Genomic DNA, 144179 nt, shown 5'->3' with positions numbered 1-144179 from the left:
CAATGGGATGTTGTATATGGCAGAAGTGGGAACAAGACAGAGAGACGAAAAAGGTGCCACACCCTGTGATACAACCAGATTTCCCGAGAACTCCTTATCATAAGGTCAGCATCAAGAAGATGTGGCTTAACCATTGGTGAAAGATCTGCCCCTACCACCCCCACCTCTCACTGATTCCAAACAAAAGCCTGAGGCAGAGGCAGAGCCTCTTGGAAAGCCTCTACTAGGGCAGTGGAAAAAGAAAAAAATAATATATATATATATATACACACACAAATATATATATGTATATAATATAAATATATATGTATATAACGCAAATATATATATTTGTGCTTGGATGGTCCACGCAGGTTACTGTCCTCTAGACCACAGATTCATAGACCCACCCAAAGCTTCCACTCTCAGTATGGAAAAGCTACAGGCACTCAACAGCAGCAAAGCGCATGAAAGCAGCCATGGGGCTAAAGCCTGCAAAACCGCAGGTGCACTGCCCTAGTAGAGGTTTCCCATGTGACTCTGCCTCTGCAGCAGGCTCCTCCCTCTTTCTGCTACCCACCACCCTCCCACCACCCTACTGCCAGCCTACTCCTCCCCACCCTACCCACTGGTTTTTCCTTCCACCGCTACTAACCTGTTTATGATTAAATCACCTCCCACCAGGCCGCACCTCCAACATTCAGGAATACACTTCCCCATGAATTTTTTACGGAAACACAGCCAAACCATGTAATTCTGACCCTGCACCCCCAAATCTCATGACCTTCTCACAGAGAAAAATACAAACATGCATTTTCAAAAGTTTCTCAAAGTCTTAAATCAATCCAGCAGTAACTTAAATGTAATAAGTTCAAGTCTCATCCAAGACAAGGCTGCAATCCTTCCTGCCTATAAGTCCCTGAATGTGAAAGAGAAGTCCCTTCTTTCAGGTTACAATGACAGCGCAGGCACTGAGTAAGCTTTCTCAATCCAAAGGGAAGATTTTCCCAGAAAAATAACACAACTGGGACACGGGCCCAATGCGAGTCCAAAGCCCAGCAGGACTGCATTCATTTATCATAAATATCACACAGACTGCATTAAGGAGATAGAATTTAACCATTTGTGAAGGATCTGCCACCCACAGTGTCCATCATGATTAAATCACCTTCTACTGAGCCCCACATTTAACATTCCCCGTTACAATTCCACATGAGTTTTGGTAGGGACACAGAGCCAAATCATATTATTCTCCCCTTGCCCCCCAGTCTCATGTTCTTCTCATAGTGCAAAATACAACGATGACTTCTCTACAGTTCCCCAATGTCTTAACTCATTCCAGCATTTACTCAAATGTCCAAAGCCCAAAGTCTCTTCTGAGACAAGGCTGCAGTCCCTTCTGCCCCTGAGCCTCTGAAATACAAAGCAAGTTAATTACTTCCAAGGCACAATGATTGTGCAGGGATTGGGTAAGCATTCCAAGCCAGAAAGAAGAAATTTGCCAGAAAGAAAGACAAAACACAGATGGAACTTACAGACCCCATGCAAGTCAAAAACCCAGCAGGCCAGTCATTCCATACTACAGTTCCAAATCATCTTTTCGGAATCTATGTCCACATCCAGAGCACATGGTGGTGTGATGGCTGGGATCCCAAGGTCTTGGGCAGCTCTGCAGCGGTGCCACCGCAGAATCTTTTCCTTATAGCTGCCCTCATGGGCTGGGCTGGTGTTGAATGCCTGTAGCTTTTCAACACTAAGGGTGCGAGCAGTTGGTGGGTCTATGCAACTGGGGTCTGGAAAATGGTGCCTCCCTCTGTGTTGACTCCAACCCTATACTCTCTTTCTGTTCTGCCCAAGTAGAGGTTTACCATGAGGCTCTGCCTCTTGGAAAAGCTTCTCGCTGGACACCCAGGCTTTCTGATACATCCTCTGTAGTGTAGACGAAGGCTCTGAAGCCTCTAGTCTTGTGCTCTGTGCACCTGCTGGCTTAACACTATGTGGAAGCCGCCAAGGCTAGGAGCTTGCACCCCTGAAGTGGTGACCCAAGCTGTACCTGTGCATCTTTCAGCCATGGCTGGAGCTGGAGCTGCAGGGATGCAGGCAGCAGTGTCCTGAGGCTGCACACAGCAGTGGGGCCATGGGGCTGGCCCAGGAAAACATGCTTTTCACCTAAGTCCCAGGGCCAATGACAGCAAGGGCTGCTTCAAAGAGCTTTGAAATGCCTTCAAGGCCTTTTTCCCATTGTCTTGAATTATTAGCACCGGGACCCTTTTTATGCAAATATGTGAAGCCCTCTTGATTTTCCCCCTGAAAATCAGCTTTTCTTTTGGACCACTTGTCCAGTTTGCAAATTTTCCAAAAGTTTAAGCTCTGCTTCTCATTTAAATATAATTTCCAACTTATGGTCATTTCTTTGATCACACATAAGAGCATGGGCTGTTCAATGTAGGCAGGACAACTCTTGAGCTTTGCTGCTTAGAAGATCATTCCACCAGATACATCACCCTCAAGTTCAAAGTTTCACAGATCTCCCAGGCAGGGTCACTGTGTGGCCAATTACTTTGCTAAGGCAAAACAAAAAAACCTTGGCTCCTGTTCCCGGTAAGTTCCTCCTTTTCATCTGAGATCTTCTAAGCCTGGCCTTCACTGTGCATCCTTCTCTCAGTCTTTTAATCACAACTATTGAACAAGTCTCTGCAGTGATCCAAACTTTCCCTCATCTTCCTGTCTTCTGCCAAGCTCTCCAGACTCTCTAAGCTCTGGCTAATACCCAATTCGGAACCGCTTCTACATTGTCAGCTATCTTTGTCGCAGGCTGGCAATGTGGTAAAAGAAGAAAAGTCCATTATCAGGGAGAAACATCTAGAAGGTCTCCAATATTTGCATTAAAAAAGGCCCAGTGCAAATAACCAAGAGATTGGGGGAAAGGTCTAGAAGCCATTTCATAGCTTCACTTCGCAGCATTAATGTTCTGTATGTACATAAGGAAAAGAGGTTTAATTGACTCACAGTTCTTCAGGCTCTAAAGAAAGCATAACTGTTTCTGCTTCTAGGAGGACTCAGGAAGCCTCCCAATCATATCAGGAGACCACGGAGCAAAGAAATGTTTCATATGGCAGGAATACAAGCAAGATAGAGAGAGGAAAGAAGTGTTATATCCTGTTATACCACTAGATCTCATGAGAACCCACTATCAGGAGATCAGCATCAAAAAGATGGTGCTTAACTACTGGTGAAGGATCCACCCACCACCCCATATCCACCCCCCGCTGTTTGCAAGCAGAAGCCTGAGGCAGAGGCAGAGCCTCTTGGAAAACCTCTACTAGTGCAATACAGAAGGAAAACATGGGCTTGGAGCCCCCACGCAGGACACCACCATCCTCCAGACACCAGAGTCATAGACCCACCAATAAGTGTGCTATTATGTAGATAAACAGGTATCTACAATGGTCCCAATTTTCCCTCATCTTCCTGTCTTCTTTCAAGCTCTCCAAACTCTCCAACCTCTGGCTGTTACCCACTTCTTAACCTGTTCAGCTTTCTTTGTTGCAGCGTGGCAATGTAGAAGAAAAGAAGTTCCATTTCAGGGGAAACTTCAAGAAGGCTGCAGATGTTTGCGTTAAAAAGAATTCCAGTGCTAATCGCCAAGACGATGGGGGAAAAGTCATTGAAGATATTTCATAGATTCACTTGGCAGTACTTATTTTCTGTGTGATCGTAATGAAAAGGGGTTCAGTTGGCTCATGGTTCTGCAGGCTGTAAAGAAAGCATAGTGGCTTCTGCTTCTGGGAGGACTCAGGAAGCCTCCCAATCATACCAGAAGGAAAGCAGCCATTAAATGTTTCATACGGCAGGAGTAGGAGCATGCCTGAGAGAGGATACAGGCGCCACACCCTGTTATAAAACCAGATCTCATGAGAACACACTATCAGGACATTTGCATCAAGAAGATGGTGCTGTTTAGCACCCTAAGATGGTGAAGGATCTGCCCCGCAACACACCTCCATCCCCTACTGCTTCCAGACAGAAACTGGCTGCAGAGGCAGAGCCTCCTGGAAATCCTGTAATATGGCAGTGCAGAAGGAAAATAAGGGCTTTGAGTTGCCGTGCAGGAGGCCACCATCCTCTAGACCCCAGATCCATAGACCTACCAACAATTCCCACCCTCAGTATGGAGAAGCTACAGGCACTCAACACCAGCCCAGCCCAGGAGAGCAGCCATGGAGGCTAAAGCTGAAAAACCACAGGTGCACTGCCCTGGTAGAGCTTTCCCATAAGCCTCTGCCTCCGCAGCAGGCTCCTTCCCCTTCCTATCACCCACCACCCTCGCACCACCCTACAGCCAGCCTACTTTTCCCCACCTTACCCACCCTTTTTTCCTTCCACCCCAGCCCTCCCATCCATGATTATATAATCTCCCACCAGGCCCCACTTCCAACATTTGGGATTACAATTCCACATGAGTATTTCTAGGGGCACACAGCCAAATCATATCATGCTGAACTTGAGCCCCCCAAATCTCAGGTCCTTCTCACAGAGTAAAACACAGTCATGCCTTTTCAAAAGTTTCCAAAAGCTTAACTCTTTCCCACATTAACTCAAATGTAAAAAGTTCAAAGTCTCATCTGAGACAAGGCTACAATCTCTTCTGCCTATGAGTCACTGAAGTTAAAAGTGCATTCGTTTCTTTCAAGGTACAATGATGGTACAGGTATTGGGTAAGTTTCCTCAATCCAAAGGGAAGAAATTTCCAAGAAAAATAACACAAATGGGACCACAGGCACAATGGACACCCAAAACCCAGCAGGCCAGTGTTCATTCAATCTCACAGCTCCAAAATTGTGAAGAGAACTCACTATCAGAAGGACAGCATCATGGACATGGTGTTTAACCATTTGTGAAGGATCCACCCCACCCCTGCCTTTCACCCATAACCCCACCACCTTCCCCTCAATTCTCCCCATCCCAATACCCCCCAATTCTCCCCACCCTTCCCCATCCAAACTCCACTCTCCACCATGATTATATCACCTTCCACCAGTCCCCACCTGTAACATTTTCCATTACAATTCCACATGAGTTTTGGGAGAGACACAGAGATAAATCATATTATTCTGTCCCTGGTCCCCCAAATCTCATGTCTTTCTCACATTGCAAAATACAATGATGCCTTCTGTATAGTCCCCCAAATCTTAACTCATTCCAGCATTTACTCAAATGTCCAAAGCCCAAAGTCTTATCTGAGACAAGTCTGCAGTCCCTTCTGCCCATGAGCCACTGAATTATAAAGCAAGTTAACTACTTCCAAGGTACAATGATTACACAGGCAATGGGTAAGCATTCCCAGCTGATAGAAAACAAAATTTCTAGAAAGAAGCACAAAACACAGATGGGACTCATAGGATAAATAAATGTGCAAAATCCAGCAGACCAGTCACTCAATCCTACAGCTCCCAAATCATCCATTTAGAATCCCTGTCCCACATCCATTGCACAGGGGTGTGAGGGCTGTGCTCCCAAGACCTTGGGCAGATCTGCACCTGTGGCTTTGCAGTGTTCAGCCTCTGTGGCTGCTCTCATGGACAGGGCTGGTGTTGAGTGCCTGTAGCTTTTCCACACTGAGGGTGCAAGCTGTTTGTGGGTCTATGAATCTGGGGTTGGGAGGATGATGCCTCCCTGTGTGGGGACTTCAACCTTATATGTCCCTTCTTGGCTCCCCTAGTAGAGGTTTCCCATGAGGCTCTGCCTTATGGAAAAGCTTCTTCCTGGACATCCAGGATTTTCTGTACATCTTCTGGAATCTAGATGGGGGCTCTCAAGCCTCTGTTCTTGCTGTAAGCACCTGCTGGCTTCACATTATATGGAAACCATCAAGGCTTGAAGCCACCTCTGAAGCAGTGACCCAAGCTGTACCTGTGCATCTTTCAGCCATGGCTGGAGCTGGGGCTGCAGGGATGCAGCCAGCAGTGTCCTGAGGGTGCACACAGCAGCAAGGCCATGGAGCTTTTCCAGGAAACCATTCTTCTCTCCTAGGCCCCAGGGCCTGTGACAGCAAGGGATGCTGCAGAGGTCTCTGAGATGCCTTCAAGGCCTTTTTCCCATTGTCTTGTCTATTTGCACTGGACTGGTTTTTATGCACATACCCTGAGGCTTCTTGAATTTTCCCACTCAAAATCAGCTTTTCTTTTTGAACACTTGGCCAGGCTGAAAATATTCCAAACTTTAGGTCTCCACTTCTCATTTAAATAGAAGTTCTATCTTGAAGTCATTTCTTAGGTAACACATAAGAACACAGGCTGTTCAATGCAGACAGGACACCTCTTATGCTATGCTGCCTAGATGTTCATTCCACCAGCTACATCCTGAATCACCACCCCCAAGTTCATAGTTCACAGATCTCTGGGGCAGGGTCACTGCACAGCCATGTTCTTTGCTAAGGCCAATCAAATGGAACCTTGACTCCTGTTAACAGGAAATTCCTCATTTTCATCTGAGACCTTTTAAGTCTGGACTTCAGTGTTTATCCTTTTGTCAGCCTTCTGATCACAAGTATTTAACAATTCTCTACAGTGGTCCAAACTTTTCCTCATCTTGCTGTCTTCTTAGCTTTCCCAACTCTCCCGACCTCTGTCTTTTACCTACTTCTGAACCTGCTTCTACATTGTCAGCTCTCTTTGTCACAGCCTGGCAATGTAATAAAAGAAGAAAAGTCCATTTTCGGGGGAAAATTCACAAAGGTTTCAAATATTTGCATGAAAAGAAGCTGAGTGCTGGTTGCCAAGACAAAGAGGAAAGGGCCTTGAAAGCATTTCAGGGCTCCACTTTACAGCACTAATTTTCCATATGATCATAAAGAAAAGAGGTTTAACTGGCTCATGGTTCAGCAGGCTGTAAAGGAAGCATAGTGGCTTCTGCTTCTGGGAGGACTCAGGAAACCTCCCCATCATACCAGAAGGCCTAGGGGCAAGGACATGCTACATATGGCAGGAGTAGAAGCAAGACTGAGAGAGGAAAGAGGTGCCACACCCTGTTATCTAACCAGATCTCATGGGAACACACTATCACAAGGACAGCATCAAGAAGATGGTGCTTAACCATTGGTGAAGGATATGCCTGCCACCCCCACCCCCTGCTGTTTCCAGGCAGAAGCCTGCTGCAGAGGCAGGGTTCTTGGTAAACTTCTAGTAGGGCAGTGCTGAAGGAAAATATGGACTTGGAGCCCCCACGCAGGTGGCTACCACCCTCCAACCCCCAGAATCATAGTCCCACCAACAGCTTGCACCCTCAGTGTGGACAAGCTACAGGCACTGAACACGAGTCGAGTCCTTGACAGTGGCAATGTGGGCTCAAACCTGCAAAGCCACAGGTGCACTGCCCTAGTAGGGGTTTTCCATGAGGCTCTGCCTCTGCAGCAGGCTACTACCCCTGCCTACTACCCACCACCCTCGAAACCACCCTACAGCCAGCCTATTCCTTCCCACCCTCCCCCCTTATTTCCTTCCACACCCCCCGCCCATCCATAATTAAATCACTCCCTCCCCGTCCCTCATCTTTCCATCATGCTCCAATCCCTCCAAACCCTTCCAATCTTTGTTTGCTAGCCACTACTGAGCCTGCTTCTACTTTTTCAGGTATCTGTATAGCAGGCTGACTATGTAGTAATAAAGCAAAACCCAATTTAAGGGGAAAAATTGAAGAAGACTTCAGAAATTTGCATACAAAAAAGCCCTGTGCTAATAGCCAAGACAAAGGGGAAAAGGCCTTGAAGACATCTCACAGCTCCTCTTGGCAGTTTTACTTTTCTTTATTATTGTAAATAAAAGAGGTTTAATTGACTCATGATTCTGCAAGCAGTGAAGGAAGCTTAGTGTCTTTTGTTTCTGGAAGGAATCAGGAAGCCTCCTAATTATATCATAAAGCCAAGGGACGATGAGATGTCTCCTAAGGCAGGAGTAGGAGGAACACAAAATGAGGACAGAGGTTCCACAGCCTGTTAAACAACCAGATCACATGAGCACTCACTCACTCTCAGGACAGCATCAAGGGGATGGTGCTTCATCATTCGTGAATGATCCACCCCTACACTTTTATGACTAAATCTTTTGCCACCTAGGCCCCATCACTAACATTAGGAAATAGAATTCCTCATGAGTTTTGGTAGGGACACAGGGACAGAATAGTCCCTGATCCCATGAATCTCATGTCCTTCTCACATTGCAAAATACAATCCTGCCTTTCCAGCATGAGTCTTAACTCATTTCAGCATTAATTCCTTTCAGCATTAACTCAAAGTTACAAAGTCCAAAGTCTCATCTGAGTCAAGGCAACAGTCACTTTTGCCTATGAGCCTCGGAAATAGAAAGGGAATTCACTGCTTCTAAGGCACAATGATGGTACAGACATTGTATAAGCTTTCCATATCCAAAAGGAAGACGTTTTCCAGAAATCTTCTTATATCTGAGACCTCCTCAGCCTGGCCTTCACTATCCATGTTTCCATCAGGATTTTTGTCACAACCATTTAAACAGTCTCTATGATGTTCCAAAAGTTTTCTCATCTATCTGTCTTCTTTTGAGCCCTCCAAACTCTTCCAACCTCTGCCCATTACATGGTTCCAAAGCTGCTTCCACATCCTTGAGTATCTTTATAGCAATGTTCCAATCCTCATTTGCCATTTTCTGTATGATTTGTTTTGAAAAAGAGGTTGAATTGACTCATGGTTCTGCAGGGTGGACAGGAAGCACAGTGGCTTCTGCTTCTGGGAGGACTCAGACATCTATCAATCATCGTGGAAGGCAAAGAAAGAGTGAGTAAGTTGTCTCACATGGCAAGAGGAAAACACGGAGAGTAGGGAGGTGATGTAGAGTTTTCAGTGACTAGATCTCATGAGAAGTTGCTCATGATTGTGAGGATGCTACAAGGGGATGGTGCTGAACCATTCATGAGAAATTTGCCTTCACAATTCAATCACCTTATACCAGGATCCACCTTCCACAATAGGAAGTATAATTCAACAGGAGATTTGGTGGGGACAATGCAAATTACATCATTAATCTTTGAGTATAAAGACATCCACAGCAGGATTTATCCAGCCAACTTCTCGGAGATTCTTTATAGGATTTGAGGCCTATAGCACATACACTAAAATATTCATACTTCAAGAAGCAGTAAAGTGGTATTATTCTTCCAAAAGTTACAATGGTAGTTTAGGCATTCATAGCATGATTTAATTCATGTTTGCTACTGTTTCTATTGTATCATCATATTAACTGTTTCCTACACAATTCTGTATTCACCTGGATTTCAGTTGATCACAAAACCATCCTTGTGCTACCACCGATAGCGTGCACTAGCTCTTTGCTCTAGTGTTATTATTCTCTGTAGAATGAATCCTTGAACTGGAAGCAGTCCACGATCGAGTATCTAGTCATTCAACACTATCAATTCCTGGGTGGCATTTTGAAAAAACAGTATCTTTTGCTGCAAGAAATGCAGCATCTGTGAGTCCATGTCTCTCACTGGAATTGGATGAAAGTGGTGAATTTCAGCCAAAGTAGCCAAAGAAATCCTGTTCCTGCGATTCTGACGTCATCAGCCTCTGCACCTCTGTCTTCACTTCTGTCACATATTGCCGGCTCTCCGTGACTTTGGTAAGAGCGTCCTTGTGCATGTGGATGATGTCCAGGATGTTGGTCTGGTGTCCCTGAGACAGCACTAACAGGTCCATGACTGGGTCCAGGTCCTGCCTGGGCTGACTGGCAAAGAGCTCACTGATAGTGTGGAAGGCCTCTATGGTGAAGTGGATGGCCTGGTCCAACTCCAATGCCTGGCTGAGGCTGAAGTACTGGCTGCCATCTGATGCCCTTTCTTAAAGCCTGTTACCATCATCTGCTTGCATGTCAACTCACTGGCTGTGAAGTTGAGCTGAGTGCCCTGTTGTCTATCTTCTCGGTGAAGTACTTGAAGCTGTCAATCTTGCTCTCCCATTCCTAAAGGTTGAGGGTCACTCAGGGTGGGCTCAGGGACAGGAAGATTCTGGGACTCACCATCTCATCCTTCTCAGCCTTCCTCTTGCCCTGTCTCCACGCTGTCTCTTCAGTGCTGGTGGGGAACATCAGGAAGTGACAAAGGATGTGGCACCGTGCCCACACCCAGAAGCTGGCCGTGTGGTTCATCCACCAGACTGGGCCCTTTCTGCACTTGAACATAGATGCCACTTCACCACCAATGCCTTCAATGCTGCCAGGGAGATCTTCGCCAATCAGCCCAGGCAGGACCTGGACCCAGTCATGGACCTGTTAGTGCTGCCTCAGGGACACCAGGCCAACATCCTGGACATCATCCACATACACAAGGAAGCTCTCACCAGAGTCCTCCTCAGGATGGTCTGTGGTCTGCCTCTTGGCACCCAAGAAGCCCACAGTGCTGTAGAAGCCCTGATGCATGGGCTGGAGCCCCAAAGGCAGTGCACAGCCTGCTCCTGAGGCTGCTGCTCATATCCTCTATGTGACTCCATTTGCAGCACAGTTGTTGCACTGAGGCCTGTGCATGCCAGGCAAGGCCAAGCTGGCTCAAAGAGCAACCAGCCACCTCTGCAAGGGTGTGCCAGGAGCAGGTGGACCAGTCACCAACTCACTGCCAGTCAGGGTCAATCAGTTATTCTGCCCTGGAAGCAGGGCCCCAGTGCCATCTGCTTTTCCTCAGGCCTCCACTTCATCAGCTGTCAGGTGGTGGTCACTCAGGGTGTGAGAAGCTGGCCATCTCTGTTTACTTGAGTGGATGAGGTTGGTGGCTGGTCCACCTGCTCCTGGCACACCCTTGCAGAGGTGGCTGGTTGCTCTTTGAGCCAGCTTGGCCATGTCTGGCATACATAGACTCTGGGTACTGACAAGCTGCTCTGACTGAGCTTGTCCTGTCTTGGGCCAAATTCTAAGTCTGGCCAGGGCCACAGAAGGATGAGTCCCCTGGGTGGTAATCCTGGCTGCTGCAGGGGTGTGCATGGTGCCTCTCCCATCCCAGGGCTCAGGATGAGGCCGACTGAGATAGGACCCTTTAGGTATGGGACTTGTGCCCCAGAAGGTGGCCTCTGTCACAAAGATCGGGTGAGAAGATGTATGGCATGCTGCTGGCTGCCAGGGCTGTTGGGATGACACATTCACTCTTCCTTCCAGGGACCTCAAAGTGACAAGCTTTCACTTTAAGAATGACTTCTTAAGGCCCAGGAGTCATCTGGGGCTGCAGGGCAGATGGCCGCATGCTGCCCTGGCTTCTTCCGTGGTGAGCTGGTCACTACCCACCAAGGGGAGTCACATGCAGGCACCATGCAGGGCGCTTGTCTCTGGACCTGCGTCTTGGTTATCATGGAGCCAGACTGGGCCTGGTGACAGGGCCCTGATGGGGTTGTCCTGGTGGTCCTGGGGGTGTCCAGAGGAGATTCAGAATGGAATTGCTGTGAGGATGAATGAGATGACTGTCAGCACAGAACAGGCACCCGGTGACTGTTTAGGGTTTATCCTCAGTAGCTGCCCAGAGGCCAAAACCACCCACCTGATAGCGACTGTCCCCAAGCCAGGAGGAAGAGAAGAGAGCAGGTTCCACTCACCTGAGTCTGATGAGTCAGCTGTGCTGAGATGTGCTTCTCATGTAGAAAACAGTCCTTCATGCAGAGCTACTCACGGACTCTGCTGTGTACCTCTAACTGCTCCACAACACAGAGGCGATGGGGGCTCAGCAACAGTGACATCGTGGGGTGACACAACCCAGCACAACTGGAGCCTGCTTGGGTCAAGAGGGCCCAGAGTCAGTGTCCTCTACCCCCTGAACTGACACGTCTGCATGCAGTGTGTTTGTGCATGTGTGTGTGCCTGTGTGTGTGTGCGTATGTGTGTGTTTGTCTTGCTTCTCTGGCCAGGCTTAGCTTCTACACTCAGGGGAGCACCCAGGTCTCACCACTGTCACAACCAGGGCCCGTGGCCAGCATTAGAGCCTCTACAGGTGCTCTCCAATCTCTGCCTTCCCCATCCATGGGGGTCCTGGGGATGCAGACAAAGGAGGGGCACCGGGTAGAGCAGAAAGGGCTGGCATCCTCTCTAGGTGGAATACAGGTCCTGTGTAAAGTTGTAGGTCTGCCAAACAGTGCTGGATACAACACATCTTCTCATCTTCTTTTACCAACCACCTGCCAGGGTGCCCTGACTCACCTTCCCTGCAGATGGAAGCAAGGAGACTCCACAGACAAACCCTCTGCCTGAGGTCACACAGTGGCCAGATGGCCACATTCCTACTGACCAGCCGCCCCTGACCAGATCCCTACTGACGAGGACCCTAATGACCACTCCTCCATTGACCAGGTCCCACTGACCAAGTCCCAACTGACCATGTCTTCCTAACCAGGCTCACACTTAATCGGCCTCATGGGCCAGACTCCACTGACCAATTTCCCACTGACCTGGTCCCCACTGCCCAGGTTCCCACTGACAAGACCACAATTTCCCAGGTTGTTGCCCCCCCATCCCTCACTGAACAAATCTCCATGGATCAGTCCCCAGCGGACCAAGTCCCCTCTGACCAGGCCCTCACTGACCAAGCTCCAAGCCACTAAGGCCCCACACTGACCAGGCCCCTGGTATACTGTATAGGCTCCACCAACCAGTTTTTCATTGTTTATGTTCCAACAGATGAGGCCCCACTAATAAGACCCCCACTGACCATGTCCCCACTGACCAGGCTTCCAATGACTAGGTTGCCAGGTCCCTACTGATGAGAACTTTACTGAGGAGAACACCACTAACCAGGCCCCTGGTGATCAGGTACCAACTGACTAGGTCCTAATGACCAGGTCATTTCTGACCACGGTCTACCCACCCGGCCCCTGAGCAGTGCTGCTTAAAGTCTCATTACCATGCCCCCCCTTAGCCCACAGACCCTCCCTCCCTGCATGCATGCCCAGGGGTCAGGCCCTGGGGGTTTTCTTGGGACAAGGCCTCTCCTCCAAGACACAGGGAGAGACAGTCAGCCTCAGGCTCCAGGTAGCCAGCTTCACACTCATCCCCCAAGGCCCTCAGGGTTCATCTCAGAGGAGACAGTGAGGTGGCCTGGCACAGCCTGGAAACCCCATCTACCCTATTCCTGAGTGTCAGAGTGGGAGGAAGGGAGGGACATTTGGCAGACGAGACACCCTGTGCTGCTGGGTCTCCCGGGGCCCTTCCCGCAGAGCCCGATCTAGAGACACAGCACAGAGGCTGCAGGGAGACTAACCCAGAACCCTTGAGGCTGAGCCAGGGACCACATGAGGACTGACCCCAGACAGCCAGAAGGCCCTTTGCTAGTTTCTTGGTACCTCAGTGGATGCAGCAGCTGTTCTTCTGTTGAGGACCAGTGAGCACATGCTGGGGAGGGCTCGCCTATACTTCCTCAGTGGCTCCACCTCTGATTCCAAAAAAAATCACTCATTTCAGGGCTGGGGCAGAGAAAACACAAGATTATCTTAGAACATCTTGTGCCAGAAAGTAAAAAAGTGCTGACAGAGTAACAGGCAAAAATCAAAAAGACATAAAGAGTCAGCTTAGAATATCTACCACTGGCCTAATCTTGGGGAATTGGAGCACCAGAAACATGAGCTTTCCCTTCTCCCTTATTTATTGTTTTTATTTCTCCATGTAGAACAAAGAAGAGAATCAGAAAATAATCACCTGGCAACCATTGCAGTAATAATTGTTCAAACACAAGTCATCCATGAAATGCCAAATCTAGTGTGTTTTGAGGAGTAACCAGATATTTACAGAGCCTCAGATCATCACCACACAAAATACGGTTCAACTAGAAAAAGAAAATCATAACATTAGCATGGACAAGCCTGGCAGGTACTCCTTAGGTCTCCTAAGTAATAAAAACTGTGATATGCAAATAAGTCTTCGATGACCTTTACTAAAGAATCAATGATGACTTGGTTGTTTGGCTGTTTAAATAGCTGGCATTTGGGCAATTTGAGTATGTCAAACTCAATAATACTGGTTTTCATCTTCAAGATCCACTTAAAACTGAAGGAGACTGAAAAACATCATTTAAAATACCCTACAAGTTATCTTCATACATATGATACAAAAATATCCTACTTCAGTAAAGATTGTGATGTTGTATATTTTATAAGAAACAATTAAAATGTTGTGTAAATAGCCCAGTAATAAAGTTTTATAATCTTTTATATCACAAAATTTGTCCTTATGATTTTATGGTTAAATATTCTCTTGATTAGACGTGGCTTACCAGTGGATTCTGCAGAAGAAAGTAGACGGGTGAAAGTGTCCAACACAGCAACAGCTGGAAAGAAAAACAAAGAATTATGTTCTTTACCTAAAACACTTTGGTTAGCTCAGTGTGATTTTAAAAACTAAAGAGTTGAGAACTTTATCAGAGTTAATAAGAATGAGAAATATGTATGTACATTTACAATACAAAATTATTATTAAATAATTTACACATGACATTAAATCTAATTGTGTTTAAATATCAGAGCTTTTTCATTCTTCATTCATCTACTCAACAGACACGTGCTAAGATTCTAGAACCAGCACTAGAATTTCAAGATGAAGATGGTATGGTCCACCTCCCAACAGTCATAAGCTATACCCAAAAAAACCAGACAAGACAATGTCCATATAGAGTCATGGATACACAAGAGGTATACAGCAGGGCACTACTGGAACACACAGAAGGGTCCTCTATCCCACTTTTATGTCAATATCATGGGCTTTCCGGTGGAGGAGATAATATAACTTGATACCTGAAGGACAAGGAAAAGCTCATCAGAGAGAGGGAAGAGGTGCAGGCAAAGAGCCTGAGGTGGGGAAGAGCCCTGCAGAGTTCCGCTCCGTCCAGTTTGGCACTAGAGCAAAGGGCAGAGTGCAGTAAGTGGTGAGAGACAAGGTTGAGTAACTTGACAGGAATCACATTGATGTGGGTGTTTTTATTTCATGGTGAAAAAGTTGGAACTTTTCCTGAGAACAGACATAAGCCAATGACACAGTAAATGACAGGAGATTTAAAATGTCACTTGTCAAGTGACTGCCTACGAAGGGTTATTGCTCAGCTAAGTATTTCTGAATGAATTTGACATCTGTTGGCCTTCAGTCTCTACCAAAACCCTGAGAACTTGATGATGCCTTTGTTTTCTGAGAATCGTTTCAGGGTGCTGGCTGACAGTTCCATGAGGATGGAAAAACTTAAGAAAGTGTAGATCCAGTGAAAAAGAGATGCATAGACTTCTTGGGAATTTTTGAAGCTATGGGATGTGATGAATTTATGGTGCACAAGGACAGTCTTCTCTGTGGAAGTTTTTGTTTTCATATCTTTCATTAGATGTGCATAAGAGAAAAATACTTAAGATGGTATCTACTAACCCAACAATGAAAAGGAATGCCATTTGTTATTAAATTTTATTTCTAAAATAAACCTAAATTTAAGGAATAAATTTTGGTAACATACTTCTCTTTGTCTCTCTAATTATTTGTTCTACACAGTCCAGCTCCATCTAAAATAAGTGAAAATAATAATAATGTTTAAGTTAAACAAAAAACATTATCATGAAAATAATATATCACTTACAAATTGTGGTCTTTAGTATTTTTAGTGACTAGACATAACTTGAAGTTTGCTTCAAAAGAAAAATAATCACATACATAAAGTAAATTTTCTACTTATTTTAATTTAGATAACAGAGGATGTATCTGTGTAATGTTGCTTAGAGTAATTGGACAAAAACACAGTTAATATTGGTCTATTGCATATACATAATTTTTGAAAGGTGGTGTTTATTAGTACAAAGGTTAAACAATGGCCAGGTGTGGTGGCTCATGCCTGGAATCCCAGCACTTGGAGAGGCCAAGGCAGGAAGATCACGAGGTCAGGTGATCGAGACCATCCTGGCCAACATGAGGAAACCTGGTCTCTACTAAACATACAAAATTAGCTAGACGTGGTGGCCCACACCTGTAGTCCCAGCTACTTGGGAGGCTAAGGCAGGAAAATTACTTGAAGCCAGGGGTTGGAGGTTGCAGTGAGCCAATATTGCACCACTGCACTCCAGACTGGCAACAGAGTGAGACCTTTTCTCAAAAAAGAAAAAGAAAATTAAAGTCATCTTTTACAATGAATGCATTACTTTGAAATTCTTAGCAGAACTCTCCCCTTTATAAAAGTTTAATCTGTTTTTTTACTCCAATAAATTTTTATCTTAAAAAGAAATTTCTATTCTCTACTTATACTAAACTTTTTTATGGTAAATTTTTCTTTTATTAATTTTTTTTTCTAGTTTGTATTCTCAATTAAGGTGGTACCTGTGGAGGTTTTTTCCAAAGGTATATTGAGGCATGCCAAGATTTGGAGTACAATTGAACACATCACACAAGTAGTGAGCATATGACCCAATAAGTAGTTTTTCAACCCTGGCCCACTCTGTCCCTCCCCGTTCTTATTTCTCAGTGTCTATTATTCCCATGTTTATGATAATGTGCACCCAATGTGTAGCTCTCACATGAGTGAAAGCAGGAGATATCTGGTTTCTGTTTCTGTGTTAGTTTGAGTAGGGTAGTAGATTCCAGCCGTATCCACGTTGCTGCAAAGGGCCTGATTTTGTTCTTTTCATGGCTGCAAAGTATTCCATTGTATATATGGAATTCTCCAATCTAGCTTGGATTTTCAATCTACCTTGGATGCACCTGGATTGACTCCATGTCTTTGCTATTTTGAATAGTGCTGCAATGAACACACATGTTCATGCATCTTTATGTTACAATGATTTATTGTCCTTTAGGCATACCCCTAGTAGAGTAATGAGGTTGCTTCATGCAACGGTCATTCTTAGTACTTAATTTCCAAACTGCTCTCCATAGCAGCTGAACTAATTTATATTGCCACCAACAGTGTGTGTTTCCTTTCCTCCACAGCCTCCCCAACATATATATATATATATGTTTATATATATATGTTTTTACTTTCTAACAAAAGTCATTCTGACTGGTGTGAAATGGTATCTCACTGATGTTTTATTTGGCATTTCTCTGATGATTATCAATGGTAAGCATTTGTTAATGTGTTTGTTGGCCACTTACATATGTTATTTTGAGAAGTGTCTGTTCATGGCCTTTGCCCAGCTTTAACGGTGTTATTTATTTTTCGCTTGTTGATTTGTTTAGGTCTCTTATGGATTCTGGATAATAAGCATTTGCTGTATCCATAGTTTGTGAATATTTTCTTGTATTATTTAGGCTATCTGTTTAATCCAGTGATAGTTCCTCACGCTGTGCAGAAGCCCTTTAGCTTAATTAGATCACACTTGTCAATTTTGTTATTCTTGCAGTTGCTTTTGAGGAGTTAGCCATAAATTAATTGACAAGCATGATATCCAGGAGAGCATTTCCTAGGATTTCTTCCAGGATTTTTATAGTCAGAGGACGTACTCTTATGTGAGAATGGCACAAACCGATTTTTTTTTTTTTTTTGAGATAGTCTCCATCACCCAGGCTATAGTGCAGTGGTATGATCTTGGCTTACTGCAACCTCTGTCTCCTGGGTTCAAGTGATTCTCCTCCCTCAGTCTCCCGAGTATCTGAGATTACACATGCCTGCCAACATGCCTTGCTAATTTTTGTATTTTTAGTAGAGACGGGTTTCATCATGTTGGCCAGGCTGGTCTCAATCACCTGACCTCAGGTGTTCCACCTGTCTCAGCATCCCACCTGTCTCAGCGTCCCACCTGTCTCAGCGTCCCAAACTTCTAGGCCTTGGGACTACAGGTCTGAGCCACCGCGCCTGGCCAAGCACAAAGCTTTTAACATAAAAAAGGAAATTAACATTTTAGGGTTTTGTTTAATTCATAAAATGCAATTAAATTGGATTCTACTAAATAATAAACATCCATATGTGGTAAAGTGTTTGGATGCCAATCATTCAGTTGTGATTATGGGTGGGAAGAGTTGAGATGGTGCAAATAAACTTTTTTAAAAGTTTTTATTTTCAAGATGGAGTCTTGCCCTGTCACCCAGGCTGGAGAGCAGTGGTGTGATCTCGACTCACTGCAACCTCTGCCTCCCAGGTTTAAGCAAGTCTCTGCCTCAGACTCCCTAGTAGCTGGGAATACAGGTGCCCACTCCCCACCCGGCTAATATTTTTTTGTACTTTAATAGAGATGGGGTTTCACCATCTTGGCCAGGCTGGTCTTGAACTCCTGACCTTGTGACACACCTGCCTCAGCCTCCAAAAGTGCTGGGATTATAGGCATGAGTCACCATGGTGTCTGCTGCAAACAAACTTTAAAAGTGACATGGGCTGGGCGCAGTGGCTCATGCCTGTAATCCCAGCATTTTGGGAGGCTGAGGCAGGTAGATGACAAGGTCAGGAGTTTGAGAACAGCCTGGCCAATAGGGTGAAACCCTTTCTCTACTAAAAATACAAACATTAGCTGGGTGTAATGGTGGGCGCCTGTAGTCTCAGCTACTTGGAAGGCTGAGGCAGGAAAATCGTTTGAACCTGGGAGGTGGAGGTTGCAGTGAGCCGAGATGGTGCCACGACCCTCCGGCCTGGACAACAGAGTGAGACACTGTATTAAAAAAAAGAAAAGAAAAGAAAAAAAAAAAGGCGGTAGTATGCACTGCAACTAAACTAGAATTAGAGAGTAAGCCAAAGCATCTCAAGGTATATCGTCAGTTATTAGGCAATAACATGCAATTTCTAAAACCTAACTTAAATGCAGCTTTTAAAGACATTTTAAATGTGTCAGTTTAGTCACATGTATTGAATAAAGCTAGGAAATGGGTATCTCTTGAAAATGGGAGCTCCAGGGAATTAAAAAATGAAAAGTTCCCATTTCCTTTCTGTGTTAACATAGCTAATTATGATCTTTACTTAACATGCATAAGTCAACAGAACAACTCAGTATTTCACCAAATTACAAAGAGGAATTATATTAGAGAAATGAAAGCCAAAAGAGAAACGATCATATAACTAACCTCAGTGAAGTAGTTCTTGCAGTTATTTGAAGTCTGTGGGTTTGAAGTAGGAATTCTGATGGACATTTGGGGAACATATTTTCTGTTGAGTCCTCTACTAGTAAGATTTCCAACACAAGGTGACTCTGGGTCTCGCCTTGTAGAAAGAGTGCTGAGAAAATGTTTCATCCGCTCTTTCTCCATAAGGAGCTTGGTGCTGATCATTGCTATTTTCTTATTCGATCTGTAAAGACAGCAAAGACAAATGCTTAGTATTTCATTTTTCCTTAAATGATTCTTAATGACTTGCAGTTTTTAAAATGTTGCCCTGAGAGTAAACCAAAGTACCCACTAAACGGTGTTTTCACACCGAAGATGTGTGACAGCATACCTGTTGTAAGCCTAAAGAAGCACCCGTGTTTCTAAGGTAATTTATACTGAACAAGCAGTTCAAACAAAGTAGACAGGGGAGAGAAACGGCTGTCAGTGATGCACGGCTCACCAGGTGAAACTTGCTGCTTTCTAAAATGGCTCCACTTGTGCGATTCTAAAGATTCCATTAGAAATACTTGTATTTAAAGGGTAACTATGCGGGAAAATGAATATGTTGATTTGTTGGAGTATAAGAACCACTTCACTGGAAATCATTATATCAAAACATCATGTTGTACTCCTTGAGGTAGGTTAAGAAAACTAAAATGAACAAAAAAAAAATCTAGGAACAGTTGTGTTTAGTAAAGAAATTTTAGGTTTCACCCTTGGACATTTCACCCATTATCTGGGAACAATTAAGCATTTGGCACTGAGGAAGAACTCAGAGCAACAGCTCCTGGGGAGAACTAGATGGTGTGGCTTGGAATAAAAAGAACTAAAGCAGTGCTGAAGGCAATTAGTCCCCAGCACTGTGACCAAGGCACTGGAGTGGGGGGCTTGTTCTTTCTGCCTTCCACACAAATCTTCAGGCTGAACAAGGTGTTACTTTTTAACCACTTTGTGAATTACACTTCTTTAAATTCCTTGATAATTATTCCCTATTTCACAAGGATGCCTTTCTGTAACATCTTGAAAATGTTACACAAATAGTCTTTCTTGAGACACCCTCTATTGATAATACTAAAAATCACAATTAAAAACGATTGTGCCCAGAGTAGCAGTACCACTCGACACTTTGGGTGTAGGTTGTGATCTACCGAAGAATAAATTAAACTCATTAATCTTTCTATTTAGGGAAACTCTGACAAGTAATTTTATAACAAGATCGCTTTATGAATTATAAAGCTTCAAAAATACTTAGTGACAAAAACTAACAGATCAGATTAACTACATGAGAGTTTTCAGAGGAAAAAAGTCATACAAAAGCAAAAAAAAAAATAAATAAAAAATAGAAATGGGACAGACATTATCCTTGACTAATATTTTAAAGGTAAGATTATTTACTAACATTATTTTCCAAAATTACATTATCAAATTAGCATTCACTTCGTACTAATCTCCTGAAGCCATCTCACTAAAAATTATGTTTTCAAAACAAATTAGTGAGCTTAATTCATTTCCTACAATTGTATGTTTTGACTTACTTTGTTATTTTTTTTGACATGGAATTGTTAGCTTTCAATGCTGCTGCAAAGGCTTCCTTATATTCTTCCAATTCGGTTGTAACCTCTTCATAAGCAGTTTTCATTTCAGAGAATTTACATTCCACATCTTTAAGCATGAGTTCCTTCTTATTTAGTGAAGCCATGTTATCCTTGCTTAACTGCTCCAATTGTTTTTCATGTTGTGCTTGTGTCTAAAATGAATGAAAAGAATACATTTTTAAAACAATTATAACCTAATTACCATATGTTTTTTGCCTTTCATTTTGAGTCAGTGATTCAAAGAGCAATTTTGAATATGTTAAAAAAAAAAAAAAAGAGGCTGGGCCGGGGGCGGTGGCTCAAGCCTGTAATCCCAGCACTTTGGGAGGCTGAGATGGGTGGATCATGAGGTCAGGAGATCGAGACCATCCTGGCTAACACGGTGAAACCCCATCTCTACTAAAAAAATACAAAAAACTAGCCGGGCGAGGTGGTGGGCGCCTGTAGTCCCAGCTACTCGGGAGGCTGAGGCAGGAGAATGGTGTAAACCCGGGAGGTGCAGGTTGCAGTGAGCTGAGATCCGGCCACTGCACCCCAGCCTGGGTGACAGAGCAAGACTCTGTCTCAAAAAAAGAAAAAAAAAAAAAAAAAGGCTGGAGCTTAACATATTTATCAGCAATATCAAAAAAACTAATAACTGAATTCAGAATTAAGTCTGATTTATACAAATTTGAAATCATAATTATGTTACTGTTAATGTAATCTGGTCATACAAGAAGTAATAGAATGCATTCATAATTTTAAAAAGTGATCAAAGAACAATGTAGCTTAAGACCAATTTAAAAGTATCACATAATCTCTAAATCACAATTTTTTCTTATGCCAACTGGTCTTAATCATCAAATGACTCCATAGTGAGAATCATTACTCTGAAAGATTGATCTTGTTATAGTAATAATGGAAATTTAAATGTTTAAAAGAAAAAACAGATGCCATTTTTTTCTAGAACTCTACAAAGCAAATTGCTACAAGAGAGGCAGAAGAAACACAATATATACATATCCAAAATACAGTTTGCAGTGAAATAAATGAAAGCACATTACAGATAAACTTACCTGATTTAAAAAACTAACCTGTAAATGGATTTCTTCTAATTTTTCTATTGCCTGCATTGCCTTTTTATCTAGCTCTGATTTATATTCTTGTACTTTGCCAAGTTCTACCATATTGTTTTCCATATGTGTCTTAAGATTTAATATTTGTTCTTTCAACATCTTTTTATCCTCCTCAAGTTTTTCACATTCCTGTTGTACTTTTCTCATAGATAATAACTCCTGTTGAAGAACTTGATTGTCTTTCACCAAACTGACACATTTTGAAGATACAGCTTCCTTCTCTGCCATAAGATCATCAAACTGCATGAATAAAATAATATAGTTTGATATAGACTAAGAATAATCTAATACAAAACCAATAGCAAATTTTGAAAAGTATTTACTTGCAATAAAATGTTATCTGTAACACAGTACATTCTTCAAATGTAAAGCCTTAAATTACTCTGAATTTTAAGAGCAAAGTTAAAGCTACCATGAGTCACAAAAATATATGCTTTACTGTCATCATCTTTCCAGAGAACTTTTGCACTTCATCTGACTTTTATTTTCCTGATAATACATTTCTGTTCCTCCTTCAATGGCACTAAGTGATCTCTCAGTGAAAAGTGTCTAACCCCCTCCCTCATCCTCACTCCCCATAATATGTCAAAACGGTGTCAGACATATCATAGTGGGTGATTTAGGCCAAAGTCAATAAATGGCTCTGGGAATAAGACTTTGAAAATAATTTAATACTCTATACTAGGGATGGTGGCTCATGCCGGTAATCCCAGCACTTTAGGAGGCTGTGGCAGAAAGATCACTGGAGGCCAGGAATTTGAGATCAGCAAGAGCAAAATAGTGATACTCCCATGTCTATATATGTGTGTGTGTGTGTGTGTGTGTATATATATATACTTATTTTTAATTATCTGGGCATGGTGGCTTATGCATGTAGAGCCAGCTAGTTGGGAGACTGAGGCAAAAGGATGGCTTGTACCCAGAGTTCAGGGCTGCAGTGAATTATGACCACACCACTGCTCTTCTGCCTGGATGACAGACAAAGACCGTATTTCAAAAAGACACAAAATAATGAATCCTGTAAATAAGGATTCAATGCCATAAGCCTTTCCTTAGACTGCAAATGTTTCAGGACAATATGAATTGCATTTTAAGAAGTCATGATTCTTGGGGTAAAGGCCATAGAATACAGCACCCAGAAATAAATCCACATATTTAAAGCCAACTGATTTTGGACTAAGGTGCCAAGAACATACATTGGGGAAAGGACAGTCTCTTCAAATGAATGGCACTGGGAAAACTAAATATCCATATGGGGAAGAATGATACTAGCTTCCTCTGTAACATCATATAAAAAAGAAACTCATAATCAATTGAAGACTGAAATGTAAGGCCCCAAATTATCAAACTACTGTAAGTAAATATAGGGAAAATGCTTGAGGACATTAGTCTGCACAAAGATTTTTATGGGTAAGACATCAGAAGCATAGGAAAAAACAAATGATAGACCAATGGTAGTACATTGAGCTAAAGAGCTTCTGGCCAGCAAACAACTGAGTGAAGAGAAAACCTGTAGAGTGGGAGAAAATATTGTCAACTATTCATCTGATAAGGGACTAATATGTAAAATGTACAAGAAACTCAAACAACTTGACTGTTAAAAAAAAATCTGAGTTCAAAATCGAACAAAATATCTAACTATACTTGTTTTTAGAAAAAAGAAATACAAATAGCCAACAAATAAATTTTAAAATGTTCAGTATCACTAATCCTCAGGGAAATATAAATCAAATCTACAATGTGATATAATCTTGCTTCAATTTGAATACATTGCTATCATTGAAAAGATATAAAAATAACAAATGCTGGTGAGGCTCCGGAGAACAGGAAACTCTTACATGCTGTTGGTGGGAAGGTAAATTAGTGCAGCCACTACAGAAAACAACACGAGTTTTTCTCAAAAATCTAATAATGGGACTGCCCAGGGACCCAGCAACCCCACTACTGGGTATTCAGGCAACAGAAAAGAAAACAATAGATCACAAGGATACCTGTCCTCACATGTTTATTGTAGCACTATTCACAACAGCTAATGTATCAAATCAACCTATATGTCAACTAACCAAATGAATGGACAAAATCCTGTGGTACACATACACAATGGAATACTATTCACCATATAAAGGAATTAAACCCTGTTATTTGTGGCCACGTGGATCAGTCTGAGGGATGTTATGTTAAGTGCAGATAAATACTGCACATTCTCACTCATGTGTGGGAGCTGAAGAAAAACTGAGGGCTGGGTAACATGGCTGATGCCTGTTATTTCTTAGCACTTTAAAAGACCAAGGCAGGAAAATCACTTGAGGCCAAAAGTTCCAGTGCACCCTGGACAACATAGGGAGACATCTCTACAAAGTCAAAAATCAGACAGGTGCAGTGCTGCATGCCCATAATCCCAGCTGCTCAGGAGGCTGAGGTGTGAGGACCATGTGAGCCCAAGAGTTTGAGGCTACAGTGAACTATGATCAAACCACTGTCTCCAATCTGGATGACTACAGTTGCCCAGAGCCCAGACTACACTAGAAAAGTCCTGTCTCTTAACAACAACAAAAAAGCTCACAGAAGTAGGAGAGGGGAGGCTGGTTAATGGATAGAGAATTACAGTTAGATAAGAGGAATGAGTTCCGGTGTTCTGTGGTATTGTGGGGTGAATATGGCTATGATTTATAGTATGTTTTTTAAAAGCCAGAAGATTTTGAATGTTCATAATTCAAAGAAATGAAAAATGACTGAAGTAGTAAATGTGCTAGTTAGCTTGATCATTACACACTATGTACATGTATCAAAATGTCACTCTATGGCCATAATTATGTGTGTGTGTATATATATATGTATGTATGTCAATTAGAACAGAAGCGAGGCTATATTCATCCCATTTAAAAACAGAATATGGGCCAACCTTATTGACTTCCTTCTAATGAATAGAATGCAGTAAAAGGGATGCCATGTGGCTTCCCTATCTCAGACTGCTTTCCCTTCGAACTCAGCCCCCAGATTGTGAGAGAGATCAGGCCACAAAGACAGCCTGGCAGTGCCAGGGTCAGTGTTCATGCTGCCTGCCCCAACCAAGGTTCCAGCCAATGGCCAGTATCAGCCATCAAACACGTGGGTGAGCAAAGCTTCAGATGATTCCATTTCCCCAAACGATCAGCTGTTCCTAGAGAAGCTGAGGGGAGCAGAGACAAGCTCTCCTGGCCAAGCTTTTTCCAAACCACAGGTTCATGAACAAACGAAATGTTTTTCTTGTAAGTCACAAAACTCTGGGTAATTGTTAGAAAAATAAAGGACAGGAAACATAACTTGTGTAGCAGAAAAGAGTCTCCTTTAAAGTAGGATCTAATAAATGTTGAGATTTATTCACTGATGGCAAACATTACTGAGAAGCAGCAGATAACCAGGAGAGAGACAGAAGCTGCTGAGGAGGAACTTTTCCTAAAACCCCCTTCAATTATGAGCTCTGATAACAAGGCCAGGGTGTCTCCTTACAATTTCCCCTCAAGTTAGGAGACCAGACTGGGAAGCAAGAAGACATATGATTTGAGAAACAACTAGAAATACTTGGTTACATAACCAAAATCAGACATTTACCTGATTTCAATGAACTAAAATCCTAAAAGAAGAAGCTTTGAGTATTTATTAATCGATCTAGTGTTCAATTTTCATTTTCCTTTTCTCAGTGAGGAAATAAGGAGAACATTATGGAATGATTTTTAGTCTTCAAAGAAGTAAAATAAACAGCACGCTTTGAGTGCTAAGACATCAAATGCAATTTCTCCTTCACCTTACTTCAAGCTTGTTTGTATGGAGAAGTTAAGACCATCCCATCTCTATGTTATGCCACAATGTGTCTCTATAGCACATCCTGAAATTTCAAAAGTCAAAATACTAATCTACTATGTGTCTCTGATAAATTGCCTGAACATTACCTGATTTTGAAGTGCTGCACTCCTAAGACTTTTTCTTGGAATGAATTAAACTTTATATTCCAAGAATCATCTACTGAGCTAGAAAGCAGAGCTGTGCATCTCTGTTTCAGCAAAAGGAGGTCAATACAGGGAACTGTGGTTTCTGAGAATGCAAGATTGGCACCAAGAAAAGTATTAGCCACAATGCTACCCAAGAGAACCAGCTACCAGGTGGAAAGAGGATCTGCGAACTGAAAGATGATGACTTCACTTGATTTCCACTGAGGAAAGCTGGCAGCTCAGACTTAAACTTCTCCTTCCTGGATGGTAGACAGCTATGGAAGATTCTATGAAGTACAATGAATTAGCAAAACATAATGCACTAAATATTAGACTACGTCAGCATATCCTGTGATCAAAACTTTCCGCAAATATAACTATAGAGTGGAGCAATGGAAAAGAGACTAAAGGTTGGAATGGAGAAAAAAAGAAATCAAGTGTGTCTTGTAAGCCTGACTTCCCATCATGTCTTAGACTAAGTAAGGTATAAGCTGGCCAGAGACATCTTCGAGACACAAAAAGTGAAGTTAAAGATATTCCACTACATTTAATTTTTATTATGACATAAGACATCTGGTAATATGCAATATGATGGGAAAAAACTCCTCATTAAATTTGATTTGGCCTTGGCATAATAATAGACATAAACAAGCTAAGAGTTGATAATCTAAAAATAAACTTGCACATTTACAGTCAATTGATTTTATACAAGGTTAACAAAAGAACAGAATGGGAAAAGAATAGTCTTTTCAACAAATGGTGCTGGGAAAACTGGGTATCCATATGCAAAAAATAAATAAAGCTGGACCAGATATCTTATTTAAAAATTAACTCAAAACAGTTAACTGTAACAGCTAAAACTATAAAACCCTCAGAAGAAAACCCTGGCATAAATCTTTGTGACTGCATTTCACAGTGTTTTCTTAGCTATGACTCCAAAGGAAAAATGGATTCAATGGACTTCAAAATTGAAAACTGCTGTGCCTGAGAAGACAGTATCAAGAAGTGAAAAGGTAAGACACTGAGTAGAAGAAAGTATTTGAGAAGCATATATCTGATAAGGGACTTACATATATAGGACATATAAAGAATGTCTGCCATTCATAAACAACCAGATAACCCAATTTAAAAAATGGGCAAAGATTTTGAATAGATATTTCTGCAATGTTATGTGCAGATAAGGGAACCTGGACTTGTCTTGCCTGGACATGCCGGCAGAGGACTGGAGGCCTACAAGCACTGGCGGGATGGGGAGGAGTCACCAGGAATTCCCGCCTTATGCAGGGGAGGAGCCTGACCACTTCAGCTCATGTGCTCCTGGTATTCAATTGTGAGGTGGAAACCTGTTTGCAGGACCCCTCTCTTTGCTGAGCACTTTCCTTTCACTTAATAAATTCTGTCCTCCTCACCCTTCAATGTGTCTTCGTGCTTAATTTTTCCTGGTCATGACAGAAGAACCCAGATTTAGCTGAACTAAGGAGCAAAAACTCTGCATCAATACCTGCTACAGCACAGATGCAGCATGAAAAATTATGCTAAGTGAAATAAGCCAGTCACTGTAGACCGCTTGCTTTTTATTTCAGAGGCTTATAGGCAAATCTATACAAAGAAGGTGGGTGGTTCCCTAGGGCTGAGGGAGGAAGGGGAAACTAGTGAAGATGGCTAAATAATGTGGGGTTTGTTTTTAGGGTGATGAAAATGTTCTAAAATTGATTGTAACGAGGACTGCAGAACTCTCTCAAAATATGAAAGTGAATGAATTGTGTATTATAATTAGTGAATTGCATGGTGTGCTCATTATTTCTCAATAAACCTGTTATCCTCCACCCCTAATTAATTTGGTACTAGTGATTTTGGTACTAGTGATCTGGAGACAGATGTTGCTTGGTTTCAGATCACTGGCCAGAGGTCAAGGCCTAAGAGAATCAACAGCATGTCCTTTTTATAGAAAAAAGGATTTATGTTTTGAAAACTATTCTTTTCATTAGTATCAACTCAGTAAAATTAAATGAAAAATCTTTCTTTCACTGCTTAAAGCACTGAGAGATTTATATTGAGGAATAAGACCTTGTTTTCTTTGGCTCCAATTTCTATCCACAGGGTCTGGGAATCACACACTTCAAACTATAAAATCTCATCAGATGGGTTTTATTGACTCTTATAATGTGGCTCACTTTCTAACCCGATTCCGGTCCAGCATCACAGAGAGAAGAAGCTGAAGGAAATCAAAATATTTAACCCCTAAATATATTTTTTGACATATTTTGAAATGGCCGCTGCAGGGCCAAGAGATTGAAATGGCCCTCATTAATGTAGCCCAATCTCTCCCCTTCTAGGTTTTCCCAGTTCTGGGGAAGATTAACTAAGAGCCTGATGCACTTAAAATCTGAAAAGATATATTTATCCTCTATTTTCTCAACATATTTTGGCAGAATTTGTGTTTTTTCATTATTAATATTTTCCCAAATTATGTGATTTTTAATCCCAAAACCGATTTAAAATTACCGTATGTTGGAATGTAAATTACTCTATTATAAAGATACATGCATTTGTATGTTCACTGCAGCACCGTTCACAACAGTAAAGACATGGAATCAACCCAGATGTCCATCAGCGATAGACGGGATGAAGAAAATGTGGTATATATACACCATGGAATACTATGGAGCCATACAAACGAATGAGGTCATGCTCTTTGCAGGGACATGGATGAACTTGAAGCTGTTATCCTCTGCAAACTAATGCAGGAACACAAAACGAAACACTGCATCTTCTCACTTTTAAGTGGGAACTGAACAATGAGAACACACGGACTTGGGGAGGGAAACAACAAACACTGGGGCCTGTTGGGGTCAGGAGGGAGAGCATCAAGATCAATAGCTAATGCCTGCGGGGCTTAATATCTAGGTGATGGATTGATAGGTGCAGCAAACCACCATGGCATGACACACGTTTACCTATGTAACACACCTGCATGCCTTGCTCAGGTAATCTAGACCTTAAGATAAAATAATTTTTTTTTAAAAAAATTACCTTATGGTTTAGCTTCTTAATCAGAATATCCATTTTCAGTTTATCTGTTTTTAAGTCTCCATGGAAACCAAACTCTTCATTTCCAAATACATATAACATATTTATTGTCCTTTCCAGGAGTTTCTTATATCTGCAAAAATGTACATAATTAGTAAGTCAAGTATTTTTAAGAGTAACTATTTAATAATTGTTTAAAAAGATGTTATGTTATGGCATATCAAAGAAACAAATCTATAAGCTATGATCTTTTCAGTTTCAACTGAACATAGTTTGAAAGCATTCTATATGAAATTACAATCTTAGATAAATAATATGAAGAACAATTTATGGCATATATGGCAGGTAAAGTGATATTATAACCATACATTTTGTTTTGTTTTGTTTTGAGATGGAATTTCACTCTTGTCGCCCAGGGCGACTTGAAATGGTGTGATCTCGGCTCACTGCAACCTCTGCCTCCTGGATTCAAGTGATTCACCTGTCTCAGCCTCCCAAGTAACTGGGATCGCAGCCGTGTACTACCACGCCTGGTTCATTTTGTATTTTTAGTAGAGATGGGGTTTCACTGGTCAGACTGGTCTTGAACTCCTGACCTCTAATGATCTACCCACCTTGGCCTCCCAAAGTGCTGGGATTACAAGTGTGAGCCACCACACCTGGCCTAACTACACTTCTTGTAAATAAACCATTCATATCCATGTTGGTATGCTAAGTAAAATAACCTATTACTAAATATAAGCCATAACCCAGAGATGAGTAACCAAGATAAAAAAGTAAAACACATATGTTTGAAAAAGACACAAAAATACATTTTGACACCCATTGACCGCAGTCTATAAGAAGAGAAAAAAGTACACACAAAAAGCATCAAGGAGATCATTCAATGTAGAAAAAGAGAAGAAAACATCTTTAGTATCTGAGTTGAGGAGAAAAAGGAAACAGGCTGTTTTAGAAAAAGGGAAAGGGGCAGAGAGACGTGTGATGATTTAAAGACTTTGAAGAAGAGATCTAGAGATCTTTGCTGACATGATGTCAACAAAATGAAAGAGATACAAAACCATGTAGAGAAAGGCAATGTCAGAAAAATGTCGATTAGATTCAAAAACAAACTTAAGTGCTCAGTAAATAAATAGAGAAGTAGCTGTGTTCAGGGCTTCAAAGACACATTCCATTAAAAAAAAAAAGTGATCAAAATGTGAATGCTCATTTTACTTTAGGTTTTACATATATTTATATATATATGAAATTTATTTATGTAAAACAGAAGTTTTATAACATGTATACTTCATGTATACAACGGAGGTACCGTGTAAAATGAGTAAACTTCCACGATATGTTTTATATCTAAAAGAAAAAGAAAGAAGCAGAAACAAAATATAAGCTACATATCAAGATAAATTTTGATGTTAAAGAATGACACAAATAGGTCTTTAAAGAATTTGAAAGCAGCAGAGGATACTACAAAGGGAAGAAAAAATGACCACAGACAGCAAAAATATCTTCAGAAATCAAAATTCAAGCTAGATAATGAAGAGTGTACTTGACATTACTTGTCCAAGGCTTTGTCATTGTTTTCAAAACCATTAAAGAGTAAGTGGCCAGGCGCGGTGGCTCACATCACTTTGGGAGGCTGCAGCGGGCAGATCACGAGGTCAGGAGTTCGAGACCAGCCTGACCAACTTGGAAAAACCCTGTCTCTACTAAAAATACAAAAATTAGCCAGGCATGGTGACACACACCTGTAATCCCAGCAACTCAGGAGACTGAGGCAGGAGAATTGCTTGGAGGCATAGGTTACAGTAAGCCAAGATCGGGCCTTTACACTCCAGCCTGGGAGACCAAGCCAGACTCTGTTCTCCACCAAAAAAAAAAAATAATAATAAAATAAAATAAGTATAATATTTTGGCTTCAAAAAACTTTCACCTTGCCCCAGCAGCTCAGCTGACTCCCGCCCCCACGACGCAGATGCCTATAAAGTTGTGTTGTGAGCTTGTAAAATACATTTCAAAATAGAATTCATTTAATTATGAAAATACAGACATAACATGAATTTGTATCTAGGTTTTAGTCAAGTAAAATTAGAGTTAAATCAATTAATAAATGGTTAACATGTTCTACAATAGGAAAACCTTACCCAGTTGCCTCTTGTTCTAATTCATGATTTTTCTTTCTTACTCGATTCACATTACATTCCAGTGATGATATTAACTCAACAAGTTTTCTTAATTCTTCCTTTTTTTCTTCAGTCTTAAAAAAAATGTTTAAAATTATTTTTGTAAAATCTAGAGACCCTCTTTTATCTCAAATATTTTTCTCATAAGTGGATGAGTAATACTTATTTAGGCAGGTGTATAAAGTGCATTTTATAAACCCGATGCCAGGAAGGGCAGATTTCAAAAATAGTAATTTTTCTTAATACTGCTAAAAGTGATTCATACTTTCATCATTATCTTTTCTGAAATTTAAACTGCCAAAAATCTTTTTTACAAATGAGGGTTTTTACACATAAAATACTAAGGGTTAGTAAAAAAAAAAAAAAAAAAGGGAGTAGTTATATATTTACATTTAGTTTTTAAAGATACTCTAGAAACATTGTCATTAATATTTAAGATATTCCAAGTTTTCTTAAATTTTGTCTTACTAACACGATTTTTAGAAAACTCTTATCTAGTTCCTGTTACATTTTTGATCCTCATCTGTCTTCAGGCTGAGCTAAATACTGTCATTCTAAGTATTCACCCATAGGTTTCAGTTTTTCTCTTTCTCTTAACCACTTCTCTTTAAATAAAGTTTATTTTTTCTATAATAAACAAAAGCACAACCTTTGTCTACTTTTTGTGGCTTTTCTATTACCCTGTTTCTCCCCTTCCATTGGACTCTATGACACATGGTCTCATCCAGAAATCTATTTTTCATCACTTATTGTGTTTTTTATACCGAAATCTGATTTTTAATAATTCCAATAAAAAACTCCAAGGGTCGTCAAGGACTTTACTCCGCTTTACTCAGCAGCAACTGCGAGCGGTGACCAAATGCTCCCTCTGCTCCTCTGACCCCACTTCATTTCTAAATGCAGCAACCTGTGTTGTTCAGCTCTACTCCTTTCTGGTTTTTGTTTTGTTTAGTTTTTGTTTTTTGTTTTGAGATGGACTCTCCCACTGTCACCCAGGCTGGAGTGCAGTGGCATGATCTCGGCTCACTGCAGCCTCCACCTCCTGGGTTCAAGTGATTCTCCTGCCTCAGCCTCTCAAGCAGCTAGGATTACAGGCATGTGCTACCATACCTGGCTAATTTTTTGTATTTTCAGTAGAGACGGGATTTCACTATGTTGGCTAGACTGGTCTTGAACTCCTGACATCATGATCTGCCTGCCTTGACCTCCCAAAGTGCTGCGATTAAAGGCATGAGACACCACACCCGGATGCTATTTCACTTTTTAAATTCTCTCGGGACTCTGAAAAACCTCAAAACTTTGACCTAGATTCCCTAATCTACATTTCCAGCTCTGACCTTTCTCTTGAGGCCTCTTCCTTCTAGGACACATATTATAGACCATATTCTCAACCACACACTCATACGTTGCTACTTGGTGCAGATGACTTTTGTAGATAGTGAATCTTGTCTATTTTACATTGGTTCTTATTGATGCTACTTTGAGTATACTGTTATTTTCTAATCTCAAAGAGGGACTATCTCACTGTGACGATACTGACCAGTATACTTTGTCCTTTCTTTCTTTCTTTCTTTCTTTCTTTCTTTCTTTCTTTCTTTCTTTCTTTCTTTCTTTCTTTCTTTCTTTCTTTCTTTCTTTCTTTCTTCTTTTTTGGACCAGTATACACTGTTTTTCTTTGTTTTTCATTTTTTGTTGATATGAAGTCACACTGTGTCATCCAGGCTGGAGTGCAGTGGTGCCATCTTGGCTTTCTGCAACTTCCACCTCCTGAGTCCAAGTGATTCTCCTGCCTCAGCCTCCCAAGCAGCTGGGACTACAGGTGCACACCACCACACCTGGCTGATTTTTGTATTTTCAGTAGAGACAGGGTTTCACCATGTTGGCCAGGCTGTTTTTGAACTCTTGACCTCAGGTAACCCACCCACCTTAGCCTCCCAAAGTGTTGGGATTACAGACATGAACCATGGCACCCAGTCCTTGTTTTCTTTTATAATGAAAACTTTCCCATGAGAATCAGATTATCAATTGTTTGCCTTTGTTTTCTTTTAAAGAATTTCCTTTTCCATAGAGATGTGGCATGATGAAAGTCTTGTTCTAAAGCTTCTTTCAGGGGGACACTCAACTATATCATTGGCAGCTCCAGTCAAGCAGAGGTCTCCCTGCTTCCCAATTGAGATTCCTCATCTCAAAATGGTATCCACCAAATGTCTTAATCCAGGTAGTCTCTTGCTTAGAAATTCATGAAATAAGAACCTTCTTGAGAAGTTAGAGGCTATTGATGGAAATGGTTTAAAGCTGCCCCTTATTACATGTTTTACACTCAAGGCAGACATCAAGTGGCTAATAATTCTATGCCTGATGTCTAACTCAATTCTATGGGAATCTATACAGAACGTTTTACTTATGAGACAGAGTCTCGCTCTGTTACCCAGGCTGGAGTGCAGAGGCTTGATCACCACTCACTGCAGTCCCAATATTCCAAGTTCAAGTGACCCTCCTACCACAGCCTCCCATTGTAGCTGGGACTACAGGCATGCACCACCATGCCTCAGTAAGTGTTTAAATTTTTTTTTTTTGAGACAGGGTCTCACTATATTGCTCTGGCTGGTCTCAAACTCCTGGGCTCAAGCGATCCTCCTGCCTCAGCCTTTTAAAATGCTAGGATTACTGGCATGAGTCACCTCCCCCAACCAGGTGTTTAACTGGGGACTAACATGAAGCCCTTAGAAGAGCACGTGGAACATAGTGAGCTACATAAAATATTTGCTATTAGTATAATAATTCTATCTGTATATCTTAACAAAATTGTGTATGTTAGGCAGATGGCATGCCAATGGAACTAGTCTCCCATAGCTGCACTCAATCATTCTTCTCACCACTGAGAGCTGCAGCAAATGGGGGGCATAAAATTTATAACTGACTTTTCCATCTGTGCGACTCAGTAGGCAATGACTATGTATGTACTACAATGTAAATAGCGCCTCCTGGATTGAATAGTGTGTAACTGACATGACCAGCAGAGACAGGCTAAAGACACTGAGCTGGAAAACCCTAGGCTCTATTGCTAAATCGAGGTTCCTGAATCAGTTCCCTCTGAGCAACTGTTGCTGTGGTGCTGCCTTCACAAGCCGTCTGCTGAGCACTCATATTGAGGGGCTGTGCTATGGTTCCTCAGACAAGCTGCAGCCAGAACTGTTCAGCTGACAAACTGGTAGCAGTCCAGAAATACAGTTCTGGATGCGGAGTGAAAAAAGGCCAATTTAGATTCCTTTTCATAGTGAGAAAAACATAAACATGGATTTGAACGATTCTCCTCTATTAGACTCATTGGTTTAGACTTGATATTTAATTGCTAAAAATACATTTAGAATATAAACCTTACTGTGTCAAAGTCTCAAAGAAGAAATAATTGGTATGGTATAAAGTACTTCGTTGTGTGTTAAAATCTTCTAAGCTAAAATGTTTTCAATTTATGCAAGGATAGGTGGCATACATATTATATATTATTCCCCCATTAAGCACATTTATAATGAGACAAAATTATCTTCCATAAAAAAGCCATGTAAAATTAAGGACTAAGTTTTTCTGCACAGACTAGACAACAATTGCTAACACATAAGGTCAATGAGAGTCAGAACAGTCATAGAAAAATTCATGAAACAAAAAATCGTCTGCCAGGTCTGATGAATGAGGCTAGATGAACAGAAACTGAAAAGGCAGAAAGGATAGCATGAGCAAGACAAGTGCTGAAATCTGCCCAATTAACTCTGAGGATAAAGTTCAATGGCAGGAAAATAAAAGCACATGTCCACATAATAACCTGTAAGTGAATGTTTGCAGCAGCATTTTTCATAATCGCTAAAAAGTGGAAACTAACCTAAAGATCCATCAACTGATGAATGAATGGAAAACCAGTATAGTCATGCAATAGAATATCATTTAACTATAAGAAGAAATAAACTACCAGTGTGTGCCAAAATGTGCATGAATTCTGAAAATATTATGCTAAGTGAAAAAGCCAGTCACAAAGGACTACAGATTGTATAACTCTATGTATATGAAATACACAGAACAGGCCAACCTGTGGAGACAAAAGTAGATGGTGGTTGCCTATAACAGGGGTAGGTGAAGAGACATGGAGGAAGGTTGCAGTCATGCTTAGGAGATGTGGGGTTGCTTTTCAGGGTGATGAAAATGCTGTGAATATACTAATAATACTGAGTTGCACATTTTAAATGGTTGAACCATCTGATGTGTGAATTATATCAGTGAAACCGTTTTTAAAATCCAATGGCAGGACCAAGATAATTTTATCAACTCTCAATTTTTGATGTACATACTACATCAAATCTAAATATTTCTACAGTTTTATAGTATATTTTAAATAAAAGATAAAGAAAATACCTAACTTTTCAAATAGTTTGTAAATTAACCTAAAATATGTACATTTCAAAGACTAGTATAGTGGCCTTTCTGTACAAGTTAACCTAGAATCTGTGAAATAAATAGACACAGATTCTGTGTTCATTCACAAAAGTGAAGAAATAAGATAATCTTCTGGAACATTCCATTAAACATTCTCCTCTGATTTAATCTGGCGTGCCTCATCAGAGCAACACAAAAATTACTTAAAAATACTGTTTAACAGGAGAAAAGTCAATTTTCTGTGAGGAATGATGTATAATTCTCAACCTTTCCAAGGGCATGTGTTGCAAGAGAAAAGGTATACAATGGTTTTTCAAAATGGTAGAATGAAAGTCACAATATAAAAGAAAAGTACATTATAAACATAGTAAAATGGAAATAATTAATTACAATTAAAACACAAAAGCTTCTGCCAAAATTAGTATCCTAAAACATGTTATATAATTCAATCAGCTGCAGAATAACTGTTGACATGTTAAATTTCATACATACTTGACTTTCCACTTGAAATAATTTCTTCTTTGAGGCCTGTGTCTCATCCAAATTAATGTGACAACGTGATGTACCTTCCGGTGGAGACTCTAATGTAGTTAATTTTTTAAGGGAATCAGCTACTTCTCGTTGAAGTTGTCTCACAACCACCCGATAAAATATTTTTGTTACTGATTTTATTAATTGCCTTATTATTAAAGTATGTTAATACTATTGAACTCTAACGTACCTACTTTGAAAACTATCACCACACACATTAATTCACCTTCTTTTCATCACATGTACACACTTTTATTTATTACTGAATTCAGTGAGGAATGCAGAATGTGTTATCTTCCTGCCTAATTCGTATTCTTACTTACGCAACAGACTCATCCCACCATTCAATCATCTTAGAAGCTCAACTCAACCTCAAAGTTCCTAACATATTTAATCACCTGTTCAAATCCTTCTAACAGATTCCTATCTCAGAGTAAAAGTAAAATTCCAATGACCTTTGAGGCCCTAGGTAAACAGGCCTCTACCTCCCTCTCTGACTTCAAGATACTAAAGGCAGCTATAGTATCTTTGTACTGGACAAAGTTATATTCAAATGATAGTCATTGAGCTTTGAAATAAAAATTATGAGTTCATTATTAATAAAAATATTCAAAGTAAACTATAAATTCCAGTGGGAAGACTAAACCAAATACGGTTTTGCTAAAATTTACCACATTTATCCAAAATATGATTTTATAACAAGTAGGTGCCCTTAAAACATTATGTGGTCATAAAAATATGTAATTTGACATATTTTCAGATTTGTTAATATGAATAACAACAAAGCTATACCAACTAAAATATATTAAAAGCTACTTAAAGCAAGGTATGACAAGACACAGCAATGCACTTCAGTTCATCTGGGAAATCTAGAATTAAGTGTCAAAGAAAATCACTTAATTAAATTGTAATTTGAAAAGACTCATTTCAGGTGTAAACATTTCCATTTATACCTTCATCACGGTCTTAACATGTGGCAACATAAAGACATTAAAATTATTATTTAACCAGTACAGGACTATCTACCTGAAAATATGACTCTGTGCCTAATACAATTTTGCAGGTGACACAATGTCTTTTCTCAAAGTAAATCATGTGTCACCTCTACCTTTTATTTCCTAGAAACAAGGTATGCTTCTAAGCTGATGGAGTAAACACATTTTGCCTTTTATGTTTTCTTATTAAAACAGCTTTGTTGAAATATCATTTACATACTATATCTGTCTCTACAATCCAACTTTAGAGCATTTCCATCACTGCAAGATCCCTCACACCCTTTAGCGGTCATTACCAGCTTCCAGCCCCAGCCCTTCGCAAACAGTAATCTACTTTATGTCCCTATACGTTTCTCTTTTTTGGATGCTTCACGTAAATGGAATTATACAATATGGTAAACACACTTTTCATCTATTGATTTTTATATTCAACTAGGTTCAACATGTATCCAGAACCAAATGTTTACATTTTCTTTCTAGAAGTTTGAAAATATTTCTCTTCCTTGATACTTACTACTCTCTCTGCTTTCTCTCTCTCATATCGAAAGAGACTTTCTTTTAAATGATCATAGTCATTCATTAGCTTCTTATTTTTCTCTTGGAGCAGGAGGTCTTTCTTTCCACTCTCAATAGAACCTCTTTGGATATTAATTACTTTCTCTTTACGATCCTCTTTCTGATGAACATCATCTAGTTGCTGTTCAAGCCACAGATTTTCACGCTGGAGTTGACATATCCCTTCTTCCACACAGTTCCACTCTCCAGTGGAATTACTCACTTTAGCTTCTGCATTTTGATACATCTCTTTCATTTCCTTTATTTGCTGCTGGGTTTGGCTTAGGTCGTTTTGTAGAGTTTCTAAAGCCAATGACTTTGTTCTGAGAGTATCTCTTGTCTTACGGAACTTATCTTTTAAGGTATTGAATTTAATTTGCGTTTTAGAAAGTTGTTCAGTGAGAAACTCATTCTTATCTTCAACTTCGGAGACATCAGAACTCATTTTTTCTTGCACAGAAATGTCTTGTGTGTTCTGTAAAGTAAGTTTTAGGTTTCTTTCTGTTTTCACACTTTCACTGTGCTTACTTATAACAGCAGCCAGTCTAGACTGATAAGATTCAATTTCAGCTTCCAGTCTTGCCTTGCTTTCTTTTTTCTTCAGCAGTTCGGAATTGAGCCTTTTATTCTCAGCTTTGAGATCATTCAGCTCTTGTTGATCCTGGAATGCTGTTTTTGTTATTTCCTCATTGAGTTTTATACTCTTTTCAAGGGCAGCATTTCTTTCTTTAACAATTTTAATGTCCTTAAGATATTCATTTTCTTTTTCCAAGTTGTCATTTTTCATTGTGAGTATTTCCTGCCTGAGTATAGCAATATCTGTCTTCAAAATGCAATTTTCATCCATCAGATCTTCCGTTTCTTCATGAGTATGAAAATCCTAAATAAAATAAAAGAAAGTTTTAGCTAGTACTCCATAAAATAACATATCGTGATTACCTCTGAAGCTAAAGAATAACCTGCACATCCGTACACTAAAAAGTTTACTGTCAGTGGATATCCAACAGGAGAAAAAGTTGAAGCAAAACTTTGAACCTTGTAGAGCATAAATTCCAAAAAGTTCAGAAATTTATTTAAAGTCAATGAGTTCATAAAAGTAAACACACACACACGCACACATGCACACCAGAGAATTTGTAAGAATATCAGAATTGGAAAAGCCTTTGCCTGAATTACAACAAACCCAAAAGCATAAATTAAAGCATTAACAAATTTGACTAAATTAAAATATATCAAAAAATGCATTTACACTTTGATATCTAACCCTTACACCACCCTATAGTAAGAACCTTAGTTCACACATATTTGGACAGATAAAATTTCCCAAAGTTATTACAGTTCTGTTTCCCAGATAATATTCTATTGCAATTTGACTCTTTTAACACTTCTATAGTCACTTATAAGAATTACACTTACTAAGTCATAAATCTAGACATTATACTAGTCACTCCTATGTACATTCATTGATGAACTCCTCTAGTTACTATAATTTTGAAAAAGAAAGGTTAAAAATATAAGCAAGCTACAGGATTTTCCCCAGGACTTCTGAGTCTATTTCTAGTTCTCCAACAGATCACAGTTACTTCTGTGGTGTAATTATATCAATACAAAATAAAACTTTTATTTTAAAACACCAACGGTAAATAAGATAAAATTTATAGAACTCTTCTTAGAATATCATGAGATTATTTGTGATTGCAATAATTTCTGTTTCTTCTTTATTTTATTTTAGGTACGGTAATCAATATGAAATAGGGAAGTACAAGGAACAATTTTACTGGGAACAACATTTTTATCAATAGGTTATCACTAAGTATACATTATGGCATGTTATTGTTTGCAAAAGCACTTGGTAATAAAATAATATCCTATGTGGATGCCAAGACTTATAATAAATATTAATAATTGTACCTGTAAGTGTCATCATTCATTTTTAAAAGTGAGATAACATTTCTGATTTGTTTTAGACCTATTAGAGTATATATTAAATCAAGTGGATATTATAAGTAAAATTGATAAATAATGTTTAAAATATAGAATTTTTACCAAAGATTGATTTACCTGACTTGGAGTATTTCTTGCAGTTTTTGGTTTCATCTCTAGTGACTGAACAGTCGGTTCAGGTTGTTTTGCTTCAACTTCTTTCTTATGTTGTTTCTCTTTCCTTTCTAATTCTTCTCTATTTTTTTTGTACAGCATATTAACATTTATTTTTTCTTCATTTTCCTGTTTGAAGGTGCATCTGCAGATAAAGACATTTCTCTTAAAATGCATTTTGTTAAAAAATAAAGAGCTCATCTCTGCAGATGTTGTTTATCATCCTAATAAAACTTCCATGTTCTGGATTATTTTTCCTTTGCAGCTCTCAGATTTTTAATTTCTCACTTCAACATCTTCAAAAGAATGCATATACTTGAAAAGTAGTAAGGAAAGGATATTCAGCTAAAGCTTCTGTTACTAGTCACTCTAGTATATATTATAAAAAAGGATACTGGAGATTATTCAGTAAAGTTACAAGTTCAAAATTACCTTTTTAAATCACACAATCATAATTACTCCCTTATTAGAAAAGATTGTTTACGATCAACTACATTTTTAAAGTTACTATTTATTGACAAGTGTCTAAGTTCACTAGAAATAAATTTTCATCTTTATGAAATATTGCAGGTACCTCTCCAAATGACTGACAGAGTAAGATGGCACCTTCAGCTGTCCCTCACACAAACTATATCTGCAGATGACTGTCAGCCAAAACTAGGCTAAAGAGTCTAACATCTGTTACCCCATATTTTTTATATTACTTTCTAAATACTTTCAATTCACCTTGTTATTACATAGATTTTATATATTTATTAACCTATTCATTATGTGTAATATATAATTAATGTCCTTAATAAGTGTGTGTATGTTTACACAAGTTTTGTTTTCTTGTGAAATCTAGTCCCAGAAATGGAGTTGTTGAGTTAAAGGGATGTCGGGTTATTTGAATTTTTGATTCAAAGCACTAAGTTGCCCTTCAGAAATAATTTACCAATTTCATATACCAACGGTGTACGAGAATGCGTTTTTCCTCACATACGCCAACACTGGTAATTACTTTTTAAATATCAGCATGACTTTTAAAAATATATCTTATTTTATGTTAATTTGCATTTTTCTGATTACCAGGCAGGACTAAATATCCCTGGTAAAAATATAAAACTTGTTAATCATAAGGAATATTAGTCCAAGTTTGCATTAGTTTATAGCACAATGACAATTACCTCCTGTTAAATACTGCTACAGGCAGCCAGGCACGGTGGCTAACTCCTGTAAACCCAGCATTTTGGGAGGCCGAGGTGGGCAGAACATCTGAGGTCAGGAGTTCGAGACCAGCCTGGCTAACAGGGTGAAACCCCATTTCTACTAAAAATACAAAAAATTAGCCAGGCATGGAGGCACATGCCTGTAATCCCAGCTACTAGGGAGGCTGAGGCAGCAGAATTGCTTGAACTCGGGAGGCAGAAGTTGCAGTGAGCCGAGATCACACCATTGTACTCCAGCTTGGGAAAGAAGAGAGAAACTCCATCAAAAAAAAGAAAAAGAAAAAAAAATCCATGCTCTAGGCTTACCTATCACGCTCTTCCTTCAGCTTCTTGGGAAACTGCTGAGGATGCATTTCCCCAGTCTTTCTTTGTTGGAGTAATCTGTCAGCAGCAGCTGTGCGATCACATAGATTTTCTGATACTGGTATTTTTTCACTTTTGTTTGTATTATTTCCTTCTTTGACCTTTAATAAAAGTAATATAAATAATAATTGTTATTATTTTATTCAATAAAAAGAACATTTTCCCCTGATTTTTTCACTTGATTCAGGTTAAATGTCACCATTTTTATCATAAAAGTATTTTGTGTTTACTTTAATTTTATCATTGTACATAATGATTATAATTATAAGGTACTCATCATTTTACCATTGAAATTTTTGCCAAATCTGCTTATTTCTGTTTGAGTGAACAGAAGAATTTTACAAAATTTCAAAAAGGACTCTTCTCCATTTTGTGCTTTTATTCCCGTCCACTCTTTGCTGCCTGATATAAATTTTTATGCTATCTGACTGGCAGAAACAGAGAAATAAAAAGACACAGGCCTAACATATGTCTTCTGTCTTTACCACCTGGATGTTACATGAAATAGCCAGATGAAGAGGATGTGACCTTGTGGGGCTTCAGGAACAGTAAAGAAGTTTCCCTTTTCTGCACTAAGCTATTCTTTTCCCCACTGTCTTTTATCTCTCTCTCTCTTTTTCTTTTTTCCATTTGAATCCTGGGATATCAAAAAAGTAAACGTGCTCCCTGAAGGATGGGAACCAAAGTTTGCCACAACACAAGAAGCAGAGTGAAACTGCTGAGTTTCTAGTGCAGAATTCTGGAAAATGCAATGCTTCCCAGATTTCACATTCAATTACCACAAAAGTTGATAGGTGGAATGTATATGGTCCAGTTATCAACTTTAGCCCCATTATCTACTGATAATGGGAGTCAAACCAACCAAGACCTATTAAATGTTTCATCCACATCTCCTAAGGTGGCATTCACTAGCATTTCATGGCACCAAATAACATGATACAACTCTATATTGCTGAATTACATAAAAGACCAATTTATCAAATTAGTCAGATATATTAAAAGTCTAACTTGAGCAAAGTAATTTAATGCCTCAGAGGGTGCAAAAAGCCTCATGTGCTTTTACTTTGAAAGAAGAAAATCTCTATCTTTAGAACACAATGTACAGAACTCAACTTCCTACTAAAGAGTCAAAGGTTAAATTTTTGGCTGATAAATGATGCTTCTTATATGATCAAAATCATACATGCCAAAACTTACTATACTTTATTAAACAACATAAGGTCTGATTCAGCAGAAAAATTGGAAACTGGTGATTTTTAAAAATATGTGGAAGTATATATCTGTTTTCAAAAGTATTTGAAATAACCATGATGGGACTATAAGTTCAAACAGTTTGAGCTAAGCAGATAAACTTGCAGGCATGAAAACACATTAAACAGACTCATTTGGCTGGGAATATTCATTGCAACTCTCAAGGCGAGATGTGTTTTTGTGGCTCATCTCAGTCATTGCTTCCCTCTCATTGTATTCCCATTCTATTAATAAATAAATGTAGTTCATCTCTAAATGAATACAGAAAAAAGAATCTGGAATCTAGAGCTTATTTCTTTAGCAATTTCTTTATGTTTATCTGGTTCAGAAGGTTCCCTTGGTATATGGCTGAATTAGTTTCCCAGCCCATATGCCACTTGGAAGACTGAGAGTGAGACTTAGGTTGATTAATGAACAAACATTATGAGAACATTCTCCAGAAGCGTTATTTAGATAGCAGAACTAATCTACTTTGACACATAATTACACATTTAGATAACCCCGCTGTAACTGTACGCATGAGATTTTCTTGAATAGAAAATTTGACTAAATCAAATAATTGATAAAGAGAAAAAAGAGAAGCAGCAAGTGAACCTCTGTCTTTTTGAAGTTGGACTTTCTCTTTCTCCAAAGCCGGGAACTCTACTTGTAACATGCCTATCTCATTCTTAAACCTTGGAATATCTTGCTGTAAGTCTCCTAGCTATATTTTTGATGTTTTTTCACTATGTGGCAGAGAATAACTCACATTTTATAATTCAAGATTCCTGCTTTTGTAGTTGTTAGCACTGGGATTGTCATATGGTGGCTTCTGGAATAAGCACTGTATTGGTTTTCTGTTTTTAGAAGTGTCTGTAGCAGCAGAAATACTGTAGCTTTCTATCTGAATCATATGCTTCATTTCTTTGGAGTGGGTAAACCACAAATCAAAAAGACTTTCAGGATCTCTAGACTGAGGCCAGTACCTAATGTCTAATTTCCAAAGAGTGGTATTCGGGTTTATATTTTTTGCTATTTGCATGTCAAACTCTTAATCATCTTTCATTTCAATAATAATTACTAGGTTCCTTAATTTTTTGGTGTCTGTATCATTAAAAATTTTTTCTTCATCTGTGTTAGAAACAAACTATGTGTCTGGTTTGTTATCATTTTTATAGTCTGATTTATTTTCATTTAAATGAAGCTTAGAAGATGACTGGTAAGTATATTTCAGGTACCTGGAGTGGGAATGGAATGAAAGACATTTGTCACGGGCTTCCTCTGTTCAGGTGCTGCCTGGAATGCCACAGAGTTAGACCCTCCAGATGCATCTTCCTCCTCACAATCATGGACATGACTCATCAGATCAGAGGGCACTCCTTTTTTGTTCATCCCTCTTTAGAGTTACTATGTAGAAGCTCTGCCTCAGGGCAAGCAATACTTTTGGAGTTTTCAAAACTTTCACCAATATTCAGCTTGAACTTGTTTGTAATGAATATTAAAGAAAGTCCTGAATATACAGATAGATTCCCGTTATCACAATTCTCACCCAGTTCTGGTTCTTGAGACCTTTTTTTTGGCAGGTGCAAAATGGAAAACAAATTTGCTTGTTTTGTTTCTCAGTTACTGTGTTTTCTGTTGGAGTACATGTTTTAAAATTGGCTTTAATCAAGTACAAACAAAGAAATGTTAGAAAATAATTAAAATTTAACTGATACTTAATCTATGTGTCGCTACTCTTATATGATGGGATTGTAACAAAAATGTGAAAAATAATTTGCCTTGGCTTAACATAGGAGAGAAACATGAACTGGCAAGCTGAACTCTCTGTGTTTGTTTGGACTGAACTTAATTCATTATGTGTTAAATCTACCAGAAATGAATTCAAAGATAGGTAGTATTATAAAAGATTCCTCTCTTACAAAGATTTTACCTCAGCATACCAGAAAGAGTGAGCCCCTACAGTGCACGTATATTTCTGAAGATTAACTAGAGACTAGGCAAACACTCAATTATTGAGAGCCAAACTGAACACCACTAAGAAAGAGAAGCAAAATTTTAAATTCCAATTCAAATGATATACTATGATAGTGTTATGTATCTAGATAGATTTTCTCCTTATATCCACTTCTAATATATTTTAAGTTCCACTAGTGATAGTGGATGGATTTTTTAAATTGTAGGAATATTTACTATGTATTTATGTTGAAATAAAGTTATTGTTTGTACCCTGACACCAAAAGTCCCATTCTGCAAGGTAGGATTCTCTTAATAGGCAACTGGGTTGACTTTTATGACCCCATTCACTTCCTGAACACAGACACTGAAGTCAACTGGTGACCACAAAACAGAATAAATCTTTAAACTCGACACTGATGACCAGCAATATAAAACTGCAACATTTGAACCACTGGCAATGATGACTCCTTTAGCACTAGTTTAGCTCAATGGCCATCATGGTTAAATTGTTCATAATTTCTATTCCTTAGTAATATGACTCAATATTTCATGTTACCTTCTGTATTAAGAGTAAGGTTATAAAAATAAAAGAAGATTTCTTGCCTCAATTCCAAGGGTAAAGACAACTATGAATTACTAGAGATAGTAAGAATATCTTAGGTTTTGTAACAGGTTAAAATGTTTTAAAAATTGAATATAAAATTATGATCCATTTGATTCTAAAGGTATCTTCTAAAAGGTCATGTCATTTGGTCTATGCTTTCTTACTAAAGCAAAAAAAAAAAAAAAGAAAACAATGTTAAACAAGAAACTTAAATTTTTATATACCTGTGGTTGCTTCTTTTCACTTCTTTCACGCCTTTCTTGCTCCTCCTCTGAAGCCACTAGTAAGGCTTGTTCTGTTGACAAATTCATTGGTTTAGTTCAAATGAACTAAGAACAGTTAGATAAAGACTATAATCTTTACAAAAATAGAGAATAAAATTTCTTTGTATTATATATTTTGAGAGTTTAAATGAAGCTTAATGTTTACTGAAATATTTACTTCTTTAAGAAATACTTCTCATTATCCAAAACTTCAACAAACCACTTGGGGAGACACTAGGTATCACCAGGTTCAAGCCATACAAAATCTCAGGGTCACTTACAAATTGTTCCACCCAATATAAATAAACAAAGCTGTTGCAAACAAAACAAATTTTGAAATGCAGTCAAAATATACAATGTAACACTTTACTATAATTCATAACAGTATCTTTTTACAACACACTCATTGAGTTGGCAGTTACTAATAATTTGCAAAATTGTCGTTGTTTATACCTTAATTAGTGTTCACCCCATTTTTTACATCACAAATGTTTTCCCCTACTATTCTGAAAAATTTATTTTCATCTTTTAAGACTCAGAATGTAGGCTGGCCATAGTAGCTCACATCTGTAATCCCAGCACTTTGGAAGGCCACAATGGGAGAATTGCTCAAGGCCAAGAGTTTTAAGGCCAGCCTGGGAACCATATAACATTGACTCTACAAAAAATTAGACAGGTATGTTGATATGTGCCTGCAATTCCAGCTACTCAAGAAGTTTAGGTGAGAAGATCCCTTGAGCCCAGGAGTTTGAGGTTGCAGTGAGTCTCGATCACGTCATTGCACTCCACCCTGGGGCATAGAGTAAGAACTTGTCTCCAACAACAGAAAAAGAAAAAGAAAAAAGGCTCAGAATGCTGTGTGAAGTCTTCCTTCATTCTAGCTGTCTTTCTCCACACACACGTGTCTGCTTCATGGGCCTCCCTTAGTACTTTGGCAATTTTTCCAGTGTCACTTTACCACCTGAACTGCACATCATGTCTTTACTTGTTGATCCCCTTTGCTGCTAGGTTGTAGAGGACAATCTTTTGAATCATCTTTGTATAAACAGTCTTAACTTTACTAAATAATTAGTTATTGAGTCCCTGCTATGTGTTAAGCACTGGGGTATAAGGAAGGAAAATAAAAGCTGTCAGCGATGGCTTTCCTAAAGATCATGCATGAGCTGCGACTTAGAGAGTGAGGTTAGCCAGATTAAGTGAGGCAGAGGGCAGGAAAGGGTGAGCACATGCCAGGAAGCAATGAGAGAGGGAGAGAAGCCTCCAAGAGTGTATGTATTTCTCTGCAAAAGAGGAATGGTGAGGGGGCCATTGCCAGCAGCTCAGTAATTCCAGAGAAAAAGGCAGATGGGGAACGGGCTATGGATGAAGATTTGGGAAGAAATCAGTTTTCTTTTTTTCTTCTTTTTTTTTGAGACGAGGTCTTACTCTGTCTCCCAGACTGGAGTGCAGTGGAATGATCTTGGCTCACTGCAACCCGGCCTCCCAGGTTCAAGCAGTTCTCCTGCCTTAGCCCCCCAAGTAGCTGAGATTACAGGTGCATGCCACTACCGCCTGCTAATTTTTGTATTTTTTTTTAGAGATGGGGTTTTACCTGTTTGACCAGGATCATCTTGAACTCCTGACCTCAAATGATCCACCTGCTTCAGCCTCCCAAAGTGCTGGGATTACAGACATGAGCCACCGTGCCCAACCCAGAAGTCAGTTTCTGAAATCCTTATATACCTTTAAGATGCTTGGACATTAGGTATTCAGGAGTGGTTCACGGATCTATTTGCATTAGAGATAATTAACTCTAAATGCTGTGGGGAGCATAAAATTCTGAGACACATAAACAAATGAACAAAGATAAAACATAAGGCAATGTTGCAAAGATGATGCAGGCCTGAGATGTTTTCAGAAATATTTAGGATATAAGTATCAGTGGTCATTATAAGAATAGATTTTTACTGCATGAATAAATGTATATATCTGGGTCCCTGGAGCAATACACTCTGCTCATTACTTTACAAACTTTATCAAATGAGAAGTAAATTAATCTACATAAACTGTTTCAGTTACTTCTATTTACTTTACACTTTTTCTGTTTCAGTTTTACCGTGCACAGGAAATGCATTTGGGTTTTGTGGTTGTTGTTGTTGTTGTTGTTGTTTGAGATGGAGTTTCACTCTTGCTGTCCAGGCTGGAGTGCAGTGGTGTTATCTCAGCTCACTGCAACCTCTGCCTCCCAGGTTCAAGAGATTCTCCTGCCTCAGCCTCCCAAGTAGCTGGAATTGCAGGCATGTGCCATCATGCCCAGCTAATTTTGTGTTTTTAGTAGAGATGGGTTTCTCTATGTTGGTCAGGCTGGTCTCAAACTCCCAACCTCAGGTTATCTGCCTGCCTCAGACTCCAAAAGTGCTGGAATTACACCCACAAGCCACGGCGCCCAGCCACATTTGGGGATTTTCTTTTAAAAGTTCTGCTTCCTGGATTTACCAAGCTCATGAGAAAATAGAAGCAAACAAGTCATTTGCATAGTTAAGAAACTTTGGATTTATAACTTGTCATCACTACTCTAGAAGACTATCATGTTTTGTAAAACAAAATGTTAATTCTAGACATAAGGGGAAAAAGAAATTAAAACTATAGGGGTGAAAATATATTGCATAATTTATTACTATTGACATAATCATATGACTGATTAAGAGCACTGAATTTCACTTGTATGTAAAGTAGACCCCATATTAGCCGCAGTTAGTCAATAGACTTGGTGTTCTAGCAGAACTAAATTTGATGCTCCTGTGTTATCTTTAAATGATACAGCTCTTCTGAACACCCATACTCCTAGTGCATGATTATCCATTAAGACAAGGTGAAGGAATGTGTGAGTACAGCTGAGGAGACACCATAAGGCAAATGCTTGATGGTTCCCATTAATATTGGGAAAATCAACACTATAATACAGAAAGCTATAGACATTATTTAATATTTGGTTTGGGAAGATATTTTTAGTGACATTGCATACAGTTGTAACTAATAATTGCAGAACTAGAGATGTAAAAATAAATCAAAGCCACATTGTGTTTGAGTAGAAAATCTGTAGACGTCTGCAGCAGCCCCCAATTTTTCCAATCCAGCCCCAAATTCTAAATATAATCATGGTACCCACTCTCAAATTTATGTTACATACTAACCTCAATGAAATTACTCTTTCTCCTTATTCTCTTTGTTATTTATATGTTGCTTTCCTTAAAGGAAGAATACAAATGCCTTGCTAAGAAGCATTCTGTTTGAATGTAGGCTGCACAAGGGGAGGAAACACAAAGTACTTTTGGCCACAAAATGACTTCTGAAAAGTCAGAACTATGGGAGCATGAAGCCAGCCAAAGGAATCGAGAATAACATGTTCTATGCTTCCTTCCCTTCTTTGTTCTCTTCCTACTCTAATAGCTGTGACTCACATAGGTAATGAAGAATATAATTCCCTGATAGTAACACAGCTCCAAGATTAATCCTTTCTTTAACTATGAGGTTCGTGTGTCCAAAGTCTGTAGTTGCTGTCTGATTTTTCATCACTGATGGTGATAGACATTTATCATCAACTCACAACTTCCCAAATCTTTGAAAAGTCTTACTATTGATGATTCAACTAGTAGAAACATAATCTAAAATATCTGAAAATTATGTTTTTATTTATTAGAATGTAAATAGTAATACAAATTGTAATAAAGTGTAAAAATTCTTTCTTCCCTGAAGCAGTGTCATGTTGTCATCTACCCCACAAACACACTACTCCCTCATGGTCTAATGTATTTTACAAGTCCTGTAATTGCTATTAACTCAAACAAGTTTATTTAACTTGTTTTAAGCTTCTGTGATTTACTACAATTTACTTTGACTCACTCAACGATCTCTATTATGTATGTTGTTTTCCATGAGAAATTTGTTTATTAATAATTAAGATTCTTCAGTGATAAGAAAATATTTGAATAACTAAGTTTGAGAATAAACACATGACATTATTGTGTGTTTCTGTGTACTAGAGACAAAAACTTCAAAAACATTATAATGAGTATACATTAAATTAAAAACTGCCTTCATTTAACCAAGATGACCTTCCCTCAATGCATGAATACCTTCAGAATTCACATGTGAAGCCTTAAATATAGACCAAAGATTTATCTAAAATACAATAGCCTTAACAATCTTATCTGTAGCCAACACAGTGGATCCCGCCTATAATCCCAGCACATTGGAAAGCTGAGGTGGGCAGATCACCTGAGGTCAGGAGTTTGAGAGCAGCCTGGCCAACATGGAGAAACACCATCTCTGCTAAAATAGAAAAATTAGCAGGGTGTGGTAGCACGTGGATGTAATAGCAGCTAATTGAGGGGCTGAGGCAGGAGAATTGCTTGAACCCAAGAGGCAGAGGTTGTAATGAGCCAAGACTGAGCCACTGCACTCCAGCCTTGGTGATAGAGCAAGACTTTGTCTCAAAAACACAAACAAAAGACCTAATTTTTCCATTATGAAAATAAGTCCATGTTCACACGAGATCTGAAGAGTACACAACGCTGTGAGATAGGACAGAAATATATTTTGAAAGGTATATTCCCGGTTTCTGTATCAATAAAACTGTTGAATTTTAGCTTTTAAGACAAGTCAAGGAAAAGAGCAAAAAATGCAGAAGTGAAACTTGAAAGGTCAGTTGGCCATCAAGGGTTCATGATAACTGAACTTACATAAACTATATATATTGATCAAAACATTATTTCTGAATTTTGATCTGAGAGACCCTGGAGTTTCAGATTCATTCAAGGATGTCCACGAGGTCAAATAAGACAATGCCACTTGCTATTTTCAATTTTCTTTTCTGAGAACAGTGCAGCATTCTTCCTCAGAGAAATGAATTGTCCTAACTTCATAGGCTAAAGGCTCACAAGTCATAGTTCTAACTGCATGTATAAAATATGGTGGTGCATGCTTGTATTCTGAACTTTTCAGCTTTAAACTTTCATATGGTAAATATTAATAGATACAAACTGATTTTAAAAAGCCCTTTTAATCTGACATTATTTCTATTTTTCTTTCTTTCTTCATTTATCAGCAACAGGAGAGTCTAACTGAAAGTGGTAAAGTGGAAAAAGGGAATACAATGAAAAGTGTAAAGTGAGTTAAACCAGAGATAATCATATCAATGTGGATGCATCTGGAAAATATGATACACCAAAGAAGGTGGCAGAAAAGTATGTAAAGCGCAGAACCACTCATGTACCATTTTAGGACACAAATAAAACATTCTGCATATTACTTCTGAGCATCACAATATAGTTAAAGATTTCAAAAGGGCTTTGAAATGAAAACCAATTTACGATGTCGGTAGCCTCTATGCAATCATGTTTTAAAAACCTTAACACCAAAAAGTCTCAAAATAACCCTTTTAAAAGACTGTCTACCAGTTATAAATGAATCGTTACTTTCCTCATTTTTAATAATCAAAGACGCCACAAACTCACACATACACACACGTATGCATACACCTACATGCACAGTCTGCTCATTGGAACATCTGATTGGCTTCAGATCATCAGTGTAATAACACTAGCAGCAAGCCTCTAAAGTTGACACAGAAACTGACACGTTAATAAGTAAAGCCTTCCTCTAGGTAAAGATCAGAACTCCAACTAGCACATAACTCAGTGGAAATATCTTAGAGTCTCAGATTTCACTGCTTTGAATCCCTGACAAGTACAAAAATTTTATATTGAAAACTTTATGCTATACAAAATATTAAAAGAGAAACATCTGAGTCAAAGTTTACATTTTAAAAATATTTTTATGGCTTCTAAATTTGTTTTTATTCAAATATGAATACAAACAATAACATTTATGTCAATGCCTACCATTCAATTTTAAGCAAATAGAATTAGCGGTGAGAATAATGTGAGCACTTCCATCATTTAATGTACTTATTTCCAGCATTCCATTTGTATTGATAACATACCTGCTCTCAAGGTCTGTACTTTCTTTCTTTGTACTGCCCCTTTCACAGCAGGATCTTCCATTTTAGTGCTAGGCTGAATGGGTTTTAAAAGAAAATGATTCATAAATCATATATATTTTATACAACATGGAGTTAGTGCTTCAAAAATATGCATAATTAATTACCTTCAAGGAAGGATGTCGTGCAGGAGGCCCTACAAAGCAAAGGGGATATGTCATCAATTATATGTAAGTATGACAGGGCCAACCAAACATTCAGGCAGTGTTACTATCAAGCTGAGTTCTCATGCCTGACCATAAAAATAATTACTTAAAGTCTTGAGGGTACTGCTTGGCTTCTTCTTTTCCTTGCCTAGGACAGCAACATGACAAAAATATAATGAGGAAAATAGGAATATAGGATTCCTAAAACTCAGTTTACATTTCAATAGTGACATTATGTTTCAAATGCCTATACCTAAAACAGAAAAGCCTGGATATCACTGTAAACACATGGGCTGATAAGGAGTAAAGAGACCATTAAACAGATGAGGAAATCAAACCTGAGGGTATCAATGTCAAGGCTGAGGGTGAAGGTACAGAGTATTTTCACTCAACACATCAGAGGCATTGTTGCCAGCACACCACAGATAAATAAATTCCCCATGTCCTGTCGCTGAGGAAATACACAGTTGAGATGACAGTTCAGGTGAACGTGCAATTCACCTCTCATCAGAGACAGTGTTCTAAATTGATCAGCTGTTGTACACACTTATGAAATCACAGCTAAATGAAATATTCATTTTTCCCATGACCACATGGGCTACTGCAGCACCTACATTTCTCCTATCCCCTCGTTTGGCCTTGAATTAGAGCTCCTGGATCCACTCAAAGAAGGTGGTCCATAAAACACATCAAATAAACTATGTAGAATCAGTTTCCAATATCAAAATATTTATCAAAAAAGAAAACACTGAAATACCACAGACTTGCTGGATATGAATACACTTTTATTTTGCAAAATCAGTGCAGTATTTATTGAAAATGAGAAATTTGGTATTCGCAGAATGAATTGTATAATATGATTGCATCTAAAATTAACTAAGTTTGGTGTATTATCTTACACTGTAAAGGACATTTATAAAACAGCTATCATATCAAATAACTGGCTGTCTCAAAAAAAATTAGCCAAAGCATCTATATGCAATTTAATCACATCTTATTCGCTCATGTCAGTGAAACTTCTCTCTCTGAGGCCTGACAGTTATGAAATGAAATGAGCTGCTGCAGTTTACCCCAAGTCTAGCACTCCCTCCTGCCTCCAGTACTCTCCACAGCAATAACCTCTCTTGTGAGACTGGCCATACGCCAAAGCAACTGGAAGTGACTCATCTCAAGTTTACTTGGATTTAACTCCCAAGAACACAGCAAATGTCTTTCTTTCCTCCCTCCTTGTTCTTTCACAATCCCTCTTCCTTTGAAAAAGTGATTTTTAGATCTGTCATCCTGATGCTTCCCTTCCTAGCTGCTTTTTATGGATCATTGCGACCACTGTTGTCATCTGTGTTCAGGAGTAGTATACACCTGTAATCTATCTTTTCATCTCATTCTCCTTCCCCTGTGGCTAGAATCATGCTCAGAAATAAAAGGAAATTAATTATTTCCCTGGATTCTGTTATTTTTTAAATTGCTCTCCAATAGTTCTTTTTCCAGATTTCTCTAAAGGAAGGCTATTCCCTTGGTATTCAGGGCTATGTCCAGGGACCAGCACTAACATCACCTGAGTACTCATGAGAAATACAGAATCCCATACCTGCTGAATCAGAATGTGCACTTTCCAGAAGTTCCTCAACTAATTCATGACAATTTGAATGCCCTTTCCTACACTGATGTGCTTGCATATTGGTTTACCCTAATTGTCCTGTTTGGCCTAGCGTCAATTTCTTCCCTACTATGTCCCTGAATTTAATACTACATTATAAGCCATAATGTTTCTAATGAACTTTTAATCAGGCAATACCATCTCTACTTAATTTCTTCTCCATAAATCACCCAACACTGTTCATTTCAACGATGTTAATTTGGCCTATATGATACTATCCCATGAATTTACACCATTTTCTATAAAACTAAATTATAGCCATTCATGGCTGACCATTTACGGTGATATTCATCTATGGTAGATAAAACACAGGTCTGTGTGGTAAAGTACCTCAATCCTTAATGCCTCCCCAGTAGTGAGGATGACAGCAAGAGTAGGAAAATGTTACTCTAATTCGCTGACACATTTTCGTACTGGAAGCTCACTTTATCTTCTTTCCTATTTCTAACACCCTCTTCTTCCTTCCTCTACAGAGCAATTTGACTTTACTAACCTCCATTACATACGCCCGCATATGTTTTTTTTGTGTTACATGTACACTCTGCCCTCTACATTCTTTCTTTCTCTTTATTCATTTCCTCTTCCCTCTCTCCTGAGTTGCCTCAGGTCTTAGAGTATCTTAAAATGGAACTCACACTCAGCTACTTTAGTGGTGTTCCCAATAGAATCAACTGCTGACCCTTGGTTAGAGACACAATTTATCACCATTTGACTTCTCCTTTACTTATTATAGTTAATAGGACATTTTCTTTAGCTAGTAGATTATATTAGTGCTCATGTTTTAAAAGAAACATTCCATCAAATGACTTTAAATAAAATACACTTCTCACCTTCTCCTTTCCCATTGACTATTCTGTTGCCTTTTACATGGGAAGGTCCAGGTAAAGGCTGTGACAATTTCTCGGGGACACACTGCTAAGGAAATATCAAGAATTAGTTTCCATTTAAAAAATTATAATGAGTTACATCAAGAGATTCTTATCATTCTCTTTTTATGAAACTGGATCTCATTCTGTCAACCCAGGGCTAGAATGCAGTGGCATCATTATGGCTCACTGTGGTCTCAACCCTCCAACCTCAGGCAATATTCCCACCTCAACTTCCTGATAGCTGGAACTACAGGTGCATAGCATCATGCCAGACTAATGTATTTATTGGTAGTTTTGTAGAGACAAGGCCTCATTATACTGCCCAGGCTGGTCTCAACCTCCTAGGCTCAAGCAAACCTTCCACTTCTGCCTCCCAAACTGTTGAGATAACCAGTGTGCACCAGCACACACAGCCCTAATCAATTCCTTTAAATAAAGCTCAATGTTGCCCAGGCATGGTGGCTCACACCTGTAATCCCAGCCCTTTGCAAGGCCAAGGTGGGTGGATTGCTTGAGTTCAGGAGTTTGAGACCAGCCAGGGCAACAAAATGAGAACACATCTCTACACAAAAGTACAAAAAGGAGTCAGGCATGATGGTCTGTGCCTGTATCCCAGATGCTCGGGAGGCTGATGTGGGAGGATCACTTGCGCCTGAGAGTTGGAGACAGTAGCGAGCCAAGATCATGCCACTATACTCCAGCCTGGGAAACAGAGCAAGACCCTGACTCCTCCAAAATTTCTATTTAAAATGTGAGAGTAAAGAGAGATACAAATGAAAAACAAGCCTAATTGATCAATGAAATATGAGCTTAAGTGAAGAAAGAAAAGAAACAACATGAAGTGCAATAAAGTACATGGAGAAATAAATCTGTAACACAGCCTTTTGTTCTTTCATATCCCTAATAATACTAATTAATATTTATGCTTCAATTAGTTTTTTGTAAGTACTTCTGTGATAGACTTCATTACTCTAAAACTTTCAATTAGCTAAATATGGTCATCTACCACTACCTGAAAGAACATTATTATAACAGAGAGAAACCTGGAACTTTCCATCAACTTTCCACCCAGAAAAAGAATTTGTCACCAGAACTCTAAAGGGTAATGTATAGCTTGAAATGGTATATTTAATAGACCATGAGTTGGGCCTAATAAAACATTTAAGAAATGTTAATCTAAAATCACAATGTTAAGATTCCAGTTGAATCATACTAGAACATATATTGTAACCCTCTTTGCTACTGATGACCTATTTCTAATTTATTTCCTTGTTATTTATGGCATAATTCCTCAACATAACACTTCAAAAGTTACATAACTTTAAATATTAACAATAACACAAATGTAAGCAATATTTTAAATACAATATTCAATTATTAGATACATTAGGTATATTACTTATAACATTCTATTATTTAAAAACTCACTTGTCTCTTTATTCAGACTAAACAAATATTGAGGCTGAACATCTCAATCCATAACGTCAGCACTATGTGAGGCTGAGGCGGGCAGAACACTTGAGCCCAATGGTTAAAGACCAGCCTGGGCAACAAGGCAAAACCCTGTCTCTTGAAAACTCAGCCAAGCATGGTGACACAGGTCTATCGTGACATAGGTCTATAATTTCAACTACTTGGATGTCTGAGGTGTGAGGATCACCTGAGCCCAGGAAAGAGAGATCGAAGTGAGCCAAGATCTCACCAGTGCCCTCCAGCCTGGGGGACAGAATGAAACCCCATCTAAAAAAACAATAATTAAAATGCTTCTTACATAGAAGACTGTATTTTAGGCCCTCCAGGATACACACAAGTATGTTCATTGACGTCCAGTAGCTCATGGTATGCAGGAGCTTCCAATGATTATTTATAAGGACTTTGAGTGGTTATTTTATTTTATTTTATTTTATCTTACTTAATATTATTTTTTTAAGATGTAGTCAAGCTCTGTCAGCCAGGCTGGAGTGCAATGGCGTGATCTTGTTTCATTGCAACCTCTGCCTGCCGGGTTCAAGTGATTCTCCTGCCTCAGCCTCCTGAGCAGCTGGGAGCACAGGTATGTGCCATCATGCCCAGCTAATTTTTCTGTGTGTTTTTATTTAGAGACAAGGTTTCACCACGTTGGCCAGGCTGATCTTGAACTCCTGACCTCAGGTGATCTACCCACCTCAGCCTCCCAAAGTGCTGAGATTGCAGGCATGAGCCACTGAACGCAGCCTAGTAAATATTTTTTAAAAACTATGATGATAAAATTATGATGTTAAAGTCTTACTATATTGGTATTAAGAGTCTCTGCTTCTAGAACTGGTTATTTGCAGCAAAATACATGTTATTCAATTAGAGGAAATTAGATGAAATGTTTTATATAAACTCTTCATGGACATCTCATAAAACACAAAAAAAAATCCCTTTGCGATACAAATCTTGAAAACATAAATTTAAATTTCTACATTACACAATTTATATTTTTAAATCAGATACAGTCTTGTTATGTTGCCCAGGCCGTTCTCAAACTCCTGGGCTCAAGCAATCTTCCTGCCTCAAACTCCCAAGCAGCAGGGACCACAGGTACACACCACCACACTCAGCAATTTTTCTACAATTTTTAATATTATTTTAGTCTCACTACAGAATCAATAATATAGGTAGAGAAACAGTTTCTCCTAGAAACTATATGATACCACAATAATAAGTTTCCAAGAAGAAAAAGCTCTATGCTATGTGCTGGACATTTTCACAACTAAAAGGTACCAGAGGGGGTCCATGATTACTGCAAATCATTTGATCACTGAAGATTTATAGAGGCATAAATAGTATGAAAGTCTGAAAGTCACAATTGTATGATTTAAAAGTCAAAGTGTTACTATTTATCCAAATAAACCTTAACCAAATTTCATATTTCTTCTATTGGGGAAGCATTTACTAATGCCACAATCCTGTCACTATTATTTTCCAGTTCAAAGCTCCTACCCAGTCACAGTACTTGTCAATTTTTGTTAGTTACCAAAGTTAAACACATTTTTTGAATCAACTAGCCATATGTGTGTTTTTCTCTGACCAACTTTCCATTATCACCATAAAACAATGACAGGTAAACCACTGCTAAACTTGAAAAGTAAATACTATGTAAAACTAGATTCAGAGTGAGAAAATTAATTTTACAAGACACCACTTTACCTTAGCAGCAACACTCAAGTCTTTGTCATCCAATGTAGGCAATGAATCCACACGCAGTTCATGGAAAATGCTTGAAACCAAAAACACACAATGAAAAGAGCAAGTTGATTTCTTTACAATTTTTATAACTGCCAGTTTATATCCAGCTTCCCCCTCAAACAAAAGACATAATCTGGGGAAAGGTCAGTGATCCATATATTAAATAATGATTCTTGATAAAATTAAAATAGGACCTCTGTTCTAAAAAGAGATTTTAGTTACCTATTTCTGCCTCCATCTGTCTAAATGTACAAAATATTCAATGAAAACTGACCTTGAGCTTTATATAACAAATAGTGACAGTCAACATATTGGCAGAGCCTGACAGTAATTTACACGCACAAATTATCTGTCCTGAAGCTGAGCTTAAAATTCAATTAATGGCTGACATAAATGTTGTTACCTAAACTGGAAGAAAACTGATGACTTAAAACAACTTTTGTAAAACTTCCAGTCCTATGGCCAAAGCTAAGTAGGTCTGCCCTAAAGACTTTGATGGTAAAAATAAGATACTGATTACCAGGGAAATTTTAAAATTCATTAGGACAGATTCTTGGACTAACCACATTCTAACAATAACCTTCAATGAGAGTTTAAGGTATTTAAACTCTCATTAATTTAGGCATTAATTGAATTAATGAATCTGATTAAACTGATTCAGACCTATGCCTTGATCCAATTGCTGCACAGATGTCTATCAATCTATGCTGAGGAGCAAGAGAAGGGATTTGGAAGGCAGGCAGGCTGACGGTCAAGTTGTGGGCCAGCTACTTTGTTAACTATGGGATCATGAGGCAATCAATCGACTGCACTAATCCATAGTTGTTTATTGAATAAATAGTAGGTTATAGGAACACAGATGTTGTGATGGCTTTATGAGATGATAAATGCACAGAACATAGTAGGATGTCTAGCCCAGAGTACAACGCTCAACAGATATTAGTTTCTTCCATCTCTATTTCCTTAGTTAACATAAATGTTTACATCTATTAAATCCTACCTGACTGCAGATTCATCAGAACTTCCATCATCTATTAAAGAAGAAGGAAAAATGCATTTTAATTCAATAATAAATGTACAGAATATTAAAAGGATAAGAGTGCACAACAACGCATACCTGTACTCTAAACTATGTGGGAGGAGGATGAGGCAGGAGGATCACTTGAGGAACCCAGAGATTTGAGACCAGCTAGGGAAACATAGTAAGACTCTACCTTCAGGAAAAAATGTGCACACTAATGTGTATGCTTTAGATGCTGTTTTTGTTGTTGTTGTTTTGTTTTGGATTCGTTTTTTTAAAGCATAAGACTGATGCTATGTTATAAAGCATTCCTTTGGGAGCATGCCTGGGACCTTATTAGAATTAACATTAATTATTCCTATTGATAGGTAATTAATGCAGAAAGATCTCTTCCCTTTGTATTTATTAGATGCAAAGAAGAATAAATTTATAAAATTTGGTATCTACATGTAACCTGCAGTATACAAGTCATCCCAGCCACACCCTATGAGAGGGAGTAAAAATGGTATTGTAAACAGAACAGGTGTGATGAGTCAACAGTGTCAAAGAGCATGATTTCTGGACCAAAATATGAGAGGCCGTTAAAACAGAGTATACAGTAGTACCCGTTATCCACTATATGAGAGGAAAGAAATACTTGACAGGGTTTTCTCTGCCCTCACGCCACAGCAACAGTCATCTACAAAGAAGGCTTCTGTGACAAATCATGGAGAGAATTTCCCCCAACAAGCAAAAATCTTTCCTGCTGATGACACCATTCAATTCTCACACCTTATCTGCAGACACAATCAGATTTAATTTAATTTATAAATTAAACTTTGTCATCCATATGTACGTATAGGAAAAACCAGTTTGTGATTCAGTACTATTCATGGTTCCATGCATCCACTGGCAGTCTTGGAATGCATTTCCCACAGTTAAGGGGGAACTACTGCACTTATTTTGTTATAGTACAACACAGCCTCTCTAGCTCTTCAGTTCAAACTGTTCAGTTAAGGATAAAACACCCTATATCACCACAAGCCAGCAAAACGTAGGAATCAGACCAGAAACAAGAATCCTTGCAAAGACCTTCCAGCCACCAGTGGAGAAGAGCTGAAGAGAGATCGATGTGTTACTCTGGCTAATTCTCTTCTGGGGAAGGTGCTGGGTGGTTTCCTTAGTTGTAGCTATTTGTTCTGCCCTATGTATAACAAGGCCCAAATTCACCTGCCATTTTACCTCCCACGGAAAGAACCACTGGAAACATCACTCCTTTAAGAGCTTATCCACATTCAGAGAGAAGCTTAAGAAGCACTCGGGAGGTGTGGCAGGCTGCTGGGCAGTATTATCTGATGTGAAAAATATATAGAAAGAAAACTATCAATGACCTTTTACTACCAGAATATTCCAATGCTTCCCTTCTCCCAAGTAGGAGAAAAAAAATTCTTTTTCACCTCACATCAAGCAAAACTCCTTCACCATCCCTCATGACAGAATCTAGTTGTAGATGAGTCATGTCATCATACTACAGGCTGTTGTCAACCTCATCCCTCAAAGGAAGAGGATCAGTGAGGAACACATGTATTTACCTATAGCATTCACTGCCTGGTCTTAATTCCAACCGAAGGTAAGTATGACAGACTTAGTGATTCCACTTTTATAAAGTCCAACTCCTTACGCTTGTCCCCTTCCATTGCTAGAGAGTCTATCTGGACCCACATCATAGAGCCAGATTCTCCAGTTTGTGCCGTGTGGCATGGCATGGTTTCCTTTCTCTCAACCCTTTCTATTATGTCCCAAACATCTATAAAAATCATGTTTTCTGAGTATGTAAAGCACATCTCATCAGCATATATCACTCTTTACAGTGATAAAGAAGCAGAAGGAAAACAAAAAGAACAAGGAACATCTTAAATGACTACGTTCAATTACCAAGGATCTTTAATTTTTTAACTATTCAAAAATATATCCACTGTACTCTTCTGAAAATAATAAAAATATGAAGACAGACTAAAGATCAATGGTTGCCAGGAGTTGCTAGGGAGAAAGTGAGAGATGAACAGGCATAGTATAGAGAACTTTTAGGGTAGTGAAACTGTTCTGTCGATAATATTACAGTAATAGATAGATGTCATATCATTATACAGTTGTCCAGGTTCACAGAATGTACAGCATCAAGAGTGAAGCCTGATGTAAACTATGAACTTTGAGTGATTAGAATGTATTATAATGTGTCAATGTAAGTTCATCAGTCATAACAAATGTACACTCTGGTGGAAAATACTAATCATGGGGGAGGCTATGCATGTGGGAGGCACGGAATATATGAGAAATCTCTGTACCTTCCTCTCAATTTTGCTGTGAACCTAAAACTGCTCTATGAAATAAAGTTACTGATTTTAAAAAGATATTCACAACTGGGCTCAGTGGCTCATGCCTGTAATCTCAGCACTTTGGGAGGCAAAGGTGGGGGGGATCACATGAGGTCATGAGTTCAAGACCAGCCTGAGGAAATGAGTTCAAGACCAGTCTGGCCAATATGGAAAAACCTCTTTTCTACTAAAAATACAAAAGTTAGCTGGGCATGATGGCGGGCACCTCTAATTTCAGCTACTCGGGAGGCTGAGGCAGGAGAATCGTTTGAGCCTAGAAGGGTTTCCACCATTCCCTAAGGAGAGTGGCTCACTGTGTCTAAAGTGTGTATAGAAACAGTGTGGTTACTCTGAACAGCTGCTTTCCTTCTAGGAGTCTGAAATTGGGGTACATGTCAGGGAGTGTAACCTCCATAGAAACACTTGGGTACTTAGTCTCTAATGAGACTCTGGTACTGGTAGATATCACTGCACAAATGTAGTCAAAATGTGAGCCTGGGAGAATTAAGCAGATCCTGGGAACTCCACAGGAGAGAACTCCTGGAAGCTTGTGCCTGGTTTCCTCCAGACTTGACACGTGCACATTTTTCCTCTACTAATTCTGTTTGTCCCCTTTCTTGTAATCAAGTAAAGATCTGAGTATGACTATTTGCTGAGTCCTGTGAGCCTTTCTAGTGAACCACCAAACCTGGGGGTGCTCTTGGGGAACCTTGACACAAATGCATTGTGTAAGATTTTTATGAAGTTGATATGATATATGTAACTGTAATCAGGTGGTTATTTCACAGAATAGCTTTCCCTAATCTGTTTTTCTTTTCCTTTTTTCCCTTGATATTCAACTTGGAAAGTCTTATATTTCTATATCTATCCAATTGAATAAAGCCATAAAAGGAATAAATGAAATGATAATGTCAGAAAATAATGTGAAAGAAGCAGCAATCCTATTTTAACTCAATAAAAAATAGAAAAACTGGGTGATTGACAATATGTTCTACAATATGAATGTTTCTAGAAAAAAATGTAAAGGTGGTCAATTTTCTGCAATGCAAGTGGGCTTAATTCCTTTTTATAATAATTGTGCAGGCCAGGTGCAGTGGCTCACACTTGTAAATCCCAGCATTTTGGGAGGCTGAGGCAGGAGGATCACTTGAGCCCAGAAGTTCCAGACCAGCCTGGGCAATAGAGTGAGACCTCATCTATTAAACAAACAAAGAAACAAAGAAACAAACAACAACAACAACAAAACCTTCAAAAGAAAATTAACCAAGTGTGGTGGTGCATGCCTGTATTCCCAGCTACTTGGGAGGCTAAGGTAAAAGGTGAAAGGATCACTTAAGGCCAAGAAGCAGAAGTTGCAGTTAGCCAAGATGGCACCACTGTACCCTAGTACCGGCAACAGAGGGAGACCCTGTATCAAAAATAAATAAATAAATAATTGTGTATCAGGCCAGATATAACCACACAAAACTGTAGTCCCAGCTACTGTAGGAGGACTGCTTGAGCCCAGGAGTTCAAGGTTACAGTGAGCTATGAATGCACCAATGAATAGACATGGTATTCTAGCCAAGGCAACATAGAGAGACCCCATCTCCTATAATAATAATAATTGATTAATTGTGCATCATTCAAGTAAATTCTATAACTGGAGAGAAACATAGTACTATTGAGAATGTACTATAATAGTCTACTACTGATCATAGAGTTCCTCTTTACTTGCTTCTAATCTTTTTCTGTGTTTCTCCTAAAACCGAAAACATGAATCATCCATTAAAAGCAGTTCATCACAAAACAGTCAAAAAGTCAAAAGAATTGCATCCAAAAAGTAGGATGTGTTATCTACCACTTCCTGTGAACAGATTCTTGAGGGATAAGAAAATATTTGAATAACTAAGTTTGTGCATGAACACATTAAGGTCAAAAACCCATGACATTATAGTGTGTTTCTGTGTACTAGAGACAAAATGTTCAAAAAGCAATTTAATGAATATACATTAAATTAAAAACTGCCTTCATTAAACTGAGATGATCTTCCCTCAATGCATGAATACCTTCAGAATTCACATGTGAAGCCTTAAATATAGACCAAAGATTTGTATAAAATATAATAGCCTTAAAAATCTTATTTGTAGGTGGCACAATGGTTCCCGCCTGCAATCCCAGCACATTGGAAAGCTGAGGTGGGCAGATCACCTGAGGTCAGGGGTTCTAGAGCAGCCTGGCCAACATGGAGAAACCCCATCTGTACCAAAATTAGAAACATTAGCAGTATATGGTAGCACAGGCATTTAGTATCAGCTACTTGAGGGACTGAAGCAGGAGAATTGCTTAAACCCAAGAGGCAGAGGTTGTAATGAGTCAAGACTGAGCCACAGCACTCCAGCCTGGGTGATAGAGCAAGACTCTGTCTCAAAAACACAAACAAACAAACAGAAAAACTAATTGTTCCCATATAAAAATAAGTCTATGTTCACACTAGATCTGAAGAGTACACAACACCATGAGATAGGACAGAAATATATTTAAAAAGTTAAATTCCTGGTTCTGTATAAATAAAACTGTTGAATTTAGCTTTTAAGACAAGACAAGGAAAAGAGCAAAAAAATGCAAAAGTGAAATTTGAGAGGTCATTCGACCATCAAGGGCTCATGACCACTGAACTTTCACAAACTATATGTATTGTTCAAAACATTAGTTCTGAATTTTGATCCGAGTATCCCTGGAGTTTCAGGTTCATTTAAGGATGTCCAAGAGGTCAAATAAGACAATGCTGTTTGCTATTTTCAGTTTTCTTTTCTGAAAACAGCACAGCAAACTTCTTCAGAGAAATGAATTGTCCTAACTTCATAGGCTAAAGCCTCATGAGTCATAGTTCTAAGAGCATTTATAAAATATGGTGGTGCATGCTTGTATTCTGAACTTTTCAGCTTTAGAGTTTCATATGGTAAACATTAATAGACACAAACTGATTTTAAAAAGGCCTTTTAATCTGACATTAGTTTTATTTTTCTTTCTTTCTTTCTTCATTTATCAGCAACCGGAGAGTCTAACTGAATGTGGTAAAGTGGTGGTATAAGGGAGTACAATGAAAAGTGTAAAATAAATTAGAGCAGGGATAATCATATCAATGTGGATGCATCTGGAAAATATAATACAAAATACACCAAAGAAAGTGGCAGAGAGGTATGTAAAGTGTAGAACCACTCATATACCATTTTAGGACACAAATAAAACATTCTGCATATTACTTCTGAGCATCACAATACAGTCAAAGATTTCAAAAGGGCATTGAAATGAAAAACAACCAATTTACGATGTCGGTAGCCTCTATGCAATCATGTTATAAAAACCTTAACACCAAAAAGTCTCAAAATAACCCTTCTAAAAGACTGTCTACCAGTTATAAATGAATCATTACTTTCCTACTTTAATAATCAAAGACGCCACAAACTCACACATACACACACCTGTGCATACACCTACATGCACAGTCTGCTCATTGGAACATCTTTTTGGCTTCAGATCATCAGTGTAATAACACTAGCAGCAAGCCTCTAAAGTTGACACAGAAACTGACACGTTAATAAGTAAAGCCTTCCTCTAGGTAAAGATCAGAACTCCAACTAGCACATAACTCACTGGAAATATCTTAGAGTCTCAAAATTCACTGCTTTGAATCCCTGACAAGTACAAAAATTTTATATTGAAAACTTTATGCTATTCAAAATATTAAAAGAGAAACATCTGAGTCAAAGTTTACATTTTAAAAATATTTTTATGCCTTCTAAATTTGTTTTTATTCAAATATGAATACCAACAATAACATTTATGTCAATGCCTTCCATTCAATTTTGAACAAATAGAATTAGAAGTAAGAATAATGTGAGTACATCCAATCATTTAATGTACTTTATTCCAGCATTCCATTTGTATTGATAACGTACCTGCTCTCAAGGTCTGTACTTTCTTTCTTTGTACTGCCCCTTTCACAGCAGGATCTTCCATTTTAGTGCTACGCTGAATGGGTTTTAAAAGAAAATGATTCATAAATCATATATATTTTATACAACATGGAGTTAGTGCTTCAAAAAATATACATAATTAATTACCTTCAAGGAAGGATGTTGTGCAGGAGGCCCTACAAAGCAAAGGGGATATGTCATCAATTATATGTAAGTATGACAGGGCCAACCAAACATTCAGGCAGTGTTACTATCAAGCTGAGTTCTCATGCCTGACTATAAAAATAATTACTTAAAGTTTTGAGGGTACTTCTTGGTTTCTTCTTTTCCTTGCCTAGGACAGCAACATGACAGAAATATAATGAGGAAAATAGGAATATAGGATTTCTAAAACTCATAGTTCATATTTCAATAGTGAGATTATGTTTCAAATGCCTATACCTAAAACAAAAAAGCATGGATATCACTGTAAACACGTGGGCTGATGAGGAGAAAAGAGACCATTAAACAGATGAGGCAATCAAACCTGAGGGTATCAATGTCAAGGCTGAGGGTGAAGGTACAGAGTATTTTCACTCAACACTTCAGACTTCTCTTTCAGACTTCTCTAAAGGATGGCTATTCCCTTGGTATTCAGGGCTATGTCCAGGGACCAGCACCAACATCACCTGAGTACTCATGAGAAATACAGAATCCCATACCTGCTGAATCAGAATGTGCACTTTCCAGAAGCTCCTCAACTAATTCATGACAATTTGAATGCCCTTTTCTACACTGATGTGCTTGCATATTGGTTTACCCTAATTGCCCTGTTTGGCCTAGCATCAATTTCTTCCCTGCTATGTCCCTGAATTTAATACTACGTTATAAGCCATAATGTTTCTAATGAACTTTTAATCAGGCAATACCATCTCTACTTAATTTCTTCTCCATAAATCACCCAACACCATTCTTTTCAACTATGTTAATTTGGCCTATATGATACTGTCCCATGAATTTACACCATTTCCTATAAAACTAAATTATAGCCATACATGGCTGACCATTTACGGTGATATTCATTTATGGTAGATAAAACACAGGTCTGTCTGGTAAAGCACCTCAATCCTTAATGCCTCCCCAGTAGTGAGGATGACAGCAAGAGTAGGAAAATATTACTCTAATTCGCTGACACATTTTAGTACTGGAGGCTTACTTTATCTTCTTTCCTATTTCTAACACCCTGTTCTTCCTTCCTCTACAGAGCAATTTGACTTTACTACCCTCCATTACATACGCCCGCATATGATTTTTTATGTATTACATGTACACTCTGCCGTCTTCATTCTTTCTTTCTCTTTATTCATTTCCTCTTCCCTCTCTCTGAGTTGCCTCAGGTCTTAGAGTATCTTAAAATGGAACTCACACTCAGCTCCTTTAGTGGTGCTCCCAATAGAATCAACTGCTGACCCTTGGTTAGAGACACAATTTATCACCATTTGACTTCTCGTTTACTTATTATAGTTAATAGGACATTTTCTTTAGCTAGTAGACTATATTAGTGTTCATGTTTTAACAGAAACATTCCATCAAATGACTTTTTAAATAAAATACACCTCTCACCTTCTCCTTTCCCATTGACTGTTCTGTTGCCTTTTTCATGGGAAGGTCCAGGTGAAGGATGTGACAATTTCTCGGGGACACACTGCTAAGGAAATATCAAGAATTAGTTTCCATTTAAAAAATTATAATGAGTTACATCAAGAGTTTCTTATCATTCTCTTTTTATGAAACTGGATCTCATTCTGTCAACCCAGGGCTAGAATGCAGTGGCATCATTATGGCTCACTGTGGTCTCAACCTCCCGACCTCAGGCAATATTCCCACCTCAACTTCCTGAATAGCTGGAACTACAGGTGCATAGCATCATGCCAGACTAATGTATTTATTGGTAGTTTTGTAGAGACAAGGCCTCATTATACTGCCCAGGCTGGTCTCAACCTCCTAGACTCAAGCAATCCTTCCACTTCTGCCTCCCAAACTGTTGAGATAACCAGTCTGCACCAGCACACTCAGCCCTAATCACTTCCTTTAAATAAAGCTCAAAGTTGCCCAGGCATGGTGGATCATACCTGTAATCCCAGCCCTTTGCAAGGCCATGGTGGGTGGATTGCTTGAGTTCAGGAGTTTGAGACCAGCCAGGGCAACAAAATGAGAACACATCTCTACACAAAAGTACAAAAAGGAGTCAGGCATGATGGTCTGTGCCTGTATCTTAGATGCTCGGGAGGCTGATGTGGGAGGATCACTTGAGCCTGAGAGGTGGAGACTGTAGTGAGCCAAGATCATGCCACTACACTCCAGCCTGGGAAACAGAGCAAGACCCTGACTCCTCCAAAATTTCTATTTAAAATGTGAGAGTAAAGAGAGATACAAATGAAAAACAAGCCTAATTGATCAATGAAATATGAGCTTAAGTGAAGAAAGAAAAGAAACAACATGAAGTGCAATAAAGTACATGGAGAAATAAATCTGTAACACAGCCTTTTGTTCTTTCATATCCCTAATAATACTAATTAATATTTATGCTTCAATTAGTTTTTTGTAAGTACTTCTGTGATAGACTTCATTACTCTAAAACTTTCAATTAGCTAAATATGGTCATCTACCACTACCTGAAAGAACATTATTATAACAGAGAGAAACCTGGAACTTTCCATCAACTTTCCACCCAGAAAAGGAATTTGTCACCAGAACTCTAAAGGGTAATGTATAGCTTGAAATGGTATATTGAATAGACCATGAGCTGGGCCTAATAAAACATTTAAGAAATGTTAATCTAAAATCACAATGTTAAGATTCCAGTTGAATCATACTAGAACATATATTGTAACCCTCTTTGCTACTGATGACCTATTTCTAATTTATTTCCTTGTTATTTATGGCATAATTCCTCAACATAACACTTCAAAAGTTACATAACTTTAAATATTAACAATAACACAAATGTAAGCAATATTTTAAATACAATATTCAATTATTAGATACATTAGGAATATTACTTATAACATTCTATTATTTAAAAATTCACTTGTCTCTTTATTCAGACTAAACAAATATTGAGGCTGAACATCTCATATCCGTAACGTCAGCACTATCTGAGGCTGAGGCGGGCAGAACACTTGAGCCCAATGGTTAAAGACCAGCCTGGGCAACAAGGCAAAACCCTGTCTCTTGAAAACTCAGCCAAGCATGGTGACACAGGTCTATCGTGACATAGGTCTATAATTTCAACTACTTGGATATCTGAGGTGTGAGGATCACCTGAGCCCAGGAAAGAGAGATCGCAGTGAGCCAAGATCTCACCAGTGCCCTCCAGCCTGGGGGACAGAATGAAACCCCATCTAAAAAAACAATAATTAAAATGCTTCTTACATAGAAGACTGTATTTTAGGTCCTCCAGGATACACACAAGTATGTTCATTGACGTCCAGTAGCTCATGGTATGCAGGAGCTTCCAATGATTATTTATAAGGACTTTTAGTGGTTATTTTATTTTATTTTATTTTATCTTATCTTATTTTATTTTTTTTTTAAAGATGTAGTCAAGCTCTGTCAGCCAGGCTGGAGTGCAATGGTGTGATCTTGTTTCACTGCAACCTCTGCCTCCTGGGTTCAAGTGATTCTCCTGCCTCAGCCTCCTGAGCAGCTGGGAACACAGGCATGTGCCATCATGCCCAGCTAATTTTTCTGTGTGTTTTTATTTAGAGACAAGGTTTCACCACGTTGGCCAGGCTGATCTTGAACTCCTGACCTCAGGTGATCTACCCACCTCAGCCTCCCAAAGTGCTGAGATTGCAGGCATGAGCCACTGAACGCAGCCTAGTAAATATTTTTTAAAAAGTATGATGATAAAATTATGATGTTAAAGTCTTACTATATTGGTATTAAGAGTCTCTGCTTCTAGAACTGGTTATTTGCAGCAAAATACATGTTATTCAATTAGAGGAAATTAGATGAAATGTTTTATATAAACTCTTCATGGACATCTCATAAAACACAAAAAAAATCCCTTTGCGATACAAATCTTGAAAACATAAATTTAAATTTCTACATTACACAATTTATATTTTTAAATCAGATACAGTCTTGTTATGTTGCCCAGGCCGTTCTCAAACTCCTGGGCTCAAGCAATCTTCCTGCCTCAAACTCCCAAGCAGCAGGGACCACAGGTACACACCACCACACTCAGCAATTTTTCTACAATTTTTAATATTATTTTAGTCTCACTACAGAATCAATAATATAGGTAGAGAAACAGTTTCTCCTAGAAACTATATGATACCATAATAATAAGTTTCCAAGAAGAAAAAGCTCTATGCTATGTGCTGGGCATTTTCACAACTAAAAGGTACCAGAGGGGGTCCATGATTACTGCAAATCATTTGATCACTGAAGATTTATAGAGGCATAAATAGTATGAAAGTCTGAAAGTCACAATCATATGATTTAAAAGTCAAAGTGTTACTATTTATCCAAATAAACCTTAACCAAATTTCATATTTCTTCTATTGGGGAAGCATTTACTAATGCCACTCTCCTGTCGTTACTTATTTTCCAGTTCACAGCTCCTACCCGGTCACAGTACTTGTCAATTTTTGTTAGTTACCAGGGTTAAACAAATGTTTTGAATCAACTAGCCATATGTGTGTTTTTCTCTGACCAACTTTCCATTATCACCATGAAACAATGACAGGTAAACCACTGCTAAATTTGAAAAGTAAATACTATGTAAAACTAGATTCAGAGTGAGAAAATTAATTTTACAAGAGACCACTTTACCTTAGTAGCAACACTCAAGTCTTCGTTATCCAATGTAGGCAATGAATCCACACGCAGTTCATGGAAAATGCTTGAGACCAAAAACACATAATGAAAAGAGCAAGTTGATTTCTTCACAATTTTTATAACTGCCAGTTTATATCCAGCTTCCCCCTCAAACAAAAGATATAATCTGGAGAAAGGTCGGTGATCCATATATTAAATAGTGATTCTTGATAAAATTAAAATATGGCCTGTGTTCTAAAAATAGATTTTATTTACCTATTTCTGCCTCTATCTGTCTAAATCTATAAAATATTCAATGAAAACTGACCTTGAGCTTTATAACAAATAGTGACAGTCAATATATTGGCAGAGCCTGACAGTAATTTACACGCACAAATTATCTGTCCTGAAGCTGAGCTTAAAATTCAATTAATGGATGACATAAATGTTGTTACCTAAACTGGAAGAAAACTGATGACTTAAAACAAGCTAGAAAGATCCACTGTCTCTTTTCCTTGATCTATCTCTCCTTAAAAGACTAATCTGCTTCACTTCAAAATGGCAGTCTTGATTCCTCAGCATGGAACCCACTGAGGAAGGTCCTATTGCTGTCTTTTGCCCTAAATCAGTATAGGGAATCCCCTGCAATATTTGAAATGTATGAAAGCTAAATATACAAAAGTCAAATAACAAAAGTGTATGTTCTTATTGAGAATACTTTTCCCAGAAAGATGAAAACATTAACAATTATAAAATCCCATTATTTTCACTCTATAGGTACTACCTTATTCAGGTCCACATAAGCTAACAAGCCCTTAAAAATTTTCATAGATACTCAGACGTCCAAGGAGCGAGACTGCAGGAGAAACAGAGTCCTGGTAGTTGTACCTCTATTTCCCTAAGTATTATCTAAATATCTTTCTTCCTATGGGCTCCCACTTCCAGATTCCACTACTGCAGGGCTCCACAGAAGTCTCCAATGTTCAACTCTTCAGTCTATGAAAGCACAGATTCCAGAAAGGATGGCCTCAAATGACCAGGAGTAGGAGATCTCTATATTCCTGCTCCTAAAAAACAAACTAACTGGAGTCTCCATCACCTTCCTCCAGCACAGACACACTGCCAACTATCCAGCTGAACTCCATGACTGATTTGCCAGACAATCATGCCCCTGACCAGCCTACATGGACATGGGAAGGACATCAGTGAATTGGGAACAGAGGCGGAGGTGAGGAGGCACCTATCCTGTAGCACAGATCTATGTAGTTCAGCAGTCTCCAGCCTCTTAGTACTCCAGGGTCTCTAAGCTACCCCTCTGTAAGTCAGGATGGAAGCAGATGATACCACATTTCTATCTGCTGTAGACACTCCTCCTAGTGTCTCAAAATGTTTTAGCATGTTTCAGGAAAAAACCTTCAAGTTTCACAGTCCTTGATTAAAAAAAAAAAAAAAAAAAAAAAAAGCAGCAAGATTGATAGAGCTCCTTTAAACCTTCCATTTTAATGTGCCTTTATAGATAATTTCGAACATCTTGTGTCTTTCATCTTTATAATTTATTTTTACCAAACTTGTCATAAAAACCAATGTTTTGAGCTCTTATTGAAGAGTCTGTAATCCCGTGTTGTTTCTCTTCAAACGTGGCTTTCCCCTGCTCATTCCATTATTATCTACTTCCGTTGGGTTCACCATCTAATTCCATTCCCATTCTATCCACTGTGTGCACCAGTCTCACTCCCATTTGTATTATTAAAACACACGCCAATAGGATAGAAAAAGAAGGAAGACTACTGGGCTTTAAATGAGTTCAAATCTCATTTCTGCCAATTCCTATGTCTAAAAAAAGAGGCTACTAATCCCTTTGAGACTCACATTATCTATCTAGAGAATCACTTGATCAAATATTCAACACAGGTAAAAAAAACCTAGAAATTATTTTAATTCATTCTAAGATTCCTTAACATTCTGTAATTCTATGTCCTCTTGATTCCGTCTATAGGAAAACTGGGAATACATAACCAGCAGAATTTGAAAAAATATAATAGAACAAAAGAAACACAAAGAAAAGCAGAGAAGGAAGTTTTAAAAATCAAGAGAAGATTATAGAAAAGTGGAAAAAGAAACAAGACTAAAAAAAGTATTATGGAAGTCAACAGAAATCCTTGCCCAAATGGAAACCCAAACTGGGAAGTCAAATCATTTCTCTCTAAGACTTGCCTAAACGTACTTTTGTAAAACTTCCAGTGCTATGGCCAAAGCTAAGTATGATCTGCCCTAAAGACTTTGAAGGTAAAAATAAGATACTGGTTACCAGTGAAATTGTCAAATTCGTTAGGACAAATTCTTGGACTAACCACATTCTAACAATAACCTTCAATGAGAGTTTAAGGTATTTAAACTCTCATTAATTTAGGCATTAATTAAATTAATAAATCTGATTAATCTGACTCAGACCTATATCTTGATCCAATGGCTGCACAGATGTCTATGAATCTATGCTCAGGAGCAAAAGAAGGGATTTTGAAGGCAGGCAGGTTGACGGTCAAGTTGTGGGCCAGCTACTTTGTTAACTATGGGATCATGAGGCAATGAATCCACTGCACTAATCCATAGTTGTTTATTGAATAAATAGTAGGTTATAGGAACACAGATGATGTGATGGCTTTATGAGATGATAAATGCACAGAACATAGTAGGATGTCTAGCCCAGAGTACAACGCTCAACAGATATTAGTTTCTTCCATCTCTATTTCCTTAGTTAACATAAATGTTTACATCTATTAAATCCTACCTGACTGCAGATTCATCAGAACTTCCAACATCTATTAAAGAAAAAGGAAAAATGCATTTTAAATCAATAATAAATGTACAGAATATTAAAAGGATAAGAGTGCACAACAACGCATGCCTGTACTCTAAACCATGTGGGAGGATGAGGCAGGAGGATCACTTGAGGAACCCAGAGTTTTGAGACCAGCTAGGGAAACATAGTAAGACTCTACCTTCAGGAAAAAATGTGCACACTTATGTGTATGCTTTAGATGCTGTTTTTGTTGTTGTTGTTTTTGTTTTGGTTTCATTTTTTTTTTAAAGCATAAGACTGATGCTTTGTTACAAAGCATTCCTTTGGGAGCATGCCTGGGACCTTATTAGAATTAACATTAATTATACCTATTGGTAGGTAATTAATGCAGTAAGATTTCTTCCCTTTGTGTTTATTAGATGCAAAGAAGAATAAATTTATAAAATTTGGTATCTACATGTAACCTGCAGTATACAAGTCATCCCAGCCACACCCTATGAGAGGGAGTAAAAATGGTATTGTTAGCAGAACAGGTGTGATGAGTCAACAGTGTCAAGGAGCATGATTTCTAGACCAAAATATGAGAGGCCGTTAAAACAGAGTATTCAGTAGTACCCGTTATCCACTATATGAGAGGAAAGACATACTTGACAGGGTTTTCTCTGCCTTCACGCCACAGCAACAGTCATCTACAAAGAAAGCTTCTGTGACAAAGAGTGTGGAGAGATTTTCCCCCAACAAGGAAAAATCATTCCTGCTGATGACACCATTCAATTCTCACACTTTATCTGCAGACACAATCAGATTTAATTTAATTTATAAATGAAACTTTATTATCCATATGTATGTATAGGAAAAACCAGTTTGTGATTCAGTACTATTCGCGGTTCCATGCATCTACTGGGGGTCTTGGAATGTATCTCCCACAGTTAAGGGGGAACTACTGCACTTATTTTGTTATAACACAACACAGCCTCTCTAGCTCTTCAGTTCAAACTGTTCAGTTTAGGATAAAACACCCTATATCACCAGAAGCCAGCAAAACACAGGAATCAGACCAGAAACAAGAATCTTTGCAAAGACCTTCCAGCCACCAGTGGAGAAGAGCCGAAGAGAGATCGGTGTGTTACTCTGGCTAATTCTCTTCTGGGGAAGGTGCTGAGTGGTTTCCTTAGTTGTCGCTATTTGCTCTGCCTATGTATAACAAGACCCAAATTCACCTGCCATTTTACCTCCCACAGAAAGAACCACTGGAAACATCACTCCTTTAAGAGCTTATCCACATTCGAGAGAACTTTAAGAAGCACTCGGGAGGTGTGGCAGGCTGCTGGGCAGTATTATCTGATGTGAAATATATATAGAAAGAAAACTATCAATGCCTTTTTACTACCAGAATATTCCAATGCTTCCCTTCTCCCAAGTAGGAGAAAAAAATTCTTTTTCACCTCACATCAAGCAAAACTCCCTTACCATCCCTCATGACAGAATCTAGTTGTAGATGAGCCATGTCATCATACTACAGGCTGTTGTCAACCTCATCCCTCAAAGGAAGAGGATCAGTGAGGAACACATGTATTTACCTATAGCTTTCACTGCCTGGTCTTAACTCCAACCGAAGGTAAGTATGACAGACTTAGTGATTCGTGATTCCACTTTTATAAAGTCCAACCCCTTGCGCTTGTCCCCTTCCATTGCTAGAGAGTCTAGCTGGACCCACATCATAGAGCAAGATACTCCAGTTTGTGCTGTGTGGCATGGCATGGTGTCCTTTCCCTCAACCCTTTCTATTATGTTCCAAACATCTATACAAATCATGTTTTCTGAGTATGTAAAGCACATCTCATCAGCATATATCATTCTTTACAGTGATAAAGAAGCAAAAGGAAAACAAAAAGGACAAGGAACATCTTAAATGACTACGTTCAATTACCAAGGATCTTTAATTTTTTAACTATTCAAAAACATATCCACTGTACTCTTCTGAAAATAATAAAAATATGAAGACAGACTAAAGATCATTGGTTGCCAGGAGTTGCTAGGGAGAAAGTGATAGATGAACAGGCATAGGACAGAGAATTTTTAGGGTAGTGAAACTGTTCTGTCGATAATATTACAGTAATAGATAGATGTCATATCATTATACAGTTGTCCAGGTTCACAGAATGTACAGCATCAAGAGTGAAGCCTGATGTAAATATGAACTTTGAGTGATTAGAATGTATTATAATGTGTCAATGTAAGTTCATCAGTGATAACAAATGTACCACTCTGGTGGAAAATACTAATCATGGGGGAGGCTATGCATGTGGGAGGCACGGAATATATGAGAAATCTCTGTACCTTCCTCTCAATTTTGCTGTGAACCTAAAACTGCTCTATGAAATAAAGTTACTGATTTTAAAAAGATATTCACAACTGGGCTCAGTGGCTCATGCCTGTAATCTCAGCACTTTGGGAGGCAAAGGTGGGGGGATCACATGAGGTCATGAGTTCAAGACCAGCCTGAGGAAATGAGTTCAAGACCAGTCTGGCCAATATGGAAAAACCTCTTTTCTACTAAAAATACAAAAGTTAGCTGGGCATGATGGCGGGCACCTCTAATTTCAGCTACTCAGGAGGCTGAGGCAGGAGAATCGTTTGAGCCTAGAAGGGTTTCCACCATTCCCTAAGGAGAGTGGCTCACTGTGTCTAAAGTGTTTATAGAAACAGTGTGGTTACTCTGAACACCTGCTTTCCTTCTAGGAGTCTGGAATTGGGGTACATGTCAGGGAGAGTAACCTCCATAGAAACATTTGGGTACTTAGTCTCTAATGAGACTCTGGTACTGCTAGATATCACTGCACAAATGTTGTCAAAATGTGAGCCTGGGAGAATTAAGCAGATCCTGGGAACTCCACAGGAGAGAACTCCTGGAAGCTTGTGCCTGGTTTCCTCCAGACTTGACACGTGCACATTTTTCCTCTACTAATTCTGCTTGTCCCCTTTCTTGTAATCAAGTAAAGATCTGAGTATGACTATTTGCTGAGTCCTGTGAGTCTTTCTAGTGAACCACCAAACCTGGGGGTGCTCTTGGGGAACCTTGACACAAATGCATTGTGTAAGATTTTTATGAAGTTGATATGATATATATAACTGTAATCAGGTGGTTATTTCACAGAATAGCTTTCCCTAATCTGTTTTTCTTTTCTTTTTTTCCTTTGATATTTGACTTGGAGAGCCTTATATTTCTATATCTATCCAATCGAATAAAGCCATAAAAGGAATAAATGAAATGATAATGTCAGAAAATAATGTGAAATAAGCATCAACCCTATTTTAACATATAAAAAATAGAGAATCTAGGTGATTGACAATATGTTCTACAATATGAATGTTTCTAGAAAAAAAGGAAATGGTGGTCAATTTTCTGCAACGCAAGTGGGCTTAAATCCATTTTATGATAATTGTGCAGGCCAGGTGCAGTGGCTCACACTTGTAAATCCCAGCATTTTGGGAGGCTGAGGCAGGAGGTTCACTTGAGCCCAGAAGTTGCAGACCCACCTGGGCAATAGAGTGAGACCTCATCTATTAAACAAACAATCAAACAAACAAACAACAACAACAAAAAACCTTAAAAAGAGAATTATCCAAGTGTGATGGTGCATGCCTGTAGTCCCAGCTACTTGGGAGGCTAAGGTAAAAGGTGAAAGGATCACTTAAGGCCAAGAAGCAGAAGTTGCAGTGAGCCAACATGGTACCACTGTACTCCAGTATCGGCAACAGAGGGAGACCGTGTATCAAAAATAAATAAATAAATAAATAATTGTGTATCAGGCCAGATATAACCACACAAAACTGTAGTCCCAGCTACTCAGGAGGATGAGGTAGGAGGACTGCTTGAGCCCAGGAGTTCAAGGCTACAGTGAGCTATGAATGCACCAATGAATAGACACCGTATTCTAGCCAAGGCAACATAGAGAGACCCCATCTCCTATAATAATAATAATTGATTAATTGTGCATCATTCAAGTAAATTCTATAACTGGAGAAAAACATAGTACTATTGAGAATGTACTATAATAGTCTACTACTGATCATAGAGTTCCTCTTTACTTGCTTCTAATCTTTTTCTGTGTTTCTCCTAAAACCGAAAACATGAATCATCCATTAAAAGCAGTTCATCACAAAACAAGTCAAAAAGTTCGAATTGCATCCAAACTGTAGGATGTGTTATCCACCGCTTCCTGTGAACAGTTTCTTGAGGGAGAAGAAAATATTTGAATAACTAAGTTTGTGCATGAACACATTAATGTCAAATACCCATGACATTATAGTGTGTTTCTGTGTACTAGAGTCAAAATGTTCAAAAAAACAATTTAATGAATATACATTAAATTAAAAACTGCCTTCATTAAACTGAGATGATCTTCCCTCAATGCATGAATACCTTCAGAATTCACATGTGAAGCCTTAAATATAGACCAAAGATTTGTATAAAATATAATAGCCTTAAAAATCTTATTTGTAGCTGGCACAATGGTTCCCGCCTGCAATCCCAGCACATTGGAAAGCTGAGGTGGGCAGATCACCTGAGGTCAGGAGTTCTAGAGCAGCCTGGCCAACATGGTGAAACCCCATCTGTACCAAAAATAGAAACATTAGCAGTATGTGGTAGCATATGCATGTAGTATCAGCTACTCGAGGGGCTGAAGCAGGAGAATTGCTTGAACCCAAGAGGTAGAGGTTGTAATGAGTCAAGACTGAACCACAGCACTCCAGCCTGGGTGATAGAGCAAGACTCTGTCTCAAAAACACAAACAAACAAACAGAAAAACTAATTGTTCCCATACAAAAATAAGTCTATGTTCACACTAGATCTGAAGAGTACACAACACCATGAGATAGGACAGAAATACATTTAAAAAGTTAAATTCCTGGTTCTGTATAAATAAAACTGTTGAATTTAGCTTTTAAGACAAGTCAAGGAAAAGAGCAAAAAAATGCAAAATTGAAACTTGAGAGGTCATCTGACCATCAAGGGCTCATGACCACTGAACTTTCACAAACTACATATATTGTTCAAAACATTAGTTCTGAATTTTGATCTGAGTATCCCTGGAGTTTCAGGTTCATTCAAGGATGTCCAAGAGGTCAAATAAGACAATGCTGTTTGCTATTTTCAGTTTTCTTTTCTGAAAACAGCACAGCAAACTTCTTCAGAGAAATGAATTGTCCTAACTTCATAGGCTAAAGCCTCATGAGTCATAGTTCTAAGAGCATTTATAAAATATGGTGGTGCATGCTTGTATTCTGAACTTTTCAGCTTTAAACTTTCATATGGAAAACATTAATAGACACAAACTGATTTTTAAAAGCCCTTTTAATCTGACATTAGTTTTATTTTTCTTTCTTTCTTTCTTCATTTATCAGCAACCGGAGAGTCTAACTGAATGTGGTAAAGTGGTGGTACAAGGGAGTACAATGAAAAGTGTAAAATAAATTAAAGTAGGGATAATCACATCAATGTGGATTCCTCTGGAAAATATAATACAAAATACACCAAAGAAAGTGGCAGAGAGGTATGTAAAGTGTAGAACCACTCATATACCATTTTAGGACACAAATAAAACATTCTGCATATTACTTCTGAGCATCACAATACAGTCAAAGATTTCAAAAGGGCATTGAAATGAAAAACAACCAATTTACGATGTTGGTAGCCTCTAAGCAATCATGTTTTAAAAACCTAACACCAAAAAGTCTCAAAATAACCCTTCTAAAAGACTGTCTACCAGTTATAAATGAATCATTACTTTCCTACTTTTTAATAATCAAAGATGCCACAAACTCACACATACACACACCTGTGCATACACCTACATGCACAGTCTGCTCACTGAAACATCTGATTGGCTTCAGATCATCAGAGAATTTAACACTAGCAGAAAGCCTCTAAAGTTAACACAGAAACTGACACGTTAATAAGTAAAGCTTTCCTTTAGGTAAACATCAGAACTCCAACTAGCACATAACTCACTGGAAATATCTTAGAGTCTCAAAATTCACTGCTTTGAATCCCTGACAAGTACAAAAATTTTATATTGAAAACTTTATGCTATACAAAATATTAAAAGAGAAACATCTGAGTCAAAGTTTACATTTTAAAAATATTTTTATGGCTTCTAAATTTGTTTTTATTCAAATATGAATACCAACAATAACATTTATGTCAATGCCTTCCATTCAATTTTGAACAAATAGAATTAGAAGTAAGAATAATGTGAGTACATCCAATCATTTAATGTACTTTATTCCAGCATTCCATTTGTATTGATAACATACCTGCTCTCAAAGTCTGTACTTTCTTTCTTTGTACTGCCCCTTTCACAGCAGGATCTTCCATTTTAGTGCTACGCTGAATGGGTTTTAAAAGAAAATGATTCATAAATCATATATATTTTATACAATATGGAGTTAGTGCTTCAAAAATATGCATAATTAATTACCTTCAAGGAAGGATGTCGTGCAGGAGGCCCTACAAAGCAAAGGGGATATGTCATCAATTATATGTAAGTATGACAGGGCCAACCAAACATTCAGGCAGTGTTACTATCAAGCTGAGTTCTCATGCCTGACTATAAAAATAATTACTTAAGGTTTTGAGGGTAATTCTTGGCTTCTTCTTTTCCTTGCCTAGGACAGCAACATGACAGAAATATAATGAGGAAAATAGGAATATAGGATTCCTAAAACTCAGTTTACATTTCAATAGTGACATTATGTTTCAAATGCCTGTACCTAAAACAGAAAAGCATGGATATCACTGTAAACACGTGGGCTGATGAGGAGAAAAGAGACCATTAAACAGATGAGGCAATCAAACCTGAGGGTATCAATGTCAAGGCTGAGGGTAAAGGTACAGAGTATTTTCACTCAACACATCAGAGGCATTGCTGCCAGCACACCACAGATAAATTCCCCATGTCCTGTCACTGAGGAAATACACAGTTGAGATGACAGTTCAGGTGAATGTGTAATTCACCTCTCATCAAAGACAGTGTTCTAAATTGATCAGCTGCTATACACACTTATGAAATCACAGCTAAATAAAATATTCATTTTTCCCATGACCACATGGGCTACTGCAGCACCTGCATTTCTCCTATCCCCTTGTTTGGCCTTAAATTAGAGATCCTTGATCCACTCAAATAAGGCGGTCCATAAAACACATCAAGTAAACCATGTAGAATCAGTTTCCAATATCAAAATATTTATCAAAAAAGAAAACACTGAAATACCACAGACTTGCTGGATATGAATACACTTTTATTTTGCAAAATCAGTGCAGTATTTATTGAAAATGAGAAATTTGGTATTCACAGAATGAATTTTATAATATGATTTCATCTAAAATTAACTAAGTTCGGTATATTATATTACACTGTAAAGGACATTTATGAAACAGCTATCATATCAAATAACTGGCTGTCTCAAAAAAAATTAGCCAAAGCATCTATATGCAATTTAATCACATCTTACTCACTCATGTCAGTGAAACTTCTCTCTCTGAGGCCTGACAGTTATGAAATGAAATGAGCTGCTGCAGTTTACCCCAAGTCTAGCACTCCCTCCTGCCTCCAGTACTCTCCACAGCAATAACCTCTCTTGTGAGACTGGCCATACGCCAAGGCAACTGGAAGTGACTCATCTCAAGTTTACTTGGCTTTAACTCCCAAGAACCCAGCAAATGTCTTTCTTTCCTCCCTCCTTGTCCTTTCACAATCCCTATTCCTTTGAAAAAGTGATTTTTAGATCTGTCATCCTGATGCTTCCCTTCCTAGCTGCTTTTTATGGATCATTGTGACCACTGTTGTCATCTGTGTTCAGGAGTAGTATACACCTGTAATCTATCTTTTCATTTCATTCTCCTTTCCCTGTGGCTAGAATCATGCTCAGAAATAAAGGAAATTAATGCTTTCCCTGGATTCTGTTATTTTTAAAATTACTATCCAATGGTTCTTTTTCCAGATTTCTCTGAAAGAAGGCTATTCCCTTGTTAATCAGGGCTGTGTCCAAGGACCAGCACCAACATCACCTGAGTACTCATGAGAAATACAGAATCCCATACCTGCTGAATCAGAATGTGCACTTTCCAGAAGCTCCTCAACTAATTCATGACAATTTGAATGCCCTTTTCTACACAGATGTGCTTGCATATTGGTTTATCCTAATTGCCCTGTTTAGCCTACTGTCAATTTCTTCCCTACTATGTCCCTGAATTTAATACTACATTATAAGCCATAATGTTTCTAATGAACTTTTAATCAGGCAATGCCACCTCTACTTAATTTCTTCTCATTAAATCACCCAACACTGTTCTTTTCAACGATGTTAATTTGGCCTATATGATACTATCCCATGAATTTACACCATTTCCTATAAAACTAAATTATAGCCATACATGGCTGACCATTTACGGTGATATCATCTATGGTAGATAAAACACAGGTCTGTGTGGTAAAGTACCTCAATCCTTAATGCCTCCCCAGTAGTGAGGATGACAGCAAGAGTAGGAAAATGTTACTCTAATTCGCTGACACATTTTTGTACTGGAAGCTCACTTTATCTTCTTTCCTATTTCTAACACCCTGTTCTTCCTTCCTCTACAGAGCAATTTGACTTTACTACCCTCCATTACATACACCTTCATATGTTTTTTTATGTATTACATGTACACTCTGCCGTCTTCATTCTTTCTTTCTCTTTATTCATTTCCTCTTCCCTCTCTCCTGAGTTGCCTCAGGTCTTAAAGTATCTTAAAATGGAACTCACACTCAGCTCCTTTAGTGGTGCTCCCAATAGAATCAACTGCTGATCCTTGGTTAGACACACAAGTTTTCACCATTTGACTTCTCGTTTACTTATTATAGTTAATAGGACATTTTCTTTAGCTGGTAGACTGTATTAGTGCTCATGTTTTAAAAGAAACATTCCATCAAATAACTTTTTAAATAAAATACACTTCTCACCTTCTCCTTTCCCATTGACTATTCTGTTGCCTTTTTCGTGGGAAGGTCCAGGTAAAGGCTGTGACAATTTCTTGGGGACACACTGCTAAGGAAATATCAAGAAATAGTTTCCATTTACAAAATTATAATGAGTTGCATCAAGAGTTTCTTATCATTCTCTTTTTATGAAACTGAATCTCATTCTGTCAACCCAGGGCTAGAATAGAGTGGCATGATTATGGCTCACTGTGGTCTCAACCTCCCAACCTCAGGCAATATTCACACCTCAACTTCCTGAGAGCTGGAACTACAGGTACATACCATCATGCCAGACTAATGTATTTATTGTTACTTTTGTAGAGACAAGGCCTCATTATACTGCCCAGGCTGGTCTCAACCTCCTAGGCTCAAGTAAACCTTCCACTTCTGCCTCCCAAACTGTTGAGATAACCAGTGTGCACCAGTACACAGAGCCCTAATCAATTCCTTTAAATAAACCTCAATGTTGCCCAGGCATGGTGGCTCACACCTTTAATCCCAGCCCTTTGCAAGGCCAAGGTGGGTGGATTGCTTGAGTTCAGGAGTTTGAGACCAGCCTGGGCAACAAAATGAGAACACATGTGTACACAAAAGTACAAAAAGGAGTCAGGCATGATGGTCTGTGCCTGTATCCCAGCTGCTCAGGAGGCTGATGTGGGAGGATCACTTGAGCCTGAGAGGTGGAGACTGTCGTGAGCCAAGATCATGCCACTATACTCCAGCCTGGGGAACAGAGCAAGACCCTGACTCCTCCAAAATTTTGTATTTAAAATGTGAGAGTAAAGAGAGATACAAATGAAAAACAAGCCTAATTGGTCAATGAAATATGAGCTTAAGTGAAGAAAGAAAAGAAACAACATGAAGTGCAATAAAGTACATGGAGAAATAAATCTGTAAGAGAGCCTTTTGTTCTTTCATATCCCTAATAATACTAATTAATATTTATGCTTCAATTAGTGTTTTGTAAGTACTTCTGTGATAGAGTTCATTACTCTAAAACTTTCAATTAGCTAAATATGGTCATCTACCACTACCTGAAAGAACATTATTATAACAGAGAGAAACCTGGAACTTTCCATCAACTTTCCACCCAGAAAAAGAATTTGTCACCAGAACTCTAAAGGGTAATGTATAGCTTAAAATGGTATATTTAATAGAACATGAATTGGGGCTAATAAAACATTTAAGAAATCTTAATCTAAAATTACAATGTTAAGATTCCAGTTGAATGATACTAGAAAATATATTGTAACCCTCTTTGCTACTGATGACCTATTTCTAATTTATTTCCTTGTTATTTATGGCATAATTCCTCAACATAACACATCAAAAATTGTATAACTTTAAATATTAACAATAACACAAATGTAAGCAATATTTTAAATACAATATTCAATTATTAGATACATTAGGAATATTACTTATAACATTCTATTATTTAAAAATTCACTTGTCTCTTTATTCAGACTAAACAAATATTGAGGCTAAACATCTCAATCCGTAACGTCAGCACTATGAGAGGAGGAGGCGGGCAGAACACTTGAGCCCAATGGTTAAAGACCAGCCTGGGCAACAAGGCAAAACCCTGTCTCTTGAAAACTCAGCCAAGCATGGTGACACAGGTCTATCGTGACATAGGTCTATAATTTCAACTACTTGGATGTCTGAGGTGTGAGGATCACCTGAGCCCAGGAAAGAGAGATCGAAGTGAGCCAAGATCTCACCAGTGCCCTCCAGCCTGGGGGCCAGAGTGAAACCCCATCTAAAAAAACAATAATTAAAATGCTTCTTACATAGAAGACTGTATTTTAGGCCCTCCAGGATACACACAAGTATGTTCATTGACGTCCAGTAGCTCATGGTATGCAGGAGCTTCCAATGATTATTTATAAGGACTTTGAGTGGTTATTTTATTTTATTTTATTTTATCTTACTTAATTTTATTTTTTTAAGATGCAGTCAAGCTCCGTCACCCAGGCTGGAGTGCAATGGTGTGATCTTGTTTCACTGCAACGTCCGCTTCCTGCGTTCAAGTGATTCTCCTGCCTCGGTCTCCTGAGCAGCTGGGAACACCGGCATGTGCCATCATGCCCAGCTAATTTTTCTGTGTGTTTTTATTTAGAGACAAGGTTTCACCATGTTGGCCAGACTGATCTTGAAGTCCCGACCTCAGGTGATCTACCCACCTCAGCCTCCCAAAGTGCTGAGATTGCAGGCATGAGCCACTGAACGCAGCCAAGTAAATATTTTTTAAAAACTATGATGATAAAATTATGATGTTAAAGTCTTACTATATTGGTATTAAGAGTCTCTGCTTCTAGAACTGGTTATTTGCAGCAAAATACATGTTATTCAATTAGATGAAATTAGATGAAATGTTTTATATAAACTCTTCATGGAAACTCATAAAACAAAAAAATCCCTTTGTGATACAAAGCTTGAGAACATAAATTTAAATTTCTACATTACACAATTTATATTTTTAAATCAGATACAGTCTTGTTATGTTGCCCAGGCTGTTCTCAAACTCCTGGGCTCAAGCAATGTTCCTGCCTCAAACTCCCAAGCAGCAGAAACCACAGGTACACACCACCACACTCAGCAATTTTTCTACAATTTTTAATATTATTTTAGTCTCACTACAGAATCAATAATATAGGTAGAGAAACAATCTCTCGTAGAAACTATGTGATACCACAATAATAAGTTTCCAAGAAGAAAAAGCTCTATGCTATGTGCTGGACATTTTCACAACTAAAAGGTACCAGAGGGGCTCCATGATTACTGCAAATCATTTGATCACTGAAGATTTATAGAGGCATAAATAGTATGAAAGTCTGAAAGTCACAATCATATGATTTAAAAGTCAAAGTGTTACTATTTATTCAAATAAACCTTAACCAAATTTCATATTTCTTCTATTGGGGAAAGCATTTACTAATGCAACTTTCCTGTCACTATTATTTTCCAGTTCACAGCTCCTACCCGGTCACAGTACTTGTCTATTTTTGTTAGTTACCAAAGTTAAACAAATTTTTTGAATCAACTAGCCATATGTATGTTTTTCTCTGACCAACTTTCTATTATCACCGTGAAACAATGACAGGTAAACCACTGCTAAACTTGAAAGTAAATACTGTGCAAAACTAGATTCAGAGTGAGAAAATTAATTTTACAAGAGACCACTTTACCTTAGGAGCAACACTCAAGTCTTCGTCATCCGATGTAGGCAATGAATCCACACGCAGTTCATGGAAAATGCTTGAGACCAAAAACACACAATGAAAACGGGCAAGTTGATTTCTTTACAATTTTTATAACTGCCAGTTTATATCCAGCTTCCCTCTTAAACAAAAGACATAATCTGGGGAAAGGTCGGTGATCCATATATTAAATAATGATTCTTGATGCAATTAAAATATGGTCTCTGTTCTAAAAATAGATTTTAATTACCTATTTCTGCCTCCATCTGTCTAAATCTATAAAATATTCAATGAAAACTGACCTTGAGCTTTATAACAAATAGTGACAGTCAATATATTGGCAGAGCCTGACAGTAATTTACACGCACAAATTATCTGTCCTGAAGCTGAGCTTAAAATTCAATTAATGGATGACATAAATGTTGTTACCTAAACTGGAAGAAAACTGATGACTTAAAACAAGCTAGAAAGATCCACTGTCTCTTTTCCTTGACCTATCTCTCCTTAAAAGACTAATCTGCTTCACTTCAAAATGGCAGTCTTGATTCCTCAGCATGGAACCCACTGAGGAAGGTCCTATTGCTGTCCTTTGCCCTAAATCAGTATAGGGAATCCCCTGCAATATTTGAAATGTATGAAAGCTAAATATACAAAAGTCAAATAACAAAGGTGTATGTTCTTATTGAGAATATTTTTCCCAGAAAGATGAAAACATTAACAATTATAAAATCCCATTATTTTCACTCTATATGTACTATCTTATTCAGGTCCACATAAGCTAACAAGCCCTTAAAAATTTTCGTAGATACTCAGACGTCCAAGGAGAGAGACTGCAGGAGAAACAGAGTCCTGGTAGTTGTACCTCTATTTCCCTAAGTATTATCTAAATATCTTTCTTCCTATGGGCTCCCACTTCCAGATTCCACTACTGCAGGGCTCCACAGAAGTCTCCAATGTTCAACTCTTCAGTCTATGAAAGCACAGATTCCAGAAAGGATGGCCTCAAATGACCAGGAGTAGGAGATCTCTATATTCCTGCTCCTAAAAAACAAACTAACTGGAGTCTCCATCACCTTCCCCCATCACAGACATACTGCCAACTACCCAACTGAACTCCATGACTGATTTACCAGACAATCATGCTCCTGTCCAGCCTACATGGACATGGGAAGGACATCAGTGAATTGGGAACAGAGGCAGAGGTGAGGAGGCACCTGTCCTGTACCACAGATCTATGTAGTTCAGCAGTCTCCAGCCTCTTAGTACTCCAGGGTCTCTAAGCTACCCCGCTGTAAGTCAGAATGGAAGCAGATGATACCACATCTATCTGCTGTAGACACTCCTCCTAGTGTCTCAAAATGTTTTAGCATGTTTCAGGAAAAAACCTTCAAGTTTGACATGCCTTGATTAAAAAAAAAAAAAAAAAAAAAGCAGCAAGATTGATAGAGCTCCCTTAAACCTTCTATTTTAATGTGCCTTTGTAGATAATTCCCAGCATCTTGTGTCTTTCATCTTTATAATTTATCTTTACCAAACTTGTCATGAAAACCAATGTTTTGAGCTCTTATTGAAGAGTCTATACTCCTATACAATCCAGTGTTGTTTCTCTTCAAACGTGGCTTTCCCCTGCTCATTCCATTACTATCTACTTCCGTTGGGTCCACCAGCTAATTTCATTCTCATTCTATCCACTGTGTGCACCAGACTCACTCCCATTTGTATTATTAAAACACATGCCAATAGGATAGAAAAAGAAGGAAGTGAACTGGGCTTTAAATGAGTTAAAATCTCATTTCTGCCAATTCCTATGTCTTAAAAAAAGTCTACTAATCTCTTTGAGACTCACATTATCTATCTAGAGAACCACTTGACCAAATATTCAACACAGGTAAAAAAAAAAAAAACTAGAAATTATTTTAATTAATTCTAACATTCCTTAACATTCTGTAATTCTATGTCCTCTTGATTCCGTCTATAGGAAAACCGGGAATACATAACCAGCAGAATTTGAAAATATATAATAGAACAAAACAAACACAAAGAAAAGCAGAGAAGAAAGTTTTAAAAATCAAGACAAGATTATAGAAAAGTGGAAAAAGAAACAAGACTAAAAAAAGTATTCTGGAAGTAAACAGAAATACTTGCCCAAATGGAAACCCAAACTGAGAAGTCAAATCATTTCTCTCTAAGACTTGCCTAAACTTACTTTTGTAAAACTTCCAGTACTATGGCCAAAGCTAAGTAAGTTCTGCCCTAAAGACTTTGATGGTAAAAATAAGATACCTGTTACCAGGGAAATTGTCAAATTCATTAGGACAAATTCTTGGACTAACCACATTCTAACAATAACCTTCAATGAGAGTTTAAGATATTTAAACTCTCATTAATTTAGGCATTAATTAAATTAATAAATCTGATTAAACTGATTCAGACCTATATCTTGATCCAATGACTGCACAGATGTCTATCAATCTATGCTGAGGAGCAAGAAAAGGGATTTGAAAGGCAGGCAGGTTGACGGTCAAGTTGTGGGCCAGCTACTTTGTTAACTATGGGATCATGAGGCAATGAATCCACTGCACTAATCCATAGTTGTTTATTGAATAAATAGTAGGTTATAGGAACACAGATGATGTGATGGCTTTATGAGATGATAAATGCACAGAACATAGTAGGATGTCTAGCCCAGAGTACAACGCCCAACAGATATTAGTTTCTTCCACCTCTATTTCCTTAGTTAACATATATGTTTACATCTATAAAATCCTACCTGACTGCAGATTCATCAGAACTTCCAACATCTATTAAAGAAAAAGGAAAAATGCATTTTAATTCAATAATAAATGTACAGAATATTAAAAGGATAAGAGTGCACAACAACGCACGCCTGTACTCTAAACTATGTGGGAGGATGAGGCAGGAGGATCACTTGAGGAACCCAGAGATTTGAGACCAGCTAGGGAAACATAGTAAGACTCTACCTTCAGGAAAAAATGTGCACACTTATGTGTATGCTTTAGATGCTGTTTTTGTTGTTGTTGTTTTTGTTTTGGTTTCGTTTTTTTTTTTAAAGCATAAGACTGATGCTTTGTTACAAAGCATTCCTTTGGGAGCATGCCTGGGAACTTATTAGAATTAACATTAATTATACCTATTGGTAGGTAATTAATGCAGTAAGATCTCTTCCCTTTGTACTTATTAGATGCAAAAAAGAATAAATTTATAAAATTTGGTATCTACATGTAACCTGCAGTATACAAGTCATCCCAGCCACACCTCATGAGAGGGAGTAAAAATGGTATTGTTAGCAGAACAGGTGTGATCAGTCAATAGCGTCAAAGAGCAGGATTTCTGAACCAAAATATGAGAGGCTGTTAAAACAGAGTATACAGTAGTACCCGTTATCCACTATATGAGAGGAAAGAAATACTTGACAGGGTTTTCTCTGCCCTCACGCCACAGCAACAGTCATCTACAAAGAAGGCTTCTGTGACAAAAACTGTGGAGAGGCTTTCCCCCAACAAGCAAAAATCATGCCTGCTGATGACACCATTCAATTCTCACACCTTATCTGCAGACACAATCAGGTTTAATTTATAAATGAAACTTTATTATCCATATGTATGTATAGCAAAAACCAGTTTGTGATTCAGTACTATTCGCGGTTCCATGCATCCACTGGGGGTCTTGGAATGTATCTCCCACAGTTAAGGTGGAACTACTGCACTTATTTTGTTATAACACAACACAGCCTCTCTAGCTCTTCAGTTCAAACTGTTCAGTTTAGGATAAAACACCCTATATCACCAGAAGCCAGCAAAACACAGGAATCAGACCAGAAACAGGAATCCTTGCAAAGACCTTCCAGCTACCAGTGGAGAAGAGCTGAAGAGAGATCGGTGTGTTACTCTGGCTAATACTGTTCTGGAGAAGGTGCTGGGTGGTTTCCTTAGTTGTAGCTATTTGTTCTGTCCTATGTATAACAAGGCCCAAATTCACCTGCCATTTTACCTCCCACAGAAAGAACCACTGGAAACATCACTCCTTTAAGAGCTTATCCACATTCAGAGAGAAGCTTAAGAAACACTGGGGAGGTGTGGCAGGCTGCTGGGCAGTATTATCTGATGTGAAAAATATATAGAAAGAAATCTATCAATGCCCTTTTACTACTAGAATATTCCAATGCTTCCCTTCTCCCAAGTAGGAGAAAAAAATTCTTTTTCACCTCACATCAAGCAAAACTCCCTTACCATCCCTCATGAGAGAATCTAGTTGTAGATGAGTCATGTCATCATAATGCAGGCTGTTGTCAACCTCATCCCTCAAAGGAACACATGTATTTACCTATAGCATTCACTGCCTGGTCTTAATTCCAACCGAAGGTAGGTATGACAGACTTAGTGATTCCACTTTTATAAAGTCCAACCCCTTGCGCTTGTCCCCTTCCATTGCTAGAGAGTCTATCTCTATCATAGAGCAAGATACTCCAGTTTGTGCCGTGTGGCACGGCATGGTGTCCTTTCCCTCAACCCTTTCTATTATGTCCCAAACATCTATACAAATCATGTTTTCTGAGTATGTAAAGCACATCTCATCAGCATATATCATTCTTTACACTGATAAAGAAGCAAAAGGAAAACACAAAGGACAAGGAACATCTTAAATGACTATGTTCAATTACCAAGGATCTTTAATTTTTTAACTATTCAAAAACATATCCACTGTACTCTTCTGAAAATAATAAAACTATGAAGATAGAGTAAAGATCAATGGTTGCCAGGAGTTGCTAGGGAGAAAGTGAGAAATGAACAAGCATAGTATAGAGAACTTTTAGGGTAGTGAAACTGTTCTGTCGATAATATTACAGTAATAGATACATGTCATATCATTTATTATACAGTTATCCAAGTTCACAGAATGTACAGCATCAAGAGTGAAGCCTGATGTAAACTATGAACTTTGAGTGATTAGAATGTATTATAATGTGTCAATGTAAGTTCATCAGTCATAACAAATGTACCACTCTGGTGGAAAATACTAATCATGGGGGAGGCTATGCATGGGGGAGGCACGGAATATATGAGAAATCTCTGTACCTTCCTCTCCATTTTGCTGTGAACCTAAAACTGCTCTAAGAAATAAAGTTACTGATTTTAAAAAGATATTCTCAACTGGGCTCAGTGGCTCATGCCTGTAATCTCAGCACTTTGGGAGGCAAAGGTAGGGATCACATGAGGTCAAGAGTTCAAGACCAGCCTGAGGAAATGAATTCAAGTCCAGTCTGGCCGATATGGCAAAACCTCTTTTCTACTAAAAATACAAAAATTAGCTGGGCATGATGGTGGGCACCTCTAATTTCAGCTACTCGGGGGGCTGAGGCAGGAGAATTGTTTGAGCCTAGAAGGGTTTCCACCATTCCCTAAGGAGAGTGGTTCACTGTGTCTAAAGTGTTTATAGAAACAGTGTGGTTACTCTGAATAGCTGCTTTCCTTCTAGGAGTCTGGATTTGGGGTACATGTCGGGGAGAGTAACCTCCATAGAAACACTTGGGTACTTAGTCTCTAATGAGACTCTGGTACTGGTAGATATCACTGCACAAATGTTGTCAAAATGTGAGCCTGGGAGAATGAAGCAGATCCTGGGAACTCCACAGGAGAGAACTCCTGGAAGCTTGTGCCTGGTTTCCTCCAGACTTGACACGTGCACATTTTTCCTCTACTAATTCTGCTTGTCCCCTTTCTTGTAATCAAGTAAAGATCTGAGTATGATTATTTCCTGAGTCCTGTGAGTCTTTCTAGTGAACCACCAAACCTGGGGGTGCTCTTGGAGAACCTTGACACAAATGCATTGTGTAAGATTTTTATGAAGTTGATATGATATATGTAACTGTAATCAGGTGGTTATTTCACAGAATAGCTTTCCCTAATCTGTTTTTCTTTTCTTTTTTTCCCTTGATATTTGACTTGGAAAGTCTTATATTTCTATATCTATCCAATCGAATAAAGCCATAAAAGGAATAAATGAAATGATAATGTCAGAAAATAATGTGAAATAAGCAGCAATCCTATTTTAACTGAAGAAAAAATAGAAAATTTGGGTGATCGACAATATGTTCTACAATATGAATGTTTCTAGAAAAAAACGAAAAGGTGGTCAATTTTCTGCAACGGAAGTGGGCTTAATTCCTTTTTATAATAATTGTTCAGGTCAGGTGCAGCGGCTCACACTTGTAAATCCCAGCATTTTGGGAGGCTGAGGCAGGAGGATCACTTGAGCCCGGAAGTTCCAGACCAGCCTGGGCAATAGAGTGAGACCTCATCTATTAAACAAACAAAGAAACAAAGAAACAAACAACAACAACAACAAAACCTTCAAAAGAAAATTAACCAAGTGTGGTGGTACATGCTTGTAGTCCCAGCTACTTGGGAGGCTAAGGTAAAAGGTGAAAGGATCACTTAAGGCCAAGAAGCAGAAGTTGCAGTGAACCAAGATGGTGCCACTGTACCCCAGTACCGGCAACAGAAGGAGACCCTGTATCAAAAATAAATAAATAAATAATTGTGTATCAGGTCAGAGGTAACCACACAAAATTGTAGTCCCAGCTACTATAGGAGGACTGCTTGAGCCCAGGAGTTCAAGGCTACAGTGAGCTATGAATGCACCAATGAATAGACACGGTATTCTAGCCAAGGCAACATAAAGAGACCACATCTCCTATAATAATAATAATTGATTAATTAAGTCAAAAAGATGAAAGAATTGCATCCAAACTGTAGGATGTGTTATCCACCACTTCCTGTGAACAGATTCTTGAGGGATAAGAAAATATTTGAATAACTAAGTTTGTGCATGAACACATTAAGGTCAAATACCCATGACATTATAGTGTGTGTCTGTGTACTAGAGACAAAATGTTCAAAAAGCAATTTAATGAATATACATTAAATAAAAAACTGCCTTCATTAAACTGAGATGATCTTCCCTCAACGCATGAATACCTTCAGAATTCACATGTGAAGCCTTAAATACAGACCAAAGATTTGTATATAATTACTTAAAGTTTTGAGGGTAATTCTTGGCTTCTTCTTTTCCTTGCCTAGGACAGCAACATGACAGAAATATAATGAGGAAAATAGGAATATAGGATTCCTAAAACTCAGTTTACATTTCAATAGTGACATTATGTTTCAAATGCCTGTACCTAAAACAGAAAAGCATGGATATAACTGTAAACACGTGGGCTGATGAGGAGAAAAGAGACCATTAAACAGATGAGGAAATCAAACCTGAGGGTATCAATGTCAAGGCTGAGGGTGAAGGTACAGAGTATTTTCACTCAACACATCAGAAGCATTGCTGCCAGCACACCACAGATAAATTCCCCATGTCCTGTTGCTGAGGAAATACACAGTTGAGATGACAGTTCAGGTGAACATGCAATTCACCTCTCATCAAAGACAGTGTTCTAAATTGATCAGCTGGGATACACACTTATGAAATCACAGCTAAATAAAATATTCATTTTTCCCATGACCACATGGGCTACTGCAGCACTTACATTTCTCCTACCCCCTAGTTTGCCCTTAAATTACAGCTCTTTGATCCACTCATAAGGCGGTCCATAAAACCATCACATAAACCATGTAGAATCAGTTAAAAATATCAAAATATTTATCAAAAAAGAAAACACTGAAATACCACAGACTTGCTGGATATGAATACACTTTTATATTGCAAAATCAGTGCAGTATTTATTGAAAATGAGAAATTTGGTATTCACAGAATGAATTTTATAATATGATTGCATCTAAAATTAACTAAGTTTGGTATATTATCTTACATTGTAAAGGACATTTATGAAACAGCTATCATATCAAATAACTGGCTGTCTCAAAAAAAAATTAGCCAAAGCATCTATATGCAACGTAATCACATCTTATTCGCTCATGTCAGTGAAACTTCTCTCTCTGAGGCCTGACAGTTATGAAGTGAAATGAGCTGCTGCAGTTTACCCCAAGTCTAGCACTCCCTCCTGCCTCCAGTACTCTCCACAACAATAACCTCTCTTGTGAGAGTGGCTATACGCCAAAGCAACTGGAAGTGACTCATCTCAAGTTTACTTGGCTTTAACTCCCAATAACCAAGCAAATATCTTTCTTTCCTCCCTCCTTGTCCTTTCACAATCCCTCTTCCTTTGAAAAAGTGATTTTTAGATCTGTCATCCTGATGCTTCCCTTCCTAGCTGCTTTTTATCAATCATTGTGACCACTGTTGTCATCTGTGTTCAGGAGTAGTATACACCTGTAATCTCTCTTCTCATCTCATTCTCCTTCCCCTGTGGCTAGAATCATGCTCAGAAATAAAAGGAAATTAATGCTTTCCCTGGATTCTGTTATTTTTAATATTGTTCTCCAATGGTTCCTTTTCCAGATTTCTCTAAAGGAAGGCTATTCCCTTGTTATTCAGGGCTATGTCCAAGGACCAGCACCAACATCACCTGAGTACTCATGAGAAATGCAGAATCTGATACCTGCTGAATCAGAATGTGCACTTTCCAGAAGCTCTTCAACTAATTCATGACAATTTGAATGCCCTTTTCTACACTGATTTGCTTGCATATTGGTTTACCCTAATTGCCCTGTTTGGCCTAGTGTCAATTTCTTCCCTACTATGTCCCTGAATTTAATACTACATTATAAGCCATAATGTTTCTAATGAACTTTTAATCAGGCAATACCATCTCTACTTAATGTCTTCTCCATAAATCACCCAACACTATTCTTTTGAACTATGTTAATTTGGCCTATATGATACTATCCCATGAATTTACACCATTTTCTATAAAACTAAATTATAGCCATACATGGCTGACCATTTATGGTGATATTCATCTATGGTAGATAAAACCCAGGTCTATCTGGTAAAGTACTTCAATCCTTAATGCCTCCCCAGTAGTGAGGATGACAGCAAGAGTAGGAAAATGTTACTCTAATTTGCTGACACATTTTCGTACTGGAAGCTCACTTTATCTTGTTTCCTATTTCTAACACCCTGTTCTTCCTTCTTCTACAGATCAATTTGACTTTACCACCTTCCATTACATATACCTGCATATGCTTTTTAAAATTTATTCCGTGTACACTCTGCCCTCTTCATTCTTTCTTTCTCTTTTATTCATTTCCTCCTCCTTCTCTCCTGACTTACCCCAGTTTTTAGAGTATCTTAAAATGGAACTCAGAACTCAGCTCTTTCAGTGGTGCTTCCAATAGAATCAATAGTGACCCTTGGTTATCACCATTTTAATTCTCCTTTACTTATTATAGTTAATAGGACACTTTCTTTAGCTAGTAGACTATATTAGTGCTCATATTCTAAAAGAAACATTCCATTAAATGACTTTTAAAACAAAATCCAGTTCTCACCTTCTCCTTTTCCTTTTCCATTGACTATTTCATTGCCTTTTTCATGGGAAGGTCCAGGTAAAGGCTGTGACACATACTTGGGGACACACTTCTAAGGAAATATCAAGAGTTAGTTTCCATTTAAAAAATTATAATGAGTTGCATCAAGAGATTCTTATCATTCTCTTTTTATGAAACTGGGTCTCATTCTGTCAACCCAGGGCTAGAATGCAGTGGCATGATTATGACTCACTGTGGTCTCAACCTCCTGACCTCAGGCAATCTTCCCACCTCAACTTCCTGAATAGCTGGAACTACAGGTGCATAGCATCATGCCAGACTAATGTATTTATTGGTAGTTTTGTAGAGACAAGGCCTCATTATACTGCCCAGGCTGGTCTCAACCTCCTAGGCTCAAGCAAAGCTTCCACTTCTGCCTCCCAAACTGTTGAGATAACCAGTGTGCACTAGCACACCCCGCCCTAATCAATTCCTTTAAATAAACCCCAATGTTGCCCAGACATGGTGGCTCATATCTGTAATCCTAGCCCTTTGCAAGGCCAACGTGAGTGGATTGCTTGAGTTCAGGAGTTTGAGACCAGCCTGGGCAACATAATGGGAATACATCTCTACACAGAAATACAAAAAGGAGTCAGGCATGATGGTCTGTGCCTGTATCCCAGCTGCTCAGGAGGCTGATGTGGGAGGATCACTTGAGCCTAAGAGGTGGAGACTCTAGTGAACCAAGATCATGCCACTGCAGTCCAGACTGGGGAACAGAGCAAGACCCTGACTCCCCAGAAGTTTCTATTTAAAATGTGAGAACAAAGAGAGATACAAATGAAAAACAAGCCTAATTGGTCAATGAAATATGAGCTTAAGTGAAGAAAGAAAAGAAACAACATGAAGTACCATAAAATACATGGAGAAATAGATCTATTATAGAGTGTTTTGGTCTTTCATATCCCGAATAATACTAATTAATATTTATGCTACAATTAGTTTATGTAAGTATTTCTGTGATAGAGTTTATTACTCTAAGACATTCAAGTAGCTAAATATGGTCATCTACCACTACCTTAAAGAACATTATTACAACAGAGGGAAACCTGGAACTTTTCATCAAATTTCCACCCAGGAAAAGATTTGGTCACCAGAATACTAAAGAGTAATGTATGGCTTGAAATGGTATATTTAATAGAACATGAGTTGAGGCTAATAAAACATTTAAGAAATGTTAATGTAATATCACAATGTGAACATTCCAGTTGAATGATACTAGAAAATATATTGTAACCCTCTTTGCTGCTGACGACCTATTTCTAATTTATTTCCTTTTTATTTATGGCATAATTTCTCAACATAACACATCAAAACTTATACACCTTTAAATACTAAGAAATAATACAAATGTAAGCAATATTTTCAATACAATATTTAATCATTAGACACATTAGATATATTACTTACAATATTCTATTATATAAAAATTCACTTGCCTATTTATTCAGACTAAACAACTATTAAGGCTGAATGTCTCCTGTCTGTAACCTCAGCACTATGAGAGGCTGAGGTGGGCAGAACACTTGAGCCCAAAGGTTAAAGACCAGCCTGGGCAACAAGACAAAACCCTGCCTGTTCAAAACTCAGCCAAGCATGGTGACACAGGTCTAATGTGACATAGGACAATAATTTCAACTACTTGGATGGCTGAGGTGTGAGGATCACCTGAGTCCAGGAAAGAGAGATCAAAGTGAGCCAACATCTCAACAGTGCCCTCCAACCTGGGGGACAGACTGAAACCCCATCTCAAAAAACAACAATTAAAATGCTTCTTACATGGAAGACTGTATTCTAGGCACTCCAGGAGAGACACAAATGTGTTTACTGACCTCCAGTAGCTTTTGGTATGCAGGAGCTTCCAATGATTATTTGAACAACTAAATATCAAAACTTCAAAATTTGAAACTTCAGAGTGTGATATAAGGACTTTGAGTGGTTATATTATTTTATTTCATTTTTTCAGATGTAGTCTAGCTCTGTCCCCCAGGCTGGAGTGCAATGGTGCGATCTTGGTTCACTGCAACCTCTGCCTGCCGGGTTCAAGTGATTCTCCTGCCTTGGCCTCCTGAGCAGCTGGGAACACAGGTATGTTCCCAGTTTATGTAAGTATTTCTGTGATAGTATTTCATGCCTGGCTAATTTTTCTGTGTGTGGGGTTTTTTTGTTTTTTGTTTTTGTTTTTTTTTTGTTTTTTTTTTTTTTGAGACAGGGTTTCACCTCACTGGCCAGGCTGATCTCGAACTCCTGGCCTCAGGTGATCTACCGAACTCGGGTGATCTACGCATCTCAGCCTCCCAAAGTGCTGGGATTACAGGCATGAGCCACTGAACCTGGCCAAGTAAATATTTTCAATAAACTACGATGATAAAATTATGATGTTAAAGTCTTACTATATTGGTATTAAGAGTCTCTGCTTCTGGAACTGGTTATTTGCAGCAAAATATGTTATTCAATTAGATGAAGTGTTTTATATAAACTTTTCATGGACAACTCATAAAACACACAAAAATGCCTTTGCAATACAAATTTTGAGAACATAAATTTAAATGTCTACATTTCCATAATTTATATTTTTAAATCAGATACATTCTTGTTATGTTGCCCAGGCCGTTCTCAAACTCCTGGGCTCAAGCAATCTTCCTGCTTCAAACTCCCAAGCAGCAGGGACCACAGGTGTATACCACCACACTCAGCCATTTTTCTACAATTTTTAATATTATTTTAGTCACACTACAGAATAATATAGGTAGAGAAATAATCTCCCCTACAAACTATATGATATCAAAATAATAAGTTTCCAAGAAAAAGCTCTATGCTATGTCCTGGACATTTTCACCACCAAAAAGTACCAGAGGGGGTCCATGATTACTGCAAATCATTTGAACACTGAAGATTTATAGAGGCATAAATAGTATGAAAGTCACACTTCTATGATTAAAAAGTCAAAGTGTTACTATTTATCCAAATAAACCTTAACCAAATTTCATATTTCCTTTATTGGGGAAAGCATTTACTAATGCAACTTTCCTGTCACTACTTATTTTCCAGTTCACAGCTCCCACCCTGTCACAGTACTTGTCAATTTTTGTTAGTTACCAAAGATAAACAAATTTTTTGAATCAACTAGCCATATGTATGTTTTTCTCTGACCAACTTTCCATTATCATCATAAAACAATGACAGGTAAACCACTGCTAAACTTGAAAAGTAAATACTGTGCAAAACTAGATTCAGAGTGAGAAAATTAATTTTACAAGAGACCACTTTACCTTAGGAGCAACACTCAAGTCTTCGTCATCCGATGTAGGCAATGAATCCACACGCAGTTCATGGAAAATGCTTGAGACCAAAAACACACAATGAAAATGGGCAAGTTGATTTCTTCACAATTTTTATAACTGCCAGTTTATATCCAGCTTCCCTCTCAAACAAAAGACATAATCTGGGGAAGGGTCGGTGATCCATATATTAAATAATGATTCTTGATGCAATTAAAATATGGCCTCTGTTCTAAAAAGAGATTTTAGTTACCTATTTCTGCCTCCATCTGTCTAAATCTATAAAATATTCTATGAAAACTGACCTTGAGCTTTATAACAAATAGTGACAGTCAATATATTGGCAGAGCCTGACAGTAATTTACACGCACAAATTATCTGTCCTGAAGCTGAGCTTAAAATTCAATTAATGGATGACATAAATGTTGTTACCTAAACTGGAAGAAAACTGATGACTTAAAACAAGCTAGAAAGATCCACTGTCTCTTTTCCTTGACCTATCTCTCCTTAAAAGACTAATCTGCTTCACTTCAAAATGGCAGTCTTGATTCCTCAGCATGGAACCACTGAGGAAGGTCCTATTGCTTTCCTTTGCCCTAAATCAGTATAGGGAATCTCCTGCAATATTTGAAATGTATGAAAGCTAAATGTACAAAACTCAAAGAACAAAGGTGAATGTCCTCATTGAGAATACTTTTCCCAGAAAGATTAAAACACTAATAATTATAAAATCCCATTATTTTCACTCTATAGGTATTACCTTATTCAGGTCCACATAAGCTAACAAGCCCTTAAAAATTTTCGTAGATACTCAGACATCCAAGGAGAGAGACTGCAGGAGAAACAGAGTCCTGGTAGTTGTACCTCTACTTCTCTAACTACTATCTAAATATCTTTCTTCCTATGGGCACCCACTTTCAGATTCCACTACTGCAGGGCTCCATAGAAGTCTTCAATCTTCAACTCTTCAGTCTATGAAAGCACAGATTCCGGAAGGGATGGCCTCAAATGACCAGGAGTAACAGATCTCTATATCCCTCATCCTAAAAAGCAAGCCAACTGGAGTCTCCATCACCTTCCCCCAGCACAGACACACTGCCAACTACCCAACCGAACTCCATGACTGATTTACCAGACAATCATGCCCCTGACCCAGCCTACTTGGACGTGGGAAGGACATCAGTGAATTGGGAACAGAGGCAGAGGTAAGGAGGCACCTGCCCTGTACCACAGATCTATGTAGTTCAGCAGTCTCCAGCCTCTTAGTACTCCAGGGTCTCTAAGCCACCTCTCTGTAAGTCAGGATGGAAGCAGATGATACCATATTTCTGTCTGCTGCAGACACTCCTGCCAGTGTCTCTAAATGTTTTAGCATATTTCAGTAAAAATCGTCAAGTTTGTCAGTCCTTGATAAAAAAAAAAAAGCAAACTTTTTATAGCTCCCTTGAACCTTCTATTGTAATGTGCCTTTGTAGATAATTCCCAAATTTCTTGTGTCTTTCATCTTTATAATTTATCTTTATCAAACTTGTAATAAACCCCAATATCTTCATCTCTTAGTGAAGACTTCATACTCCTACACAATCCAGTGTTGTTTCTCTTCAAACGTGCCTTTCCCCTGCTCATTCCATTATTACCTACTTCCATTGGGTTCACCAGCTAATTCCATTCTCATTCTATCCACTGTGTGCACCAGACTCACTCCTGTTTCTACTGGGCTTTAAAATGAGTTCAAATCTCATTTCTGCCAATTGCTATGTCTAGAAAAAGCATTAATCTCTTTGAGCCTCACATTCTCTATCTACAGAATCACTTGACCGGAATATTCAACACAGGTAAAAATACTAGGAGGTATTTTAATTCATTCTAAGATTCCTTAACATTCTGTAATTCTATGTCCTCTTGATTCTGTCTATAGGAAAACTGGGAGTACATAGCCAACAGAATTGGAAAAAATAATAGAACAAAAGAAACACAAAAAAAGCAGAGGGGAAAGCATTAAAAATCAAGACAAGATTATAGAAAAGTCATGGAAAAAGAAACAAGACTTAAAAAAGTATTATGGAAGTCAACAGAACTCCTGGCCTAAATGGAAAACCACACTGGGAAGTCAAATCATTTCTCTCTAAGACTTGCCTAAACTTACTTTTGTAAAACTTCCAGTACTATGGCCAAAGCTAAGTAAGTTCTGCCCTAAAGCCTTTGATGGTAAAAATAAGATACCGGTTACCACTGAAATTGTCAAATTTATTAGGACAAACTCTTGGACTAACTACATGCTAACCATAACCTTCAATGAGAGTTTAAGGTATTTAAACTCTCATTAATTTAGGCATTAATTAAATTAATGAATCTGATTAAACTGATTCAGACCTATACCTTGATACAATGGCTGCACAGATGTCTATCAATCTATGCTGAGGAGCAAGGGAAGGGATTTGGAAGGCAGGCAGGTTGACGGTCAAGTTGTGGGCCAGCTACTTTGTTAACTATGGGATCATGAGGCAATCAATCAACTGCTCTAATCCATAGTTGTTTACTGAATGAACAGTAGGTTATAGGAACACAGATGTTGTGATGGCCTTATGAGATGATAAATGCATAGAACATAGCAGGATGTCTAGCCCAGAATACAACACTCAACAGATATTAGTTTCTTCCATTTCTATTTCCTTAGTTAACATAAATGTTTACGTCTATAAAATCCTACCTGACTGCAGATTCATCAGAACTTCCAACATCTATTAAAGAAGAAGGAAAAATGCATTTTAAGTCAATAATAAATGTACAGAATATTAAAAGCAGAAGAATGCACAGCACTGCAGGCCTGTACTCTAAAGTATTTGGGAGGATGAGGCAGGAGGATCACTTGAGGAACCCAGAAGTTTGAGACCAGCTCAGGAAACATAGTAAGACTCTACCATCATAAAACAATTGGGCACACTTTTGTGTATGCTTTAGATGCTGTTTTTGTTGTTGTTGTATTTGTTTTGGTTTGGTTTGGTTTTTTTAAAGCATAAGACTGATGCTTTCTTACAAAGCATTCCTTTGGGAGCATGCCTGGGACCTTACTAGAATTAACATTAATTATACCTATTGGTAAGTAATTAATGCAGTAAGAACTCTTCCCTTTGTATTTATTAGATGAAAAGAAGAATAAATTTATAAAAACGTAGTATCTACAAGTGAACTGCAGTATACAAGTCATTTTATCCAAACCCTATGAGATTGAGCAAAAATGGTATTGTTAGCAGAACAGGTGTGATGAGTCAACAGTGTCAAAGCGCATGATTTCTGGACCAAAATATGAGAGGCCATTAAAACAGAGTATATAGTAGTACCCGTTATCCACTATATGTGCAGAAAGACATACTGGACAGGGTTTTCTCTGCACTCACATCACAGCAACAATCATCAACAAAGAAGGATTCTGTGACCAAATGTGTGGAGAGATTTTCCCCCCAACAAGCAAGAATCATTCCTGCTGATGACACCATTCAATTCTCACACCCTATCTGCTGACACAATCAGATTTAATTTAATTTAGAGATTAAACTTTATCATAGATAGGTATGTATAGGAAAAAACAGTTTGTGATTCAGTACTATTCGCGGTTCCATGCATCCACTGGGGGTCTTGGAATGTATCTCCCACAGCTAAGGGGGAACTACTGCACTTATTTTGTTATAACACAACACAGCCTCTCTAGCTCTTCAGTTCAAACTGTTCAGTTTAGGATAAAACACCCTATTATCACCAGAAGCCAACAAAACATAGGAATCAGACCAGAAACAGGAATTCTTGCAAAGACCTTCCAGCCGCCAGTGGAGAAGAACTGAAGAGAGATCGGTGTGTTACTCTGGCTAATACTCTTCTGGGGAAGGTGCTGGGTGGTTTCCTTAGTTGTAGCTATTTGCTCTGCATTATGTATAACAAGGCCCAAATTCACCTGCCATTTTCCCTGCCACAGAAAGAACCACTGGAAACATCATTCCTTTAAGAGCTTATCCTCATTCAGAGAGAAGCTTAAGAAACACTGGGGAGGTGTGGCAGGCTGCTGGGCAGTATTATCTGATGTGAAAAATATATAGAAAGAAAACTATCAATGCCCTTTTACTACTAGAATATTCCAATGCGTCCCTTCTCCCAAGTAGGAGAAAAAAATTCTTTTTCGCCTCACATCAAGCAAAACTCCCTTACCATCCCTCATGACAGAATCTAGTTGTAGATGAGTCATGTCATCATAATGCAGGCTGTTGTCAACCTCATCCCTCAAAGGAAGAGGATCAGTGAGGAACACATGTATTTACCTATAGCTTTCACTGCCTGGTCTTATTTCCAAATGAAGGTAAGTATGACAGACTTAGTGATTCCACTTTTATAAAGTCCAACCCCTTGCGCTTGTCCCCTTCCATTGCTAGAGAGTCTATCTCTATCATAGAGCAAGATACTCCAGTTTGTGCCGTGTGGCACGGCATGTTGTCCTTTCCCTCAACCCTTTCTATTATGTCCCAAACATCTATATAAATCATGTTTTCTGAGTATGTAAAGCACATCTCATCAGCATATATCATTCTTTACAGTGATAAAGAAGCAAAAGAAAAACAAAGAGGACAGGGAACATCTTAAATGACTACGTTCAATTACCATGGAGCTTTAATTTTTTAACTGTTCAAAATGATATCCACTGTACTCTTCTGAAAATAATAAAACTATGAAGACAGAGTAAAGATCAATGGTTGCCAGGAGTTTCTAGGGAGAAAATGAGAGATGAACAGGCACAGTATAGAGAATTTTTAGGGTAGTGAAACTGTTCTGTCAATAATATTACAGTAATAGATACCTGTCATATCATTATACAGTTGTCCAGGTTCACAGAATGTACAGCATCAAGAGTGAAGCCTGATGTAAATATGAACTTTGAGTGATTATAATGTGTCAGTGTAAGTTCATCAGTTGTAACAAATGTACCACTCTGGTGGAAAATACTAATCATGGGGGAGGCTATGCATGTGGGAGGCATGGAATATGTGAGAAATCTCCATACCTTCCTCTCAATTTTGCTGTGAACCTAAAACTGCTCTAAGAAATAAAGCTGTTGATTTAAAAAAGATATTCACAACTGGGCTCAGTGGCTCATGCCTATAATCTCAGCACTTTGGGTGGCAAAGGTGGGGGATCACCTGAGGTCATGAGTTCAAGATCAGCCTGAGGTAATGAGTTCAAGACCAGTCTGACCAACATGGCAAAAGCTCATCTCTACTAAAAATACAAAAATTAGCTGGGCATGATGGCAAGCACCTGTAATTTCAGCTACTCGGGGGGCTGAGGCAGGAGAATCGCTTGAGCCTAGAAGGCGGTGGTTGCAGTTAACTGAGATCATACCACTGCACTCCAGCCTGGAAGACAGAGTGAGACTCCATCTCAAAAAAATTTAAAAAAAAAATAAAAAAGATATTCACTGTCTATGCATCCTAGGATCTCCAGAACAAAATTTAAAATAAATAAATAAATAAATAAATAAATAAATAAATAAATAAAAAGATGGCCAGGGTCAGTGGCTCATGCCTGCAATCCCAGCACTTTGGGAGGCCGAGGTGGGTGGATCACTTGAGGTCAGGAGTTCAAGACCACCCTGACCAACATGGTGAAATCCCATTTCTACTAAATACAAAAAATTAGCCAGGCATGGTAGTGCATGCCTGTCGTCCCAGGTAATTGGGAGGCTGAGGCAGGGGAATTGCTTGAACTTGGGAGGTCGAGGTTGCAGCGAGCTGAGATTGTGTCATTGCACGGCAGCCTGGGTAGCAAGAGCAAAACTGTGTCTCAAAAAAAATAAATCAATAATAAAAAATGAAAAATATTCACTGAACCTGTTATTATGGTATATTTAAGCAAGACTTGGTGACCCTAAAAATTAGAGATCATTAGGGATCAGAATAACACAGTGTGGTCATTATTTCTCAAAGTGAAGTATATAAAATATATAAAATAAGTTAATTGCATGCTTAGGCAAGACGATATTGATTAATATGATTGAATATTTTATCTCGTTTCATACTTCTAAACAGGGATTTAGCACAATATGAAAACTAGATTATCCATGTCATCCAAAAAAAAGACAATTTTATTCTAATTTTAACTCAGAAATTATTATGCTTATTTAATTTCACAATTTTACTGAAAGGCTAATAAGATAAAAAGGACAGATTATCATTACCTAACACTGCTATGGTAACTTATATACAAATACCTGTTTGTCACCAAAAGTCAAAAAAGTAACCAGCATTGCAACTTAAGATGGATCATACAAAAGAAATTACTACCAATTTACCTTATCTTATAATATTATGTGTTATTAAAATGAAAATGTAAAACAACACCAAAAGTTAAGTTGGGACTATAAGTGTTGTGCAGAGAAGATTTCATATAGCAGGCAAGAGACTGCCATCCTTAGAAAGGCCTGCACGCAAGTCTGGCCCTTGACTGGTGTTTAGGAAACTGGAATTGGGAGGGCTTCCACCATTCCCTAAGGAGAGTGGTTCACTGTGTCTAAAGTGTTTATAGAAACAGTGTGGTTACTCTGAATAGCTGCTTTCCTTCTAGGAGTCTGGAATTGGGGTACATGTCAGGGAGAGTAACCTCCATAGAAACACTTGGGTACTTAGTCTCTAATGAGACTCTGGTACTGGTAGATATCACTGCACATATGTTGTCAAAATGTGAGCCTGGGAGAATGAAGCAGATCCTGGGAACTCCACAGGAGAGAACTCCTGGAAGCTTGTGCCTGGTTTCCTCCAGACTTCACACGTGCACATTTTTCCTCTACTAATTCTGCTTGTCCCCTTTCTTGTAATCAAGTAAAGATCTGAGTATGACTATTTGCTGAGTCCTGTGAGTCTTTCTAGTGAACCACCAAACCTGGGGGTGGTCTTGGGGAACCTTGACACAAATGCATTGTGTAAGATTCTTATGAAGTTGATATGATATATGTAACTATAATCAGGTGGTTATTTCACAGAATAGCTTTCCCTAATCTGTTTTTCTTTTCCTTTTTTCCCTTGATATTCACCTTGGAGAGTCTTATATTTCTACATCTATCCAATCGAATAAAGCCATAAAAGGAATAAATGAAATGATAATGTCAGAAAATAATGTGAAATAAGCAGCAATCCTATTTTAACTGAAGAAAAAATAGAGAATCTAGGTGATTGACAATATGTTCTACAATATGAATGTTTCTAGAAAAAAATGAAAAGGTGGTCAATTTTCTGCAACTCAACTGTGCTTAATTTCTTTTTATAATAATTGTGCAGGCCAGGTGCAGTGGCTCACACTTGTAAATCCCAGCATTTTGGGAGGCTGAGGCAGGAGGATCACTTGAGTCCAGAAGTTCCAGACCAGCCTGGGCAATAGAGTGAGACCTCATCTATTAAACAAATAAACAAACAACAACAACAAAGAACCTTAAAAAGAAAATTAGCCAAGTGTGGTGGTGCATGCCTGTAGTCCCAGCTACTTGGGAGGCTAAGGTAAAAGGTGAAAGGATCACTTAAGGCCAAGAAGCAGAAGTTGCAGTGAGCCAAGATGGCACCACTGCACTCCAGTACTGGCAACAGAGGGAGACCGTGTATCAAAAATAAATAAATAAATAATTGTGTATCAGGCCAGATGTAACCACAAAAAACTGTAGTCCCAGCTACTCAGGAGGATGAGGTAGGAGGACTGCTTGAGCCCAGGAGTTCAAGGCTACAGTGAGCTATGAATACACCATGAATAGACACAGTATTCTAGCCAAGGCAACATAGAGAGACCCCATCTCCTATAATACTAATAATTGATTAATTGTGCATCATTCAAGTAAATTGTATAACTGGAGAAAAACATAGTACTATTGAGAATGTACTATAATAGTCTACTACTGATCATAGAGTCCTGTTTACTTGCTTCTAATCTTTTTCTGTGTTTCTCCTAAAACTGAAAACATGGTTCATCCATTAAAAGCAGTTCATCACAAAACAGGTCAAAAAGATGAAAGAATTGCATCCAAACTGTAGGATGTGTTATCCACCGCTCCCTGTGAACAGTTGGATTTGGTCATTAAGAATTAGCAGGACTAACTTTGTGTTTGTGTGTACACGTGTGAACGTGTGTGTGTATGTGCTTGTAAACTGTGTGTGTGTAAACTATGACAGATAAAACCATTTTGCTTGTGTAGGAATATGTAATATAATTTGTACTTCTCATGAAGGAATTGCTTTTCTGTCTTCTGTGTGCAGTAGCTGTCTTCAAAAAATAGTCTCCTATTTGTATGGGTGCACGCTGGTTCAGTTCTACAGTTCTTTTTTTTTTTTTTTTTTGAGACGGAGTCTGGCTCTGTCGCCCAGGCTGGAGTGCAGTGGCACGATGTCGGCTCACTGCAAGCTCCGCCTCCCGTGTTCATGCCATTCTCCTGCCTCAGCCTCCTGAGTAGCTGGGACTACAGGCGCCCGCCACCGCGCCCCGCTAATTTTTTGCATTTTTAGTAGAGATGGGGTTTCACCGTGGTCTCGATCTCCTGACCTTGTGATCCGCCCGCATCGGCCTCCCAAAGTGCTGGGATTACAGGCGTGAGCCACCGCGCCGGGCAGTTCTACAGTTCTTATTGCCATTTATTTATGGTACCAGAAAGGGATTGCTGAGTTCCTGGTTCTAAAGATAGTTACTTTCTTAGTGACACACATCAATATGTAATACAGTTTGCCCTTGAACAGCGGGGATTCACTTATATGCAGATTTTCTTCTGCCTATGCAACCCAGAGACAGCAAGATCCACCTCTCCTCTTCCACCTCAGGCTAATCAACCTGAAGATCATGAAGACCTTTGTCAGCATCTACTTATGCTTTATGAAAAGTCAATATATCTTTCCTGATGATTTTCTTTCTAACAGCTTCAATTCTCTGGCTTACTTTATTGTCTGAACACAGAATATAATAATGCGGCAAAAACAAAATAGGTGTTCATCAGCTGTTTTATGTTATCAGGAAGGCTTCCAGCCACTAGTGGGCTATTAGTAGCTAAAGTGAAGTAATCAAAAGTTATACTCAGATTTTCAACTGCACAGGGATCAGAGTCCCTCACCCCTACATTATTCATGGGTCAACTGTAATTCTTTATTTACTAAATATAAACAATTTATTATAAAACTGAAATAGAAGATCCATTCGTATAACAAGTCCAATTGGTTATAATGTGACTAGAGAGGAAACATACAACATACTAAGTTAAAAATCTTTTTCTTATTCATGCAAAAACATTATATAGGATTTTAGGGATCATAAATGACTTTTTTCAGACTATAATGTTTGAGATTATAAATGAGCTACAACTACCTTCTTAAATAAATCTGAATTTCAAACTAGTTAAATTTTAAAAATTAGTTTACATATGTATATACATATATACACATTCAATTTACACATATTTTTAAACTGGTCTTTTTTGATTAACACTACCTTAATCTTACATGTTACTTTTCATTTTCTTATCAAGAGCAGGACCACCAAGAGAAATAAGAAATTCACTATCAGAAGTCTTACCTGGTTTGTCATATTTAAGTATCTTCTTTTTATGTTCCAAAATTTGTTGTTTAATTCTATGTATACAAAAGTAATAAATAAAGTTGTTATTTTAACACTGAAATAAAAAATATTTACCAAACATATTAAATTCTAAAACCATTTAAGGCAATATCAGACCTAATATCAGAATTTTAATATCCCATACACTTCAAATTTTTAAAACTTACAAGCTTATAAAGCTTATAATTAAAGAATAAAAGAAAGGGAAGTACTCATAAATGGAGGGAGGACAGCTCAGTAAATTAACTCTAGTTAGCTGGACATCATGCAAAGTGTCCTGCACTCAGAATACATCCTCGCTCTGTAACCAATAGGTATTTTCTTTTCAGACAAGTTGCTTCTCATAGGCGCCATGGTTTCTTCTAAAAAATAAGGACTCTGCTACCTTAGGAAGATGTAATGAGATTACGTGTTTAAATGTTCAGAGAAATAGTAAAGCAATGGAATAATTTCTTCTTGAACTTGATTCCTGAAACCATTTTGGAATCCCAAATAAAGCTTGGTGTAGGTTCTAATATTCAAATATTGCAGTATTCAGAAGATGTTATTTAGTGCTAATTTTGGTTATTAGTTGTATTCATTGTGGCTTGTAATTCAGGGAATCTTACCTAATTCATAACTTACTGCAAAATTTATATATATATATATATATATATATATATACACACACACACACACACACATACATATATATATACTCATTAAAATGGATTACCTAATTGTCTCCCATCACTGAGTTCATCAATCACACCAAGGGCAGAAAACTAATAGGTGTCAAAACCCGGCTTGGACAACTACCACTCCTTCTCTACCTCCTCAAACTCTGAGCCAGCAGATCCATGCCAGGATGCTGGATCTCCATGGTCCTCTCCAACTAACAGACAAGACAGAACCCTGCTGTGATTGTTTTTCGGTTCCATGAAGGAAAGGCAAGTGGACATTTTTTCATTTCCAAGACATGTACTAACAACATGTAACATCCCCTAAATATTACTCAGCTCTGTTCTCCTTTCAGAGATCACTGGACATCAATATTTTCATAGTGATAATCACAATTTCAATATTGGGGGGTCTCCTGTTTTGGTTACACTCACACTGCTTCCTAGGAGCTATTCAACAAACAGTCAAATGACCTTCCTGGGACTATGCAAAATATGGAATGCTTTCTGAATCTGTGTGCCATCCCCAGGCAGCAGCCATGCTTATCTGCTCTGTATTGATCCAATTTTAAAATATGGGCTGTGGAAACAAGCACAAAGTCCTGTTTGATACACAAATACTCATGAGTCATGGATGAGGCTTAGCTCTGGTAAATCCAACTCACTTACTTTAGATTCTGAGAATTTTATTGAATGACTTCCTGTGAGGTGGAATTTTAAAATATGTTTAAAACTTGAGGAAGAGCTGCGAGTAGCCCAAGAGATTTTCATGATTATAGAGACACATTGCTAGAGGGGCCAACCGCAAGTTTGATCCCACTACTTGCTGGAAAGATAACATGGAACCTTCTGCTATCTAACCAAAGCTTCTACACAGGATATAAAAAGCCTCAAGGTACATATCTGATAGCAAAAGGGAAAGGGAACTCTGATCTCCCTGCAACATTGTTTGAACATCCCTGACTGTGGAGAACAATCCCAACTAATAGTGGTTAAAGAAAAGACAAACATGGCTTTCAAAGGATAACATACCGTGAAGGCCTAGGCTACGTCTAGCTAAGAGGTGGGCTCCAAATAAGATTTTTAGTGTAGGGCAAGCATCAACTTTCTCAGTATTTGTGTGGGTAAAGCTAGGAGGCCTAGCTGGCAGAGCAGGGTGCTGGGAACAATGACTGACCATAAGTACATAAACTAATAAACACCATAGCTTTGAACTCTATATAGGAATCACCATGAAAACTAGGGGGTCTGCATCAGTGAAGGCAACCTGGTGGCAAAGGTCAGTCATTATCAGATTGCAGGATGGGTTACAATGGCAGCAAAACAGCAAGCGAGTCCATGGAAACAACAGAATGATCAGAACGGCCTTTTTTCTCATTCTTCTGACTTGTAAAGAAAGATTGTCTTCCTTGAACTTAGGGAACCCCTAACCTTCTTGGAAAATTCAAAGAAGGAAGACACAGGAGACAGCCCGAGGGGACAATACAAGATTTTCTGCTAAATTGGACATTTCAAGACCCAATAACTAATTAGAAAAGTCAGGCCAGGCATGGTGGCTAGCATTTTGAAAGGCCGAGGCAGGAGGATTACTTGAGCTCAGGAGTTCGAGACCAGCCAGGGCAACAAAGTGAGACCTTGTCTCTACAAAATAATAATAATAATAATAATAATAAGAAGAAGAAGAAGAAGAAGAATAGAAAAAGAAAAATAAAAAAAGAAAGAAAGGAAAGGAAAAGAAATCAAAGATGTGGCTCTTTTTATCCCATGCATGGGGATTATACTTAGAATAAAATGGACAACACTGAGGTCACTGGGAATAAAGGTGTTAAAAATCCTGAAAAAATCTTGCACTCTACTTTGAATTAACCTAGACTGCTGCTTGATTTCTGGCTAAAAGTAGACTAACTCATTGCTATTTCAAACCATCTGAACCAAACTATGAACTCTTATCTAATTATATAAGATAGAGTAGTTGCAATTATTTTAAACTTCAATTTAGTATCAACTGGTTTTTTGACATACACACTTACTTTGTCAAATGATGAGAAGCAGCGTAATCTTCTGCATCTCGTCCACACATGTCTTGAGTGAAGACATTAATATTTTGCTTAAGAAGGATGTTGACAATACCTGGTGAGTCACAGTGCACAGCAAGCATGAGGGCCGTTCTAAAATAACAAAGAAATAACTCCACTCAAGAACTTTAATAAAGACTTTTATAAACAGTTAGTTTGAGACACTTTACCAATTTCATATCCATCTGTCAGTGTAGACGTAATAACCATTTGCATGTACTAGCTTGGGTCTATAAGCATCTAGGGTGCTCAAGCGTTCATCTTTGTAAATTATCACCAAGGCTAAAAGAAACGGACAGCAGGGAAGCCTCTTGTCCCACTGGCGTGTGACATAATACAAGTTGATAATTTATAGTCCTTTGATGGCCAAGAAACTGTGCTGAGGTCAGTCATCTAAAGTAGGCAAAGATTTACATGAAGATTTCCCCATTGCTTTCCTACTCTGATATATTGTAATTGTAATCAGCTAGGGGTCAGATAAGAGTTATCTGCGGGCTGAAAACAACAACAACAACAATAATAATAATGACAATAGCAGTAGTCATAAACTAAAAGTCCACATTTTAAAAATTAAAAAAACTGCCAGGTGCAGTGACTCTTGCCCGTAATCCCAGCACTCTGGGAAGTCAAGGAGAACAGATCATGAGCTCAAGAGATCGAGACCATCCTGGCCAACATGGTGAAATCCCATCTTTACTAAAAATACAAAAATTAGCTGGGCATGGTGGCGCACACCTGAAGTTCCAGCTACTTGGGAGGCTGAGGCAGGAGAATCGCTTGAACCTGGGAGGTGGAGGTTGCAGTGAGCCAAGATCACACCACTGCACTCCAGCCTGGCAACAGAGCTAGACTGTATCTCAAAAAAAAAAAAAAATTAATAAAACTAATACAAAACCCTTTAGCTAATAAAAGATTACAGTAACAAAAACATCCGATTATAAATAACAAATCTCATAAGAGAAGATTAATCCTACTATATACTGTTCTTTATGTGACTCAGTCTAAATATTTGTGGTCTACCTGATTATTTGTGGTGACATTTTTCACTGTATGCCAATAATTACACTAATCTTATTAATATTTCTGACTTGAGTGACTGTTACCACTCTAGAATACGCAGGCTTTTATTTTTTAAAAAAGAACTACTGTACCGTCTCAGCCTATCAACGGCATGTACACTTGCTTTGTTTCTCAATAGAAATTCCACCATTTTCTCTTTCTTGCAAATAATAGCGAATAGAAGTGGGGTATTATTGTCCTATAAGACAGCAGAAAAAATTAATAATTCACAAAATTACATATTTATGAACTGAACTGAAAATCTTCTCTAGGATTCTTTGAACTTCAACATACAATATAGAAAGGAAGTAAATGAAAAGCAGTCCCCTCCTTCTCACTCCTCTGCGCTTTCTGATGTGCTGCTCTTTGCTTTGCAAACAACCCTCCTCTGTCTCCCCAGATTAACTGTGGTCATTGCCAAAATTCACTGTAAACTTTTACAGTCACAAGAATCCTTGCCTTGATCACAGCACTTAGCATGCTACATTGTAATCATTTCATTGTTTCCCTCTGAAACCAAGAGCTTCTTGAGGGCAAGGGCTGTATCTTTTGTCTCTATAGCCCCAAAACCCTAAGACATAGTAGCAAATATTTTAAGTTTTTTACATAAATTAATGAACTAAATTATTCTCTCTAAAGCAGTGTTTCTTAAACTATATTCCAAAGAATATTTGCTTTAGCAGAAGTATAATACCCCAAGAGAAAGACTCCATGACCTTCTGCATTTGCGAAGTATTACAAAATTGTATCTTACATCCAATAATCAATCCCCATTTCACAATACTATTTGTGGCAAATATTAACATTTAAGGAATTAAGAGTTTCAGAGAAACAGTTGCCAGAGCTTCCCAATACAGGTGGAGGATTCCTCTGGGTGGTACAAACTTGCTTGATTCACTTCTATCAGTGGTGTCAGGATGCCAGACGCCAATGTCAGGCACTCCTGCTCCAAAGGGGTCACTATGGAAATGAACTCTGAATTAAGAGAGATTGGCTTCAAATGCACTTATTTGCCTTATAAATAGTCCATGGTTTTTTTCCTAATACAAGAGAATAGATTTTTATCTTTACTGTTAGAAAGCTCAGTATGTTCTGTGTAAGAGAGACAGGTTTAAAAAACTTAAGAACAAATATTTGAAAAACCAAAGCTCAGTAAGAAATACTATTCTCAATTATAATGATAATCCCAGGACACTAATGCAGCTCTACTTTTTAAATCCATTTTTATTGGCTTCCACTTAAATGGCTATTTAAAATTATTTTTCATTTTAGGCAAAATATAAATCTGAAATAACAGCATAATGGCTTATCAATAAAAGTTCTCATACTGATCCATATGAATTATTTCTGGCATAATAAAACCAGTAAGTCACTTGCATTTTTAAAGGAGGGTGCTGAGGACAAAGATATAATATCTGCAATATTCATAAATTATCCAACTATAACCAGCAATAACCTAAAAAGGCTTCTAGGCATTCTTATGGGCAGATAATTATTTCTGGTATATATAAAGAAAAGGAGTTTTTAAAACTTCTAAATTCTAAAATTCAACTCCATAACAGAGGAATTTACATACTCCATAGACTATATATTACAAACAAATCTACACACTGACTTCAAAATCTTGAAATCTTCATCAAAATATACTATAACATAGGAGTTGTAAACTCAAATACTTACAAGGACAAAGGAAGGTTACCAGAGTAAGGGAAGTACTGAGGTGGGCACAATAGCAAACTGGAGAATACATGCCTTCTATAAAGGCGCAATCTCTGCACAGCAGACCAAACAGTGATAGAAACTCAGGAGACACCAGATTTGACTTTTTGGGATAAGCCTGAAGTCCAGATTTCTACACAAGTCTTCTAAATTTTACATGTTGATTCAACTTATAGAGGAAAATAAACAAATCTGTGTACCACATTAGAATATAGCCCTTGCTTTTTTATATTTACTATAAATGCATTATGAAATGGTTGTGTATAATCCAAGTATTTGCATGTAAAGTATTTTCTTTCTCTAGTATCATATGTTTTACCAAAATATGAGGTGCTTGTATATAATAAAAATTGCTAAAAAGACTCATAATACCTGCTTCAAGAATTTTTCTAACATTTATTCATTTAAAATATGTTTGTATATAATTTTCCCAGATTGTTAACCAAATAGATCATTGGTTCATAGGACTGCTAAAACAAATTATTAAAAGAATTCCTATTTGTATTCTTATTAACTTCATGGATTTCAGTGTTTAAAACTGCCATTTTGGTTATGATAAAGCTCTATACAACTAACAAACATACTGAGATAGTTCATAATACAACTTCAACTAAAAAAAAAGAGTTTAGGATTTGCTACTATTCTAATTGAGAAAGCCCAACTTGTAATGAAAATTTGTTGACACATAATCACCTGCATGGTGACTAAGAGACAACAAATCCTGACAGGGTCAGCCCCTACTTATTGAAAGATTACCCATAAGCAAATTTCTAAAGACTCTCTGAATGGTAGTGAATGATTCGTGGATGGAAGGAATGGTGTTATTCTGTCAGCTGAGGGATGTTGCCAATAATATTTCCTTTCACTTCCCAGTCACAGATGTAGAGAAAGACAGATAAGTCAGGGTAATATCATCAAACAGAAGAACTTTGAAGGATGTGGCACCTATCAAATGCCAAGTCTTCTAGAGATTTCTTACATTTTTGAGATATAGAAATTTATATATTGCACTTATCTATTCTGGGATTCTTAATCAGGAGTGTATCCGAACCTTGAAGGTTTTTTTAATTGGGTTTTTTTTTTTTTCCTTTTTCTACAATTGTTGTTAGAGACCAGAGTCTCACTATGTTGCTCAAGCTGGATTCAAACTCTTAGACTCAAGCTGGAACTACAGGAACATGCCACTGTGCCCAGCTTCAAGTAAACATTTTTAAACATGTTCAGGCCTTATTAGGTCTATTACATCAAAATCTTCAGGGGAAAGACTATGGTTGTAGATTTTTAACAAAATGTCCTCAGGTCACTGTAATGCCCAATTCTGAGAATTAGTGTAGCAGACAATCACTTCAGTCACATCTCTCACCCACATGGCTAATGCCCTTTATCAGTCAGAGATGTGACCAAAAAGATAAAAGGGTAAGAGATAGAGTCATTTATTAAAACTCCAGTAAATTTTCCTGGGTATGGCTAGAACAGGGACAAGTAAACTCAAAATCCCACTTGATTTTGCTATTTATAAGCTCCTTATCTCCCACTTTTCCACCAAGACATTCTAGATTTGAGAGGAGTCTTTAGACTCTTATCTAAGTGGCAGTTTCTGCCAGGATGGGCAATAAGTCAGTTAATAATTTGTTCCAGCTTCTGCTGAAGTTTTTCTCACTTCGTCACCACATATTCACTGCCAATCTGGTTTCCTCAGAGTCCTCCTAAAATTAATCTCTAGGCGAGTTTCAACTCACTCACTCTCTTTTTCAAACCGAAAATTATTAGACCCAAAGCTAAAGAGCACCTTGTTTCAACACATAAACTAGAAGAACAACAAACTAAAAACAACAACAATAACAACAACTCTTCCTCGCATTTTCCTTCATTACCTGATTTCCAAGTGACCTGCATATTTCTGATTGCTCTCCTTTTCCCTTCCCATTTTTCCCTGAGAAATGATACGTCAGTTTTTCAGAAAATGAGCAGCAGCAGCAACATGTCCATTTATTGTAAGTTGCTTTAGTTTTGTTTGAGTTTTAAAATAAAGCCTATTTCCAGGGCATATTTTCTTTCCTGTGTTGTTTTACACTAATTAAGGAAAAAAAAAAAAAAACAACACCCTGCATAGAAAAAAAGTTGAAAAAGTTTTACCTTTAACAAATTTGCAAATATTTTCCAAAGTGCATTTTATAAAGCTGTGCCCTTGAATGCTTCTTTAAAAGTATCAATATTTAAAACAAAATCTTATGCAATTAAGTTATTTCAAAATAACTTAACTTACATTTGCATTCGGGGAATGGTTGAGCTTCCAAATATAAAAAAATTGACCCTTACCTATGTCAATGATAAAACAAATATTTTTGAAAGAAAGTTGATTGATCTATACCTTGTCCAGTGCTTCAATATTTGCACCATGGGAAAGTAGTTTTTCTGCCAGTGAGGTGCTCTCACTGTACACAGCATAATGGAGAGCAGTGTTGCCGTAGATATCCTTAAGGTTTGGATTGGCACCATGTTTCAGCAAAATAACGGCACAAGCCTCTTCCTGGCAATGGATAGCCTGTCCGTATTAGACCAAGAAACAGATTGTAAATTCTAACAATTCAAAATACACATTCCACAGGTTTCACCAACTAGTTATATTTAAATGAGATCAATTCATTTTAATTCTATATATGTAAATCAAATCCATGTCAGGCTAAAAGAGTTGGCTCTAATATACCTGTATCAAGGGTGTTCTGTTTTCTTTGTCACAGATATCAATCTGGCACTTTCTGTTGATCAGGAGAGTTACCACTTTCTCATGGCCACTGGCACAGGCCAAATGTAGAGCAGTTCTACAAGAGCAAGAGGACTTTTTAGGAAACGGTAGTGCAACATCTCAAAACATACCATCATTCATGTCATTGTAAAAATTGAATAGCATGTTTTTCCTCTGCCTTCAAAACAAATACTTAATTTTTTTAAGAAAGTGCAATACTTACTAGCTCTTATTGCTCACTGCCTTAATGACAACAGCAGCCTATTTGAATAGGAAGAGCTCAGTCTGTAGATTCAGTTCAACTAGGGCTTGAGTCCTACTTTAAACGCTGTCACTTACCAATTATTGCTTAGCCTTTCTGTGCCTCAACTTCTTCATCAATAAAGATGACAATAGTAGCTATCTCATAGGACACCATCGTGATGCTTAAATGAGAAGCTATGTGAAGTATTTAGAATAGTTCCTACAACAGCTCAATAATTGTAAGATTTTTGTTTTTTGAGACAAAGTCTCACTCTTTTGCCCAGGCTGGAGTGCAATGATGTAACTATACCTGGAACTCCTGGGCTCAAGTGATCCTCCATCCCCAGTCTCCTGAGTAGCTGGGACAACAGATGTGCACCAGCATGCCCAGCTATTTATTTAAAAATGTAGAGTAAGAACCTCACTTTGTTACCCAGGCTGGTCTCAAACTCCTGGCATCAAACAATCTTCTCACCTCAGCCTCCCAAAGTTCTGGGATTACAGGTGTGAGTCACTGCACCCGGCCAGATATTATAATTGTTAGTATTACTACTACTTAACAAAAGCATTTTAATTAGGTAGAATGACACAATTATACCTACTTTGCAGGATGGCTTAATGAATAGGTCACATTTTAACAACTCTGACATTGGAATGCCACTTATAATTCATGATTTATTATAACTCTAACTGGTAGCATTTTAAAAATTATCTTATTGATATATAAAATAGTGGAGCATCACACAATCCATGAGACCTTACATTAAGTAGAATATGGTAACTCAGCACTAGGGCAGTTCCAGGCATGTAACGGAAACTGAAATACATTTCAGTTCTTAAAGGGACTATGGGGAAAGAGCACCGAAATAACAATCATGCATTTTTTAAACAAATTAATTCTTTGATTTTCAAACAACTTGAAGTCAAAGGAAACTCATGAGTCAAATGAATTTGTATGGCTCATTTTATTCAATTCTTATACTTACAGAATATATGTAAATAAGACTTTCCAATGATTAATATTAGGATTTAAAACTGATAAACTTTTGAAAGGGCAGTTCAACGTTATCTTCTACCATTTTCTAACTTCAGAAATGCTTTTGTTTGAAAGGTGGGAGATAAAGTTTCAAGGAGATGAAGTCCCAATATTCCTATTGTAAATCTCTCAGCTTGTGCAGGCAGGGCAGGTAAACATGAAGTTTTTAAGGATAGAAGGGTCCTGAGAGATAGAGTATGTCTGCTACATAACAGGTACTCAGGTTATGCTTGATGCATAAATGGAATGAAATAATGGATAAATATAGCTGGGGAGTTCACTATTTTTAAATAAACTCCTATAAAGCAATATTTTTGCAATAGTAATTATTTATATGTGTTATTTTTTATTTTTAAAGAATACAATTAAAATGAAATTATTAATCTATCATTGTTTGAATAAATGGAATGAGTATATAAGAAAAACATGTGCATAATAAAATATATAGATAATAAAATCTGGAAACACAGATAAAAACATTCCCTTCTTACTTCTGAAGATGCTAAACATTCAAAGAAGATAACAATACACACAATAATGATAAAAAGTAGAAAGCGAGAAATTATTTTTATCAGTGCAAGATTCATATTTCTCTCTTCCCAAGGATGATTCCATTAATAGTAAACTTTTACTAGAAGTTTTGTACATGCTCACTGCAGCAATCACAGATAAGAAAAAGGAAAAAAAAACACTTTACTTAAAATGCAAATACTCGCAGGGCGCGGTGGCTCACGCCTGTAATTCCAGCACTTTGGGAGGCCGAGAAGGGTGGATCACGAGGTCAGGAGATCGAGACAATCCTGGCTAACACGGTGAAACCCAGTCTCTACTAAAAATATAAAAAATTAATCGCGTGTGGTGGCAGGCGCCGGTACTCCCAGCTACTCGGGAGGCTGAGGCAGGAGAATGGCGTGAACCCGGGAGAGGGAGCTTGCAGTGAGCCGAGATTGGGCCACTGCACTCCAGCCTGGGTGACACAGCAAGACTCTATCTCCAAAAAAAAAAAAAAGCAAATGCTCAGAAATTACAAATTTTATCATATTTGGTACTTTTTTTTTTTTTTTTTTTTTGCTAAAACAAGACCATAGTATGCTTCCGTATGTATAATTTAGCTATTTTTTTTTCCTCGCTGGCTATAGCAAAATACATCTTGACACATCAACTTACTTCTATACCTATTGCCACCTTCAATGGTCACATATTATTCCAACCTATGGATGCAACTGAAATTTATTTATAGGATCCATTCTCTGGGTTCTTTTTAAAATAAGTTCTGTGAAAACTAAAGTGCATGTATCTTTATTTCCTAAGGGCATTTTAGTATAATGGAATTGATGAGTAAAGGGCACATTTTTTAAATGTAGTACTTACCACCAAATTATCTATTTGAAAAGTAATCAGCAACTTAAACTTTTAAGTAGCAGTATAAAACATCCTCACAAATATTGTGGATAGAAAACTGTTTGATTCCTCTTTTAAATTCTTATACCAGAAATGAGAAGGATTTTTTCCTATATACATAAGTAACTTGTAGATCTGGGGAAAGGTACTTTGCCCACTTTTACAGTGTTTGATGATTTGATTTGAAAGAATTCCCTGTAAAATGAAGATGTACTTTTCATCGAATGTGTATTATAACTTTTCATCTAATGTATATATATAACTGATATATATAACATATATCTGGAATACGTATGGTATACATATCAGTAATATCTAAATCTTATCATATATAATGAACAATATAGGCTGGGTGCAGTGGCTCACACCTGTAATCCCAGCATTTTGGGAGGCCGAGGCAGGCAGATCACTCGAGGTCAGGAGTTCGAGACCAGCCTGGCCAACATGATGAAAGCCCCTCTCTACTAAAAATACAAAAATTAGCCAGGCTTGCTGGCACCTGCCTGTAATCCCAGCTACTTGGGAGGCTGAGGGAGGAGAATTGCTTGAATCCAGGAGGTGGAGGTTGCAGTGAGCCAGGATTGTGCCATTGGACACCAGCCTGGGCAAAGAAGCGAGACTCTGACTCAAAAAAAAAATAAAAGAATATAATGAATTCCCTATAAAATGAAAACATACTTTTCATCTGAAAAAAAATATATATAATATATTAAATATTTTTCTAGTAAGCTCTCTTTTATTTTGTTAACTTTTTTTCTGAAACATAGTTTTAATTTTTAGTTTGCTAAATCAACCTTCACAATGTCTGCTTACCAGGTCATTCTTAGGAAGGCGTTTGTCAACATAAAATGTACCCGTAAAATAAGCATTTGTATTTTCTTCTGGTACTTTACTCATTTGCACATGTAAACATTTCAGTCTGTATTCCATCAGGAACTCATGTTTGTGACATAAAATTTCATTAGTTTTCTTCAAACAACAGGCACTTTTTCATTAATAATTCATCCTTTCCTACTCATCAATCCTTACGTATATCTTACATAATTTCAGTGATTCTGGGTTTCCTATTCTGTTCCATACATCTCTTTTCAGCTGTTCGCAAACAATTAATTGTAGAAATTAATAGCACATTTTGCTATCTAGAGGAGCAAGTGTTTTTTTACTCCATTATGAGATTTTTAAAAATGTCATCACAATAGTGAAAGACAGCAGGTGTCATATAAAAATGTTAAAACCTTGGTATTTTCATTCGGTCTATGTAAAACTGACAAACAGAGAAAGAGCTCACATTTTGAGAAAAGTGTTCCTTTCCATTCAAGAACACAGAACCCACCTCCCACTTCCAAGTTGCTCTCTAAGAACCTTCAGTAAAGAACCTAGCTACACAGGTGGATACGGATGTAAAACGGACAGTTTTATCTGAGAACTTTTCGCCTACTGAAAATCACTCACGGTATTTTTGATAGAGGAATTAGTTCTCTCATTAGGCACCTCCTATAATGTATACAAACCATGTTTTAAAGGTGTTCCTTAAAAATAACAACACCGTATATGCTTAACTTTGTGAGTTAAATCACTCAAATTCTCCACCAATTGCTCCAGCCAGGGAATTATGTCGGATGGAAAACAGCTGAGGGTCCGCTTGGCTTCGCCGCTCGGAGGGTGCCCGGCGCCCTCCAAGGCCCAGTCCAGGGGCTGCGGGGAAGCCGGGCCTGGGGACCCCCTCCCACCCCGGACTGAGCCCCCGCTCCCCGCTACCTGTGCTGCTTGTCCAGGGCATCCAGGTCGCCGCTCCTGCGTGCCAGGCATCGCTCCACTTCCGCGGCGTCGCCCTTGACAGCAGCCTTGTGGATCTTCTGCAGTTCGGAGTCCCGGATTCGGTACCCGGAACCGGTGTAGACGTGGTCTATGGAGCCCAGGACCGTCTGGCCCCTGCGGCTCCCGAAGCCGAAAAACTTCATGGTAGTGACTTCTTCTCAGACCCCCAACCACCGACCGGCTCTTGAGTGGGGGCAGCTCCCTGTCACCTTTTCACCACCCCCCACCCGCCCCCGACGACCCAGCCCCAAATCCAACCCCAAGTCCCGATCCAACCCCAAATCCGCGATCCAACCCCCAGTCTGCGATCCCAAGTCTATGATGTACTCCAAAATCCGAGATCCAGCCGGGTCCACCACAGCCTTCAGCAGCGACACTCGCAGCCTCCGACCTCTCAGACCCAGTGAGCCTCGCAAAGCCGTTGGGCGCGCGCCTGCACCGCGGTGGCCGCCCGGCTCCCGGAAGCCGCTCCCTGGCTGCGCGCGCCGGCAGGTGGGGCTGCAGCTCCAGGCGGGCGCCACTGGGCTCGCGGGTTCTCCTGGGCATTCCCCAGCGGCCCCAGGATCCTAGGCGCGCAGGGAGCCAGGCCTGAGGAGTAGGACTTGTATGGCCTTGCAGCCGCCCCGCTCCTCCTCCGGAGGGAGATCGGGTGCTGGCAAGGGCACTTAGAGGCCACCGGAGTGGCTTCGCAGATAGCCTGGCTTCACGCTGAGGCTCTGGCCCTGGAGTCTGTGTGGCTAGTGTCCGGTAGTGGAAAAGGCATGGAGAGCCAGGAGCTGCTCCTTCCTCCACCCGCTCTCACCGGTGCCAGTGCCCGACTGCGCGGTTTGCAGCTGCAGATCTGGCACTGGCGCGGGATGGCGGAGCTTCCCTTGGATGTCCTCAGGGTCCCCGAGTGCACAGCCTACCTGGCCTCAGGGTCCGCTCCTCTTGGACATCTCTCTGGATCCTGGGCCCTGGCACTAAGCAATCTGTATCCACATGCATGAGACTGAGGGGCTGCTGGCTAGGCCGATCGCCTGACTTAGCTGCCTGGGCGTCTGGGCTCAGGATCCGCGCTGCTGGGGGCACGGGCCTGGTCTGGGGTGTCCAGTCACTTGCAGTGGCTGGTATGCCAGCGGGGGCTGGAGGCCTGGTACCTGATGTCCTCAGGGTCATGTGCATCACCCGCCCACTGGTGGGTCTGCTCTGACTTGGTCTCCTCCAATAACACAGGGGCTGCCGGGGTGGGCTCTTCCTGGTAACTGGCATGGTATTAAGCAGCAGGTTCCCACCCTGGTGCCGCTGCTGTGCAGATTGCCTGACTTGATCGCCCAGGCAGTGGCCCCAGGTCCGAGTGGCAGGTGTGCAGATAGGGTGAGGGGCACTGAGGGTCAGGGGGTTGCTCCGTCTTCTCTGCCCGTGTGCAACTTGCAGTTCTGCAGTTTTCTGCAACAGCTGAGGCGCTGGCGGGGGAAAGCAGAACTCCGCTGGATGGCGTCAGGGTTGCCGGCAGAGAGCACAGCCCGCCAGGCCTGAGGGTCCGCTCCTTTTCCCCTTGCTCTGAAGCCTGACCCAGATGCTGAGCACTCTGCCTGGATGCTGATAGCGCTGACTGATCGATTGCAGAGCCGGTCATCTGGCTTTGCCACTGAGGCATCTGGCCCCAGGATCTGCGATGCTGAGGGTGGCCAAGCAGTTGCTGCCCACGTTCAGGTGGCAGCTGCAGCTTGGGCACCGACAGGGATTGGCGGGGCTGGTACCTGATGACCTCAGGGTCGCCAAGTGCACTGCCTGCCCAGCCCAGGGTCAGTTCCTTTTTGGCCTGCGCCAACAGCACAGGGACCATGGTGGCTCAGTTCTCTGTGGAAACTGGGATGGGGTGAGCTGCCAGTTCCTGTCCTTTGGCCGCCTGGCCAACTGTCAGACTTAGCCGCTGCCGACCAGGCATCTGTCTCTAGGGTTGCAGTTACTTGGGTGGAAGTGGGGATCGGGGTGGGCGTGGAGCCTCACCAGTTGCCAGGCCAGCACTGCCTTTGCAACATATTCAGATGGTGGCGGCAGCTTGGCAAGAACTCAGACCCAGCAAGCGCTCCTACCCAAGTGTCAGTTCCCAACTCTGATGCCTCCACCCACAGAGCCCTGTCCCCCAGTGATATCCGCTACTCCGTGTCCGCTGTGCCTAGGGATCCCAGGCGGTCTCAGCGACACACAGCGAGAGGGAGGGGGCCCGGGGAACCATGGCGGGTATGGAGGCCCTGCAGTGCTCAGGATTCCTGCAGAAACGCTGTGCACTTGCTACGCTGGAGCAGGAGCAGGAGGAGGTCAGGTACCCCTCTAGAGTCTGGAGTCCGAGGACAGTCTCCTTCTTTGGAGGCCAATTCTGTTGCTGCAACCTCTGCCGCCACCAGCAGGGCAGCCGCTGATAGAGCCCCTAACCTGCCGCCCGCTGTTGGCCCCGGATAGAGCCCCTAACACCCTCCCCTCCTGACCTCGTGATCTGCCTGCCTCGGTCTCCCAAAGTGCTGGAATTATAAGCTTGAGCCACCACAGCCAGCCTCTTCTAAGAGTTTTATAGTCTTCCCTTTTACACTTAGGTCTAGGATCCATGAAAGTCAACTTTTGTGCATGACGTGAAGTCGGGTCCAGCCACAGTCTTTTGCATGTGGCTACCCTGTTGGCCCAGCACCATTTGTTGAAACGATTGCTTTCCCCGTGGAACTGTCTTGGCACCTTTGTTGAAAATTAATTGACTGTAAATATGAGGGCTTATTTCTGGACTCTCAATTCTATTCCATTGATCTGTAGGTCTATTCTTATTTAGTACCTCACTGTCTTGATTATGTAGCTTAGTATTTTAACAGCAAGTTTGGAATTAAGAAATGTGAATTCTGCAACTTTGTTTTTCCTTTTCAATATTGTTTTGAGTATTCTTGGCCCCTTTGAATCTCCATATGAATTTTAGGATCGGCTAGTCAATTTCTACAAAAAAAAAAAAAAAAAAAAAAAAAAAACAGCTGAGAATTTTGATAGGAGTTGTGTTAGGTCTATAGATCAATTTGGGGTATATTGTCATTTCAACAATAGTAAGTCTTTTGTTTCATGAACATGGGATGTCTTTCCACTTATTTAGGTCTTCTTTCATGTCTTTCAAAAAAAAACTAGGTTTTAGAATATAAGTTTTGGAGTTTTTAATTAAATTTATTCCTAAGCATTTTATTATGTTGGTGATATTCTAAGTAGAATTTTTAAAAACTTCCCTTTGAGATTGTTCATTGCTAATATGGAAATACTTTTTTGTGTGTTTTTATATATTGACCTTGTATCCTGTAACCTTGTTGAACTATTTTGTTAGTTCTACCAGCTTTTTTTTTTTTTTTTTTTTTTTTTTTTTTTAGTGGATTCCTTAGGATTTCCTATATACAAGATCCTGTTATTGGCAAATAAGGGTGTTTTTACTTCTTCTTTTCTGATCTGGACGCCTTCTATTTTTCTTTTCCTGCCTAATTGCCCTGGCTAGGGCCTCCAGTACAATGTCTAACAGAGTGGCAAGAATGGGCCCCCGCTGTCTTGTTCCTGACCTTTCATCATCAAATATCATGCTTACTGTGTGATTTTTGTGTCTTTCATCAGGTGAGGGAAGCTCCCTTGTATTCCTAGTTTGTTGTGCGTTTTTATCATGAACAGGTGAATTTTGTCAAATACTTTTCTGTATCTATTGGAGGATCAGATGGTTTTTGTCCTTTGTTCTCTTAATATGTTGCATTACATCAATTGATTTTTGAATGTGAAACCAACCTCACATTCTTGGGATAAATCCCATTGATCATGGTGTGTAATCTCTTTCCTATGTTGTTGGATTTGATTTGCCAGTATTTTGTTGAGGATTTTTTTTTTTGTATCTGTATTTGTAAGAAATATCGGTCTGTAGTTTTCTTATATCTCTTTCTGTTTTTGGCATCAGGGTAATGCTGGCCTCCTAGAGTGATTTGGCAAGTATTTCCTATTGATATTTTTTGGAAGAGTTTGGGAAAAACTGGTATTAGTTCTTCTTTGACTGTTTGGTAAAATTCATCAGGGAAGCCATCTGGACCTGGTTTTGTGGACAATTTTTCAATTATGAATTATATCTCTTTTTAGTTTTAGTTCTATTAAGTCTTGTGATGTCTTCATTCTGTTTCAGTAATTTGTGTGTTTCTAGGAATTTGTCCATTTCGTGTCTAGTCTGTTGGCATGTGGTTGTTCATAGAGTTCCCTCAGAATCCCTTTTATTTCTCTAGGGTAGGTATGATATCCTCTCTTTCATTCCTGATTTTAGCACTTTGAGTCCTTTCATTTTCTCTGTCACTCTTACTAGATGTTTGCCAATTTTGTTGATCTTTTCAAAACATCAACTTTTTATTTTGCTGTTTTTTTTTTCTATTCTTATTTATTTCTGTTCTAACATTTTATTCCTTCTACTTGCTTTGGGTTTAATTTGCCCTTTTTCTGGCTTCTCAAAGTAGATCGGGCTATTGACTTGAGGTCTTCTTTTATAATACAAGCACGTACAAGCAGAAATTTCCCTGTAAGCATCGCTTTAGCTGAATCCTCTAAGTGACTGTGTGTTGTGCTTTCATTTTCATTTCATTCAGTAGCTTCTAATTCCCTTTGTGATTCTTTTCTTTGATCCATTTGTTCTTTAGCAATGTGTTGTTTAATTTCCACTTACTTGTGAATTTTCCAATTTTTCTTCTGCTACTGATTTCTAATTTAATTACATCATGGTCAGAGAATATCCTTTGTATGATTTCAAACTTTTTGAATTTATTGAGCCTTGTTTTGTGACTTAGCATATATTCTACCCTGGGAAGCATTCCCTGTGCTTGAGAAGCACGTGTCATAGTGTGTACCTGAGCTGGGAAGGGCTTGGTGCCGACTAGAACAGAGGGAGGGGAGGCTCAGTACAGGTGTGCTGGAAAGAGCCCCCATTCTCCACGTTCTTGGGAGGAAGCACACCCCAAAGGCCCCCGCAGCATTCCTACCTCCCTGGAGCTTTTCTGATCAAGAAGGAGTGTCTGGCCTGCAGAGGGGCCACCGCTGTGTTTGACATGTCCTACTTTTGGAAGTTGTACCTGGTGGGACTGGATACAAGGAAAGCTGCCGACAGGCTCTTCTCCGCACATGTCAGCCAACCCCCAGGTGTGGAGCCTGGAGTTGGGGGGAATGTTCCTGTCTCTCCATGGGCACAGCTGCAGGTACTGAGATGACCTGGCAAGTCATCCTGTCCCCTCGGGCACCTGAGCACACTGCTCCTTGCCCTCACCTGGCCTTGGGCCCCCCTTTCTGGCCCACTTTGCCCCATCCCAGGCCCCAGGCCCTCATTACTTTCCTCCACCTCTCCCTCCCACCTTCCTTCTCCTCCTCACCTCTGCCTTCCTCTCTACTCTATTCCAGAAAGGATATGTGGCAGCTGGCCCTCAGCCACCTCTCTCCTGGCACTGGGGGGCCCAGTTGCCCCCATGCTCTCACAGGTGGGATTGCCAGAATTAAATAGAAACACAGGATGCTCAGTTACTTTTGAATTTTGAATACATAATGACTCGTTTTTAATATAAGTATGTCCCAAGCCATATTTGGGACATACTTGGGATCTTCATCTGCCTTTTTGTCACCCACCCACCCAAAAGCTTACGCATCCCCATCTTCATGAGTGTCCAAGGCTGCCAGAACAGAGGATCACAGACCCGGTGGCTTAAAACAACAGCAATTTGTTGTCATGGTTCTGGAAGCTGGAGGTCAAAATGAGGGTGTCTGCATCTGACACTCTGCAGAGGACCCTTCCTTGCTCTTCCAGCTGCTGGTGGCGGCCAGGAATCTTGGCCTTCCTTGGCATGCAACTGCATCACTGTAGTCTCTGTCTCTGTCACATGGCCTTATCCAGGTGTTTTTTGTCTCTCTCTTTTTATTTGTTTATTCATTTATGAGACGGAGTCTCACTCTGTCGCTCAGGCTGGAGTGCAATGGCACGATCTTGGCTGACTGCAACCTGGAGTGCAATGGCACGATCTTGGCTGACTGCAACCTCCGCCTCCTGGGTCCAAGTGATTCTCTTGTCTCAGCCTCCAGAGTAGCTGGGATTACAGACATCCACCACCGTGCCCGGCTAATTTTTGTATATTTAGTAGAGATGGGGTTTCACCAGGCTGGTCTCAAACTCCTGACCTCAGGTGATCCACCCACCTTGGCCTCCCAAAGTGCTGGGATTACAGATGTGTGACACCAAGCCCAGCGGTGTTCTCCTCTTATAAGGACAGCAGTCAGAATAGATGAGGACCCACACTAACGACCTCACTTTAACCTGATCACATCTGCAACGACCCCATTTCCAATTAAGATCACATTCCCAGTCCTGGAGTGAGGACTTTCACATGTATTTTGTGGGGATCACAATTTAACACCTAACATCATCTCTCCAGTCAGCCAACCAACAAACCCACTTCCCAGACTCCTAGTCACCTGCTGCTCACCTCCCATTAATCCAGCCACACACTTAGTCTTCCATCCACCCATCCACCAGCCCACACATCCCTGTTTCTCCATACATCTGTTCTGCCTTCTACTCACCCACTCCCATCCTCCCATCCATCTGCCCACCTTCCCATCTGTCCATCCATCCTCCATCCACAAAGTAATTTATGCCACAGACATTTATGGAGTCTTCTCCGGTACCAGGCACAGTGCTAGGAGCCCCGGAATGAATGGGGGACATGAATCTTGTCCCTAAAAACTTCTCAGCATGGTGGTGGATGGGTGGGAGCGGCCGGTGCCAAGGCATTTCAAGAACAAAGAAGCTTCCTTCTCGCAAGGATGATGGTGATGGGATGTCCCACCCATGGCCAGTCCTCTCTGGTTCATTCAGCTGAAATGGCATCCCTGGGTTGAGGGGCTCTCCAGGTCACCTCCCAGTAGGGCATCCTGTCTGGGGGTTATCCAGCCTCTGTGACAAGCAGCTGCCCTTGTGAGCAGCCCTGGGGAAACTGAGGCAGCACAGACCCGGCTGGGGCCTCAGCACAGATCCGGCTTTCTTCTCCCTCTCACAGGCTCCACCGTGTACACTTGCATGCTCAACCACTGTGGGGGCACCGAGAGTGGCCTGTCAGCTGCCTGACACCCAGTCACCAGACCTCCCTGCTGGTCCCTGCCTTTGAAGTTATGGGATGCCTCTATGTGCACGGTGCTGTGACTGCGACCTGCTCTGTGGACTGATGGTTGTGGACAGGGCGGGATGGACAGGATGGGCTGCTGACGGCAGCTCTGTCATTACCTGTTGTGCCCACTGTGGTCAGGGCTGGGAGATTAGAGATCTCGTTTCAGGCTAACTGCGGGCTTTGTTCAGGTGGCACTGCTGGAGCTCCCAGTACTCAGTGATTGCATCTTTGCACCTGTCCACACTGCTGCGTTTTGGAGAGGCTGCAGCGTGGACATGCTCAGCTCGGTTGCCCAGAACAGAGCATGCCAACGATAGGCCGTGCCTCCCACTCAGAGCAGTCAGCTCCTTTCTGCCACTGACATCCTTGCTGGGATGGCTTCTCAGCTCATGTGACCCCCTAGTCTGAGGCATTGGCAGGCCCTTAGAAGATGTCCGGCTTGAGGCTCACACTGATGCCTGATTGCCCTCTGCAGTCCCTCCATGTCTGCTTCCATGTCCTCCGTGACGGGTAGCTCAGTGCCCTCAGTGACGGGTAGCTCAGTGCCCTCATGCCTTGTTTGCTCAGCCCCGACTGTTACACAGAGCCAGGACCTGCCTCCTGTCCCTTCGGCTCCCTGATCCTGTCCCTGGGTTCACACAGAAGCCATCTGATCTCTCGTCCTGTAACCCATCCCCACCAGGGATGAAGAAGCAGAGAGGGAAACATTCTCTCCAGGAAGGGGCATTGCGGCCTCTGGGACGGGACTTGCACAGGGGAAGGTGCTGACTGTTCAGCTCTTTGTGTTGCCCCCAGGGCAGAGGCACTGTCAGGGGTGAGGGCCCAGCTCATTCAGAAAACCTGGCATCTCCTGATTCTTGATCTGACTGTGCTGCTGGCAAATGTAGTTGTTTTCTCACTGGGACATGGCCAGTGTCAAGCCCCAGTTTGGGTACTGGGGGAAAGAGGCAAGGGGAGAAAGGGCTCACTCATGATCAGCTCATGACCTGCACCTTCAGCAGCAGTCCTTGAGCACCGACTGTGTGTCAGGCTCGGTTTGAGGCAGGGAGGACCCTGCAATGAACCAAACACAGAAGGTTCTGGCCCATGTGGAGTTTCTACCTCTGGTGGGAGAAAACAAGATTAAAAAAATAAAAGAAGTGGAAGGTGTAGGATGTTAAATGGGTCAAGAGGAAAAATGACCAGAGGGAGTGGGATATTGGGGAACCTCTGGGGTGCTGCCGAAAACAGGGAATAGTGAGGTGAGCCCTTTAGCCTCGAGGCTGGTGGCGGAGATGAGCTGTGAGCATGAGTGAGGGGTCCTGTGGGGTGTGCAGATCTCGCCTACTGCTTCCCTCCTGCCGTTGGTGACCTGGAGGCTGAGAGAGCCATGGGTTGAGCCTGAGCGCATGTGCTTCCTGGATCTGTGAGCTCATTCATTCACTAATTTCCTCGACAGTCATTGTGGAGCCTGTACTGTGTGGTAGCGCCAGGGCAGCCAGAGCCGGGAGCAGTTGAAAGAGGCTGGTGGGGCTTCAGGGACTCCACAGTGGGCTGTATGTGCAGATGGGTGCAGGAAGGGCCCTGTAACACCTGGAGGGGGACACACAAGGGGATGGGAAAGAGCTATATGCTAGGAAAGGCCATGCAATGGCGCTGAGCTTGGATGAGCAAGGCTTCCTGGAGGAGATGGCTAGCCTGAGCTTGGAAGAATGGGTAGGAGCTGCTGGCTACAAGGGTGTGGAGGTGAGAACCAGTGTGACCTGCCCATCGCTGGTCCTCTCTGGGACATTCAGCTGAAATGGCATCCCTGAGCTGAGAGGAGTGATGGCCATAAGGAGCTGGGTATCAGCCCCCAGGAGAGGGGTGGCCCAGGCACAGCCCATAGCCACAGACTTAGTGAGTCTAGCTAGGGAGACAGCAGAGGGGCCAAAATGAAGTCACAGGTCACCAAAATCCTGGCCAGGTCCTGCCACTGCCTGGCTCAGTGACCTGCCTCCCTGAGCCTCAGTTTCCCTTGGCTGGGGAATGAGGACCTTGCTCATACCCCCTCATAAAGGAAGCTGTCAGGAAAGTGCTTTGAACACTGAGCCATCTCCCAGTGGTGCACAATTAGCTTTCCAGAGGATTCTGGTGGATTCCTAGAACTGAGGGCTGGAGATTGGCGGTGCTGGCTGCTGGAAAGGTTTGCACTTGGTGGGTGTGGGGTTAGCGCAGTGAGTCACATCCCCCAGGGCTCTGCAGGTCTTGGGGACACCACTCAACAGGATAAAACCACAATGTGGGCTTTGCTTACTTTCAGGCTTCAAAACTGCACTATTTGAGTTATGAATATGCATGGACATTAAATATGCATGTATTGAATATGTGTGCTACCTACCCATGCTACATCAGATCACCATGAAGTTGAGAGAATGTGATGATTTACATGTGATCAAGGTGGCATACAAAGCAGCTGTCAATCTTAAAAGTAATTTTAAATGATCTTCATTGATCTTTTTGTAAGATTACAAAAGGACACATGCTCCTAGGATCCATTCCAATGATACTGAAAAGCACAAAATAAGGTGCACAGCCCACAGCTCCCCACTACACCCAGTGCCGATGGTGCAAGCCCCCGGGCCACCCTGCCTTCTCACTGCTCTCTGCCATGTCGGCTTTGCAGCCATGCCTGGACCTGGGCTGACTGGCCTCTGGCCTCAGGACTGGCAATTTGTTTTCAGGGAAGTTGATCATGGATGGTCAGGGCCATAGGAGTCCAGGTCCATCAGCTGCCATCTCCCTGGGCACCAGGCAGCCTCAGTAGCTCCCATGCCCTCCTGGGAGAGGCCTGAGATGGCTGCAGACTGGTGGGGCCACCCAGGAGCCAGGGGCCTGAGAGTCACTGTGTGTGTGTATGTGTGTGTGCGTATGTCAGTGTGTGTGTGTGTGTGCGTGTGTGTGTGTGTGTGTGTGTGTGTTGGGGAAAGTGAAGTGAGGTGGAGTGTGTGTCTGGCACTGGGCTGAGGACGCCATCCAGAAATGGTCCCAGCCTAGGAGTTGGGGAACCCCTTGCGGACTGGCTTGTCTCTTTGCCTTCATTCTCCATTGTGCTCACAGTGTCAAGAGGAGGAAGGGAGGAAGCAGCCTGGCTGGGGCCTGCCCGGGGTCCTGAGAGGTCTCTCGTCCAAGGGATGCTCCCAATAGCCCTGTGGGGTCAGATCTTGTGGGTCTGCCCCTTTTACAGAGGAGAAAATGGGGGCTCAGAGAGGTGAGAAGTGAGCCTGGTGAACCACAGAACTGCATCGGGGCCAGGCTGGCCTAGGCCTGTGTGTTCCCAAGACACTGTCCTCCCAGGGTGGGGGCATCCCTGTGAGGAGGGCGCAGAGGGGTGGGTGGTAGGGGTTGAGAAACAGGTCCTTCTCCAGAAATAATCTGTCGTTGGTTATTTTGTATGCGTAGTTCAAGTTTTTTATGATTATAGTTAATATCCTAAGATATAGGACCAAAATTAAGGTATGTAAGTTTAACTTTTGACCTACAGCTTTGAATGTTATATCAAGTCATTATTGAATAAGCATGTTATTATAAGCACTATATAACATTAATTTGGTTTTATATTTAAATTTTACCATGTGAAAATTAAACTTTAGAGTTGAGAAACTTGAATAAATTGAATGTAGATTTTTTTAAAGCCAATATGAGGCTTAAATCATATGCTAATCTTTTTATATAAAAATTGAGTTTTACATTTATAATTGAAAGTCACCCTGTGACCTTAGGCCCTTCAGGTCATGAAAATATTCATTAAATTTTTTTTATTAATCCATCAACAAAACAAGATTAATTGGGCTAGAAAATTAAAAGGGTCAGGGAAAGTTGAAAGCATGAAGCAACAATAGAAATCATTGTTATTGTATGCTCAATGCACTTTCCCAGAGTTTGAATGCAGAGAGATGGTGAAAAGTGATCAATTATAATTTAAGTACAAGAAGCATTGGAAATGACAGGCATAAAAAGACACATCTGGGTTTCTACTTTGCTTTCTACAGACAGCTATGCATATATGAATACCATGAAATACCACTCAGCTATAAAAAGTAAAATATTTCTGATATATGCAACAACCTGGATAAATCTCTACAAAATTATACTGAGTAAAAAATGTCACTAACATAAGATTACATACTGTATAGTTCCATTTATATGACAGTCTTGAAATGACATAATTATAGAAACAGAAAAGAGAACACATGTTGCCAGAGGTTAAAGGCAAGAATAATGAATGGAGAGGCTGGAAAGGATGCAGACCTGGCTATAATGCAAATGAAGCATTATTGCTTGAAGATAATTAATATATATGATATTATTTATGATATATTTCAAAAGTTGCTTTCCTTGGAATTTTGATATATTTCAAAATGATACATTTCAAAGGTTGCTTTCCTTGGAATTTTAAAATCTCTGTTTCTATAACTTTCCATACCTTAGGTCGGTATTATAGATTGCATAAAAATAATAGAATTGATTTATTTTTAAGGAAAAACATTATAACAACAACTAAAATCTTCATGATTGTTATAGCTTTATCCAATCGTGACAAGTATTCAATTAAATCCAACAATATCAGTTATTTAGAAGTTATAATACTCCTCATCTATATAATCCCGAAATAGTGGTACCTCCCGACATATTTATAACTTCAAGGTAGAGCAGCTGTTTATTTCCTTTGAGCAAGATAACCACATGCTTGTCTGTCATGGATAAATATATTTACAACTCTAATTACTTTTGAGAAAACCATGTTTAACAACACAGCAACATTTGGTGGCAAATATTGTTTAGTACTTCTAAGCACAGAAAATGGCTTTTCATCCACCCATTTAAAATGCAGTGTTTTTATGGACAAACATTTACTTGAATATCACAGAAATCATGTGAGCGAAATAGAAAAATGTGGTAACCTCAGATACTAATTTTGACAAGAGGAAATGTGTTCCAAGACTGTCATCAGAATAAGTGACTGTTTTCAGCAGTAACAGAAATTTCAAGGATCAAAAGTGACTGTAGCAGAAAGCGGAGGATATCCTTAGGCTGCCTAAGTTTTTGTATCTGCACTGGACTTTCAACACGGCCAGAGGTAGCATTATATTCTGTCACTTACGGTAGGAGTAGAGGAATTGGAGGGCCCCAAAGGGATCACACTTAGGTTCCCTCTCCAGCAACCAGGAAGAAGCAAAGAGGACCTGTCCTTTGGAACCAGAAAACCACTTTGTGTAAATATTGCGCATATGGTGGGGGGAGTTGTAGAGATGCATGATAGAAAAGCTGGTCTTCCTGATTTTCTTGAAGGGTAAAGCTTACCTTTTATTTTGGCACAGTGATGATTGGTTTAAAGAAAATTGAACAAGAATACTTTATGTGTGTGTACACATGTATAGATCAAGTCTGTAGTATACGTGACCATGTATAATGCATATTAACCTATACACACATGTGCATGTTTTTTATAATGTGAATTCCAGTTTAATATACCAATTATTAAAACTGTTTATTATTTTAATGTGATACAACTATTTTATCAAATTTTCCATTCTGATTACCTTATTGAAACTGACTCAAATGTACCGTAATACAGAGGACCAAGATGATGACTCATTTTTTTTTAAGGGTCAAGATACTTTATTTTAAGTACAAAGGCATTTTCATGATCTGTAAATGTGTGTATTTGTGCAGTCATATAAACATTTCAGCCGGGTGCGGTGGCTCACGCCTGTAATCCCAGCACTTTGGGAGGCCGAGGTGGGCGGATCACGAGGTCAGGAGATCGAGACCATCCTGGCTAACACAGTGAAACTCCGTCTTTTTTATTTTATTAAAAAAAAAAAAAATTAGCCAGGCGTGGCAGGCTCCTGTAGTTCCCAGCTACTCGGGAGGCTGAGGCAGGAGAATGGCGTGAACCCGGGAGGCGGAGCTTGTAGTGAGCCGAGATTGCGCCACTGCACTCCAGCCTGGGGACAGAGCGAGACTCCGTCTCAAAAAGAAAAGAAAAGAAAAGAAAAATTTCAGAGGTATTCCCATGCCAAATCTCAAAGAGTATATGCATCCATGATAAAGAAAATAAATCTATACTTTTCAGCAGAAGGCCCTGTAATGTACATATCAGTCCTCTAATTTCCTTGCAGTTTGATGACTCATTTTACATCATAAGAAACCTGTTAGTATTCTCTAATTATAACACTGTTTTTACTGTAATTCTCACTTGTCTCTATCAGTCAGTTTTCTTCATCATTGCAGAGATGGAAATTTCTGTGGGGACTAGGGCTGATGTAATCAGATGTCGATGAAATGCCCATAAGACTCTTTTATACAGGCAGCACAGCATCATACATCCTTCCTCTTTCACCACGTGTCATCCCCATCATGAAATGAAATTTCCATAACTGACTTATGTCTCAAACTCTTCTCTGATGTCTGGCCCTCCTTACATTAAAACAATTCCTTCATTTCATCACCAACCACCGTCAATTAGTATTATTATTTTTTTGCTGTCCTCTTGCTCTCTTAGCATAGTATGAATTTTTTTGCAGCATCCATGAGTGAAGGATGTTCCTTTAGCTGTATTTTTTCTTATCAAGTAGAAAGACCAAGAAAGTGGTTAGTATGCTTCTAGTTGACCCATGGGTGTTGAAAACCATTTTTTCAACTACATTTAATTATCTGCAAGCAATAACGTTTCATTTGCATTATAGCCAGGTCCACATCCTTTCCAGCCTCCCCATTCATCATTCTTGCCTTTAACCTCTGATGACAAGTGCTCTCTTTTCTGTTTCTATAATTATGTCGTTTCAAGACTGTCATATAAATGGAACTATACAGTATGTAATCTTATGTTAGTGACATTTTTTACTCAGTATAATTTTGTAGAGATTTATCCAGGTTGTTGCACATATCAGAAATATTTTACTTTTTATAGCTGAGTAGTATACCATGGTATTCATATATGCATAGTTTAACATCGACTTTTAGGGAAACAATCATTTTCCTCTTTAGTTCATTCAGACAATTACTCGTAACACACAGGCCTAGTCCTGCTTTTAACAACTCTGAAATCTTGAGTTCTAATATCCTTCTCTCTCATCATTATTCCCTATTCATCAACCTCATCCCACCTGTTCTTTCATAAAAACTTCACCTGTACTTCAAATTCTAGCACCATAAACATTATTTTGTTCAATATCAATTTTTATTTTCCTGGAGTCATGAATTTGCCTATTGGGCTAGTTTTTCACATTTTAGATGACTTATTCCAGGCATACTTATTTCCCTTGCCCTGTCCAACATCCAAAACTTGCTCAATCATGTCTCCAGGCACACTCCTGAGTGAAGTTTTTAAGTTTGGTCAGTTTATTATCCATGCACATTTTTCAGTCTGTTCTTTACATTTCTCACAAAAACAATTCCAACCCTGAATTAATTTTGGCTACACTCATCAAATGACATTGCCTTTAATTTTTATACTAAGAATACTATTAATCATTTCTGCGAAATAGTTTACAAATGTAAATAGGTGGTGAGATATCAAATTTTGTGTTCTTTCTCCAATTTTTGCAACTAGAAACTTAATCAATTCTTTTTTGTTATGCTAGTGTTTCCCTTTACAAGTCTCTTCTTGAAATTATTGCCATGAAAATTAAACTTCAAAAACCAACATTAGTGAGTAGAAACACAGTTATTCAAAGTCATCTGAAAGAGGCAGAATGTCACCTGCTAGGCTAAACTTAAGTGAAACGTAATTGAATGTATTAATAAATGTCATAAGGAGTGATATCCTGAAATTTGGGAAGGATTGGTTACTCGTGAAAGAAGAACAAAAGGCAAATCTCAGCCATAATCATTAGCAATAGCCAACTAAATTCTTCAAGTATTATAAACCCATCTGCAAAACCCTCTGACCACTTTAAGCCCTTTTGATTATAATTTGGCCTCCTCAAAAGATACGTAAGCAAGAGAAAATTGCAATAGACATTATGACAAAAAGATGTGTTATCCATGTAATAGTTACATTTTTAATAAAAGTAAACAGCTTAGAACTCTAGATACATATGGATTTTTCTTTTAGTTGCATTCAGTATGCTATCCCTCTGAAGGGGATCCAGCCTTATTGTGTTGATAAAGTCTTGTTTAGGAATTTTCTATTGCAAGCTCTGGGTTTTGCAATTTTAGTAAAGAATCTCTCTCTCTCTCTCTCTCTCTCTCTCTCTCTGTGTGTGTGTGTGTGTGTGTGTGTGTGTGTGTGTGTGTGTATGTATTAGGAGGAATGCTTCTTATATATTCTACAATGGGTTGAGCCTTTCCTCCAATCTTCCTAAAATACTAAAGCCACCCTTGCTATAGCAGATGAAGTCACATCCTACCTCCATGAGAAAACAGAAGCCACCTGAAAATAACTGCATTAAGTTCTTGCATTCTAAGAAACTTAATATGTCAAGCTCTATTTTTTTTTTCTGTATCAAAGGAAAAAAATGTCAGCCCACTTCTATCCAAAGCTGTAACTGTTACTGTCAGTTTTGTGCACAGAAGTTCCTCTCAGATTCCCTTTCCTTTTTATGCTCTTGTCCCACAGAAGCTTTACTCTTAACGTGGGCCCCTGAAACCATGGACTACTCAAAGTGCTCTCTCCTGGGATTTTATGCCTTCTCAGGGTAGCCTCTAGCCAGTGACTTACAGAAGTGTGACAGTCCAGTCACCTTTCCAGAGGTAAGAGATATTCTGCTGTGTAATTTTCATTTTTGAGTTTCTTGCAGAATTAGGATGAGGCTGCAACTTCACTTGAAATCACAATCTTGTTGGACTTTTCTCCTGTCTTGCTTTTTTTACTCCTTGTACTGTTTCTCTAACAACATTTCCTTAATGAATCACTTGTGCATAAATCCTTATCCTAGCTTCTTGCTTCCAGAGAATCTGACCTCAGGTAAAAGCTAATTACAACTACCACCTGCATTTGGTGTCATAGTCCCTGTTGTATTACACAGAAAATTAATAAAATTCCTAGTATGCTTATTTCATTAACATTTCTCTTTCTCTGAACTTGTTCTTTGATCCACCAAATATCTTTCCCTAATTATCACATAACTTTCTTCTTTTCTTTATATTTGTGTCTCTGGAAACAGTAGTCTATGCTCATTTTTCCAGCTTATCACCTCTTCTTTACTACTTAAATTTAGGTTGTGTTTTTCTTCATTAAAATTATTTCACTAAGGTTAGCAAAAGCCTCCTAATTAACAAAACCTACAAGCTTTTTTGCAACATAAAACATTTTTATCCATTCTTTTCATTTTTTCAACTATTCCTTCCTTGACATTAAGATACCACTATAATCATTTATGCCTTCATATTACACATGTTTACTGATGTGTTTTATTGAATGTCAGATACCAGACAAATAAATAAGGGAGAATTGAGATAGTAATAATACACACAGTGTGACATGAAAGCAAATAATAAAGGAACATAACCTACTCTGTTAGAACAAGATAATTTTTTTCTGAAAGATACGATGTTTGGGCTGACTCCTGTATGATTTTAGTGACTTAACTTGTGACATATTTTCCTACACCTACAATCTCAGGTCTTGAGACCATTAACTACCTAAACAGGACAAGTAAAATTTGGAGTAGACAGAATTATCTCACCTAAGTCCGGGCTAACATTAGTGTTACCTCAGTGATGAGAAATGACTCCTTCCACCTGGTGTGTATGCAGCTTCTGATCTTAGTATGTTTTTATTTTTTCTCTGCCCATGGAAGCCACTAGCTCTGTGACTTATTCATGCAATCCAGATGCCCTGATGACCTAGATGCTTTAAATGCCTACATAGCAGCTCTGTACCGGTCCTAGCTTCTTAGCAAGGCTTCCAATTGCTATCCTTATCTGTCATAACAATTGAGCAGAAAAGAATTCTACGAAAGCTGAGCTAAGATCTTGTGTCAGTGTAAGACTTACAGATAGTGACTTCTAAAGCCTGTCAACTGAGGCTAAATCTCTTCTCTGAAATGCTAGAACTGGGAAATGCAAAAGGGAGCAGAGAGAAACATTTGATTAAAAAACTCCACAAATGCAGGTTAAGATTGTAGCCCAGGGAGATACAAAAATCTATTCCTGAATTCATAAGTAACTGGTAGAAGCCCTTACACAGAAAGCATTGGAGAAAAACAATTTTATTTAAATCGTTGAATCTCTATATGTGAAGTCTCAACTCTGAAAAACAGAATACTGTTCATTTAATCGTAATGGCATTGCTAGAAGAGAGCGACCACCCCAGCTCAGCTTTGTGAACAAGAATAATGCAGGGCAGCTGAAACTTCAGGATGAAAATGACATATCTATACTATATGAGACACGAATAGAGAAACTGTGTTTAACCTTATCTAAGCATGTCCCAACAGGAGGTTTCTGTACTCCACCTTAGTCTGTATGTCAACTGAACCTTTATTGCCTCTGCATGGCAGATCCTCTTTCTCAAGTCTAGATAAACAAAGTCCCCAGGGCTGGGGCAATAGCTTCTGGCATCACATGGTGTGAGCCCAGAAGTCCATTTTCAGGGCCAGTGATTCAGTAAGTGAAGTGTTCAAAACTCGAAATTCAAGCAAACGTGGCTTCCAATACCACAGATGTTTTTAGAACTTCCAGGAAGTGAAATGTATATCATCTATTTTTGTATTTAACAAATGCATATTCCAACGTACTATTTTTAAGAAAATGTGATAACTACTATAAAATGCTATAAAAATTATTGGTACATAATATGAGCATCTGTTATAGCAATTATTAATATTGGGGATATTTGACTACTGTATGTCTCACTGAAGTAGCTTTGGAAGGTCCTAGAATCATAACATCTGCTCAGCTTACAAATCACTAGCATACTTCATGAAATTATTATTAACTTTATATATGTTAGAAAATCTACGAAAGGGATTTCTAAAAGAGGCATTTCTAAAAACTGTCTATAATTCATAACACATGAACATTTTATATATAATCTGAAAAACACTTTTAACATTTTTGCCTAAGATCAGAGTTTTTTAAAAGGCAAAGACATATTTTAAAACACATTGAATTATTTTATTGTATATCTTCTTGTCGAAGAAAAAAATCTTTAAAAAGTTCTGAATTCATACAAAGTTTTTATCAAATCTTTATGAAGTTTGACATATTAATAATATTAACTTTGATCATGGCACATTTAAGATATGTACACACGTGATACGGCAATTACATATTTTTTGGTCTGGTTTATTTAAAGCCTGCATGGAAGTACAACAATATGCTCGGTTTTTTATTTTATTAATCTAGATAAATCATATAAAATTAACACCTATTTACAATATAATGCACATAATTATTAATATAGCTTAGCATTGTGTGATTTTATTTTTATTATTTCAAACAGATAATTCCATTTAAAAGGCAACATACAAATTTTGGGCCACAAAAAGGAAATACGAAAACCTTTGGGCCAGCTGTTAGCTAGCATTTGAAAAGCAAATTAAGCAGGTTTGTAATATAATGCAGCAGATGGAGAAAATGTGATCACCCAAGGAATAAATTTTCTTTATCTATCGTTTTAAGTTAGGTCTGTCAGTGTGCCTCTCAGAAAGTCAGTGGTTTTCTCTCATAACATTCTTTACATTCTTGCAAAATAATGTTCTTTTACAGGTATTTTCTGATCATATCTGCTCTAAGGGTAAGGGAATGTTAATACAAGAAAATGACAACATCTTGTTTCATTTTAAAGAGTAGATGGTTACGTAATATTGTTTACTGCACATAGGTATAGAATATGTAAGCACAAATGGCGCTTATCTAGAAAAATATTACATTATTTATACTGGCCTAGACTTTGGCCCCAGATATATGTGTTTCTGATTTTTACAAAAGACAGAATTTTGTTAGCAGGTGTTAATAATTTTAAGAAGCTAAATCAAGTGCACCTTTTAAGGAGATCAGAGATGATAGAAATCTGAGACAGATAGACCAGCGAAAACACTAATTCTACAAACTCCATGGGAAGCCAGGGCCATGATATTACAAATAATCTGAAGGAAATGGATAACTAGACAGAGGACAAAATAAGGAGCTATTTGAAAATTGTGATGATAAATTGCTTTGCTATATGGCACTATATATATGATTAATAAAAAGTTAGGCTCACATCTGTTATCCCAGCACTTTGGGAGGCTGAGGCATGTGGATGATGAGGTCAGGAGTTCCAGACCAGGCTGACCCACATGGTGAAACTCTGTGTCTACTAAAAATACAAAATTAGCCGGTTGTGGTGGTGTGTTCCTGAAATCCCAGCTACTCAGGAGGCTGAGGCAGGAGAATCACTTGAACCCGGGAGGTGGAGGTTGCAGCAAGCTGAGATCACACCACTGCACTCCAGCCTGGGCAACAGAGCGAGACTCCATCTCCAAAAAAAAAGAAAAAATAGATATTAGAGATTTGAGTTTTAGTAAAGATAGTGACACTATTAGCTGAAATAAAGCACACAGCAAGAAAATAGAGCAAAAATAATGTATATTGTTTGGAATGTGTTCGTTATTTAGTGTCTGCCACGCACAGAAGTAGATGCTCAGCAACCAGTTGCTATGTAAAATTGCTTTATCAGAGAAAGGATAGGACTGGAGATCAGTTATGATTCATCTGATATGGCCTGATAGTTGAAGCCATCAGAATAGGTAAAGTGTCTAACAGAAGCATGTAATAAGAGATAGAGGATTCCATACAGAATTTTATTTAACGTGGCCACAAATTGGAAGGAAGCTTTTTAAGATGACATCAGTTCATATAATACATGCAAAAAAACAATAACAAGCATGAAACATTTGATGAGTGCTTCAGGGCCACTGACAAAGACATTCTAACAATATCCCAGAGAGATTTTTTATTTCCCTCTACTGACAATGAGAAATCTCTTCAACTCCTGTAGTAGTTGACATGGAGTTGACTTTCTTGGTGTTCTATTTGAAAGACCTGATATATACCCGAAATGATGCTCGCGGGAATGTTTCTCACAGCTTTTCTTCTGTCCTTGTTCCTAATCTTGTAGATAGTTTGGAACTGACCATGTGGTTAGTATCAATAGATAATGTTTTCACTGTTATTTTTGGGAGTGCAGTGGTTGTGGGCATTTGCAGAGATGATTGGAGAAGAGAGTTATACGGATATTAAATGTGGGCTAAAATCCTTGCATTACTAGTAAGTGGTCTCTTGTTTAGTTGCATATGTGGATGTGGCTTTTCTACAATGTGGTATAGAAACAGAAGTATTTTATGATTCAACAGATTAACTTTTATTCCTGTCTTGGCTTGTTAATTCCAGAAGAGAAAGCAATGCTGACCTCTATAGGCTATTTAAAATTTCAGAAACTTTAAAATATATTTTATTACCTAAAATTTTCTGATTTTCTCATTTACAAGTCTTCCTCAGCCCATTGCTATTACCATAATATTAATACAATTCCACCAATATCACAATATAAAAATATTCCTTCCAAATATCTTCACATCTCCATAATATTCCTGGGGTGACTGAAATCTTTGGTATGAAAGAAAATGAATCAGAAATTGTTGAAAAACATTTCATCATAAACTATGATCATGATTTGCTGTTTATGTAATGTTCATATGTGACTATTTCTGCACATTCTATGACAATGTTTTTATGTCTGACTTTTTTTCAAATAAATATTGCATCACATGTTGCCAAAAACTGAAGCTATATTAAATATATTTTGTGCTGTAAATATATGCAAATATATGTAAATATAAGCATTTTCTGGGTGATTTAATAAATACTATATTTGTATTAAAAAGTAAAATATACATATTAAAATAATGCAGGCAAATGTGAAAACATTATACCTGCATTTTACTGTGAAATAAAATCTGCAAAGGAAATCTAAATAATGGAAAAAGAAATCACATTTAACTTATTTCCCAAACCTATCTGTACCCCAGAGCACTACAAAGAAGTTAAAAATAAATAAATAAATATGGAGGATTAAACTTGGAGGATATTGTAAACTATTGATGTTTTTTAAAATAGAGGTATCATGTATATATATAAGCAAATCCTTGTTTTTGGCTGTACAGGAAATTTTATCAGTTAAAATTTTTTAAATCATTTCCCTTTTCTTACCTTACCATTAAATTTTATCAGTAAAAAATACCTCATTCTCAGTTTTACAGCTAAGCTGAGAATGGAATATGCATTTTTAAATGCATTTTACTTTTAGTACCTTACCACTAATTTTTAGCTGATATTTATTTATGCACTATTTCCAAGTTTATTTGTTTACTATTTCCAAATTTTAGCACAACTTTCTGTACTTTATAAAGTGTAACATTTGTAAGTAAACATTTAATTATATTTTATCCAAACTTCTGTGATTAAATTTTGCATGCATGCCAACAAAAAATATTGAAACTCTTCTCAATTCAAAACACTTTTATTCTCAAAGTTAAAACAAAACACAACAAAATGGCCAGGGTAAGCAATCTGCTATCAAATAAAGCATTCTGCTAGGCCCTCTGAGGATCATGAAATTAAGTAGAATATACACCTCAAGTCCCATAAAACTATATATTTTGGAACAGATAGTGACATAAAAACACTCTGAAAGAAGACATTATCTGGTCTTTGCTAGAAGATACAAAGAACATAGAAGGTGGAATGGCCGTGTGAGGGAGGAAGAACTGATGGGGATTGCAGTGGGAACTGAAAATAGACAAGCAGAATAATGTCTTTGAAAGATCAGTATATTGTAAAATTCAATCTGTTTTTGTGAAGAAAACAAAACTGTTGAACCAGAAAATATGTCCAGAGAAATCTAGAGTATAATCTGGAGAAAAAAAAGGTAATATGTAAAATAAGGTCAGAAACATAGAGAGAGGTCTCATAGTTGTTTATTAGTGTCCAGAAAACTGGAGACAGAAAATGGGACCTGAGCAATCTTTGAAGAGAGTACTGACCAGCATTTTCCAGAAGTGGTGAAGAACTTAATTGACAAATATGAGGATCATAATGTAGTCCGGAAGAATATAAATTTTACCAAATCTAAATAACAGGGACCACATTCAAAATGAAAATCTTTAGAGTTACTAAAGTGAAAGAAATGTTACATTCAGAGAGCAGTAATAAAAGTCACCTGTGAGTTTTCTACTGCCACAAAGATGACAGTGGAATGAGCTATTTGATATATCAAAAGAATACCCCTATGAGCATCATCATCTACATGAATTAAAAATACCCTTCAAGAATAAGGAAAAAGAAAATTATTGTATGCCAAGGAAATGGCGCTCACTACCAAGAATCAGTAATGAAGGAAACCCAAAGAAATACTTCACTGACTACATGCTTAGCACTGTGCTTGTTTCTTTTAATTCAGTCATAATTAATATGCCCCAAACCAAATCATCATACATTTATAAATAAATGTGTAACACTTTGAAAAGAAACTATATGTCTGATTTATTTTAGCTCCAAAATCTGTAATCTTTTGAATTAAGCATGTGTGCCTGCTGTCTACAGAATAGTCTACTCAACATCTTAGTTTTAAATTTGTTTCCTACTCTATTACCCTCCAAACTTCAAGTATGATTATCAGGATTACCTAAACTATATCTTCATCCCTAAGAATGATATTTTATATATGTTGATTTTACTTAGTTTTAATGTGAGTAATCCAGCATTATTTGGTTTATTTTCATTTGAGCTATTTGCATCTCTCTCTTTTTCTCTCTCCTCTCTATCTATCTAATCTATTTGTCTTTTATCTAATTATATTTGCACCCCATAAATCTTCAGAAAGGTGAGTTTACCTCTGTTAAATTTAAATATTTATAATCCATCACATTGATGTGGAACTAAATTAAGTATATCGACTGAACACAGAGAGTGGATAGTGTAGTACATAATAAGACAAATGGGTTGAAATTATTTGAGGTTCCATCCAAAATTCTAAAACGTATGAAATGTAGGATATGTTGCATTATCTAAGCAGTTTCATTAAAATTTGCATAGGCCTAAGTAAAGAAGAGGTTATGGTGTTATGATACATCTAATATAAAATTTTTCTATAAAAGATATTTAGTAGCTGCTGAAAAAGCAACCTGATCAAGATAGGACACTGAATTAATTACTTCTTTTTTTTTTTATTATTATACTTTGAGTTCTAGGGTACATGTGCATAACGTGCAGGTTTGTTACATATGTATACTTGTGCCATGAATACTAAGAAATCTCCTGTTCTTTCTTCTCTACATTAAGGTATTGTGCATTTGCCATTGATGAAGAAATAGTGAAGTAGCTCAGAGCTCATGTATGTACCATATTTTGTATCTTTATATAGCGAGTATCTAAGAATTCATGTGCATGTAATTTAGAAAGAAATCATATAAAAATAGGGGACAGTCTTGAAAGTGTCAGAATGTTACTCTTACTAAAATATTTTGCATCAAATTATCTGTTAGGAAGGCACCATTTTTTCCCAAAAAAATACATCTTGAAATAAAAGTCTAGAAATTTAATAAAACCATATAAAACCAAGAGATCAATATGAAAATATTTGATGTTTATGGAATATATCCTTTTTGTGAGGGGGCAAATTGTATTAACATTGCATTTTGATATAAATTAACGATTAAACATACATAAAAAAATAAAGCATTAAAGGAAATATGGAGAAAAGCAATAATGGCTATTTGGGAAACAGATTACTACTATTATTTTATTTATACTTCTCTACTTTTGATAGTCTTTTCAATAAGTAAAATACATATAGTACTTGTTAATGAGAAAAATATTTTTAAAATAATAATAGCTGCATTGGTTCTTGATGAAAGCTTATCATCTTAAAGCTATATTAACATTGGAAACCTCAATAAAAAAGATAAAAATATAAGTATATGCTAACTTTGTGATGTATTATGTCTTTCCTTCTCCTATTAAAATAATTAACATTGAGAAATACAATTAAAGAACACGTACTGTAAAATGATTCAAACATCCATAAGGGACATATTTTACATGAGTTGTTTAATCTTTTGATGAAAATAGATGTATTCTTTAAGGTGAAACATTTAGATAATGTTCCAGTAAGTATGTTTGTACAGGATTATTTTATCTTTTTTGTGTATTTTTTTCTAATTGTATTAGAATTCAAATTTTAGTGGAAATTTGAATACATTGCTATTTAACTGATAATTGATATTATTATATGAAATATCAATCATATTATAAAATACTTATATTTATAGGAGCATATTTGATTAAACAAAAGATATCTATTTGTTCTTTATAGTTTTAAAAACCAATGAAATAATTGGATTTGGGAAAATTAATAGGATAATTCAACTTATACTAAATTATATCAAAATGCCCTCTCCCATTTTTAAGTGGTTTAAAACCTCTCAAACCTACAATCTGGGGACTATTTCTTTCTATTATTGATATAGTGATGTTATCTTCTATCATGCCTATGAAGAAATACGAGCTTATTTACCTAAAAATTAATATAATTCTTCACAAAATGTCTGTGCCATTACACCACTTGTACTTTTATTTTTCTCAAATCTCACCATTGACAATGTTAAGCATTAATTACAACTGAATTTAGCTATCATAAATGGCAATCGCATCCATTGGGAATCACG

General features: G+C 38.7%; 1 protein-coding gene, 1 long non-coding RNA gene and 1 other non-coding gene across 3 annotated transcripts; all 3 read right to left on the bottom strand.

Annotated features, from left to right (window-relative positions):
* Window positions 1-13318: 13318 nt before the first annotated feature.
* Window positions 13319-19206, bottom strand: LOC106996329 (uncharacterized). Its single transcript, XR_013398818.1, has 4 exons — window positions 18984-19206; window positions 14245-14298; window positions 13671-13797; window positions 13319-13438 (listed from the first exon to the last, which is right to left on the bottom strand). It is a non-coding gene; the product is annotated as an uncharacterized LOC106996329 (long non-coding RNA).
* An 18097-nt stretch (window positions 19207-37303) lies between these two features.
* LOC144331544 (putative ankyrin repeat domain-containing protein 20A2) lies at window positions 37304-119781 on the bottom strand. The gene is made up of 15 exons (XM_077949109.1): window positions 119273-119781; window positions 114796-114910; window positions 114460-114633; window positions 110462-110568; window positions 109266-109403; window positions 106535-106590; window positions 99666-99696; window positions 96947-97016; window positions 80993-81077; window positions 78470-78498; window positions 51103-51175; window positions 45081-45151; window positions 41007-41164; window positions 39457-39637; window positions 37304-38275 (listed from the first exon to the last, which is right to left on the bottom strand). Exons 1-15 carry the CDS (start codon window positions 119473-119475, stop codon window positions 37304-37306), a joined length of 2463 nt encoding a protein of 820 aa, XP_077805235.1. The 5' UTR covers window positions 119476-119781.
* Window positions 107725-107831, bottom strand: LOC144332484 (U6 spliceosomal RNA). Its single transcript, XR_013400390.1, has one exon. It is a non-coding gene; the product is annotated as a U6 spliceosomal RNA (small nuclear RNA).
* Window positions 119782-144179: the final 24398 nt, after the last annotated feature.

The sequence above is a fragment of the Macaca mulatta genome, chromosome 10 (assembly GCF_049350105.2).
Source record: "Macaca mulatta isolate MMU2019108-1 chromosome 10, T2T-MMU8v2.0, whole genome shotgun sequence".
Lineage (NCBI taxonomy): Eukaryota > Metazoa > Chordata > Mammalia > Primates > Cercopithecidae > Macaca > Macaca mulatta.
Note: the sequence above shows the minus strand (reverse complement) of the source record. Positions and strands in the feature narration are given on the sequence as shown.

Excerpts from the sequence above, each read along its gene's own strand:
- LOC144331544 (XM_077949109.1), bottom strand. The coding sequence starts at position 119,475 with ATGAAGTTTTTCGGCTTCGGGAGCCGCAGGGGCCAGACGGTCCTGGGC. Across the intron at positions 106,591-109,265 it reads GCTTCTCATCATTTGACAAA|AATTAAACAACAAATTTTGG; the intron begins GTAAGTGTGTAT and ends TTGTATACATAG. Across the intron at positions 38,276-39,456 it reads CAAGAAATACTCCAAGTCAG|GATTTTCATACTCATGAAGA; the intron begins GTAAATCAATCT and ends TATTTTATTTAG.